At 47.3% G+C, this 144,179-nt stretch overlaps 4 protein-coding genes across 14 annotated transcripts; 2 read left to right on the top strand and 2 right to left on the bottom strand.

Annotated features, from left to right (window-relative positions):
* The first annotated feature begins 763 nt into the window (after positions 1–763).
* LOC133350612 (pleckstrin homology domain-containing family J member 1-like) lies at positions 764–15,720 on the top strand. The gene is made up of 7 exons (XM_061565145.1): positions 764–1,283; positions 10,479–10,546; positions 10,952–11,027; positions 12,045–12,135; positions 12,596–12,659; positions 13,468–13,556; positions 14,328–15,720. Exons 1-6 carry the CDS (start codon positions 1,184–1,186, stop codon positions 13,531–13,533), a joined length of 465 nt encoding a protein of 154 aa, XP_061421129.1. The 5' UTR covers positions 764–1,183; the 3' UTR covers positions 13,534–13,556; positions 14,328–15,720.
* A 10,339-nt stretch (positions 15,721–26,059) lies between these two features.
* LOC133350602 (cAMP-dependent protein kinase catalytic subunit alpha) lies at positions 26,060–96,934 on the bottom strand. Of its 3 annotated transcripts, none has more exons than XM_061565115.1 (10): positions 96,427–96,934; positions 47,866–47,927; positions 43,260–43,388; positions 39,939–40,037; positions 37,777–37,859; positions 33,022–33,148; positions 32,576–32,671; positions 31,452–31,574; positions 30,050–30,214; positions 26,060–29,460 (listed from the first exon to the last, which is right to left on the bottom strand). In XM_061565115.1, the coding sequence occupies exons 1-10, from the start codon at positions 96,470–96,472 to the stop codon at positions 29,335–29,337; spliced, it is 1,056 nt and encodes a 351-aa protein (XP_061421099.1). In that variant the 5' UTR covers positions 96,473–96,934; the 3' UTR covers positions 26,060–29,334. The 3 variants fall into 3 exon arrangements, with proteins under 3 accessions (XP_061421099.1, XP_061421118.1, XP_061421108.1); XM_061565134.1 differs by lacking the exon at positions 96,427–96,934 and adding an exon at positions 51,826–52,132; XM_061565124.1 differs by lacking the exon at positions 96,427–96,934 and adding an exon at positions 50,354–50,462.
* Positions 96,935–101,693: 4,759 nt separating this feature from the next.
* On the top strand, positions 101,694–116,514 carry LOC133350559 (uncharacterized). 7 transcript variants are annotated; one of them, XM_061565062.1, is made up of 8 exons: positions 101,709–101,759; positions 102,557–102,614; positions 103,572–103,661; positions 109,824–110,031; positions 111,322–111,503; positions 111,725–112,619; positions 112,853–113,392; positions 113,650–116,514. In XM_061565062.1, exons 3-8 carry the CDS (start codon positions 103,656–103,658, stop codon positions 114,108–114,110), a joined length of 2,292 nt encoding a protein of 763 aa, XP_061421046.1. In that variant the 5' UTR covers positions 101,709–101,759; positions 102,557–102,614; positions 103,572–103,655; the 3' UTR covers positions 114,111–116,514. The 7 variants fall into 7 exon arrangements, with proteins under 7 accessions (XP_061421011.1, XP_061421029.1, XP_061421046.1 ...); XM_061565027.1 differs by lacking the exon at positions 102,557–102,614 and having other exon boundaries at positions 101,694–101,759; XM_061565017.1 differs by lacking the exon at positions 101,709–101,759 and having other exon boundaries at positions 102,562–102,590.
* On the bottom strand, positions 115,045–141,626 carry LOC133350586 (riboflavin-binding protein-like). 3 transcript variants are annotated; one of them, XM_061565084.1, is made up of 6 exons: positions 141,490–141,626; positions 123,161–123,338; positions 121,944–122,043; positions 121,048–121,176; positions 119,884–119,992; positions 115,045–118,680 (listed from the first exon to the last, which is right to left on the bottom strand). In XM_061565084.1, the coding sequence occupies exons 1-6, from the start codon at positions 141,490–141,492 to the stop codon at positions 118,423–118,425; spliced, it is 777 nt and encodes a 258-aa protein (XP_061421068.1). In that variant the 5' UTR covers positions 141,493–141,626; the 3' UTR covers positions 115,045–118,422. The 3 variants fall into 3 exon arrangements, with proteins under 3 accessions (XP_061421068.1, XP_061421077.1, XP_061421085.1); XM_061565093.1 differs by having other exon boundaries at positions 141,505–141,614; XM_061565101.1 differs by lacking the exon at positions 141,490–141,626 and adding an exon at positions 132,705–133,324.
* Positions 141,627–144,179: the final 2,553 nt, after the last annotated feature.

The raw sequence follows: 144,179 nt of genomic DNA, 5'->3' as shown, positions 1-144,179 counted from the left end.
AGTCTGTCCCATCAGCTTTTCCCCTCTTGTGTTGTGATCGAAACGTCGTCGTTTTTCGTTTATTTGATTTTATTAATGTGAACCTATCTACGTGACTTTACCGAAAGACCCAAAGAATATGAATTCCTGCAGTCACGAAAGCTTTAAGCCAACATTTTGCTGGTAATAGTGAAGTTTTCTCGCGAAGGTCCCCAATGTTTTACTCGTTTATTGACTTTAAACACTTTCGCGCCTTTTTATGCGATTTGATGCGATGACGTCACTCGCGTCATTTCGTCAGCGCCAATCACGGAGTGGCCACAACCACGTGACGTCACTCACGGCACCAAACAGGCCGTCATCACTTGATAATGACGTCACGGCAACGCCTCGGCAGCGTTCAACGCGGGGACCTCCACAACGAACTTGTCTGACGTCATGACGCAATGGCATGGGTCGCCTAACGCGATGACGTTTGGATATGACCTGACGACATGACGTCACCACAAAGGCGGATTTAGACGCGAAGAAGTCAGCGCGGAGTGCTTTGGCTGCCGTTGCCAACTTGATGACGTTGTTATTCTTAGGTTTTTTCGGTAAAGTCACGTAGGTAAAAACATTAAAATTAATAAAAGTAAAATAAAAATCACGACGTTTCGGAGGCAACACAAGCTTCCGTCTTCAGGTGGAACCGTCGCAGCCACGACAGCTGCATCAAGTAGATGAGAGATTGCAGGAGCTACCACTCCGTTTATATAATGGTTGGAGAAGGGGGGGGGTAAGGGCCAAGTACAGCACACTTTTTATTCATATGGTAGGGTGAGGCTTAAGAGGGTGAGCCTTTGTTATGGTTTGTGACAACTAAACATGGTGAACATGGTAAACCTGTAATAGTTGTCTGTCAAATAATAAATAAGATTGGTCAAATAAGTGTAGTTAAATCTTGTTTGCATGGTGACGTTGCCCGGAGCAAACCTGGCGCGATGACATCATTCAAGCGAGGCGGAGGTGGTCTACGTGATGACGTCATGTCTACGTGGTGAGGGCGCCCTATATAAGGCGAGAGGAGCGAGCGAGGACCTCGCGCAGTGCGGACGGAAGCTGGACCTGGGGCGCGGTGGGCAGCGAATTTGATCCCCAGAGACCCAGAGAGACCGAGCGGCTGCTGGGGGTGGTGGGGGGAGACGGGAGGTGGTGGGGGTCGATGCGTTACAACGAGCGGGAGTTGGTGAGCCTGGCGGGGCAGCCCTGCCAGAGGCAGGCGCGGGTGAAGATGCGCGCATGGGCCGCGGGGAAGCGAGAAGGCGAGTGCCACACAATCATCACCACAAACACCACCACCACCCCCACAACTACCACCACCACTCAACCACAACCACCACCACTCAACAACCACCACCACAACAACCACCACCACAACAACCACCACCACAACAACCATCACCACTCAACAACCACCACAACAACCATCACCACTCAACAACCACCACAACAACCATCACCACTCAACAACCACCACAACAACCATCACCACTCAACAACCACCACAACAACCATCACCACTCAACAACCACCACAACAACCATCACCACTCAACAACCACCACAACAACCATCACCACTCAACAACCACCACCGCAACAACAACCATCACCACTCAACAACCACCACCGCAACAACAACCATCACCACTCAACAACCACCACCGCAACAACAACCATCACCACTCAACAACAACAACCACCACCGCAACAACAACCATCACCACTCAACAACAACAACCACCACCACTCAACAACCACCACCACAACCACCACCATAACACCCACCACACATCCCTCCGTGTAGACTTGGCAAGACTGTCTGGGCAGGTGCTGCTCGCCAGCAACACCGACGAAGGCCGGCACTGTGGCACACGAAGGGGGGTGGGTGGCACTGTGGCACACGAAGGGGGGTGGGTGGCACTGTGGCACACGAAGGGGGGTGGGTGGCACTGTGGCACACGAAGGGGGGTGGGTGGCACTGTGGCACACGAAGGGGGGTGGGTGGCACTGTGGCACACGAAGGGGGGTGGGTGGCACTGTGGCACACGAAAGGGGCTGGGTGGCACTGTGGCACACGAAGGGGGGTGGGTGGCACTGGCACACGAAGGGGGGTGGGTGGCACTGTGGCACACGAAGGGGGGTGGGTGGCACTGTGGCACACGAAGGGGGGTGGGTGGCACTGTGGCACACGAAGGGGGGTGGGTGGGACTGTGGCACACGAAGGGGGGTGGGTGGCACTGTGGCACACGAAGGGGGGTGGGTGGCCGGCACAATGCCCGGCCGCCTTTGTCTCCCTCAGTGGCGCTGTGTAGACGCCGCACCAGGGGCTCATTTGAGGCTGAGTCCACCTGAGGGGAGGCCCAGGACTGGTTCAGGTCATCGTCACTGGGGTTGGTGACCGTGAGCGGGAATCGAACTTGGAAACCGCGCTGGCCGCTACCACCACCATCACTCAACAACAACAACAACCATCACTACAACAACAAACCACCATCACTCAACAACAACCACCATTACTCAACAACAACCACCATCACTCAACAACAACCATCACTCAACAACAACCACCATCACTCAACAACCACAACCACCATCACTACAACAACAACCACCATCACCACTCAACAACAACAACCACCACCCAACAACAACCACCATCACCACTCAACAACAACCACCACTCAACAACAACCACCACCACTCAACAACAACCACCACCACTCAACAACAACCACCATCACTCAACAACAACAACCACCATCACTCAACAACAACCACCACCATCACTCAACAACTACCACCACAACTCAACAACAACTACCACCACAACTCAACAACAACCACCACCATCACTCAACAACAACTACCACCATCACTCAACAACAACAACCACCATCACTCAACAACAACAACCACCATCACTCAACAACAACAACAACCACCATCACTCAACAACAACAACCACCACCATCACTCAACAACAACCACCACCATCACTCAACAACAACAACCACCACCACCATCACTCAACAACAACAACCACCACCATCACTCAACAACAACAACCACCACCATCACACAACACACTACACCATCACTCAACAACAACAACCACCATCACTCAACAACAACAAACCACCATCACTCAACAACAACAACCACCACCATCACTCAACAACAACAACCACCACCATCACTCAACAACAACAACCACCACCATCACTCAACAACAACAACCACCACCATCACTCAACAACAACAACCACCACCATCACTCAACAACAACAACAACCACCACCATCACTCAACAACAACAACCACCACCATCACTCAACAACAACAACCACCACCATCACTCAACAACAACAACCACCACCATCACTCAACAACAACAACCACCACCATCACTCAACAACAACAACCACCACCATCACTCAACAACAACAACCACCACCATCACTCAACAACAACAACCACCACCATCACTCAACAACAACAACCACCACCATCACTCAACAACAACAACCACCACCATCACTCAACAACAACAACCACCACCATCACTCAACAACAACAACCACCACCATCACTCAACAACAACAACCACCACCATCACTCAACAACAACAACCACCACCATCACTCAACAACAACAACCACCACCATCACTCAACAACAACAACCACCACCATCACTCAACAACAACAACCACCACCATCACTCAACAACAACCACCACCACCATCACTCAACAACAACAACCACCACCATCACTCAGCAACAACAACCACCACCATCACCCAGCAACAACAACCACCACCATCACTCGGCAACAACAACCACCACCATCACTCGGCAACAACAACCACCACCATCACTCGGCAACAACAACCACCACCATCACTCGGCAACAACAACCACCACCATCACTCGGCAACAACAACCACCACCATCACTCGGCAACAACAACCACCACCATCACTCGGCAACAACAACCACCACCATCACTCAGCAACAACAACCACCACCATCACTCAGCAACAACAACCACCACCATCACTCAGCAACAACAACCACCACCATCACTCAGCAACAACAACCACCACCATCACTCGGCAACAACAACCACCACCATCACTCGGCAACAACAACCACCACCATCACTCGGCAACAACAACCACCACCATCACTCGGCAACAACAACCACCACCATCACTCGGCAACAACAACCACCACCATCACTCGGCAACAACAACCACCACCATCACTCGGCAACAACAACCACCACCATCACTCGGCAACAACAACCACCACCATCACTCGGCAACAACAACCACCACCATCACTCGGCAACAACAACCACCACCATCACTCGGCAACAACAACCACCACCATCACTCGGCAACAACAACCACCACCATCACTCGGCAACAACAACCACCACCATCACTCGGCAACAACAACCACCACCATCACTCGGCAACAACAACCACCACCATCACTCGGCAACAACAACCACCACCATCACTCGGCAACAACAACCACCACCATCACTCGGCAACAACAACCACCACCATCACTCGGCAACAACAACCACCACCATCACTCGGCAACAACAACCACCACCATCACTCGGCAACAACAACCACCACCATCACTCGGCAACAACAACCACCACCATCACTCGGCAACAACAACCACCACCATCACTCGGCAACAACAACCACCACCATCACTCGGCAACAACAACCACCACCATCACTCAGCAACACAACCACCACCATCACTCAGCAACAACAACCACCACCATCACTCAGCAACAACAACCACCACCATCACTCAGCAACAACAACCACCACCATCACTCAGCAACAACAACCACCACCATCACTCAGCAACAACAACCACCACCATCACTCAGCAACAACAACCACCACCATCACTCAGCAACAACAACCACCACCATCACTCAGCAACAACAACCACCACCATCACTCAGCAACAACAACCACCACCATCACTCAGCAACAACAACCACCACCATCACTCAGCAACAACAACCACCACCATCACTCAGCAACAACAACCACCACCATCACTCAGCAACAACAACCACCACCATCACTCAGCAACAACAACCACCACCATCACTCAGCAACAACAACCACCACCATCACTCAGCAACAACAACCACCACCATCACTCAGCAACAACAACCACCACCATCACTCAGCAACAACAACCACCACCATCACTCAACAACAACAACCACCACCATCACTCAACAACAACAACCACCACCATCACTCAACAACAACAACCACCACCATCACTCAACAACAACAACCACCACCATCACTCAACAACAACAACCACCACCATCACTCAACAACAACAACCACCACCATCACTCAACAACAACAACCACCACCATCACTCAACAACAACAACCACCACCATCACTCAGCAACAACAACCACCACCATCACTCAGCAACAACAACCACCACCATCACTCAGCAACAACAACCACCACCATCACTCAGCAACAACAACCACCACCATCACTCAGCAACAACAACCACCACCATCACTCAGCAACAACAACCACCACCATCACTCAGCAACAACAACCACCACCATCACTCAGCAACAACAACCACCACCATCACCCAGCAACAACAACCACCACCATCACTCGGCAACAACAACCACCACCATCACTCGGCAACAACAACCACCACCATCACTCGCAACAACAACCACCACCATCACTCGGCAACAACAACCACCACCATCACTCGGCAACAACAACCACCACCATCACTCGGCAACAACAACCACCACCATCACTCGGCAACAACAACCACCACCATCACTCGGCAACAACAACCACCACCATCACTCGGCAACAACAACCACCACCATCACTCGGCAACAACAACCACCACCATCACTCAGGCAACAACAACCACCACCATCACTCGGCAACAACAACCACCACCATCACTCGGCAACAACAACCACCACATCACTCGGCAACAACAACCACCACCATCACTCGGCAACAACAACCACCACCATCACTCGGCAACAACAACCACCACCATCACTCGGCAACAACAACCACCACCATCACTCGGCAACAACAACCCCCACCATCACTCGGCAACAACAACCACCACCATCACTCGGCAACAACAACCACCACCATCACTCGGCAACAACAACCACCACCATCACTCGGCAACAACAACCACCACACCATCACTCGGCAACAACAACCACCACCATCACTCGGCAACAACAACCACCACCATCACTCGGCAACAACAACCACCACCATCACTCGGCAACAACAACCACCACCATCACTCGGCAACAACAACCACCACCATCACTCGGCAACAACAACCACCACCATCACTCGGCAACAACAACCACCACCATCACTCGGCAACAACAACCACCACCATCACTCGGCAACAACAACCACCACCATCACTCGGCAACAACAACCACCACCATCACTCGGCAACAACAACCACCACCATCACTCGGCAACAACAACCACCACCATCACTCGGCAACAACAACCACCACCATCACTCGGCAACAACAACCACCACCATCACTCGGCAACAACAACCACCACCATCACTCGGCAACAACAACCACCACCATCACTCGGCAACAACAACCACCACCATCACTCGGCAACAACAACCACCACCATCACTCGGCAACAACAACCACCACCATCACTCGGCAACAACAACCACCACCATCACTCGGCAACAACAACCACCACCATCACTCGGCAACAACAACCACCACCATCACTCGGCAACAACAACCACCACCATCACTCGGCAACAACAACCACCACCATCACTCAGCAACAACAACCACCACCATCACTCAGCAACAACAACCACCACCATCACTCAGCAACAACAACCACCACCATCACTCAGCAACAACAACCACCACCATCACTCAGCAACAACAACCACCACCATCACTCAGCAACAACAACCACCACCATCACTCAGCAACAACAACCACCACCATCACTCAGCAACAACAACCACCACCATCACTCAGCAACAACAACCACCACCATCACTCAGCAACAACAACCACCACCATCACTCAGCAACAACAACCACCACCATCACTCAGCAACAACAACCACCACCATCACTCAGCAACAACAACCACCACCATCACTCAGCAACAACAACCACCACCATCACTCAGCAACAACAACCACCACCATCACTCAGCAACAACAACCACCACCATCACTCAGCAACAACAACCACCACCATCACTCAACAACAACAACCACCACCATCACTCAACAACAACAACCACCACCATCACTCAACAACAACAACCACCACCATCACTCAACAACAACAACCACCACCATCACTCAACAACAACAACCACCACCATCACTCAACAACAACAACCACCACCATCACTCAACAACAACAACCACCACTCAACAACAACAACCATCACTCAACAACAACAACCACCACCGTTTGTTGAGTGTTGTGTGTAGTGTTGTGTGTGTGTGTATAGTGTAGTGTATAGTGTAGTGTATAGTGTTGTGTGTGTGTGTATAGTGTAGTGTATAGTAGTGTTGTGTGTGTATAGTGTAGGTGGTAGTGTATAGTGTAGTGTAGTGCTGCTGCCTCGCTCGCTCACGCCACGAGGGGGCTCTAGAGGAGGGCACAGAGGACTTGGCCCGCACTTCACCACCACCACGCGCGACATTTGAGTAAACTTGCATCGATTCCCTGCCGCGCCGGGAGATCGCATCGAGCCGGCGACCTCTGGAGTCCAGAGCGCTGCCATTGTTTGTGTAATGGTGGCAGCTCCCTGAGTTTCGCAGTCTAACATCTAAGACGCGTTCGTGTCTTTGCGCGAGACAATTATATTTGTGTCTGCGAACTGTTTTTGTTTGGCGTTTTAGGGGTTATAGTAACGATTATAAAAATCTATTTTAGTAACCCGAGTTGTGACCAAGTCTCTGTTCCATCTCGCGTGTTCCCTTGTTCAGAACGAGCATCCATCCCGTCGGCCTTTAAACACGAGCCGCACTAACATTGGAATGGTCTCCGTGTCCACTTGTAACAAGTTTGGGTTTTCCATCAAGTTTCTTCTGGACAAACCAAAGGTGCCTCCTTGGGAGTTTAGTTTTGTTCAGAACAAAGTCTGGGCTCGTGAACTCTGAGGACAAGAAATGAGCTCCTCGATCTACCCGGGCACAATGATCCGTGCGTTCTCGGCGAACTTCGTCTCGTCAAATCGTCGTCTAGCGAACTCCTCCCCGTTCTCCCGGCACTTTACTCCATTAACCAGCACTGCGAACTCCACGTTACTCTTAACCAGCACCGCGAACTCCACGTTACTCCATTAACCAGCACTGCGAACTCCACGTTACTCCATTAACCAGCACAGCGAACTCCACGTTACTCCATTAACCAGCACAGCGAACTCCACGTTACTCCATTAACCAGCACTACGAACTCCACGTTACTCCATTAACCAGCACCGCGAACTCCACGTTACTCCATTAACCAGCACTGCGAACTCCACGTTACTCCATTAACCAGCACAGCGAACTCCACGTTACTCCATTAACCAGCACCGCGAACTCCACGTTACTCCATTAACCAGCACCGCGAACTCCACGTTACTCCATTAACCAGCACAGCGAACTCCACGTTACTCCATTAACCAGCACAGCCAACTCCACGTTACTCCATTAACCAGCACAGCGAACTCCACGTTACTCCATTAACCAGCACAGCCAACTCCACGTTACTCCATTAACCAGCACAGCCAACTCCACGTTACTCCATTAACCAGCACAGCCAACTCCACGTTACTCCATTAACCAGCACAGCCAACTCCACGTTACTCCATTAACCAGCACAGCCAACTCCACGTTACTCCATTAACCAGCACAGCCAACTCCACGTTACTCCATTAACCAGCACAGCCAACTCCACGTTACTCCATTAACCAGCAAAGCGAACTCCACGTTACTCCATTTGTATTACGCAAATATAATAACTCTCAGGTTCCAGCATATTTGATTAACCGGCACCCTCCATTCCCCATCAATGAGAGCGCTTTTGTGTCTACCTCTCACTATGGCTGTGGCTACCAATGTGCCACTACTTGTCAAGTCTATCAGCGACATGGAAAATATTGAAAATCCCTGCATCGAACTTCTTACTTTTCAACCTTGTTCTGATCAACACACTATAAACTAAACCATTTTTATTTCACCAGGTCAGGCCCACTGAGGTAGATAGCTATTTCTCAGCAGCAACCTGGCCACAATTGATAGCACAATGAAGTGGCTTATCACGTGGAGATGTATAACTAAACGTACGTTGATTCTAAATGTAGAGGGAAGAACCGGAAGACCCGGAGAGAAATCCATGCACCATGGGGAGAGAACATGCCAACTCCAAATGTACAGGCGTCAGGATCGAGTATGAACTCACGGGCTCCTGCACATTGGGCGAGGTAGATGACATCTCGCCACCAGGCGCCCACTCCCGTGACATCAACTTCTTGACGTGAAATTCTGGTCTCATGAAATCCGTAATGATCCCATCTCATGATGATCCTAGGTCTTATCAGCCTCGGTGTTTTTCTCATCCTTGGTTTTGTTTGGGTTGCCTTGGGCAAATTGAGGGGGTCCACTGGAAATCAAAACTCTAACATACAAATTATGGTTTCCAGGAAGTAGGATTTTTTTGGGATGGAAAATGTAACAAATTGAATTACTGCGTAGGTTTTTCTGTCGTTGGGCTGTACATCTCTAGGACGTTAAGGTTATATTGTTAAACTCGGTGAGATCATAAGACACCTGGTTGAGTTCCATTTGCCAGTGTAACCTGAGCCACCAAATTGACAAAAGCAAAGAAAATAAAGTCCGGGAAGAAAGAAGAAAAAAATCGGAGCAATGTGGTGCCGGGTTGTACCACGTGTTGTTCGGCATGATGTCCGACGTCTTGCTCCATTTGCTGAGAGCTTCAGTAACTGAATCCAGTTCAGTACAATCGTAAACCACATTGGAGATAATTATTTAGTTCATTATGTAGCCATGTGTGCCGAGATTATTGTCCGACAACTGTGACTGCAATTCTCATGAAAATTATTCAATATGACCAAATGTTGTGTTGCTGCTTGACTCGCATAGATACCCACAGTCATTTAAAGAGATGAATCGACTGACATAGTGATGACTCACAGATTCCTTGCCCTTATTCATGCCTTGTTCAAGTTCCTTATTTGCCCTCTGCCTAGGACTGACTGCCTGTCCAGTGTCTTGAGCTGTGATCACCTTTAGGTGCGATATATATACCTGTTTTATTGTGCTATGTGTTTTCTGTGTGTGCTTTGCGCTGTGGTTAAACTGCAGGATACAAAGAGCGAAATATCAAGTTGGTGATGAATTTCCTATTCTACTTCAGAGTCGATGAGACAGAGGTGACCCATCTCATACCACCACAACCACCTCAACTACAATCCATCAAAATACACAACCACCACCATTACACATTCACTGCTATGTACCTCAGTAGTGTAGCGGTTAGCACGCTGGTCTACAAACCCAGTGACCAGAGTTCCATTCCCGCCGACGACCAATATCGGCGGTGAATATTTTAACTAGTCCTGGGCCTCCCCTAGGTCGACTGCCTCAAACGAGTACCTGGTGCAGTATGTAAATACCGCCACTGTGGAGACAAAGACGGCTGGGTGTGGTGTTGGCCACCTACCCACTCGTTTGCTCTTCTGGCCTTCATAGGTGCTGCTCGCTAACAGCATTTGCCACAACAGTCTGTTGAGGCGACACGGGGGATGTTTGTGTGTTCGTGTGTCTGTACGTGTCAGCCGGTGGGAGCGCTGGTCCTGGAGGAGTGCGAGGTGGAGCGAAACTCGCTACCCAATTCCCACTGCTTCTCACTCGGTGAGCACTCCTCCTCCTCCTCGCCTCTTCACACCTCTTCCTCGAGATTATTCCTCACCACCTCCACTCGCGTCCGTCTCGCACCGCCTCCTTGGCTCCGTACACGACCTCCCAGCTTCCCTCGCCTCCACACGTCGTCACCTCCAAGACTCTATCCTCAATACCACTTCGTCAACAACAGTCATCTCAATTCGCCGCCAAAAACAAAGGCAAAGATCCACCGTATAGCCTTAACAGACTGTAGGGGCAAGTGCTGTTCGCGAGCACCTATATTCACATCCTCACACCACCTCTAGTACATCTCCATCTACCTCTTTCACACTTTCTCATATATCCATATATCCATCTCCTTACCTGCCATACAGTGAGGGATAGCACACTGGACTTGCATTCAAGTTGCTGGTTCGATCCACTGGCATGGAAGTTGAAACACCGATGCAGGTTTTGTAAATTCAAAGTAAATGGGTACCACCACGGTCAAGGTCAATTGACAGGTGGCGTGCGGTGGGGTAAAGTGTGGGTACGCCCACCGCTTCCAAGACATCTGGCCAACGTGGAAGAGTAGGCATAAATAAATACACACAATTTTTCCATTTATTTTATTTACTTTTTCTACCTACGTGACTTTACTGAAAGAACCGAAGAGTCGAGGCTAAATACCCTTGAGATGGTCTCTCCAGAGCGACCTCGAGTGGAGGTCCTTCCCACAGCTGTTACGCGAGAGAGCACTTGGAGAGCTGCAAGGCGGCGCCCCGAGTTGGATTCCCGCTCACAACCAACATTGACGAGTATTGGAACCAAATCCTGAGCCTCCCCTAAGTGTACTCGGCCTTAAACGAGTGCAGCCACCCGGTGCTGTGTGTAAACGGCGGCATGGGGGAGACAAATTCGGCTGGGGGTGGTTCTGGCCAACCACCTATCTCGTGTGCGCCGTTGGGATTTTAATAGTTCCTCACGGACAGCACTTCCGCCAACAGTGAATCTTGAAGGATCTCTGGGTGATCTTTGTCTTCGTAGTGTACCGGGGTGGGACGGAGCAGCGCTACTGCTTTGAGTGCTCCTCCATATCCGAGTGTGACGAGTGGATGAAGCTGCTGGCAAGAGCGAGGTGTGGGCTCCACACAAACAACACGCACACACACAATACATACACTCGCAATACAGGGCACACCCCACACGAACAACACGCACGCGCACAAACAACACGCACGCGCACAAACAACACGCACAAACAACACGCACACGCAATACAGGGCACACGAACAACACGCACGCACACAAACAACACGCACACGCACAAACAATACGCACGCACACACACAAACAACACGCACACGCACACGAAATACATACACTCGCAATACAAGGCACAACCCACACAAACAACACGCACACACAATACAAACACTCGCAATACAGGGCACACCCCACACACACGCCACCCACACACACTATTCCACGTGTCGCACGCACTCCCTTCATGTGTAACGCTCGTGACGCCAGTGTGGTTTGGGGGGGGGGGTTTGGTGTGAGGCGTTAAATCCTCGCGGATGGGTTTCTGTGCGCAGCTACGAGAGGATCAGGAGGAGGGCGATTGGCCTCCGGGAGGAGATCCGGCAGCGCACGGGGAAGGTACACGGTGGCACTCCGCACTCCTACTCGGCACTCGCTGCTGTTGTAGTACACGTGCATGTGATACCACACCATCGTGTGGGACGGTGTTGTAGTACACGTGCATGTGGTACCACACTGCTGCTCGGTGTTGTAGTACACGTGCATGTGGTACCACACCGCTGTTCGGTGTTGTAGTACACGTGCATGTGGTACCACACTGCTGTTCGGTGTTGTAGTACACGTGCATGTGGTACCACACCGCTGTTCGGTGTTGTAGTACACGTGCATGTGGTACCACACCATCGTGTGGGACGGTGTTATTTGGTGCACTCGTTTTTTGTGGTAACCCCTCTTATACGGCACAATGTTTCACAGTACACGTGTCACCTTTTTTATTGGCACAGGGTACACACAATAGTACACGCAGCATTTACAGCTCGCATACGACTGGCGGGGTCACGTCTGCGTCAGGAAGCAGTGGTGCATGTCCTTGTCTGCAGTGGTTCATGTCCTTGTCTGCAGTGGTGCATGTCCTTGTCTGCAGTGGTGCATGTCCTTGCCTATAAACTTGGTGACCTCGGTTCGATTCTGATTCTCAGGTCCGTCTAACATCAGAAATGTCCCCTTGGTTTGCTCAGCCTGAAGTGAGTACCTGGTGTGGTGTGTAAATCTCAGCACTGGGGAGACAAAGGTGGCCTGGCATGGTGTTGGACATTTCACCCCTTTGTGCTGTGCCAGCCATCATAGGTGCTCCCTAGCAGCACTGGCCCCCAGTGTGTTGAGGCGGTATGGGGGGGTGGGGGGGTCTTTGTGCTCCGTGGTCTAGGATCCCCTGGAGCAGTACGGGATCTCGGACGAGTCGCGGTTCCAGCTGGCACAGAGGAGGCTCTGACAGCGCCGCCACCATCTCCCCAGGTAACACGGAGCGAGTCTCGAGTCAAAGTGAGGAACTAAAACTAAACAATTATTTATTTTACCAGGTAAGGTCCACTGTTTCAGACACGACCTCGCCACAAATGAATGCTCAATGAATGTGATGGCAGACAAATACGCTAACCGCGTGATTATAAATGTAGAGGGAAAAACTGGAGGACTCGGAGAAAAAATCTACGCGACCATGAGGAGAACATGCAAAAACATACCAGGCATCAGGGTCAGGATCAAACCCACGACCTCCTGTATACCAGGCGAGGTAGTTAACATCTCGCCACCATGGCACCCATTTCCTGTTCAATAGAATTGAGAGGAGGTGGTGCCCCCCATATCCTTTCCATTTTGTAATCTTCCCCGGCCTTTGCTTGACATGGCGAGATCTTCCTCTGCTGAGCGAAATAAGACTTGTCCAAAAGATGGGCCTTTCCAAGACTTGCAGCTCCAAGAAAAGTGGTTGCCATGTGTCGGTCATATGAGATCTATACAGACGGAGAACCCGGAGAGGAGCAGCAACATTAAACTGGGTTCTCAAAAGTAGCGAGTGGATGGTCCATGGCCCAGTCACCAGTGGCTGAACAAAACAAAAATCTCTGGTATTGATCAACTCTGTTGCGCGCGTTGGGTTGACACAACTAATTAAACGATGTGGGGGTTTTGAACAGCTACAGAGTTGCTGTAAAAGTTGTGGGTTTGCGTAAGGATGTCGGCAGAGGCTTGCGATGTCACTCCAGCATCGTCGTTTTCGGTGTGCAGGAACTTGGAGCCCTGGGCATGCCCCTGTGCGTTGGGACGTGGGAGGGGTGGACCGTAGGGGACGGAGTGGACTGTGAATCGCTTCCCATCGCCTTCCTCGCCGGTGGACACGTGGTGTGCGTGCACGTACATACACGCGCTTGATCGTTGGTACACGTGCGTCCTGTGAAGAGCCAAAGAAAACATAGAGGGTGGAGTCCGCGGCCGTGGGTGGAGAGTGGCTCCATTGCAGCTGTGTCACCATCATCGTCGTCGTCACCGTCCAAGCGTTTTTATTTAATACCAAACACCCCCAAGTTGTTGCGTGACTGCTGCCACGAGCATCCCACTGTGGGGCGACGTGCGGCTTGGACACGGAGAAGTTCTTGCGCTCGTGTGCTCCTAACCACCGCGCGGTGAAGTGGTGTCTAGGATGCAGTGCAGAGAGCAAGTTGCCGCCCCCTTACCTGTGCTGAGCTCCGCCTCGTGGGTGTGTGCGTGTGTGGGTTCTCCTTGTGCACTCCGCTGTCCGACAGCATTGCAATGAATGCTGTCAAATGGAATTGGTCAAACATCCCAATGCAGGTCCCTCTTGAAAGAGAGTCTTATGATTCTCAGCCTTGTGCGAGTAGAGATATGTTTCAAACTGTTCATTGCCACGTCATCTCTAATCAACTGCAAATAAGAGTCTGTTGAAAAACCAGGAACGGGGCCAAACGGTGTGGTACTAGTTTGTGTGTATGTAGACATTATTTCGCACCATACCTAGCCAATCGTGGTAATCGGAGGTGCGGGAGAAGGACAACAAACTGAACGCAAAGCAGTTTGTGTGCAAGCGTTGAACCTGGCCCACGGCGTTCCATTCCTGGTCACGACTAACATCGGTGAAGAACTAGACAAGTGAACTGGCCCTGGGCCTCCCCCAACCCGCACTGATGAGTGGAGTGAGGTATGGTCTAAGCATTCTCCACGACGAACACGGTGTGAGAAGACCTTTATCCACCAGTGGATTGACAAAGGGCTGTTGGTGATAAACATCTGGAGAGCAGTCGGTGTCACTTTAGAATTGGTGGCATATTTGCCTTCAAATCGGTACAAACTGAATTCAGCAACCACGCCTCGTTGAGATACTGTTGGCAGTGGTGCACAAATAACAAGACGTCACGTTTGTCAATAGCATTGCCCTAAAGAGGAAATAATATTTGAACTATAAATGTTTTAATGTAATTTTATAAGAGGTGACACTTTGGGCAGTGGCCCTTCTCTTTATAGCAGAGATCATCAAAAGCTGTTTTCCAAAATGTTTCCGGTTTTATATTTTTCCCTCTTTCCAGTGGCATCACAGATGAACGTGGGTTTTGGGAAAATGAAAATGGCTGAATTTTATTTTTTTATAAATCCTGAGCGACCCTTTTCTGAAGCATGTCAGTGATGTTTAACACGGTTATGAAGTTTACGTGGTTGTGTTAACGCTTCAGCGCTTACAACTCAAGATCATTTGCAGCCAACTTGGGGGTTGATCCACTCGGCAGCAAGTGAAAACCAAAATGAAACGTAGACATTTTGGTGAGGTATCGCGTTTACGTGATTGTCGTGATTTCTTCTCGGTGCCATGGTGGACACTTCATCAGCTTTGTAAACGCGGGGCGGCAGCGTGTTTATGAACCGCACCTTCCGACTCGGTGCCAGGAAATCGGTCTCCATTTATCACTTTCAACCAAGCTGAGTGTCTTCGGTGGGAGTCAACAGAGCACTGCCAGCAGAGATAGAAGTCTTATTTTCACTGCCACATCTGGGTATTCTGCATTGAGGAGCCCTTGAGACGGCATGTCTCGCGTTAAGGGAACTTGAGATGTCGTACACAACATTAGGTATGTGACGATCCGTCCCCTCGGTGATTCGATGACTTGTCATGATCTGAGGTCTATTCAATGATGTTTTTTTGTCTCATTTACAGCGCGGTTTTGTCCTTGGTCTGGTAAGTTGCCTTGACCGCTTATTATTTGAAAAGGCACGAGTGCATAATACAGGGTGTTTAAAAAAAATATGGACCCAATTTCAAAACAGTATATTTCACGATGGCAACATGTTACAATTACACAAAGTTGCAAACGGTTTACTGCGTTATCAAGTTTTACTAACCATTTTATAAATGCTCTGTGCCCTCCACCTGCTGTACGGACAACATCGAGACGACAGTTGAATTCGTCCCAAACGCCTCTCAAAGTGTCTTCTTCCACTGAAGTCACCACTGCCGTGATTCTGTTTTTGAGGCATGGGAGAGGCATCTCACGGTAATCATTTTAAACTCTATGTCCCGCCCTCTCTATGCCCCGCCCTTTCAAGTGGTAAGAGTTTCACTCATGGGCGGTTCGTGGTTGCAGAGATATAGCGATTTAAAATCGGGTCCATCTTTTTGAAACACCTTATACATCTTAACGGCCCGATTTCTCACACACACACATGGTCCGATGCTTGTATTGTGAGCTTATGCATTGCAGGGATGATTTGATATGTGCCTAAATCATTTAATGCAGAAATGGCCTATCTCGGTAAGCCGGCGAAAAATTATTGCCTAGTTTCTCTATTAAGAGATTTTTTTTAAAGGTGATGTGCAAATTTTTCACTCGCCAAGGCCTCGATTGCATAAGTTTCATCAATGCCACTCGTCGCTTTCCACGTTGTGCCTGCAGGCTTTGACGACTGTGATCATTGCCTGTGCAGGTCCAACTCTAGATGACAATTGCCAAAGCGCAAAGGGTCGTTTTAGGAGGATAGTCTATGCAATGAAAGTGAATACTTAAGCAGTTTAAACTGTCCGGTAATAACAACATACACTAAGTGTTGTTTGGTTACCAATGTATGTAAAACTAGTTAATAATAAAGACAGGAATCTGGAGTGACATGCCGACGTCTTGTGTACATGGCTTTGGAAGAAATCTCGTTGAGCCCATGAGCCAAATGGGGGTTGTGGTTTGTGCCACCTGCTGTCGCAAACACTTCTCAAAGGCACCATTTGCAGAAACATCGGCGTACAATACCCGATGTTTTATATGCACACTGAATTTTTATTTTTGTATTGTTTGGATGTTTCATTTCTCTGCCCCCCCCCAAACATTTTCTTGCAAGTATACTATAGTACTGTTTTTATCAACTGGTTTCCCGTACAAAGCTACCAGTGACCTTCCTATCATACTTGTGATCTAGAGGTACAATTCTCCGATAAAATCATTGTTAGCATTTGCCACCCAAGGTTGTACTGATAAGAGCATGGCTCAAGGTTTGTTTTAGACGCTCACCTGGTTACATAGCAGACGACACCACGCGTGCATTTCCAATTACTGCACAGGCCTCCAAAGTTGTTTCCCTGCTCGAATGTGCAGTGCAGCATCGGCTCGGTCCTTTGTGGTGGATCTCCAGGCGAGTGGTTGAAATTCCAGACTCTCACGAGGGTGACCAATCTAAACAACCACATCTAAAGCAGAGGTTGCCGGTTCAATCGAGCATGGTAGTTGAAACAATGGTGTAAGATTAAAATAGAAAAAGCCCCACCCACCTTCAATGAATGGTGTGCCCATTTTATGTCCACCCAGCAGCATAAACTGCCCTCTAGTTTGTTGAACGACTGGTTGCACGTGGTGGGCGAAAGTGTGAGAAATGTCGGCTCTTCCAAGACATCTGGCCTGCAAGAAGGAGTCGGCCAAAATACTGTCTAGAGCCCATCAAAGGGGACTGGAGGCCCTTCAGGCAGCATTTGTGAACATGCAAATGCAGAGCTGCACACCTCGGGGTTTTTCCCCAACACTATAAAATGACATCTCAAAGCATTCAAGGATCCTAGTGGTGGGTGTGTGCCAAATGTAATGCAAAAACAACTTTACTCATAAGAGGTTTGTACAAATGAGCAGTTTATTCATATTTTAACCTTACAATTTTGTACATAGAGTTACATAAAATCTACTACAAAGTCTGTTCTGCACAAACATGATCATACATGGGGCAGGGTAGCGCGAGTGTTGCGGCTGCACAGGACGGGGGGAGGGTGGTGGGAGTGGGCCAAGGGGAGGGGTGCTGTGGGGGTTTCGGTGTCAGGGGATTGGGGGGGTGAGTGAGTGGGTGATTTGGTAGTCTGGGGGGCAGGGATGTGGGAGGGTTGGGGGTGTAGGAGGTTCCTCGGCTTCAGCCCTTGGGTAAGCGATGCATGCGACATGCTGGGTTGGGTATTACAAGCCAACGTGGGCTCCGTGACATGTGCCACAGGATGGGGTAGGGCATTACATAAACCAACGGTGGATGGGGCACCATCTTCCTCAGATCATAAGATCCATTTCCCCCCTCCTGTATTTTAAAGCAAGATTGGGGGGGGGGGGGGGTGTGGGAGACCAGATTTGTGTAACTATTGACACCGCACACAAGTTTGGGGTGCTTCTGACTTCGTGGCGTGAGTCATACAATCCTAAGAACATGGTAGGAGGATGAGGTTGGGAGGGTTATCTTGTGAAACACGTCGGTGATACAAGTATGCTCTCACCAGCCCCAATCTGTTCCCCCAGTAAGCGAGCGCACGACGCCAATGGACGACTGCGCTGTGCGGCGCGGCTCTCCGAGGTGTCGGGTGGCTACCGCGTGGTGTTCCGCACAATTTGCTCCACGTGCTGGGAGCTGAACTCACGTCAGACATGCGGTACAACAAGAAAACACATTCGAAGAGCTTGACGTTGAGATGCCTGCTGCCTGCTACAACGAGGACAGTCGGTGTGAGATTTGGGGAAAGGCGATACCAACCATAAGGGGGCCCAATGACACTCACACGCACAAGCGAAACAAAGATCCCCCTGTTTAGCTTTACAGGCACACGGCTGAATTCATATACCAGGGCTAAAAAAAGAAAACGAACTCGTCAAAAACCCCATCCATGTTAACTCCCTCCAGCCAGCGAGCGATCACAGACACCCTCAAACGACCATTGGCGTTCCCTGCAACTGCGCCCCCATGGCCTAATCTGTGCCACTTACAGATTGTGGGGGGCAGGGCTGTGTGTTATGAAGACGTGACCAAGAGGCACTGTGAACTTCAAGAATGATTTGAGCAGATTGGGTTAAGCACCAAGGCTGAGGTTGGGGTTTGCAATTAAGGGGGGACGGGCTGACATGAGGTACTCATCGTGCACCTCTTTCGAGAAGGGGTCGGGAGAAGACGGCTGCGGTCATTTGTTTAGATTCAGGCTTTGACCTTGGTTGCCTTGCGGGAGTATTATGATCATATTAGTTAGTGGGGCAAAGGTTAGAACTAGGGGTTGTTTTGGCTAGTTTGTTCGGGTATGAGTAGTGCTAGGGTCTTGTTGGCTGGTGTGATTACAGTTAGGCTAAGGTCTGCTAGGATAGTGTATTTTACGTGTGGTCTTCGAGGTCAGATCACGAGTTGAGCTTTTCTCTCAAGCCTTCACCACGCGCTACTGCGGGCATCTTCGGAAGACCACATTTGCATTATAATTGGCTGTGAAAACCTGCAGGTAAAATACAATGTATGGTTCAGAGAAGGGTTGATGTCTGGCTAGATGGTGTGCATAACCCAACACGGGCAATGTGTGAGCTTGCCCAATGGGTGGCGCGAGATTGACTCGTGGCGGCACGAAACCAGTACCACAATGAGCAGGAATCTAAATATTCGCCGTGCAACGTTTGAAACGTCTGAGAAATGATATTGCACCTGCGATGGAGTGAGATGCCCAACAAAGTTCTGTATGCCGTGTACGGCAGAGAAATCCCCCTTTATTATCGCAAATGGTGAATGGAAAATGTCGGTGCAGATTGTATGCAATCAGTGGGCAGGTAGCCAGCTGTGTATTTCAGTGCAATGACCTCGTCTTGTACTTGAGTCTCTTCCCAGCCATGTTAACAGCCCAATGTATATCAAGTGTCCCTCTGGAGTCACAGGTTGTGAACTTTGATGCATTTACCCCCCCCCCCCCCCGCTCATGCAGTATGGACACAGGCCGTCGACTGCAAACTTGAGATGGCTTGCATCCTGATAAAGTTGAGGACCTTGTAAATGCGGAGCAAAAAAACCCTCTATCAGTTGTTCGCTTGGACCCACAGTTTTGTGTTTAGCTTGTTGTCCTTCCGCCCCGCACCTCTGATTAGCACGGTTGGGTATGTACGGTGCGGGAGAAGTTCAACATACATACACTGAAGAGCGTGACATCAGTGGAGGCCCCATGCAGCGTAGTTTTACGTTAAAGCGGGAGAGATGAGGCTGTGGCGAGTTAGGTGTTGGGAGAGAGTTTGTGGAACTTGCTTGACCACTCCACAATTAGCCGAGACTCGGACTCGCCAGAGAAATGTCATTCCCACCAGCATGACTAGGACCAGCATCAGTCCCATCACTGTCGCAACATCACCACCATTACCACCACCACCGACCACCTGTCGACCTTTAGCAGCTCTGCCATACTCCACGACTACCCAAAACAGCCAAAACCTCGACAGCCAAACTCACCCCACACCACCCAGCCTCAGAGGCACTCGACTCATTCTCACCCGACACCTGCCACCCCCCAAAGATACCCCGAACCCCATACCTCCTCCACCCTGACACACATCCCTATGCCACAATAATCATCGCACTCAACCTCACTCCTAACTCGTCGTCCCAATGCAGTCTCTCGCTTCGGTCGATGCAACACATTGAACGGCACGGATACAAATGACACGGTGGGGATTGACATGTCCCTTCAAAGAAGCAACACGCGCAGAGAATGAGACGCGAAGTTAACAGGAGTTGTCGGCGTGAGGGGTGACATCTACACAGGCAGTGGTGCACGCGTGAGTGAGCAGCACGGGACGAACACATCCACACTGAGGTGGTGGAGGAGTAAGACGTCTGTGATTGGATTACAACAATCGGGTCCTGGTAAACCCAGACGAGTACTCAGTCTTCGAAGTGTAATCAGATTGTCATAACTCAGCGTGTACTGGTTGATTACTTTTCAAAATCACTTTTGCTATTAATAATCAGAAAACGATGAAAGACAAAGGGTGTGGGGGGGGGTCGCTAGGGCTAAAGCGAGGACTGCAGCAGCCAGTGAATACAGATCAGGCGACAGGGCCTTGTCGTAGGAGAGCTGTCAAATCTGTGATAGGTGAACAGTAGGATTAAGCAATCGTGAACGTAATCAAGACGAGGTTGCGAAAAAAATACCAAATGTGGGATGGCCGTGCTTTGCATTGCTTCTGAAACCTCGAACAATCAGAGAGCGATTACTTTGGAAGTCGCTCTCCCAACACGACCGCGCGTCACCGTCCGCGTCATTAACATTCACGGCGCGGAGCGCAGCTGCGAGGCAGCGCCTGCTGATGGCGATGATCAAGTGTCTTGTGCGCGTGTCCAGCGCAGACGAAATACGCGCTCTGACACGGAGTGCAGCCTCCTCGGCGCGTTACACAATCGGTTGCCACGTCGTTGGCCCGTGTGTGGTATTGCGCATGGCTGATATTGCTGGAGTGGACGTGCCTTCCGCTCAGGAGAGCCGTGGTCGTATCTAAAATGGAATCAGCTGCGACGGCCCGCAACCAAATTAGCCGCAAGGCGCCCGAGCTCGTCAGATCTCGGAGGCGAAGCAGGTGGGTTGAGCAGCCTCCATCGTGCCTGGATGGGCGACTTCCATGCAAGTGTTACAGATTGTGAGTCTCCGCAGTAGCCAGGAGGGGGCAGTGCACCGATGTCTTTGTTTTCCCAACTCTGTAAAGTATGGACAACGACCCGCGTGGTGTAGAAAGGACAACCAGGCTGTCACGTGCCACATTGGCAGAAGTGTGTCAATTGTGCCCAGGATCTACGTGGAGACACGGCAACGCCTGATGGCACGGAGTTCCCCTCCCTCCCCTTGTACATACAAGCATGATGCTCTCACACACCTCAGTCACGAGCTCAACAATTACGGTCTCTTAGAATTCACTCCGGCCTGCAGTCACGCACACCACTGATTCAAGCACCACTTCATGAGCCGTTAACTCTGCTAAGATCTCTCTGCCTCGTAAGACAGTGAGTGAGTGAATGGCAGTGGCTAGAATTGATCGAGCTCGATTATAGGTAGCGTTGGTGACTTCACATTCTGCAATTTTGCCAATTTAAGTATCGTGGCTACAAGTGCAACATTAACTCTAAAAGTTTGGAATCTTAGAAGAAGAAAAAAAATGTGGTTTCAATGCAACAAAAATGCAACATGTAAGTCAAGGTAAAGGTGCAGCCCTGCAATTGCTTGCCCACACCACTGCTGGTGGAAGGGACCTCCCACAAGAGGCAGCTCTTGAGAGCCCTCTAGACCCCAGATGGTATTTGGCCTACTCTTTAATTCTGTAAGTCAAACTAACAGGATAAACACTATCTTTACTGCAAATGCATGTTTTTGTTAACTCAAAAGTATGTCTAGGTCCCCTGAAGACATCGCAACAATGGGCTGCAACTGCATCCCACCAAAGCGTTTCCCCTGTTGCACGCCGAAACAAAAACCCGCCAGTGTCACGCAAGAATGCAGCCACAACAGATAAAACAGTCAGCTGATTAACAATCTCTTGGATCTTTCATGTCAATTCAAGATATCGTCGTGGTCAACGCCATCGATGCCACCACATCTCATCGCCAATGCTTTGTACCCTGTCAGGTTCCTCAACTGCTGCACAGTCGGCACGTGACCTGCAAGCTTTGCCCGAACAGGAGGTCACCATCCGCTCTTAGGTCCCCCTTGGTCGCTGGACTCGTGGAGACTTCAGTCATGTCACGAGTATAACCGAGCTGTGAATTGGCCACCTGTCTGCAAACGCAGCATATCCCTGATTCCTCGAGAATCTTGCTTCCAGTATACAGTGCTTTGGTAGTAACAACAAACATACAGAACTCAACACCAAAGTGAGTGCAAGCGGGCCAGTATTCTCATGCATGGAAGGGTGACCACTATGCATAATACAGGTGTTGTAGGTTGCGACGGGCATACGTTGTCAGCACTGACCAGCATGGTGAAGCTTCGTCTCCACTGGCGCTATGCATTTTAAAATCTAGATTTAAAACTAATTTCTTTGGAACTGATTTTTGTGTTTAGTTTGTTGTCCTTCCCCCGCACCTCCGATTAACACTGCTGGCTACGTACGGTGCAAAAGAAGTTCAACACAAACATGGTCTAATAACCCCCACAAGCTGCACGGCTTGGGGAGGGGGCTCATTCGGCAGTGGACTGACGACAGGGCTGTACTTCTTCCATACATTCTGGGGATAAAAGGAGGACGAGAGGCTACTGGTGAGACGTGGCTCACAGCTTAAGAAATCCCGACACTGGCTGAACTGACAGTGATGCAACAATACCGGTCCCACCCACCGAGCTGACTGCAACTCAAACACAGGAAGGATACTAACTGAACGCCAAGCGCTGACTGTGTAATAGGACAACCTCAATACTTCCACTTACATTCATACAAACATGCCTCTTTCGCCTTACAGATTGCAGGGTCAAGTACTGTTAGCGATCACCTGTTAGGACCAGCATGGCACACGAGGGGGTGGTGTGACCAGCATCACGAGCCTTTGCCTCTGCATTGCTGATGTTTACACAAGTGACCAGCCACTCGTTTAAGTTCAACCAAGGGCAGGACCCGGAATAGGTGCAGATATCACGAATCATTGACGAGAATGAAGTTTAATTCATCCGACAGATGTCTATGGATTGCATGACCCCACTCCCATGAACCTCTTGGGTGGAAATGATTTGAACGGCTCGGAAAGCAGCGCCACTTTCGTGTCTCATAGCACCTGGGGGCAAGGAGAACCCCAACAACCTGGGAACTCGGTGCAGTCAGGAGAACGGGTCAGTGCACTCTGGGGAAACCACGACTAAGATTGGCAAGGCCAGCGAAGTGTTTATGTGGAGCAGTCTAAACCTACTGCCGGTATGAGAATCCTCATTGAACTCTGTCGTGTTTACAAGTCGGCAGAAAAGTGCATGGCAACTGGATAGGTTGTGCCCTTATTAGGGATCTACGGTAGATATCGGTGCTGCTGCTGTATCACTACCGCCTGTGACCAAATCATCCAGAATGCAGCCGATTTCATTGGATCTTGAAAGCGAAGCTGGGGTTGTTCCTGGATGGTGCTCGGCTGAGTGACACCACGAGGTATGAAACATGTCGCAGGTTACTGACTTTATCAGCAGGTGGCAGTGCAGCACATTCCATTGTTGTACAGTACTATGCTCCATTGTCCATGCTTCTCACCACGATTACCAACACTAACCAGCGTAAAGTATCGTCAAATAATCAAAGTCTCTGACAAGGGACAAGTGAGCAATGATGGCTGGGTAGCACAAGCTATCCAATGGTGAATATTTTGCATTCTAAAACCTAGAACTACTGCGGACTCCCCACGAAGTGGTTACTCATTTTATTAACCCTCAGGGAGTTTAGGTCGAGTTGGTTGCAAAGAATGGAAATTGTAAGCAACCATATGCGAGTTGAGTGCCGTAACCATACCAACCACCCAGTTGTATTTTTTATGATTAAGTTGTCGATAATTTTCAACATTTAAGATTTATGGACAAGCCTGGACATCAAGAAAGCGGCATGTTCCTGTGAGTGGTCAGTCTTTAACGTCCACGACTGCAGGGCAGCGTGCGTTGGTAAATCCCGTATGACAGTGGGAAATGAAGCCTCAAAACTGGGTGAGTGGTGGCCATGCAGACCACCCCACCACAACATTTTCTGACAGGTCGGTTTTTTTATTCCTTCAAGTAACCACCCCGTTTATCGTCCAACCTGATGATTTCTGGTAAACGCTGCTACCCAGAGGGTGGACATTGGTCAAAGTATGCAGGCCGTCCCACGAGTCATCAGCTGCGTAGAACTGTTACAACTAAAACAGAAGCTTACAATGATGCGAAAAATACCACACATTTTACAATCCACCCATCTGGAAAAACACGTTGTCCCAATGAACTAATATCACACGAGTGTGCCCAGGGCCTAATCACCAGGAATGCACCCATCAGACCCCAGACGCTAAGCGGATTCGAGCCTGTATGATGCCTGTGTGGGCAACCACCATCAAAAACAAGTGCAGTAGGCAGAGAGCAGCAAAGGGCAGTGCACTAAAATCCATTGTTTTGTAATACCCACCCACAACCACCAACGCATTAGCAGTGTGGTGAAGTATGGTCAAATAACCCTCAACTGCCGGCACGGTGTGGGCATGCCCTCATCCAGCAGTGGATTGACAAAACATGCATTGAGAGTATTTGGCTCCAGTACATTTTCACATGATAAGCCACTTTGGTTGAGCTCTCATTTGAAGCTTCTGAAAAAGAAGCTAATAGCTCGGTGGTCTTCACCTGGTATGATAACATAGTTGTATTTGTATATTTTAAAAAGTGATTTGTTTACCTTTCCTATACGTTTCACTATCGTGTTTTTGTGTTGTTTGCTTTTGTAACGTACCGACCTGCCGACTAGACATCTGTAAAACAAGAGCTTTTTAGCTCATCTGATTCCTCCAGGATAATAAACATTCTGATTCTGATGATTACAAATGCACCTCCCTTGTCATAGGTGCTGGACCTCAACGGGCCGTGACCTGGTTAAGTGAAGGAAGGTGATATCTGTTGTGACTGGTGGCCAGCAAAAACGCGATGAAAGTTTCAGGTATTGGAAAAAACTCTTGCAATTGAGAAGTGTCAAATCGTCTAGTGTGGAGCAGAAACATCGTCCGAAGACTTTGACCAATTTTGTTTTTATTACACCATGTACAGTCGCTTGAACAGCAACACATTATACACCGTATATATACAGGACTGTATATATGTGCGAGGGGACTGTCAATATGTTCTGAGGACGCATTACCAACGTAGAAAAGTTGCGACCAAGAATTATGTTTAGCTTAAAGCTACATAATTAATAAACTTTCGAACGATTACAGGGCAACACAATAAAAGGCCTACAACCAAATCACCCAGAATGCGCCTCATGGTGCCAGATCACTGAAGCTAAAGCGGGGTTGAAACTGGATAGTGTTTGGATGGGCAGCCACCATGCAGGACAGGCGTTAGAGGCTAAAGAGTGCGTGGTGGGCAGTAGACGGCAGTTCAACAAAATCCATTATTGTACTGTCCTGCCAAGGTTATTCTCCACGACTTCCAACCTACACGACTAACCAGCGTGGTGAGGTTTAGCCAAATAACCCCCCATGACCCACAAGGCGTGGGGAGGTACTCACCCAGCAGTGGATTGACAACGGGTCTGAACATGGATATGTAGAGACCAATTACAGGGTAAATACATGAACAGGGGCAGCTACATGGACAAATGTAACAGTGTGGTTCTGTGCATGCTCCTCATATATATATATATCTGGTTCTCAACACCTTCCACAGCCCCTCGTAAACAAAACAGACAAATGGGGTTCAACGGTCGAGTTGTAGAGGGCTCACTTCCCACAGCATACGACTTCTCTCACTCAGCTATGTAAAATCAGCAGCAGCAAGTCTGTGGACCCTGGCATGCTTTAGAATGATAGGTTGAGGTTAGGGTTTAGGTGTGAGAGCTACGGATGGATCTAAAGGTCTACAGGATGTTACCTGCAATGGTCCGAGTTCATTATAACTTAAAAGGTGAGCCATAGCGTAGGATCTGGCTGGGTGGCACACCATCTGCAAAGTGATCAACAATTAGAAAATCACCAGTTCATATCGAGGTGGTGGATCAACTCAACCCATCACCATCCTCCTCTGGCTTCGATAAAATGAGTATCAACATTCATTCATCACGCATAGTCAACGAAGAACTGTTGCACCAAACGTGTGACCTCTTGCGACAGCGCTCGCATCATCTGCTCTAGCTGCCGTACACCGGCGTCGAGTGATGTTGATCCACGGATCACGGTGGGGGCGCCCACGGGGCAGCGCCATTTCTTTGAGGGTCGCAGCCCACTTCGAATGTCGACCGCCAACTGAAGACAACCAAACCTCAAAGAGTGACTGACCCCCAAAATAGGAATGTGAAATTTAAGGGCCATCTAGAGACACGAGTGTCACCACATTGTTCATTTGGGCATGGAGAGGTGTTTCCTATGGACATGGCTTTGGAGGAGGCTTCGTGTTTAAGTCTAATAGGTGATGTGTTGAGTTAGATCGCTCACCTAAGCCTTGGTCACGTGCCGGAACACACAACCCCTTGTGTCGTCAGACTCGGTGAGATACTGGGAACCTTCTTGCTTATTGTTAGACCCAAACCATAAAGTTTACATTTCCCCAGTTAACAAACCTGCAGGGATCAATTTAGCAGTGATAGCTAAATCTTTCATCTTCACACATTTCTGCTTGATGGCCAAATAATATTTTAAAACATACTCTGTGGCCACCCAACCACCTCCCAACCCTTTATAGTGATAAACATATGGCTGCATTGTCTTTACCATGGCGTGGGCAACATTCTCATTTCATCAGCCCAACAGACTGACACATGGTTCCCCAATGGCTAGTACACGTTAGTTCCCTTGCAATGTTGCTGCACTGGTGCCAAACAAGTTTTAATATTCAGTCACCTGAAGCCTGGCCTTGTCATTTTCTTTAATACGAATCAAATTTCACTGACAAAACGACCAAGTGCTGGCAACGCTTTGCAGAGGCAGGGTTTGAGCTCAGAGTTAAAAGGGTGGCACAAAGGGCCCCCCACCTCCGCTCTTGGGGTATGGCTGCTATTTCTAAATGCACTTTTACCGGAGCACTCGCACGAGGCAGTCGCTATGATAGAGTAAATTGATGCGCAACCTTTCGAGTAGCCACATGTCAATGGCGCTGTGTACCACTGCTATCGCTGCTCTTGCTTGGGCTGGCAAACACACTCCGGCTCCCCTAACTGACCATTCAATCACAGTAATCAGACACTCCAGGGACAACAAAAAACTTCACTCTCATTATCAATCCTTTGCCTTTAGTCATAATTAACTGTCCATACCGCGCTTCCACCCTAACCAAGAGAAGGTGCGGGATGAGTCCCGATTAAAATATTGGCACTCGTTAAGTAAAAGTAAAAATAACATTACCGGCTTTTTTTATTGTAACAGACAACGCCCACGACCGAATCACTGACAGATGGAGGTAAACGAAGGTGGCAGGGGCTGGTGGGAGGGGGGGGCAGGGAGGGAAAGGGCCGAGGGCAGGCAGTGGGAGGGGACCCCCGTTTCTACGCAGCATGTGAAGAAGGGGGCGGGAGAGAGCAGCAGAGCCGTGAGAAGCGCTCGGGACCAGGTATATACAGTGTGACAGCAGTTAGGAAGCGGGGCACTGTTGATGCGGCGAGCAGGCAGCAGCATATCCATGGGGAGAGGAGGAGGAGGTCCATGGGTTAGGGTCAACCCTCGGGTGACGTGGAGGTGCACGCAACACCCAAAATATGCCACCCAGGAAGGGCGGTGGAGCAAGGCTGAGGGAAGATTCAAGGGGTCGTGTGTACACGTGTGTTGGTAAGGAGGGGACCGTATGTGTAAGTGCTGTTCGTGGGAGGTTGTGCGTGCACATGCCAAGAATGGGGAATGGTAGGGGGGCAGGGATAGACGGATCATGTGTGTTGATGGCAGGGCACGTGCTGTATGTACGTGTGTTGATGGCTGGGGTTGTGAGCATGCACGTAGTTGTTGTGGGTGGGATCGTGTGTACACATGCTTCTTAGTTGGAAGGTTGTGTGTACACGTGTCGCTTGTCGCTGCAGCAAGAGGGATCTCGTGTGTACATGTGTCGAGGTGGGCTCGGCCAAGTGTACACGTGTCTCAAGAGTGGTGGGAGTGAGGGTGGAAACGTCGTGTGTACGTGAGTGGCAGTTGTGGTGGTTATGGGTTGACATGTACATGTGTCTTGGTGTGAGGGTGGGAGGAGGGGGCGACCCCGTCTGCCTTTTCAACACGCGGACGGTCGGACGGACGGACAGGGTGGACACGCAGTGGGCGACGCTGGACCGGGAGAGCGAGGAGGGAGGAGGCGAGGCGCAGGCGGTGTTCAGAAGTCGGCAAACTCCTTGGCGCACTTCTCAGTGGACGAGATGCGGATTTCCTCCTCCTCGTAGTCGTCGAAATTGCTGGCGTCGCCTGGGCCCTTGCACTTGGGAATGAAGGGAGCCTCGACCTGGAGGTGTGAGCCGAGTGGGCACAGGAATGATAACAAAGGTCACGAGGTCACCACTCCAACGATGCTATCATACATCTTCTTAGCTTTTTTCGGTAAAGTCGCATAGGTAAAAAATTACAATTAATAAAAGTAAAAAAAAACAAAAATAAAAATCACGACGTTTCGGAGGCAACACAAGCTTCCGTCTTCAGGTGCCTCCGAAACGTCGTGATTTTTATTTAATTTTTATTTTACTTTTATTAATTTTAATTTTTTACCTACATGACTTTACCGAAAAAACCTAAGAATATGAATCCTTGCAGTCACGAAAGCTTCAAATCTAGAACTATCATACATCGTTTTGCTTTCTTGTATTAAATTTTATTTGCAGTGGACACCCAACCAATCCTAGGTCTGCTGTCTTATCAGAATCAGAGAATGTATTTATACTGGAGTAATCTGATGTTACAGAGCTCACACACCCCTCAAAGACCACTCTTACGGGCTCGTCATCACTGCCGCCTGGTTTGAGGTTGTCCCCTTCGTTTCACAGTTGAGTTCAGGTTTACGTCAGTGGTGGTGTTGCCTTAGAGATGGGGGGAGGCACCTTGCGCTGGTAAATTGCGATCCAGTCGGTGGTGGAGAACCACTTGTGGTTCTTGATGTCGTTGACGCCGTTCTTGAGGTTTCCGAATCGCTTGGTGAGGTCCACTTGGAGCAGGTTCCTCAGCAGGTCCTTGAGGTCCGAGCTGAAGTGAGAAGGGAACCGCACCTGCAGCGACAATGGCAGTGAGGGCACATGCAAGTGGGATGCAACAGGCAGCCTATTAGCTTCATTGACTTGCTTGTATTGTCCATAAAAGCTCTGTGCCAATCCACTGATGGAAGGTGTCAAGTGGGATGTTTGACCACACTTCATCACACTGGTCACTGTGGATTGGTGAAGACTGATGCAGATGTCACTTCATATACCGCATGTTAACCTTGACTTGGAATTTAACTCAGGTGGTTGGTTTCATGTGGCGCAAAAGCCATTATGCCACTATTCTGTCAAGTACGCAAACGTCAAGCGCATTTCAGAAATGTATATAACAGGTACATTGACTCGTACTTACACCTTGTTTAGTTACGATGATTATCCCCGTAAACACATTCAACTGAAACAACCTATGTCTTCTAAACTTGTGTGTCAATCACTACATTTTCCTGTTATTACAAGGTGATTACCATTTTCAATACAAGGTGCACATGGTTAAACATATTTATTCACATATTTCAACAAGTGTTCCAACTGCAATTGTCTTGATTGCATAAACAACACAAAGTCATGTACATGAAGTCAATATTATTGCAAACATTGTGTATTCATTAAATGGGTACACAAATGTGGTACTCACCACACACATTACATTAAATAACTAGCAGGAAGTACCCGGCGTTGCCCGGGAGAAAAATATATTTCAAAACTTCTCTTAAAAACATAACAAACATAAACAAACACCAAGCTGTTGTGAAAGCCCGGCGTTCTGTTTGTCTGCCCATTTGTCCATCAACAAAATGATAAGAGGCTTGCAGAAGTCCAAAAAGTTATACAATGTGGGGGGTAAATAGTTGGTCTAATGTTTCGAAAATTGTCGACCCCCCCCTCAAAATATATTTTTACCCCCGCATAGGCATAAATACCTACACACCCTACACACAATAGAGTGAGGAGTGTCTAGTGAATCTATAGTAGTATCTAACTTTACAATAGTATCTGGCTCTACAATAGTATCGACTGACTCAATAGTAGTATCTATCGACTCTATCGTAGTGAATACTGACTCTACAGTAGTATCTAATGACTATAGTAGTATCTACTGAATCAAAAGTCATATCTATTGACTCCAAAGTAGTATCAACTGACTATAGTAGTAACTAACTCTATAGTAGTAACTTCTGACAATAGCAGAGAGAGGACAATTTACGAGTGGGCAATGAGGTAAGTTGCAGTGCTGGGACACGCGTACCTTCCCAGAGACGATCTTCTCGTAGATCTGGATGGGTTGGTCGGCGAAGAATGGCGGGTACCCAGCTGCCATCTCGTAGATGAGCACGCCCAGCGCCCACCAGTCAACCGCTTTGTTGTAGCCCTAAGTGGCACGCATGTCCACACAATTAAAACAGCACCGCGCAACGGTGGTTCATCAACTATACACAGCCTGCTCTCGATTATCTAGGCTACGGATTAACTGTGCTCACTGGCACCTTTTTAACCACAAGCTGGTTTAACGTTTGGCTGCTCCTCACTTGGCGAGGATCAGCGACTCAATGTCAGCCGTTACCCCATCACTTGAAGAAGGAAATATTGAACAAGGGTCAAGTAGGCGGCGGCGCCGATTCTCAAAAAACAGGACACATTCTTGCCCCAATCTACACCGGTAAACAATACATACTTTTTTTATATCCTAATTTTAGTACATTTTGTGTTACGTGTTTTGGTTTTACCAAGCGTTGACTGTACACATGCAAGCACACACACAGCCACAAAGATCCCTTTAGCCTTAACGACTGTTCACCTATTAAGGGTGACACAAGCACACAATGGGGTGGTATGGCCAGTATCATGCTGGGATGCCTTAATCTCCCCAGCGCTGATGTTTACACACCACGCCAGGTATTAATTTAAGACCAACTCGAGTTAGATGAGGCCCAGAACAGTTCAGATACCACTTGACACCGATGTTATTATGCATGTGCTGCTGCTCTCTACGTAAGCACACAAAAAGACAAGATCTCCCGTACAGCCTTCAATAGACTATTGGAGTAAGTGCTGTTAGTGAACACCCTATTAAGGTGAGCCAGGGCATGAGGGGATGGTGTGGCAAATTCCACGCCCGGCCGCCTTCGTCTCCCCAGTGCTGATTTGTTATCACGACACCGGAGACTCATATAACACTGAGTTGGACTTGGGACAGTCCAGGACCGGTTAAAAAAATAACTTGATGTTAGCCATGGCCAAGAATCAAGCTTAGGTTGTCAAGTTCACAGTACAGCGATCAAACCATTGTACCACCAGTCCTCTCACACAGCAGCAGGTACATTTGTGGTCAAGGCGGGAGTGTGTGCAGCAGTTGAGGGTGAGCCAGTGTACCTTGCTGAGGATGATCTCGGGAGCCAGATACTCTGGTGTTCCACACAGAGTCCAGGTTCGCCCCTTCACGCGCTTAGCAAACCCAAAGTCTGTCACCTGTTCACACATGGAAATAAAAGAGTTGAAAATTATGAAACATAAAAAAATGTTAGCAAGACCCCTGCTGCACGCCAATTAAGTTACACGTGGAAGGATAGTGTTTTCCTGTCATTGCACAAGAGTAGGCCCAAGGCAACGGGTTTACCATTCGTATAGGTTTACCATGCAGACCACTGGTGATATACTCCCCAACCTACTCCCATATATACCTGCATGTGCCTTTTTCTATATGTAGCTGTGTGTACCTCTGTGTACCTCTGTGTACCCTGAGTGACTGAGTAAAATATGTGTTAAGTGCCTTGATGCTCCTGTATACTCCTGTATACTTCGTGTGAGCCTGTGCGCACCTGGATGTATCCTTGCTGGTCAATAAGGAGGTTCTCAGGCTTGAGGTCCCGGTAGATGAGGTCCAACGAGTGCAGGTACTCAAACGCCAACACGATTTGTGCCGCGTAGAACCGTGAGTGGGGCTCACTGTAAAGACAACAAGATCGCCCGTATAGCCTTAACAGACTGTTGGGGCAAGTGCTGTTCGTGAGCACCTATGAAGGCCAGAATGGCACATGATGGGGTAATGTGGCCAGAACCACGCCTTGCCACCTTTGTCTCTCTAGTGCTGATATTTACACACCACACCAGGAACTCAGTCAAGGCTGAGTCGAGCTAGGGGAGGCCCAGAACCAGTTCAGATAACCGTCACTGGTATTGACCAGAAGTGAGAATTGAACTCAAGGTCACTGGGTTAGTAGCGCAGAGTGCTAACCCCTGCACCACTGCACACAGTTGGGCACAGCACACACACGTGGGGATATGCACACCAGCACCTAAGCACACACAGGCACACACATAGCCACACACATAGCCACACACGCAGGGATATACCATATTTCCCCACATATAGCCCGCATACGTATATAACCCGCAGACGCATATACCCCACAAAAATAGCGTTTTGTGTAAAACAATTTCAGATAGCCCGCACCTCCATATACCCCGCATGCATATATTTAAAGTCGTTACCGCAGCTTAATTCCATGATATTAATACAAAGTTGACATTTGTAATACATTCCACTATCAATTGTTAACAAAGAAAACAAACTAACCGGAAACGAATGAACTTAAAACAGTAAACAAGTAACAAAAGTAAATATCCGATAAATAAGTAACACATAACCGGTAGATAAGTACTGTAAGTAAGCGTACGGTTAGGCTCACCAGCATTCGACCTCATCATATTACAGCTACTGGACCCGGTAGTTACCCCTGTACAGATTTAGCACTGGTAGATTGTGCACTGCGCAGACAATAGCGGCACTAATGTAACGCCACTGCCTCCTGGCAACAAAGCCATTGGAAGTTTGAAACAAAGCTCATGGTCGCGACTGTATCGTGCTCAGCCAATGGAAGCGGCCGAAGGGACTCGGCAAAATTATGATTCCGCATCTGGTAGACGATTAAGGCCCTTCCCATTGTGCAATCCCCCTACAGCCACTGGAAGTATTCCGGTAAACAAAGTGCGCCCACTTCAAACGGTCGTTTCATTGTACAAACAATTCGAATAATTTAAAACGTGATAACATGTTAAATTTTAGTGTGAGTGGTTTATTCAGCAGTGCTTTAGTCAAAGGTAAGTGTTGCATAGTGGATAGTCCTACCATGAAAACATTAAACGAGTTATGACATGTCACACGTTAAAAATATTTTTGGGATAGCCCGTGCCTCCATATACCCGGCAGGGTCTTGTTTTGTATGTAAAAAGTGGTCTACCCCGCGGGTTATATGCGGGAAAATACGGTACACACACCGGCACACTTTGAACCACACCCTCGTTAACACAGGGCATTAACACACTAGTTTGTAAACAGAGCCACAGCACACTTGCACACACGTGGGGATATATAAGCTGGCAAGTAAATAAACAAAGGCACAGCACATACATATGTGCATGTAAAAACTAGGGTGTGGTTCAAAGTGTCTGAGCCGAACATACATTAAAACTACATACAAACCCGAAAAAGAACCACACAATTATTAACACCTTCACCCTCATATCAATAATGAAGCTTTCCAAATCCCTGCAGAAATAACTTTTCATCCTGTCCATTCAGGTTCCCATACACAGCCTTCTATTAGCAATTTTTTGTCAAATCAGGGCACAACACCCCTCCACTTTGGGATAAAACAAAATAGATTTTTTTAAATCACTAAATAAATCCTAGTGAGATTTGAACCAAGCTTTCCCATTCACCAGCCAAAAAACATAACCACTTGGCGGCTACAGACTTCACAGTCAGTGTCTTATGTGACCTTATTTTATTTCACCTCGTCAAAACCAACAAAACGTGACCAACGTAAATATTTAGTCACTTCGGAAAAAAGTCACCAGGAACCAGGTGTGCGGAATAGGCAGCGTGTGGGAGTTCGTCCAACTGGTATTCCTTGACACTCTTAGTCTTTGCAGCTTTTACATTCAGATTATTTAGATTATTTTGCTGCTCTTAATTTCCACATTATAAGCCACTTTGCCGAGCTTTAATTTGTGTCCAGGTCTTTTCTAAAACGCAAGTTAACACCTCAGTGGGCTATGCCTCGTAGGATGGGGATGGTCTTAGTTTTAATTAGATGTTTTTTGGGTGATTGTTTACCTTTCCTGTACTTTGCACAACTACCATGTTTGGTATTGTTTGTTGTTGTGACGTTCTTACCTGCGCCTACTGGGCATCTGTGAAAAAGAGCTTTATAGCTCTTCGGATTTCTCCAGTATAAATAAATATTCTGATTCCGATTCTGATATGGGGCAATGTCACGCACAGGCAAGGGGTGCGGTTCTCATCTTCCCATGTATTTTCTCTTTTACTTACGCAGGCGATGGAGAAAGTCTGCATGATATTGTATTGAGCTGTCATTGTCTCTGTGTGTGACATGAAGTCAATATGCACCACATCTTTAGCATCTGAAAATATGGCATACATGATCTTGCCTGCAGAGTGGTCCAACTTGAACATTTTGCGTTGGAGAAGTTCGATTTTTCTACTGCATGGATTTCTCTTGGACTGAGGGTCCGAATGACAAATCAAGGTATCATCACCGGTAAGTAATACATTGCCTCAAATGTGTCTCCGTCTGCCTTCAGCCCTTCTAGATTATCATGAGAAGTGGTCACACTCCTTGCCACGTGTCCACATGCTCCGGCACCCAAGGTGCACATGCCTTGTTCATTCCAAAAATATCATGCATAGAGTGTTTTCCAGGAATCCCATATACAGGGAAGTTTTACAAAGCTATGTCCTTGCACGGCCTTGATGTTGGCCTCAATCATTGCAGTCCCAGGCCGCCCTGACCTGGAGTCATCATCAACAGTCTTTCTGCTCGGACAAAGTTGTGAAACCCACATTTTAAGTGTTGCACATTATGGTGCATTTTCCCCAAACACTTTGAACATGGATTTCAAACGTCCTTTCGGTTCAGCAGCAAACATTCTATGACAGCACAATGATTTAACATTTTCAGCCTCCTTCATGGTCTACCTATAATAGATGAAGCATGAATAAGGAACAAAGACGTCTAGAATACTGTGCCATTTGCATACACGCAACATGGACTATAAGTAGCTGCAACATCAATAGCCTCTGATAATCTCCTCTATATTAGCCTCAGAACGTTTTGTACCACTGGCACATGCATGCATACACATGTATTACCAGGACATTCACATGTATGTACGCACACACAGATACAGATGCACACCCACTAATGCAAAGATACATATTTTGTTTCACCTTGTAGACTATGGGGGCATGTTCTTAGCGAGCACCTATTAAGGTTGACATGGCACATTAAATGATGTAACCACAACCACGCCCTACATCCTTTATCGCCCACATGTTACATGCCTCTACATCTCTCCTGCTTATCAAGAGCCTGGCATAAGAGTTCGGGTCACCTAAATCGTAAAGGTGTGCATGCACACACATGCAATGGGAGGTGCTCATACCTACCGATGGCCCTGAAACAGGAGTGAAAGTTCCCCATTCCAATAGTCTGGGCCAGTCTCAACATAGGGTGACCACTGCTGCTTCCATCCCAGAGAGTGGTACCAAATCTATCACAACCCCAGAGTGATAATGGTTTGAGATGATCCTTGACAAGGATTTGAACATGCAACCCTCCAATTGTCAAGAATCAAGTGCTTTATAACCTCAGCACCAGCTGGATCGACAAAAGTAGCTGAGGCAAGATGCCACATTTTACAACTCCCTTGGTACTATATACACCATGCTGGGAATTGCATGGAAGGATAGGGGAAGCAACTTTGACATTCACAACAGAAGACAGAAAGCAATGAGATGCAATCGACAACATTTGTTGCTTTAATCACAGCACCAACCGGCTTACATCTGTCTATATCAGGGGTGGGGAACATACAGTCCATGGCCACATGAGGCCTATTACTTCTAAACTGCCCGCAAACAATAATTATCCATCACTGCAGGCATCTTAGTTGCACTAACTGGGTACTAGAGGAAACACGAGTATGCAATTAGTGCGTGCTCAGTCACTTCTGTCGCTGGAGGTGCATCTTCATACGAGGCACATGTAATTTATCGCACAATTATTCGATAACACTAAGGTGTTTGTTTTAATATTGTTACGCTTGTTCACCCAGGAAAAACATTTTCACGATGGCTCCACCAGGTTTTCGCAATAGGGAACAAAATCGCAAGTAAGTTGCAGGATTTTATTTTAGTAATGGGATGTTTCGGCCAATACCAATTACATGTTTTTTTTTGCTACTGGAGGAAAATGGAGAATGTGGAAGAAACCCATGCAGAACAGGGGGGGGAGAACATACAAACTCCACACATAAAGGTGCCCAAGTCAGGAATCGAACCTAGGAGATTACGTATTCTGAGACACAGGTGTTACCACTGCACCAAACTCCCGCCCATCAAATGTTAATGAGAAGTTATCCTGTTCGGCCCCCAGTAGGGGAAAGGTTCCCTACCCCAGGGCTACATGGCTGCTTGTGTATCCATGTGTCTCCATCGGTACATCCATGTGCCTGTGTGCTCGTTCATCCGTGCGCCTGTCTGTCAAGACCTGAAGCGGCCGATCCTGCGCAGATGTGAGAACATCTCTCCACCGGGCACGTACTCCAGCACCATGTAGAGGTTGGAATTGTCCTGTGGAACACATCGGGCATCACTACGTCCCTCTTCCGTCTCCCACACGAGCCACTATGGTTCACATGTAATGCTTTAAATATTCATTGATTAAAGAAGTCGACGAACATGCTTGCGATGGGATACTATTATGCTTGACCATGTCAAAGCACCGGAGCCTAATTCCAAGCAGTGGCCATGAAGAGCAAGGATCGTGGGAACAGCAGTAGAATGATGAGAGTGACAGAAAGCCATGTCAACAACGATTAATGGGATGCAGCAAGACAGTCAATGTCTCACTGCCTGGTCAGTGGCTGTACTGCAGATGTGGTTGCGTTCGGGTCAGGGGATCCAACCTGGAGCACTCTCGGACAGTATAAAGGGATAGTAATTGCTCGTGACAGCAGAGATTCTTGGAGGGCACAGAAGGCACTGATGGAGGGAGGGAGGGAGGGAGAAATGGCTAATGGGAACAGACACGAGGAGGAGTATGTGGGTAATGGAGGCTTTTACAGCAATTTTACAACCTATTTTTGGTGCCCTACAATTCGTGCCGTTTTCAACGTGATAAAAATGACCCCTAATTAACATAGGCAAAAAGCCTCCCACCATCAGCGTTAGGCATTCATCAATAAAAATGTCATCATTTTCTCATGACACATACAATGAATGGTGCGTGTTAAGATGAGATTATTTCCAAATTATGCAAACATGTTAAGGAAATATTTTATTTATGACTAATGGTCAGAATAAACAAAATGGCTCAAATATTAACAAGACAGAACAAACAAGACAGGACAGAATGGTACAGCCAGTACCATGCTTGTTATTGGTCGTACTTGTCTCTCTCTTATCTGTATGGGCTAGACTACCTCTAATGTGACCATAATACTGCTCCGTAATTGTTCAGCGCTATGTGAATATTTTTCAAAAATACGTTATAAAACAAATCTATTATTAGAGTACAAACCAAACAGGACAATAAAGGCAAAAAGCAACAAGACAAAAAATAAAAAATTCTTGATTTAAATCAGGGCCCTGAATCATGAAAATGTATCAATTCGCAGGGGGAGGCTTCGTTAGTTAAGTCTCGTGGACATTTATGATTTAGAAGGTGCAGAGTAAATGATATACATAACACATAGTATGGTGGTATCAGGAACACACATCTGTGTGCTCGGCTCTATTAATATTAATTTAGAACAAAAAAATCAACGTGTCTCACCCCTCAAAGGGGCCTTTGGGCAGTGCTCATCTCTGTTCATGGCACAGATCCTGTGATCAAAATGTCACATGCACAGGACAACCCCTGTTGTTGACCTGCCAGGAAGTGGTACTCATTCCTTTGGTCTGAGTGATGACAGGTTGAGTTGATCCCAAACTGGGATTTGATGGAACTAATTTGTTCAATATTCGGTGTTTGAAATAAAACACACTTCAATAGCAATTATTAAGCTAACGACCAACCAGTTAATTTGTTGTTTGAGGCTAATATAAGGTGTGTGGATTGCTCACATTTATGGAGCTGAGGATTCCAAAGAATCTGTGGCACACAGCGAAGAGTGCCTGTCCACATTCGGCCGGAACAACTATCAGTTGTGGCAAGTATCGCAGCTGGCTAACATTACATTGAAAGCGCTGCCTGTCCACAAGAATTAGGGCAACGTGCTTACCCAACGCGTACCATATAATCTTAGCAGGTAAGAGATATGTAGACAGGTGAAGCATTACGGGGAAGGAGAGGATGATGCACGAAGATGAATAGCGAGGCGTAAGGAGAGATGTGGGGAGATGTGGGTGCAAAGTCGAGTGGGGAAGGGTGAAGAGTGGTGGAGAGGAAACTAAAGATGAGACGGGAGGAGCAGCGCTTGCCACGGCGATCCCAAAAGAGTAGCTCTGAAGAGCATGTCTCAAAGATGAGACAGTTGGTCAGGAAGCTACGATCAAGGATGAGCACGGTCGGCTACATATGGCAGGAAAGAAGTTAAATTTACATACAAACAGGGTCAGGAGAGACGATTTTGTAGGTAATAGGAAGCACACGGAGTAACGGGGAGAAGCAAGGAGGGATGGCGGAGAGCAAGGTGAAGCCGGGATCACCTTGAAGCTGTATTCGAGGCGCACGAGGAAAGGGAAGCTGATGGCCTGCAGGATGCGTTTCTCATTGAGCGTGTGTTCCACTTGTTTTAACTTGACCACCTGCAGTCATCCGCACACGGCACACACGCCATGCATACACGTGTTTGTGGAATGCGTGTAACAACACTAAAACCATTCGAATAACAATATAAACACAAAAATAGCGGTTATTATGAACAAAAATATGGGTATTAGCTGCATCAATAACAGCAATAGCAACAGCTATAACAACAGCAATAGAAGTAAGTTAATAATGCTGTTGCACCTGAAAGTCCAACACATTCCTGTGGAGGGAGCTGGTAGGAACGTTGGGTTGCTCAGTCAATGGCCAGGGTCAAAGGCGGTGTGGTGTATTCCGCAAATATGGCCGACTGTGAGGGTGGGCACAAGCCGGCGTGAGTAGATTAAACGTTGAGTTTTATAATGGCACCACGGGGTGACCAGCCCCTCCCCACCCAGCCCCACCTCTCCCACCCCCCACCCAGCCCCACCCAGCCCCACCCTCCCCACCCAGCCCCACCCTCCCCACCCAGCCCCACCCTCCCCTCTTCACCCAGCCCCACCCCTCCCATTTTTGGATGCACGACGGACGGACGGACACAATAATCCCCTGTGGGCTGGTGTAACCAGGAGGTTCCTACCAGTATTAATTGGATGTCTGACCAAGTGTTGTACATCGGGGAAAATCATAAGGGAACAGACAGCACTCCGAAAATGATGTTGGCAAGTACAGCAAACAGATCACTATTTCATATGTGCAGTGGCCTACTTGCTCTACTGTTTACAGTACAATAAATTAAATTATAACTGTGTTGCGGTAAGAAACTAGATCTTTGCGAGTTACATAAACATGTGTGCAAGTGTGGATGGTCACTCCCTATCAAATAGCACTAAAGCAGTGGCTAGGGCCACCTTGCTGTCGCACTGGATCGCACGGTGCTTGTGTGTGTGATGGTGTGAGCCCGCAAAAATAACCTACATCATCCATTTGGCCAGCTCCAGGCTGTACTAAGGTATTGAGAAGATTTATTCCTAGGGCCAAATAAGAATTTGTGTGTCACCTTTTTTTTGCCACATCCATAACTCAGAACAGTTCATCAGCTGTGCGTGGGGCCTAGAATGGACACCAAAAACTGTGGAAATCACAGGCATCTACCAATTCTAATCACCACACACTTTTGTTCTCTTTATGGCCTTGAGGCTAACATGCTGTCCCACCCGTTCACCTGACAATATTGGGTCAGCTGTAGCTTTGGCAAAAGGTCGACCACTTTCACCAACATTCTTATTGGATGATGACATTTGGCCAAAAAAAAAATTCAATAGGGGGCAATATTCGGGAGAAAAACAACATCTTATGGATACTGCCTTCTGTCAAGTGAAAATTATGCCCGATAGGTAGAGTATCTTTCTATGTGTAGTGACTTAACTCGAGGACAGTAAGACTTGGATGCACTTCTTTTATTGAACGAGCACCATCGGGATAATACACACCCTACGTGGGCACACACTATTACTGTTGCTAGTCTATACAAAACACTAACTGTCTAACACTGACGGCGCTGAATGCAAATAGCCAACAACAATCATCAGCGCAACATAGAGTGAAGACGGCAGCGACGATGGCGACGAGGTGGTGACGACGACTACCTTGAACAGCACGACGGGGATCCCACTTCCAGAAACAGCCACGAGGTCCCCCACAGGGGCCCTTCTGATACTCTCAGCGTGGCCTTTCTCCACCCTGGCCATGCCCCCTCTCTGGAACATACTGGCGGGTTCCCCGGCCTTTCCAAGAGATGACCCCCTCTCGTGTCGATCGTGGCCTGTTGACGTGGGTACTGCCATACACCGCAGTTGCCCTTTCTCACCAGCAGCCAGCGCTATGCCACTACATATGTATGATGTTTCTATGTATTTAGGTGTGTGGGCTGTGTGGTAAATAAGTGGTGTGTGGTGTATAGTGCACATTTTTGGTGTGTATGTGTGTGGTGTCATATGGTGGGGAGCGAGAGTGTAGCGGTTAGGGTGCTGCGTTATAAACCTGGCAACCCGGGGGCTCGATTCTCGCTAACGGCCAACACCAGTGGCAATTATCTGAACCGGTCCTGGGCCTCCCCTATGTCGACTCAGCCTCAAATGAGTACCTGGTGCGATGTGTAAACATCTCCACTGGGGAGACAAAGGTGGTCGGGCGTGGTACTGGCCACCCACCCCCTCGTGTACCGTTCCGGCCTTCATAGGTGCTCGCTAACAGCACTTGCCCCCTACAGTCTCATTTCAGACTGTCTTCTCGACAGACCTGTTCTCCACCTGAGGACGGCTGCTTGCGTTGTGGCCGAAACGTCGTGAGAATTGTATTTTATAATGTTTATTTTTATTATTTTATTATTTCCATTCTACGTGACTTTACCGAAAGAACCAAGAAGATGAATCCCTGCAGTCACGAAAGCTTTAAATCGAAAAGTATACAGAGTTCTGTTGTGGGAACTTTGTTCCTGGCCCTGCGATCTTATACTTCCACCGCCCATTACCCATAAATCTCACTTCTCTATTTAAAGCCAATTTTTAAGGTAGAGGGCAACACAAGGATTGTCAACAATGGCAGCAAGGGCTAGAGAAACGATGAACTTAAGTGGTCCAGGTGCATGTGGAGCTGAGTTTACTTGCTGAACACTGGCATAAAGGTTGTCAAGATCGGCCTCTATGGAAGAGGCTCTTGAAGAATGCTACTGGGCAGATTGAGGAAGTCACCCTCCAACAATAAGAGGGCAGACTGACACGTGCAAGAATGAGCAGAGCACCGGGGAGCTAAAAAACAGCAAGTTGGCACAGTGGAGCCCAAAGGCAGTGCATTTGCCAGTCATCTCAGCCAGTCAACCGACATCACCTGGGTTTGTCTCTTAACCTTCTGTCAGTGAACCTTTGACACTTCACCTAGCCTGGCACAAGTGATGTCACCACACTTAGTGTCAAATGGAAGCTGTTGTTGTATGGTGTGTAGGTTGTGTGCGATGTGTGTGGTGTAAAAGTGTGTATGATAATTGTATGGGGAGTGTGAGGTGTGGTGTATGGTGTGTGTGGTGAATAGTGGCCTTCATTGGTGCTCGCTAACAGCACTTCCCCCAAGTCTGTTCAGTATATTATGGAGGATCTTTATCCTTGTATTGAATATGGTGTGTGTTTGTATGGCGTGTGCAATGTGCGGTGTGTGTGGTACATCGTGTGTGCAATGTGTGAGGTGTATGGTGCACAGTGCTGGCTACAGCCTGGCCTCCTAACCTTCTGTTTGTCGAGGATCTTCATGGCGAAAAACTGGTCGCTGGACTTGTGCTTGACGAGCATGACGCGGCCGAACGAGCCTGTGCCAAGCGTCTTTATTCGCTCAAAGTCCTCCAGGCACGACGTGTTCTGTATGGGACACAGACAACACACAGTGCTCACATAGCTTGATGCCTTATCTCTGGCCAACCCTAACACGCTACTCTTACCCCATCACCTAACCTGAACAATAACACTCACCCTTAAAACTAAAAATTAACTATTAACCTAACACCTACTGACACTGAAGACTAATATCTAAGGCTAGCACCTATCTCTGACCCAAATATTAAACCCAGACACAAACATTGAACGGAAACACTAACTCTAACACAATTTCAACCGAGAGGATGGGTACAAACTTAGCAATCATTGGAAGGACGTAATCAACCAGTTTAAGTCATAACTGATTGTGATGTTCCCACCCTGCCACCTTCCGATGTTAGTTGTTATTTCCGGCACTCCGATTTTACATTAACAGGTTAAATTTCTCACACCAACACAGCCACCTCCGTGCGCCGACGTGGCGATGGCTCCGAGATCTCACATTAACATGCTAATGTCTCACATTAACATGCTAATGTCTCACATTAACATGCTAATCTCTCACATTAACATGCTAATCTCTCACATTAACATGCTAATCTCTCACATTAACATAGCCACCTCAGCGCGCTCGCCGTGGAGGCCGCTCTCCGATCTTACATCAACATGCTAATTTTTACCTGGCAGCCCTTTAATTGGTGGAAACCCACCGCCAGCTCCCGTTGTTGACCATCACTTACATTAGCATTAGCTGCTCCGCCAATACTGCTGCCACTTGGGCTATGCCCATTTTAAACCTTTATGAACAGTTTTCCTTTAGAGACTAACCCCCCTTTTCCTGATGACGACCGCTTGTGTTGTGATCAAAACGTCATGGTTTTCATTTTTATTATTATTTTTTCTATCTACGTGACTTTACTGAAAGAACCAAAGAATACTAACTCTAAGCTTTATTGCCAACCTAAATATTTACCACAAACATTAACACCTACTACTAACCCCAAAACTAATGCCTAAAACTTTAAACTAATCCCTTACCTTAACATCCAACTATTAATATCAACTATAACAATAACACATTACATGACGTTTATATGAACTCCAAATCCTACCACTAACCCCTTAAGCAAACATTAACCCTAACATCAACCCAACCGTTAACTCGGACTCGAACAATTAAAGCATAACTATAGCATTAACCCCTAACCTTAACATCTAACACGATTAATATAACTATAGCATTAACCCCTAACCTTAACATCTAACGCGAATAATATAACTATAGCATTAACCCCTAACCTTAACATCTAACGCGAATAATATAACTATAGCATTAACCCCTAACCTTAACATCTAACGCGAATAATATAACTATAGCATTAACCCCTAACCTTAACATCTAACGCGAATAACATAACTATAGCATTAACCCCTAACCTTAACATCTAACGCTAATAATATAACTATAGCATTAACCCCTAACCTTAACATCTAACGCTAATAATAACCCCCAACTTTAACAGTAACCACCAACCTCGCAGGTATCCCTTACAAACGATATCTAAGATTAACCTTAAACTTTAACACCAACACCTTTAATTAACAATAATTACATTTCTTCTTGAAACAGCTGCATCCTCAGCTTGAGCATTCAAGAAGAAAAGCCTCTACCATCACCATTACAATCACAAGATCACAGCATGTACGTTGTATTTGCATGCATAGATGCAAAGGAATAAAATGCACTCATTTTCCCAGCACATTTATATGCAATATGCGCCAATAAGATGCAAAGCCTCGTTTAAAAAGCCCTTCTGATGGAATAGAGGCTAAAGCTTGGCTCAACTCGACACAATATGCATGGTTGGATAAATTGCCTAATACAGATGCAGACTGATGCTTTGGTCAGAGGGCTTAACAGAGCACAATATCTATCAGATATGTGCTCAGACGGTTGGAGAACTGCGTCACGCTATTTTAAATCCTCGAAAGTTTATCTCGGCCAGTGTGGTTTTCCTATGTGTAGTGAGTCCAACTGAGTCGCAGACGTTATCTTAGGAGCAACACTATTTACACAACGGTACGTAACACGACACAATCTACACTCGGGTCTCGAATGGCCATCTCACCATGCTACGGCAGAACTACACACGGTTCGCTATCCTGGTGGTCCGGACCACGAGCTAGGTCCCGGACCGCGTGGCTAGAGGCTTCTTCTCCCCGACGTGGATCTTCTTCACACCAGCACACGAAGAACCCCGAGCTCCTCACGGAGCCCTCGTTAGATGCCCCTGGGCTGGGGCTGGCCCCGCCCCTCGCCCCGTCCACCTTCCAGGTCTCTCGAGCTCCTTCTCGAAGGCTCCCGAGAGCTCTTTTGGACCACGTGACCACCATGCGGTCCCCGTCCACCGGTGGCGCTCGCGGTGCCTCCGCGCCAACCAGCACTCACCCAAGCCCCGCTAGGGCCAGTACTACATCCCGTAACTCGGGCTGCCCATAATGACAACACATTACCCGCCGTGGCTTGGTAAGCCCCAGCACTATTGACAAGCACAGTCACTACATATGCAAACATAAAGGAAACTCATGGGCTACACAATAACTGTCAAACAATCACAACATGTATGAGACTCCAATGCAAAAAATTACAAAACAGTTTTTTTTATTAGCCTTGCTTACCCAGGGGAAGCCTTACTGAGCATTAAGCCTATTTTTCCCGAAAGGTCCCGCCAAGCTTTTGCGGTGATGTTGCTATGTGCAATACCAATTGATACATTTGCAGGCAATTCATTTGCATTGGGATGTTTGGTCGATAACAGTAGCATTGCATGTTTTTTTTAGATATGGGTGGAAACTGGAAAACCCAGAGGAAGCCCATCCAGAACAGGGGGAGAATGTAAATCTCCACACAGAAAGGACATGAACCCACAGACTAATCATTGGAGGCAAACCAACTTGCTGCCCAAATTTGGATTCATTAAAGGGCTTAAATGTGACCAAATTTGTGGTGACATAAGGCACTATGTGCCCAAATTTGGGCCATCCATTTAGTACGTGCACAAAAATCTGTCAAAACTTGACCCCTTCCCCCCTCCTTGTATGCACATGTACTTTTTACACCCCCTCCCACCACCTGCGTACGAAAGCTTGACGCACCCCCCCCCCCCCCAATCCAATAGAACGGCCGATATTTAATCCACGCAGAGACGATCAAGGATGAATAATATTAACGTGTTTAAGCAAACAGATAGTCCACCGTCGGACTATCTAACTCATTTGAAGGTCAATGTAGACACATTATTATCGAGACTTCACTCCCCCCCATGCGTACGTTGTCAGTAGACCCCTCATACACAAGCGTACGCATTTGGGTTATCCCCCCTCTCCCCCCTCCAAGCGTACGTACTAAATGGATGGCCCCAATCTCAGTTAAATTAAATGAGTCCTGGGTTTCCTACCCCCTTCACAAACCCGCACATACCAGCCTCGTAAAGTATGTATTCTTTGGGTCTTTCGATAAAGCCACGTAGATAGAAAAATAATAAAAAATCACGACGTTTCGATCGCAACACAAGCAACGTCATCAGGTGAAAAAATATAGCGGGAGAGCTACTGAGGCAGGATTTAGTAAAGTATGGCCAAACAATCACTATGACTGACAGTGTAGAGAGACTTTCATTCAGCAGTGGATTGACAAGGGGCTGTATATATAGCATTTAAATATGATCACATCTCAACTCATTATTTTATAGCGAGGCACTTCAGATCTGAGCTCCTGTTAACTTGATGATGCCGGATATAATATCCCCCGAAATGCGTAACCATTTGCATGTTGTGAGATTATTCTCTAAACTAGTGTACCTGAAGAAGTCATAAATTTGGCACGTTTGATTCACGTGACACTTTTATTAACTGGCTGTGTAAGATGGAGGAGGGTTTACGACAAACCTATTTACACGACCTAACAAAAATGAACAAATTATGAATCAGAGGCAGTCAGTTATAGGCCGAGCAAAAAAGAAAGGTCTTGAGCATGGACTTGAATAGCGGCAGGTAGAGAACAGCATTTATAGTTGCTGGAAAGGAGTTCTAGGATATGGAGCAACATATGAGAATGAGTGACCTCACACAGAGCAAAGCTATAAAAACTCACAACTGTTAAGGTGTAATAACAATTCAACGTATTCTTAATTATATTTGGAAGTATAGCAATTTACATCTTAGATGCACAAACATTCGTTGGAGGCTGACATCCCTAAATAGACTGTGGTGGAGTGCTGTTAGTGAGTGCCCATTAAGCCCAGCATAGATAATGTGGTGGGGGGCCAGTACCATCTATGCCCACTGCCCTGAGTGTCCCCAGTGCCGATGTTGTCTGTATGAGTGTTGAACTTATTTCGCACCATACATAGCCAAACGTGCTAATGTTGGCAAACAGCATCAGGAACCCATCTTGCATTGCGGCTCACAAACATTGATTGCTGTTGTGTGTGTAAAGCTGTGTGGATTGCCTTGCTCTCACCTGCTGTGGGTTTTCCCATTTTCGCATAAAATCTTCCTTCGCCTTCGCCAGGAACTCTTTCACTGCAACAAGAAATGTGAAAAAAAGATGAGCATGCTGAATCATCCAATGTACATCCTTATATTGCACAGACATAAGAACTCTCTTTTCCATTGTACAACCGAGCCATGCCGGGCCTTTACCAAACCAGCCTGGCGTGGCTCAGAAGGATCCAGGTTGTTTTTCCATTGCAGCATCCAAGGCATTCTACTGACATAACATGCATTGAGCGTGTGACATCAATGTCCCACTTCCAAGGGTGATGAATGACAAAGCTCGCTCCTGGCCCTGCTTGGTCCAAAGCCAGATTCAAAGGACATCAGTCTAATGAGATCAGAGTTTCAGTTTGCTTCTGGCTCAGCTTTGCAAATAGCCAGTGGAAAACCACCAATATGGCGAGTCTCCACTGGCACGGCTCAGATGTGCCAGTAGAAAAAGGGTACGAGTGACCAATGGGACAGCCAAGGAGAACTGTCTAGATTATATTTTTCAGATAAGCCAGCAGCATGGATGCTTCATCGCATCATAAGTATACAGGCAATCCTCCGTTTATGCGCTTTGTGATATGCCATTTTGGAACAACGCCCGCTTTGTATTTAGACATTTTATTGACATACGTGAGGACATTTTCGGAATGCCATCCGCAACGCGACATGTGGCACCCTAGCCTGGCACCGCGACCCAATGGCAGAGCCAGCAGCCAGTGCCGGTACGGTAACTAGTGTACTATAGTGTGCGTACAGCATCTTGCTGCGTGTACACCAGCACTCTTCCCCCCTTCGTCTCACAGTCTCTCGTTGTGATCGTACGCTGTAACGTCTACTCGTCTACATCCATCCGCTCAACAACACAACTCCGGCGAAGTTACAAGTAAGAATGTATTTCTTTATTTACATTTTTATTTTTGTAGGAACTATATTAGAGTTTACATTATTTTCCTTTTAATTTAAAGTATTATATTGTGTGTATATGTATTGCATTGATATAGGATAGGATAATAAAGGCGATTATATGTCTGTGAGTGAAATCCCCTAACCCATTCCTTTACCATTATTTATGGGAAAATAGCTTTTGACACATGCCATTTTGAGATACGTGCGCTTTTCCAGGAATGCATCTATCGCGTATGTCAAGGAGTGCCTGTATTATCCTCTCAACTTAACATACCTATTCCATGAGACTCTCCCTATATAAAAAAGAGCTTTCTTGTTTAGGAAACAAGTTTAAAAAATTATATCATCAGATATATTCCACTTGCACTGTCAGTAAAATCATGAAGCAAATAAACATTTCTTGGAACTCTCTTATTCAGCAGAGTATCACATGGTTAGGGAATACTCCCGACGACACCAACATGGAACAATTTCTGTTGTTACTTATAACAGGCATCTCTCTTACTCTACGCAAGATGGTGCTCTCTCACACTTTATAAATCAACAGATATTGAAAACTGCTTCAGAGCTGGACTAAAACCCAATGTTATGATCGTTTGTTTTTTGCACTATGTTGCGAACGTTCCTTGTGAACATTCATTATAAACAACGCCTCGTACAACCTAAAGTGCATTTCCTCTTATCCGTAAATTCCCTTTTTCACGACACCCCCTCACCCAGAGTGCACAAGTTCTATCGCACGCACACATCGATATTTTGGCCAGAATGACTTTGAAATCAATTTTTCCCCGAAGGCAATTGTTCCAAAGTCTGTTGCCAATAGAAAATATTGACATTGAAGCCCTTTCTCGGACAAATGGGTACACTTTCCTTTCCCGACACTTTCAATCTTTTTGCATTGAATTGCACTACCGTCACTTAATGTAAATACGGCACATGTATCAATAGAGAGAGGAAAAACACTTCCTTCTTCACACTAAGCCTGCCCCCCTCTTTGTGAGGCGTATTAAGAGATTTACACTCAGAAAACATTTAAAAGCTATTTATGCAGAATTAATTCGAGTAGTCTACTGGCTTTGTTGAATATTTATTCTCATGCATATTTTTTCTCCACCGTTTAACGGAACAAATAATATAGCCACTATAATACAGATACTACTAACATTATTTGTTGAAATTACAAGCAAGCCTTATATATTTGCACCACTGCAGTATTTACATGTTTGACTATGCGTAGGTTAATGTTTTTTTAATGTAAAACTACTGAATAACCAACACCAAGCGAGTTGTGTTTCATTGTTAATGCAACTTACATGTAAAACAATGGTGTGACAAATTTTAAAAGTTAACATTGCGTTGTGTTAACCTTATATACCAGCTACAGGTAATGTGCCTGCATACATACATACATACATGCAAATGTGTGTTGCAATGTCACATATAACCTAAACCTATTCACAAAAAGGATCATCACCTTGCAGCTATTCACATACAGGCTATAACTGGCATTCGTAAAATAAGCTTGGATTTCCGTGCGTAAGGTGTTGTCCACTCACTGTTCTCGCTCTCTAACAAGTGATCCATAGTTCCATCGCGCATGTGTGCGGATCGGTGGCATCAAACAGCTTGCGGTGACATCATGACTAACGCCATGCATCCTGACGTCACGATGACATCACCGTGCACGACTCTACAACTCGAATAGCAAATTAGTAGCAAAATAAATTAAACACTGGCAAGTGATCGAGCAACGGAAACGGCACAGCGCGAGAATCCTCTACATGTACGAATGATCTCGTGTGCTAGGTGTAATCAATAGGCTAGTGTCAACAATATTAGGACCCTTAAACCTTTATTTAACATTTGGTAATACCATGCAATTGTGTGTGCAGGCAGTCCGATGTTTGGTCAGTGGGGGAGTAAGCTTGTGCAACGCCATGCATGTGTGTTCACTGTTTCAACCCCTAGGTGTTTCATGTAAAGGAGACACCAGGCACAAACTGGCTGTCGCTTTATGTCAGACAAGGTGGTGTGCACCCCTTTGATACATCGCTTTGGAGGCAACGGTTGGTGGTTCACGTGCAATTGTTACACTCCCAAACACTGTGAGGCTAGGAGGTGAGCACACAATGATAGTGTAGCAATCGGGTCCTAAACCTGTCTCAAGACATTTGAGAATAATGACCACGTACATCTGGGTTTTTATCAAAGTAATCCAGTTTTCCCTCGCATGTAAAAATTCCTTTAAAAATAACAATTTATCAGACGACTCTCCCGAAACCTGGTAAAATTAGCAGCAGCATCCATCAGTGAACTGACAGAATACTGTACATGTATATTGAACAGAGATAATGAATCAACAACATACACATCAAATGGCTTTGACTGTTAAAAATAATTTTCTCAACCAGCTCTGTTTGGTGATAGACAGGAATTTATTAAGCTAGTCACTTGACACCTGAATTATTGACTCACCAGACGAGCCAAACGGAGGTCTCACAGGAGCCACCCACAGGTGTATCTCGCAACAGGTAACCAAAAGTGTGATTTTCCATGCCCCTCGTGATAGCCTGTTTTTCTAGTTGAGCCATACATACTGCAAGCCTGCCTTGGGCGTGAGGGTGCTGTCACAGGTGACTGCTCATGACATTTCATTTCTCAGGGCGGACGTGGCAGAAGCCAGGCGCAGCTCATTTTGCTCACGGGAGCAACGATAGAAATGGGCAATTGCTTCTGCAAATTTTCAGCCAAGGAAGCCCAAATAGCAAAACCGCCGGTGCAACAGAGAGGCAGCTCCATGCGAACGTGCCATTTGTGGCACCCAACCGCGCGGTGCAAAAACACGAAAACGCAACGTCTCTTACGGCGAGGAGCGAGCCCTCGTCACGTACACCCCTACCGCGCGCTATAAATAGGCCGCTTTTAATGAATGAGCCGCGAATGAAAGGGACTAATAATAGGCCGTGAAGAGAGGGTTGGGGGGGGAAGAAGGAGCAGGGTCAGCCAACGTAGGTGACGCGAGCCTTACCGTCCATCCCGCACGCCGGGTTCCCAAATAACGTCGACGGTGGTGCCCGGACCAGTCTGGCAGGGTACGGCCGCCGCGGTGAACCCTGCCAGCGGGGCCCGACGGCTCAGCCGAGCGGGCCCGCGGCACAAACCACACAGGCGAACGGACGACGAAAGGCAGAGACGAGGCTAAAGATGACGATAACTGTGGCGGTGGAAGAAAGAGGAGCCGGACGGTTGATTACGAGCTTGCTTGCCGGCTTAGCCGGTTGCGCGTTGGCAGCGCTCACGGGAACGAATGCGCACAGGAAGGAACGCACGACTGCCTCGCGCCACCACTCCCTCCTCGCTCAGCTCGCTCATTCCCACCCACGCCCACCCCACCACTCCCCTCCCCGCGAGCAGAACACCACACACGCACGCGCAGCGCGCACGCGCTTACTCCCTCGCCGACTGAAGACATTGGAATACCTGGGGACACATGGGCTGCATTTGCAGCAGGGAACGTATTCTGCCTGCTGCAAGACACTGTTTATTTTTACCTCCAAGCTGCCGCGATGGCAATGTAATGAGGAAAGTGATCTCCTGAAAGCATCGCTTTTCCGGCGCACAGGCTGGAGTTATGTCGCCGTACATCTGAATGTGCTCCTCCTTCCTTGCTGCACTTGCAGCCTGTCTATTTTTAAAAGCAACACTGTACAGCCGAGCCTGGCCTGTCACTCTTGCCCAAAGACATCTAGTAATAAAATAAATAAATAGCAACGATGTTGCTTGTTAACATTGCTCGGGGGGCGAATATCGCGTGAGAACACAGAGTTAGAGCTACTGATAGCCGAGGTTTGAAACCAGGTTTCACCTTTGAGTAAACTGGGTTCTCAAGTGGAGAAAGGTATTGGTTTCAACCCAGTCACCAAATAACCGTGCAACAAAAAGTATGGACATGAGACCAATGCAATGTGGGAGGGAAAAAATAATTATTATATTTTCACTTCATATAAATTATAGCTTTGACGATTCTATTTTCTTGCCATGCTACACTCATTGCAGGGCATATAAAAAGCATACTTATTTTGTGTGGACAAAAGGTCTAAATTCAAATGAATTCAGAAGCATTTGTTCCATCATCAACTGGGGCTAGTTTAAAGTCACAAGGTGTTGCACTGTTCCCTGGGTATTTCAAACAGAAACATCGTCATCTAAATTACACGATACAAACAGAAAAAGTGGAACAAAACTGGGAGAAAAAAATAAAACATAGGGAGAGTTTGAAAATTGCTTCAGATATTCAGTTGCTGGAAACGCATATACAGGAACAAAAGCCACGTGTTGATATGGTTAGAGCACTCATCCCATGACTGGAAAAAGGCAAGTTTAAATCTGGGTCGAGGGTTGGCTCAACCCACCATTCTGCTTGGGTCAATAAAATCAGTACCACCTTGATTTTAGCCAAGAAGTGCTTCTCCACACAACTACTAATATCCTCAACTTAAATGATTATCATGCTTTCATGCTTAAAAGAGAATTGTAGTCACCCTCATCTGCTGGTAGCCCTGAGCTAGTTGTGGGAATGCCATGTTACCATAACAGGGCCAGTATATTAACAAAACAACCCTTTGCTATGAATTGCATTATGGAAATAAATAATAACTTAGGTCGCAGATATGAAACAAGTCTCCGATTCGGCAATTTAAATATACTCTTAAGCCCTCAATGGACAAATGATATAGTGCGTGAAAGAATACATCACAGCAAAGTTCAGTGAAACGCTGCACGTACGTAGGAATTTTAAAGCTATGTACTGCGAGAACAAAAATTACTATTGAGTTGAATTATGATCCTAAATCATGGCAATTAATCAAGTAGTGGATGGGATGAATTACTACACGCCTCATAACATGTTTCCTTTGCAAAAGAGATCATGAATTGCATTGAGCTCTCATCAGGTTTGAAACATGCTGAGGTAGACTGCTTCTCTCGTCGAATCACCAGGAGGGGACAGCGCAACGTTTAAACTGGTTTCATTCTCACGACCCCCGCTTCACCAATCCACACTGACTAGTGTGGTATAAAGTACAATCTGTTTTTCTATAACGCGGTAGTTGCGTTCCTGAATAACACCACGTTGTGGAACAATCGCGTTATAATAAATATAGGGTAAATCACAGTTCGCGATAACACATGAGATGCGTATGTAGGCTGAAATAAGACTGAGGTGGAGAATCTAGAAGCATCCAGCAGCATCCCAACGCCTTGTGTGATGCGATGCTGAGGCAGCCGTACAACCGCTTATTCCTACTCACGCGACGCAATTCTGGTCACTCAATTCTGTTATATCCAATTCCCATCCGCGTTATAAAAAGTGTTCCCTAATACATTTATCAATTCGCGTTATGAAAACACGCGTTACAGCAGAATTGACTGGAGAGTAAAACAAACGATGACTGACAGTGTCTGTCATGGCCAAGCAGTAGCACGCTTGCGGCTTGTTGTAGAGGTTCACGGTTGAGCCCAGTAGACTTCCTAGTTAATGTGGATCTATGTAATCAAAACAGATGTCGTGTGCTTCACATCCCAGTTTGTTATTCGAAAAAGAGATGGTCACAGTAAGTATTTGTTATATTTGGAAATTGTTCATAAATTAACTTAGTTTGTTGTCCTTCCCCCGCACCGCCGATTATCACTGTTAGCTACGTACGGTGCCAAAGAAGTTCAACATACAAACACACATAGCTGGGTAAAACCAAACAGCAAAATCACCCACAATGTAAAACTGCAGACTTTAACGGTCTATCTTCTTATGGCTGATGTGGATGGAGAGTAAAACTATAATTTTACATTGAAGTAATCGAGCCAGATAACTGCGTCAGAAGTAGCATAGTGTATTGTTGAGCTGTCTCCTTCACGTTTATGAAACGGGCATTGAGTTGTTATGTGTTCCATGGTCTGTTTTGGGTGACCACCGTCGCACACCGGAGATTTTATCATTTTCCATTTATGCATCCAGTATCTGCATTTTCTGCCATGGTTTGTGCAGGCGCAGTTGAGGGTTATAGCTCAAAAGCTTCGCAGATCGGAGCCAAATCTTTCGTCATCGGCTCTTTCACAAGGGGTTTCTCTGTGACTTCTTGTGAACTCCATTTGGCTTTCAAATCTAGATTTGCTGTCTGAGGCAAAGGTCAAAGCAGGTGTCTTCGCGGACCACAGATAAAGAAGATCCCCGAGTGCAATGAATTCCCCAAAAAGCTCACGAGTAAGGAAAAAGTGGCTTGGGACAGCTTTGTCGCAGTGGTTCGTGGCTTCCTGGGCAATCACAAGGTCGAAAACTACGTGGAGCTGGTTGAGACTCTGGTGAAGAACTACGGCACACAATGGGCTGTAGGATGTCCCTCAAAGTCCATATCCTTGATACTCATCTTGATAAATTCCAGCAGACCATTGGAGCATACTCGGAGGAGCAAGGCGAGCGCTTCCACCAGGATATACTGGACTTTGAACGCCGCTACCAAGGACAGTAAAACGAGAACATGATGGGAGACTACATTTGGGGGCTGATTCGTGAAAATTGTAAATCTCGAAAAACTACTCACTTCTAAATCTTGTCGTCATTTTTGCATGTTAAATTTGATTCGTATGTTGTTTGTTTCTGACTTTATGTGAACGAAAAGACACAAATTCGCCCGATTTCTCATTGAAAAGAGGTACATTTCAAAGCATCACTGTCCCGGTCACAAAAGCAAAGTTTGTGGGGAATAATCGCCATTTTATATACTTTTTAGGCATAAGCAATTACGGAATAACACTTACTACGCAGGAACAAAAATTGTGTTACATAGTGTTATTTGAGTGTGGCTTGGTCTGATCCATACTGGTGCCCAGGACTCAACTACGGAGTACATCAGCAGAACTGATGCATCAGCATCAGTTCTGATGCATCAGCATCAGTTCTGATGCATCAGCATCAGTTCTACTGATGTCGATGCTCCCCAACTCGTGCTTGTCAGTTGACCATTGTCTTCGTCTTCGCGGCTACCTTCTTCAAATGGTTATGGAAAAGTTACCATGTTGTCCAGCTTACCTCCTAGTTCGTTTAGAGAGGGGTAATGTTGCAGTGTTGCTGCAAAAGAACAATTTCAGGATGCGCTAAGCATTTCTGTTATCATGATGAAAAGCAGTGAGTTGTAATGTGGGGGTTTGGCTTGAGCCTCCATTTCCTGAAAAAATCCCTCAATGGTGTTTAGGTCCCAGTTCAAGGTGGATTCGATGTCATTGGAGGTGGCTGCTTGTTTTGCCAGGACAATGGCATCCGCATATGTACGTTCGGGTTAATTTGCTCATGGCATGTTGCTTGTGTCGACGTTGATGAGTGTCGGCGCAAGTAATGAGCGTTTTGGTAGCTCCGTGGTTGAGGAACCGGAGTGAGCTGACTGTCACCCAAATGGGGACACGTAGTCGCATCGTCCATACCAAGCATGGTGTTTTGCAGCAGAGCATGATTCTTGTAAGCTTAATCTCCTTTAACCCACACCATGGTGTAGGCTGGTGAGTGGAAGTTGGCAGCCTTCACGCAGCCCCGAAATCACTACCAATCATGTCTCCAGAGCAACAACTCATAAAGGCCTGTGAAAAAGTGGCTACGTCGTGATATCCTTATACGAAAAAATGGCGAGAATACCAAGCATACGAATGATTTTAATTAATTTATCAGTGGCTGGACAAGGGGCAAAGAGAAGACATCATTTTGTGAAATGCACGACATGCTATCCACCTGTATTATCCTTGCCATCCCACGCTCATGCACATTTGTTACCTCAACATGTTCCTGTAATGTTTATACCCAAGTCTCCCCTAGAAGCAAGCAGCTGAGGCTCATGGCACTCCCACCTGCTCCTAAATAAAGGACTTTTCTCCACAATCCTGCAGGCAGGCGTGAGCATGCGTGTGTGCAATGCACAAGAGACCTCGGCTCAAACCGACTTTAGAGTCTGCACACGACGATTGCTGTCGGCAAACCCACGTGTGAGAAAGTCAACATTACCACTGACAACACGGGATGGTTGAACACCAGGAAAAGGTTGTGCTTCGCAGGAAACATTTTGTCACACAGAAGCATGGTTTTCCCATGTGTGATGAAGGATGTTTTTCAACTTTTTCCTCTAAATTTTATTCAGGCTGTGTGAATGGTGTGAAGTTATAACATAAATCTACATTTGTATCATTGACTAAACGACTTTTAAAGTAATGCTAATAAATAAATGTATACCAACTATTCACAATCCACCAATTAAGAATCCCCATGCCATGTCAATGTGTTTTTTTTTACCATACTTCACTACGCTGTCCAGTATGGGCTTGTGAGGAAAGGGGAAAGCAGGACCAGTTTTTATACCAAGTGCTACTGATGTTCGCCATGGCCAACTATTGGACTCAGGTCAGTAGATTTATACTGCAGCTCGCAAAACAACTGTACCACTTTCCACTTCTCAAGTCAACACATTACTGTAACGTTAACACCCAAACTTCCGGTCGTAACTATAAAAGGCTTCTAATCCTTACTTCTACTCCTTATTAAGTAACACACCTTGTTTTATTATGCCCTATGAAAATTGTCCATTTAATGACAGTTTGTTGTGCTGTTATTGGGGACTGGTTGAGACTATGAACTTGCTACAAGTGATAATTCGGTTTAATCACAGGTGGATGCCTAGGACCTCACGGGTGTCCACTCCATGCTTTGGATTAGTATTATATTTCACAGGTAAAAGATAAAGTAAAAAAATGTTACCTTTAGTTTGGCCTAAAAATGTCCTAGAACTCTTTATGTGAACGTTGCACCCCTGCAGTAACTTTGTCGCTTGTGTTTTTGTTCCACCACTGAGCTCTCTTGGCCATATTGCATTAATGTGTTGCCACCATCTTCAAAGCCAATAATTGACTACGGTCATTTTGGAAAGAAAAAAATTGGCCGATGTCACAGACTTAAGCGAGACTCAGTCTTTAACTCAGCCCTGTGCTATATTCTTATAATAATTAGTCACTGGTCTGTCAATGTGGACTCTAAAATGTAGTCGAAAGTCTTCTACAGTCAGAAAGAACAAAATTACATTGGCTAAATTTGGCTTAAACAGGTTCTCTAATGAATTACCTTCACAATCTGTTAATATCCTAATTTTACAAGAAAACCCCAAAAAACCAATAACATGCCTCCAATTTATTTCACAGCCCCTTTCATCAGTCCACTGCTGCATGAGTCTCCCCATGCCATGTGGGTTGTGGGAGTTTGCGACCATACTTCACCACACTGTTTCATGTGTGAAGGCAGAGGAGAATACAAGTTGGATTTGGGTACACTTCCCTCTGCTGACAATGGAGCCTTGCAGTGACCTATGACACCTGCTTTGTGCATGGTGGTTGCCCATCCAAACAATATCCAGATTCATAGTCTGCTTCTCTACCGAGATTCTATGAAATTGGGCACATTGCATGTGATTTAGTCAAAGGCATGTTCAAAACATCAAAACAAAAACTGTAAAATATGTATGAAGCTCTTCATACACGGAAATACAGTCTCTATTACACTTAGAAACAATGAAGACCGTGTTAGCTTTCAACAAGTTATTATATTCTTTATTTAGAAATTATGAATGGGGGTGTGTTAGAACTGCACCTGTTCATTGTTTATATCGATATTCATCTTTAAGTCATCTTTATTAGAATTAGTACGACTCTGGTTGGACTAGGCACTGTTATGGGAATGTAGAAACAATGTGGAATTTATTTCATTGATCTGGCTCAGTGCCACCCATAGAAATAAGTGCTGCCCCACTCATCTTCTTGGTTTTTTCGCAAAGTCACGTAGAAGGGAAATAAAACAATAATAATAAAACAGAATAAAATACAATTCTCACGACGTTTCGGCCACAACGCAAGCAGCCGTCCCTCAGGTGAAGAACAGGTCTGTCGGAAAGACAGCGTCTGAATGAACACCACCAAGGCTTGGCAGCGTATATTTAGGCTGAGTTAGGGGAGGAAGAGCGCCTTGACAAAGGAATTTGCATATCAACAGAGGAATTTAGCATATTTATGGGAAATGCAGATATGGGATTAGTCACTACTTGTGGAATGCGTCGGAAAGACAGCGTTAGTATGAGAGGAGACACTTTTTTTACCTGAAATAAAAATGAGATGGAGGAATACAAAGCAAATTATGGATAGTTTTATATCATGATACAGCTCTATTTTCGCTGTTCCTGGCATGTTGATAGTACAACTGAAACACTCTGTAGAATACAAAACAAACCCTATGCTCGATTTCCATTTTAAATTGAAATCAAAGTCTTTTTATTTTTTCCGAACAAACATGTTTGTTAGAATGCTGGGGCTACCTGCCAGGTCTAACCTGTCGGAATGCATGTTTCCATAAATGATGTACCGTGAAAATCCACACACACTCTCACACATGTTAAATGCCAAACAACTCCACCCGTGGGCCACATAGCGCTCTTCTAGTGGGGCCAGATGGTCTACTTGAGTTATTTGCTGCGAGTAGATTTGAAAAAGGTTCCATAACTTTCTGGCCTCACTGCATATATGTGTAGCTTGTATCTTAAATTGTGCACTTTGAAGGTGTCTACTTCCAAAAAGTTACAAATGTTTTTATTGCTTGATAATACGTTTTTCCCCTTTTATCTGGCAACAAAACAGGTGTTAAGATGTTAAAACACCAAACTAAAACCTTTTACAATGAATCATGTCTGTATTAACCACAACACGTGTGGTCAAAATACAAAAAAAAACATGGTACTGGCAAAGGAGATCCCATGATGAAGATGCTCACCCCGAGCTCTCATTACTCTGATAGTGGCATTCTCTTTGTGCTGTACGCCTTTTGGTGTCCTCTGGGCTAACACCGTTTGAGACGAGGCTCAAAAAAAAGCTGTCTCTGGTGTGGATCAATCAGTTTCTAGGACAATGCATATATTATCAGAGTATGTTTTTTGTTTGCATTCTGACCACAAGTATTGTGGTGAATGCAGACATGATTCCTTGTAAAAGGTGTTTTAACATCTTAACACCTGTTTTTTTGCCAGAAAAAAGGGGAAAACCTATTCTCATATTTTGGTACTGGCAAAGGAGCTCCCATGAGGTTTCTATTGCTTGTTTGCGTTTTATTATCTCTCTATATATAAAAGGGAAAATTGTGAATGTGTGTCTGTTTAAAATGTTTAGCGTACTTCCCGACATGTAACAAACTTGAAATTTGCCATGTGGGTATTTTCCAGCGTAACGGAGTGTGCCTGCTGATCGCGGGTAAAGTGAAATACAAATGTGTTGCAGGTCTAAGGCGTTCTTCGCGCAGCATTGTTTTATTATTTTAGTCATTTACTGCCGTACGCACCCTGAAGGTTGTGTGTGTCTGCAGCAAGCGCGTGTTTGTGTACCCATGGACGCGCGCGGGTTTGTGTGTGGGGGAAGCGGTAGCGTAGTGGTTAGCGCGCCGCACTACAAACCCGGCGACCCGAGTTCGATTACCGCTCACGGCCACCCCAGTGATGATTATTTGAACCGGTCCTGGGAATCCCTTAGGTCGACTCAGCCTCAAACGAGTAACTGGTGTGGTGTGTGAACATCGTCACTGGGGAGACAAAGGCGGCCGGGCATGGTGAATCCAAGTCCCAGCGAGTTATTAATAATTTACTCAAATGCATGTGTCGAAGCACAGTACTTTTGTCAATATACTGCTGGATGAGAGCTGCTCTAGGGGTCGTGGGGATTACGAGACCATTGCTTCATTATGCTCGTCGTTGAGGGTTGGTCATGGCGGGGAGAAGAGACATGAGAGCGTAGATGTACTGTATAACAGTATATTTTGGTGCACTGCCTGCTGCTAACACCCAAATAGCCCCACAGTCAACAATATCTGTCCTGTTCATTCTGGCCACCTATTCAAGCATTATCCAGGCTCAACTCTGCTTAGTTTTCGAGATCAATATTCCGCAGTGTCTGGGTAACTTAGAAAAAGGCAGTTATTGAGTCAGGAGAATCAAATCAAGACTTTTGCTCATCCACGTAACTAACACACATGCTGTTAATACACTGTATATTCCACAAACTAAAGAAAATATTGACACACAGGGCAAGCGCCCCCATGGTAGTTCCCTGTTGACACTGCTCAAAATCAAGACACAAGCAGTAACGTGTTGTCGGAAGCTAATTCTGCACAATCGGCCACAGGAAAAACACAAACTTCATGCCCTCTATTGGGAGCCTTGAAAGGCACTGTGCTTACACACGGGCCACCGGTGTAGGGACGTATGGGCACGGACTGATGCTGGATCATTCTGAACCACGAGCCTTTTGCCCGTCCAAGGAGGGTGTATTGCAGTAAATCTGAAACTTGCAAGCAAAAAGCAGACCGCGACGTGATATTCATTGCATTAGGTTTAACACGTAGGCTTTCGCGACCAATACCATCCATAAGAGGTTTTTGACGAATTAGAGAATCTATCGAAATTGAAAGAAATCAAAATAACTTTAACCATTCGGATAGCTACCGCCTTAGTGCTTCGTGGAAGCGAATCATCAAATAATACATTATTTAAATGCTTGCCTACAAAGGGCAGCGTACTTCAATTAGGTATTCCTGCAGTCACGAAAGCTTCGAATCGAATGAAAATATTGTTGATTTATGTCACAGTCACATTGGTGCCCTATCTGAGTCTGTAAAGGTAATTGGAGTAACGCTTGACAAACATCTCAATTTCAACTGCAGCATTACAAACATCTGCTGTGATTGGAACAATCACATCCGGGCTCTCTGCAATATTAAGACTGGTGGTACTGGACAAATTGACTGTGAGCACACTTGCTTGCAGTATTGTGAACACACGACTAGATTCCTGCAATTCGCTGCTGATCATCATCTGGTAACTTCAGCAGGCAACAGCAAATTCAGCCTCACACGTTTACATCCACGAGGCATCACATCGTGACACTTCTACCACACTTTTCATGGGTCTTCATTGGCTGCCGATTCAGAAATGTATCGAGTACAAGGCTGCTCCCCTCACTCACCAGGCTCTGACAGATTCGTCGCCCATCTGTGTTTGAACAACTCACAATCTGATCAGACTTCTGTGATCAGCCAGCAAATCCTTGCTGTGATTCCACTGACCAGAACCGTAATGGCCGACAGAGCATTTCCAGTCGCCTCTCCACCGGTGTGGAATACTCTGCCAGATTACCTCAGAGCCATCCGATCTCACGAAACGTTGAACAAAAACATTTCATCACATCCTTGTTTCGTGCAGCCTTTGGAACTTAAGATTGAAAGTCACCAGCGCCTCTGCATTCAGGCATCGCCAAAGGCCTCCGCCTCGTGACAATGTCTCTAAAATATGGCGCTGGGCAAATAAATATTGAACTTCAGAGAAAACATTCCCACCACTAGTGACCATTCTCGTTGCATTGTTTCCCTCGACCTGCATTTTGGCTGCAAGGGGAGAATAATGCGAACAAGGCAAAAAAAAAGGGCTTGGCAGTCAACATGTGAATTATGTAGTAGAGCCGTGGGCACTACACAAACTACCTATGCAATAATCACCGAGCCCTCTAAAAACACTGATGCACGTGAGATTAGAAGCATGGTGTCCTGCTGCAAGCTGCATATTTTCCCAAAGCCACTCAAATTTAGTTTTAAGTTTAAGACTACTTTAATGATACCTAGCTTAAAGTTGATTCTTATATTAATAATACATGAATTAAACTCTTTTTCACCTGAAGATGGTTGCTTGTGTTGCGATCGAAACGTCGTGATCTATTATTTTTTCTACCTACGTCACTTTACCGAAAGAACCAATGAGTATGAATTCAGTTGTTAATATCTCAACCCACTATTTATCATTCTTATTATTTTTCATATGATTTGTACAACAAAACTCCACTCTAGGTTCTAGATGCACCCTAACAAATTATTGTTACGCTTGTTTGCCTAAAACGGCCTCAATGAGCCCCAACACTTTCTGTATGAGGAGCATGCAAACTTTTCAAGTAAGGGGCGATGCTGCAATGCGTAATCCCATTATGTGTGTACATTATACTGTTTTTGGGCCCCAAAAATCACAATAACTATGAGTGGCTGCTCGCAATTAATCACCATTGACGTATGGTGACATGTGCAAGCGATTAGACAGTGATTGCATGTCTATGGTCGCAAAACCCTATGTGTTGTTAAACAGGCAAACACGGAATAATTTATGTTGACTAACTGTGAATAACCCAACTAATCATAGATGTCAACTGGAATTTACATTTTAACACATAGGCTTCACCATTCTGGCGAATTGATGATGCTGGATGCAATTACCAGCGAAACGTCGTACTCAAAAATTGTAAATGTTGTGGTTTCACGCTTCAACACACCGGTGGGCTAAAGCAGTGAACTATTTGTCTTTTGTCAACGTGACATTTTTTTTTACTGATTGGCCGTGTCGGGTGGTGGAGGGTTACGAAACATTTATAAATAACGCGATCTAAACCCAAAAACGTTGATTATGGAATTTACATGACGAGGTTAACCCCCCTCTGGTCTTCGCATCTGTTTGGCTCACAAGTGACGACATGATATTCACCCCTCTATTGAAGACTGAAACAGGAGGATTCCTCCACACACAATTCTGACTGTCGCCTGATGAGGCTGGTTGTCATTTCTGGCGAAACATCACAATACTCGAATTGTAAATGTTGTGGGATTACTCTCCAACACGCTGATGTGCTGAACTAGTAACTAATTGGCATGTTTTGTTCGTGACAAACCATACTGACTGTTGGGTGGTGGCAAGTTTCACGACACATTTCTATTCATGCAATCCAACTCACAAAAACCTCTATTTTGGGAAAAAAATACCTCGATCATATCAGCAACTGTGGATGGGTGACCCTGTTTATGGCAAAACATCGATACATTTATGTAAACAGGACAGAGCAGGGTTATGCCCTTAACGTAAAAAAAAATATTTCCACTACATTTCACTCATGTTAAAAACACAGAAAGAACACGCTCATCACGTGGTAAGGTACATAACTACTGTTGTTTAAATATTTAAAAATACTAGCGCTGAATAAACATAAAAACGTATTCATTCATGAAGAACAGCAATTATTGGGGTTAATGATATGGGCCAAGCTTTCTTCCATCTGTGCGTAATTAATAAGAGCTTTTACACTGGCTACAAGACCAAGTGGCCATTGTCTTAGCCCAAGCGTTGTATAGATTCCTTGGTTCAAATACCACAGCCAAAAAGTTGACGAAGTAATTGCTTAGATTAAAGTTACTTTAAATAAAATACCCTGAAAAGCACAAATCTGGAAGGATATGCTGTGGTTTGCAAGAGCACTTTGACTCAAAAAGGAAATGTGCTAATTAAATCTTTCTCTGAGGGTTTACTCAGCCTGTTATACCTCAGGGAAATTAGTGTCATTCTACAGTTGTCCTAAGGCTTGTTACACTTATTCTGATGGGTTATCAGATGTTATTGGCAAGTGCAATACATCTGCATAAATCAGGATTCTTTTTGCCAGTTCTACATGTATATTGAGCCCGTTAGTCAATCCATTGAGCAGGTGATTGACAGAAGGGCTGTACACCACGTTGGTCACATCACCACGTTGGTCAGCGCAGGTTGGTGAAGGCGGGCAGCATAGACGTGGAAGCATACAAGTACAGTACAACAATACACTTTGCTGCAACGACCTCTGTTGCCCACAACGCAGATACGCAGCGTTATGACAATGTGCATTATAGTCGCCCATCGAAGCACACATCTGACGAGGTTGAGAGCATTCTCGGTAATTTGGTCAAAAACGGCCTCCTACAAAGTGGTATTAATTTAAAAAACGACAGACACACCAACATCGGACACGTAGAACAGACAAAATAACAAATAATGATCCATGTTGTATCCACTTCTGGCTGAAGGCCTCCCAATGCCATTGGCATCCGTCGCGCTGTTACGACGCCGCAATCCATCTCACTCTTGTGCACGAGCCTTCTCTCATCACTTCATCTCCGTGGTGGTCATACTGGTGGGTGTATTTTCTCATGTTGGTCAGTGTGGGTTCGTAAAGAAGGGGAGGGGGCAGCCCCGTTGTGATTTCACTTGCCACTGATGTTAGCCGTGTTTTGCAATCGAACTCGGGTCATTGGGTTAATAGCACAGGCGCAGCGCTCGAGCCCATGAAACAAACATCCCACTTCATCAGAGTCTGCCACCTGCTGGGCTGAATAAAACACCGTGCAAATCGAGGCTATTTTTAAACGACAGCACATTATTTTTTTCTGAAGCAGTGCATGTTTTTTGGTGTAATGCCTCGAGTACACATTTTTTAATTGTCAACAACAATATCTTTGGAATGCATGCAAAATGCTGACTAAAACAATACCAAAAGTGAACACCATGATTACATTGTCTTTTGATGACATACTAATCATGTCTTCAGTAGGTTACGAAAATAAATTCCATTCGAAGACCTCAGAGAGAACATGTAACATCACCACGAGTCAGTTCATGGCCTCAAATTACAGCATCACTCCAACTACTTCCCAAGTCCCTTCATTGTCCAATGATCTACTCTGTGATACAGACTTTCACATGCCCTGCAAAAAGTGTTCATCACATGGCAATCAAAATAAAAAATGTAGGTTTCTTCTGTAAAATTAAATGACAAATAAAATGTAATATAATTGTGTTATTGCCGATTGAAATGAGACTTGCTACACTTGACCACCTGGTCTAATTGCAAGTGGCTAAACCCCAGATTTTGCAACAAGGCTCATAGTGGTGCCGATTCAGTGTGTGGTTATGAGCAATTTTTCTAACGTTTGGTTTTTCACTCCACACATTTAATAACTTTGTTATTAATTAATAACAATTAATAACGAGTTGATCATTAGCAGACACTATAATCATTGGGTGATATATGCATTGGATAATGCATACTCTATAAGATAATAGGTTTCCCCCTTTTTTCTGGCAACAAAACCGGTGTTAAGATTTCGATTTAAAGCTTTCGTGACTGTAGGGATTCATCTTCTTGGTTCTTTCAGTAAAGTCACGTAGAAGGGAAGTAATCAAATAATAAAAATAAAACATAATAAAATAATTCTCACGACGTTTTGGCCACAACCTGAGGACAGCTGCTTGCGTTGTGGCCGAAACGTCGTGAGAATTATTTTATTATGTTTTATTTTTATTATTTTATTACTTCCCTTCTACGTGACTTTACTGAAAGAACTAAGAAGACGGTGTTAAGATGTTAAAACACCAAACTGAAACCTTTAACAAGGAATCATATCTGCATTAACCACAATGCTTGTGATCAGAATGCAAACAAAAAACACTGATAATATATGCATTGTTCTTGAAACGGATTGGTCCACAACAGAGACAGCCTAGTCTCAAACGGTGTTAGACCAGGACTTTTGGCGTCCTCTGGTACGGCCGCGGTGTATACATAGCTTTTTATTTAGTATTAGTAATTCGCCATGAGCCGAATTGGCATACCGAATGGTACAATTTCGGCGTACACGTGGAGCGACGCCACGCGCCGACCAAAACAAAGACTCGGTCTCGTGGCGGCGCGCATTGTGAGGGTTTGTGCAGACACGTTGTTTTGGACTTGACCTTGTTTATGCACTCTGTGCCATCCAATCCTCAGAAATGTCGTCTACATCTACATTAAGAAGTAGAAGAAAGGGCGTGAAGTATAAATCGCTTAGTCTGCGAGACAAATCCAAAGTGTTGGATAGAATTGATGCATGCGTGTGTCAATGCGTATGGTGGATCCTAGCAGCTCCAAAAAGGTACAGAAGAGGATCAAGGCCACAAAGTTTGTTGACTTGGAGAGTGCAGTGTACAAGTGGCCGAACAAGGAGCGTGCAGCTGGCGTTAACGTTCGCGTTGTGGGGCAGGAGGCACTGGGGAGTACCACTGTTCATCATTCGGAATATTGGATAATTCGGCAAGGCGAGAGCCCCATGTGTCGAATTAACAAGGGTTTCCTGTAGATTAAAAATGTTTTCATGTGTCTTGACTCGTTTCTTATGTTGTGTCAATTGAGGCCCTGGACACCCTTGCAAACGAGGTGTTCGATAAATAGATTTATTCAGGTGACATTTTCCAATTAAATAAATAAAGTTTGCGCCGTTAAAACTTGGCAAGTTAGACTTGCCGACATCTGGCGCAATAGCTAATTTAAGTAACTATTACTCCTGGCCTTGTACAACACATTACAGTATATAGCTACAAACCACATGACACACATTCCCAAACGCACGCACAATTTGATAATAAAGACATACAAATTTCACACAAATTAGTTACAAACATGCACATAGACTCCATGGAAACCACTATCATATATGTAAACCCATACGGTTTACTCGTATTAATGTAACGGGAAATTTAGTTCTCAGGTCCATACAGCAGACAGCCGTTTCAATATGGGCAAAAAATGTGTTTGTCTATTTGTTTGTGTTTCTCCCTTGTGATGGTACTTTGAAGGATGAACGTTGAGATTTATAAGGACACGGGGTGATCAATAAGGTCTGAATTGGTCTGTAATAAGATATAGGCACTGATAATGGGTTGGCAGGTATACACTATGCCCCGGACCGGTTCATTCAGTATCGTCTTACCCTTCCTACTCCCCCTACCCATAACCTGAGGGCACAATGCTGGCTCTGCAGCATAGACGTGGCGCCACCGTGTGGCAAATGCCAGTGAAGCTGGCTGCATCGGCACAAGACAAGGGGATAAGAAGGCTCTTAAGCAGCCAAGTCAGAATCACTGATTCTACACAGGACCAAGGTCAATAAATCATAATAATTTCATTTTAGGCAGCGTCATTCATGCAATTGGATCCCTCAACGCTGCACAGCAATTATCCAGTTCCATACACATAATACAAAAACAAAACCCCACTACTTAGCAAAAGAAATGAATACATAAATAATGAGGAAAAAAATATACATAACAAGAAAAAATAAATAGAAATAAATAAATCCGTTCGGTCTCCATACCCCAGACCACAATCCCAACATTTCGCCGGATTTTGGAGAACCTTTCCTGGAGAGATGGTGGAGTGGCCAAAAAGTTAAGAGCCAGTTTGACAATAATATAAATGCCTACTTTCCAGCCGATGTCAGGACAAATACATTGGCCTTTAGTTCAGAGTTGAATAAGTTAATTGATTTCATTTGTCAGATGTGTAGTGGGAGAGTGTTCCAGACTGTGGGGGCTGTATATGTGAATGCTCGTCCACCAATTAATTTGTGTTTAGCAGAGCGGAGAACCTGAGGTGGGGAATAAACTGAAATGAGAGGAGAAAGATAGGCAGGGGCTAGCTCATGAAGAATTGTAAAAACAGTCAGAGCAGTCTTGAAAGTTATTCTGGACTGAATAGGTAGCAAGTGGAGGGATCGTAAGATGGGTGTAATAGGATGACAGCATTCTGCACATATTGTACACGTTGGATAAGATACAAGTGAAGACCATATAACAGAGAATTGCAATAGTCTCGCCTGTAGGTAACAAAGGCATAAATAATTGTTTCTGCAGCCATATCGGAGAGACAGTTACGGATACGAGAAATTAAGATGGAAATAATCAGTTTGCACATAAAGGAAATGTGAGAAGAAAAAGATAAGTTCGTCAAGAATCCGTGCCTGTTGACTGACATGAAGATCAGAGTCAAGCAGACTAACAGTACAGTGATGACGCTTTGAAGTGATTTTCTTCCAACTAAGCGAACTTGAGCTTTAGCATTATTCATTTGAAGAAAATTTGCCGCGAGCCAGTCGGCAACTGCGATGAAACAGGAAGACAGAGTGGAAGTTGGATTGATATCAGATTGACTGAAACTGATATAAATCTGTGTATCATCTGCATATAGATGGTGTTTATACTAAAACAGCAAAGACGTTTCTGAACCACCCTCTGCTGCCCATCACTTAGTCCCACAGCCCCATGACAAGTGCATGGTGGTCAACCATCCAAGCACTATCTCGGCTCAATCATGCTCATTTTTCAAGACCTGATGAGAACGGATGTATTCTGGGTGATTTGGTCATAGACAGCAAATTAAAAGGGATTGTTTCAGTTACTTCTACGGAGCTCAAATGTGCTGTTATTGGAGTACTTAACTCTAATAATTGGAAGGTTTCCAGCTCACATACTGGTCGGATTTTGACTCAACCCATCATCCCTTTATGGTCAATGAGTAGCCACTTTGTTGGATGTCACAAGTGGCCCTATTGTGGAGAGAATGACCCTCATATGTGAAAAAGGTATTTCCATCACTGGAGATAAGGACCAACCCAATGTTCATTCATCTACATACAGAGTTTGACTTCTAAGCTTTGTAAGTCTGTGATTTTTGTCATGTAATTACATTAAAAATTATCAAACATTTCGAAATCGGAGAATTATATATCATAGTTTTGGAAATGAAAGTGCCTGAATAAGTGCTAAAGCCAGATTTTGCTATGTTGGCTGTGAACAGGTTGTTAATTAACTACCAAAGGGGGCAGCACTGCCATGACAGTTACATTTTAAACTTAACACTTTGTAAACTGTGAAAATAATAAATTCATTTGAAATCACAAAAAATTATAATAGCTATTGCAAACCACATAGGTACTTTCTGTATCAGTGGGCTCTCACGGGATTGTATTTATAATATTGAATATGAAAATAATTCCTGACTATCCAACAGTACAATTTCATCCTAAACTTAAAAGTAACTCTAGTTCTAACTGCAACCCAAACATTACTTATAACCCGAAGTCACACCCGAATTCTAACTCTATCCCCTATTATATACTGGGAATCATAACTCTTGACTCCAATCCTCACATAAAGCCCTATTTAATACCGAACGCTCACCTTAACCAATCATCTGTGAGGTTCTTTGAATGTTATCCTCTCATATGCATGGGTTCTCCTCAGATACTCTGGTTTCCTGCTACATGAAAACTCATTCAGTATACTTCGGGATTAATTATTAAATACAGCTGACTCCCCCCTCTCCCACCAGGATGGACCAGTGACAGTCATGAGCACACTGCACTATGAACCCATCAACATGGGTTCAATTGATTCCTAAACACAGCAAACACCAGTGGTGAATGAAATTCGATACGGTCTTGGGCACTCACTTCACCAATCCACACTAACCAGCATGGTGAAGTATGGGTAAACAGGCCCCCTCGAACAACATGGCATGGACAGGGTTTCATCCAGCAGTGGACTAGCAAAATTTTGTAAATTGATTTCATATTGAACCCAAACTAGAGTATATACTCAATAAGCGTTGACTAGTTTTTACTTTAATCAGGGCCGGAACAGGGTAGAGCTGTAAGTAGGCACTTTATTAATCTCAATTCAAGATCAAAATCAGCCTCGATTTTACAATGTCCAATCTGGCAATGCTTGGTATAGCAACTTTATTTGCTGACTCTCCGTGTTTTTATGAGACAGTGATATGATGCATTATTTTGATTAGGTAAGGTGGCACCCTGCAATTCAGATTATTTACTCGACACGCCACACACTCTGCACACACCCCCATTTCCCCCAAGGCCTTACAGATCCAGAGCGGAAATTGGTAGCACAACCTGAAGTGGCAAACGTTAGTTGTACGGACGTAATTTTACGTGGCCAATACAATTTAATTAGTGCCACTGGTTCTTTGCCCATTGAGGTGGCTATCCAGAAGTGAAATATTTAGTCTGGGTCCATGGATTATTATGTACGTCATAGCCCTCTCTTCCATGCTCTTTATCAATCCTCGGATTGCACATGCATCCCCCTCCATCCCCACTCTCCCACTTGCCTGCCCGCCCCACACCCCAGCCAGCTGTGCGATGGGATTAACCTTCGCAAAGCAGATGCTATATTTAGGAAAACGCCAAGCACTGCGCTCACACAACGTGGCCGGAAGTATACTGGATTAGGCCCCTGACTGGTGCCCTCCACTCCCCTCATCAATTATTGCTCATCCGTGGAGGTGGCTGGGTGGCTCTGGGAGATAATGCCATGCCAGTGTCAGAGCAGTGAGCTGGCACCAGAGATCACGGGTATAGATTGTGGGCACCGATCTGATATTACTTTAGGTTCTCGGGTGTTAATTATAATACACTTGGAGTACCAAAGAAAACCTCACCTGGGGCTGAAGGGTCCTACATCGGGATGTTTAGCCAATTCCACTAATACGTGTTTTGCATGTGGGAGGAAACCAGAGTACCAAATAAAACCCACACACATGAGGGGGTAACACATGAGGGGATAAAACCCACACATATCTACAAGCCACCTCACAGAATAAGCGTACAATCTTGGCAGTCTTCCATTGCCGTACTAACCTGGCTCAAATTTGCTTAGCTTCCAAGATCTGACAATATTGGACCATTCAATGTGATTTCGTAAGTTTCAGTACATACGATGTTCTGTGTGTAGGGCACGATCTAAAAATCGAATAATTATTATCTTCCTACAAATTTTCATTGAAGGCTATGATTATCAGGGTGTGCATATGTGCCGAAAAAATTGTGGATGTGCAGAGGCAACTAAAACCACAGAAAATAGTATTATCGGCTTAGTGTGCAGCTAATTAACGCAGTATTTATAGCAAAGCACAGACTAAAATTTTATAAATAATTCAGACCAGAGCATGGAACACATACAAAAAAACCTGAGAAGCAGAACATGGCTTTGTATTGATTTTCCAATCAAAGTGAAGGAAAGGAACAATGTTTATTCACCTCCTAATGTAAAGACACAACCAGGTACAAATGCTGTTGCTCACAACCAAACTGCCCATGATGTATGTGCCAGGCTAGATGCAGTCTGAGACCACGTAAATTGATATGTTTCATTAAGAGATGGAATAAGCAACTTAGAATTTGAAAAAGAACACTTAAAAAAGTATTTAACTTAAGAGAGCGTTGCAATGGGTGAGACACGTGCAGGATGGATGAGAACAGTTTATTAATATAGGCATTGAAGTGGCACCCATAACTCTTTGGTTCTTTCGGTAAAGTCACGTCGGTGAAAAAGTAATAATAATAATAAAAAAGAACCAAAGCGAATGGATCGTTGCAGTCACGAAAACTTCAAATCCAGAATGGCACCCAGAAGTCAGTAACTTGGGGAAAGATGTAAAGCCATATGGTGGTGATGATGCCACTGCAAGAACCTTGCAGGGTAACGGAAAGAAGTGGAAGTGCAGTGGAACTGCATCATTGGAATTGGTCATGATGCCCTTGAGTCCTTGGCCTTAAAATTGAAGCTCTTTGGTGGGGATGAATTAGAATGGCCTGGTGACTCGAGTGGAATAGTGAAGGTTTGCTCATAGGAAATGGATGCACATGTTTACTGGTTTTGAAGACTGGAGAGACTGGTGTCCACACTGACCCTGTTTGCTGCATTAGATCTGCCCAGCAATCCATTTAATAGTGAACCTTGTTCCTCCAAACTCTTTTCATTATGAGTGATGATGAAACAGATGGGCAAGAGAGACAGACAGGGCTGGATCACGAACCTTTCATTAAATGTGATCAATAATTTTATTTTGCAACATTTCCTTCACAATTATTATACTCGCTTACCTAGGAAAGCCTCACCTACTTTAAAGACGATTTCAGGATGGTCATGCAAAGTTCGAGCAGCAGGGGGCGACAATTGTTATGCTTCCCAATTAAACTAATTGAGAAATTCTTTCTAAATCAGCATTCATATGCGCATGATGACACCGATTTTAGGCTCAGTAGCAAACCTTACATGTGTAGTATGGTAAAATACGCAGTACGCACTGGTGCTCGAGGGCGGGCAGGCAGGTGCGCGTGTGCAACGTAAGGTTGCACGTGGAAACCGCCACCTCTTTAATGGGAGATTCAGTTGCAGACGGGGTCGGTCCGAGGTCGTACGCTGGCACCGGAGGTGTCGCCAGGGAGACGTGCGATGAGGAGTGACTGATGGCCTGACAGGCGCCAGCCTGCCGGGCCCTAAAGAGCCACAAGGGAGGAGCTGGATAATTGGGAGGAGGATATAAGGGGGTGTGTGAGAGCGGAACGGGAGTTCTGGTTCTGGGACCAAGGTGAAGACATCTCGCCGCTGCCGCTCAAGGCAGGGACGAGTCGACGGGCGGGTGATGGTTGATCCCCCTGCCCGGATCGGACGAGTGAGTTGGTCTGAGGGAACGTAGGCGAGGACAGCGGCGCAGAAGGAAAGCAGCTGTGTAAGCTCTGTGTGCAAGCTCTGTGTGAGCGATGCTGTGTGCAAGCTCTGTGTGAGCGATGCTGTGTGCAAGCTCTGTGTGAGGGATGCTGTGTGCAAGCTCTGTGTGAGCGCTGCTGTGTGCAAGCTCTGTGCGAGCTGCTGTCTGTGTGCGGAGCTGCTGTGAGGAAGAGCTGCCGCAGGCAGGTCAGCGAGGTGTAAAGTAGATAGGGGAAGTTAACAAAATGACTGTATAGATAGAGATAGGAGTGCCTACAACTGGTGCAAGAGTAGAGTAATAAAGTGTAAGCAGGTGACTTGGAACGTGTCCGACAGTGATTCTACACAACACTACATTTGGTGTTAGAAGTGCCAACGAACCTGCGTCATGTCCAAGTCGGCGTCGAAACGAAGAAACCCACCTGCTGTGTCATCGGACGATGAAGTGGAGCAGGACGTCGTCCCACCAACGGCTCCGGTTGCCGGGGCTTCAAGCGGCCGCTCCGACGACATGTTGCAGTCAGCGCAGGAGACCGTGGCGAGCCCAACCCTGCCACCTCATCCGCAGAGCTGGCTGGACGTCGCTGGTCATCTGGGAAGGCTGCTGTCGGCCGCCGCTCACCTGTTCAAGCGGATGACGGCCGTGTCGACCACCGGTCTCCAGGGCGCGCTTCACGCCGCTGTCGGGTCCGAGGCGTCGGGAGCGCCGGACCCGGCCGCCATTTCGGAGGCTGCAGCTGGGCTCCGCGCGTCCACCATTTTACGCGATCGGCCCACGCCGCAGCAGCAGCTGCCATCTCCCAAGCTGGAGGACGCCTCCAGACTTCGACGACTGCCGCCGGTGCGCCAGTTCGTAGCTGCAGAGGGCGATTTTGACGGCCTTCCGTCGTCGGTTTGAGACTGCCTACATCTCGGTGGGATGGATGCCCGGCGAAGCGCTCTGAGCTCTTCCCACGGCCCTCGAGGACGACTCGCTTGCCGCCTTTTTCGCCATCCCTGAGGCGGATAATACGACCCTCACGCGCGCCTACACCGAGATGGCCGCTCTCTACGACCCCCCGTCGAATGTGCGTCGAAGATTCCGCCTGCGACGATGGGGCGAGAACGAGACGCCGTTGGCGTTTCGCAGTGCTCTCCTCGCTCTGGAGCACGCGGCTTTTCCGAAAATGGACTGCCAAGCACTGGACTATCTCGCCTTGGAGCGACTTCTCTCCGTGGCTCGGGAGTTGGGGGTCACCCTCGCGGTGACGGAGGACGACAACATCACCTCCCTGCAAGTGGCCCGCGGCATCCAGACACCTCGACCTCAACCACCGGTGGCGGCCAGCGCATCGGGCCGGACGCGGACGCGCTCGGGGGTGCCTCCTTCGACCGTGGGTTGGAGGAGAGGGATACTGCACAGCGCCCACAAGTGCGGGAATGGCGCCCCAGGCTGTGCCAAGCGACCGGACGCCTCTACCGTACCTGCTACAAATGCGGCTGTGCAGGACACATCGCCATCGACTGCCGCCACAGGACCAGAGGGTTCCCGCCGCATCCATCCTACGGCTTCGACGACTCTTCCCGCAACGTACAGGGCCGGAGGACCGAAGGACCACGGACGGAGCGCTGCGGACTCCCTCATCGGACCACTCATCCCACTCAAGCGGACCCATCTCTACCCGCGGGGACGGGCCTGCTGCACATACCCATTCGCGACGCGTCGTTTTTCGTTAATTCACCATTCCCTTGTTCTTGTTCATGGTCACTGCTTATAATTGTCTTTTAGGGGTTGGTCACTGGTCACTATAGAGTTGTGTTAGGGGTTGTCACGTTGCGTGCGCACGAGGGATGTATATTGCAGCCGGGACGGCGCCAGCCTGCCGGGCCCTAAAGAGACACAAGGGAGATGGATAATTGGGAGGAGAATATAAGGGGGTGTGTGAGAGCGGAGCGGGAGTTCTGGTTTTGGGACCAAGGTGAAGACATCTCGCCACTGCCTTTCAAGCCAGGGATGGACCTCAAGCCTCACGAGTCGACGGGCGGGTGATGGTTGATCCCCCCGCCCGGATCGGACGAGTAAGTGGGTCTGAGGGAACGTAGGTGAGGGCAGCGGCGCAGAAGGAGAGCAGCTGTGTGCAAGCTCTGTGTGAGCGATGCTGTGTGCAAGCTCTGTGTGAGCGATGCTGTGTGCAAGCTCTGTGTGAGCGATGCTGTGTGCAAGCTCTGTGTCAGCTGCTGTCTGTGTGCGGAGCTGTGAGTGCGGAACTGCTGTGAGGAACAGCTAGCCGCATGCAGGTCAACGAGGTGTAAAGTAGATAGGGGAAGTTAACAAAGTGACTGTATAGAAAGAGATAGGAGTGCCTACAACTGGTGCAAGAGTAGAGTAATAAAGTGTAAGCAGGTGACTTGGAACAACGTGTCCAACTGAGTGATTCCACACAACACTCTCATACCTGCACCACAGTAATCAGCCAGCACTAATGATATCCAGCAAAACTCAAAAAACTGCATTGATACAGGGATAATATATCACAGATCCTGTAATCAGTGGTGCACTGCGTAAGTTAGTTCAATTCATTAAAAAATATTTGCGTCGACGCTGTGTAGATTACAAGTGAAGCACGGGCACATGACTAACGGATAAATTAATCCGTGATAAACTTGCGGATTATCAGGTTTTGAGTTTTTACGAGACCCAAATTGTGCTAATTTGCCATATGGGTCTATATTCAAGAAATTTTTTCAGATTTAGATATATTTAAGTCTCAATATTGCTAATATATTCGACTAAACAAATCACATCAGCAGTGTCTAGTGCTGATGCATAAAAAAAGTATTTCTGCATTCCATGCAGATCTGCTCCTGTAGCTCCTCATTAGCCCTGCCCACAACTATGGATCAAGGTTTGTGGTCTGAATATTTTTTTTCAATCTGCTGCGATGTGCTGTCAATTACAGAAGCAGAGGTGAACTACCAAAAATCCACAAATGACAGGGATTTACAGAATATATTATCACAAATGATTGGATTTCTGCCAAATTAAAATACATGATTGAAATAAGACCGAATTTCATGTGCAGCACGGTTCAGAAGGAAACATTAGTTTGGCAAACTTAAGGGAGGCGGGTAGGTCGAGAGCAAGTGGAAAGAGACGAAGTAGTCTGCAGTACGTGAGGGTGCAGGCCAGCTATTATATGCTCACACAACTGATGGCAGAAGGGGCTTCATTCAAGGAAGTTCAGATGAACTCCTCCTTGTGGGTATTTAACCTACCCTAGCCATTGAACAAAGATGGTCACTGCATCGCGCGCATTCAGATACACTTCTGTGGCCGTTGGGAATGCTCTTCCTTCCGATATTAGAAGCCACTGGAGCTATATACTTTTAAATCTAGATTGAAAACTAATTTCTTTATAAGTTTTTTTGTGTTTTGTTTGTTTTCCTTCTCCGTACCTCTGATTAGCACGGTTGGCTACATACGGTGAAAATTAATTTTAACATACATATTCTCCATAATAGAGGTTTTTTGGGTTAGTTCACGTAAATATATAAATGGGTCGTTAAAACCCGCCACCACCCGACACAGCCAACTAGTAAGGGTTGTCACGTAAACAAAACATGCCAATTCGTCACTAGTACAGCCTCTCTATAAAGAACGAAACAGCAAGTTTTGTCCACAAATATGGCTGTCGCCTGATGAAGCTAGTTGTAATTATTGGCGAAACGTCTTACTCAGATTGTAAATGTTGTGGCTTGGCTCTCCAACCGATCTAACCCAAAAAACCTATGAATGATATTGGTCGCAAAAGCCTACGTGTTATACATATTCTCCCACGCTGGGCAGATGTCATGGACAAGAATGGAGAACCCACATCTTACTCTGCCACACGTGACACGCTGATGAACTGTGGCCTACTCATTTATACTGTTAGGTGGGCAGAGCTGGACGAAATAAAAAAAACTGCAAGTTGTTTCAACTGCCGTGCCAGGAGATGAAATTGAACTGGCGACCTCTGGATTATAAGTCCAGTGTGCTCACCATTCCACCAGGATAGCATCCTCATGTACAATACAAGGCAAATAATTTGATTCAATCCATGTATGTGGACAGCACGACTTCGATACAAAACAATAAATAACACTGAAGCAAAAAAAGCAATCCCATTGGGACAAAAGTAGCCTGGGCAGCGAGGCTGCTACTGAGTTGGTTACGTGCGTTTTTCCACTATAGCTGAAGTGCTGTGGTCAGGAGTAGACTACAGTGCTCAGAAACCCCCACTGCGCCATCACCAAAGCAACAGTACGTTTCCCATGGGCATGGCAGAAGAGCTAATCATGCCAAGTCCATGGTGGGAACCATGCTATGTCATGTGACAGGTGCTTCTCAAGATTTGGGGATTGGCACCCGTGTTCTTACGGGTCATTTTTATCGAGCCCAAAGTAATTTTGGGAAAAGTGGAGCCCCCACCCAGTGTATGAAATGGTGACATTCAGATTGCAGGTTGAGTACTATGATCACAGTGCTGCCAAGCCAAAATAAAAACCTGTTCCAAAACTTGACTTGTCAGCTGTCACTGGTTGAGGAGAGTCGAGACGAAAGAAGCAGCCGCTTCGGCAGACAAGTGTCAGTAATACTGACGGTGCCAAGGAGAGCTGCCGGAACCCGTCTCCTGCATGCATATAGCCGGGTTTACAGAGGCGTGGGCGCCCACGCCAATGGGCGTATGGGTTAAAGTGGTGGTGGAGCAGGGCTACAAGCTCAACTTCTAGGAGCTTCTGCGCTTCAGTGGATCCAACCTTCGCCTCCACCGGAGAATTCAGAGCTCGCTCAGGGGTTCGCCAGAAACTTTCATGGCTTATGAACATCCAATCCATTCCATACGTGGCTACCCACCAACAAGGCTTTGAGTTTTACTCCAGACTTATCATGGTCAGAAAAAGCTCAGAGGGATTCAGAGCAATCTTTGATTTAAGAAGGCTATCTTCCTTAAGGAGCACTTCCAGGAGTATTTGCACTCCATAACGATCTCCCTGCAACAGGGAAAATGACATCAGTGGACCTGCAAGATGCCTAGCTGCACATGTCAATGCACCCTGAGGTTCTACGCCCTTGGTCAATACTACGAGTATTGAGCACTGCCATTTTGGTCTGGCCTCGGCTCCAAGAGTGTTCACCAAGAACCTTGTGGCCTTTGGTAGCAGCGATAAAGTAGAGAGGAATTCATATTTACCCCTATCTAGACAATGTTCTGATCAGAGCATCATTTCGTCCCAAGCTTCAGCGGGAAACCGAGATTGTTTTCCACTGCTCAAGGACCACAGTTGGGTGGTAAAGCCGGCCAAATGTGTCCTCTAACCAACTCAACGGCTTTACCACCTCGGGCCGACATATGGACACACCTGGGTCTGATATACCTCCTGAGCTGTAAGCCAGTCCAGTGATCATGGCGAAAGACATCCTAGTCCAGGGGTCGCCAACCTGTGGCTCCGGAGCCGCATGTGGCTCTTTAAGGACTGCTTCGTGACATTATTTATTAAGGACCATCTCGTGTTCACATGCGTTGCGGCTCTTGCAATATTGAGGGGTTTTTTTACGAATAAAAAAAAATGTCTCTTATTATTTTGGTTGCCAATCCCTGTCCTAGTCCTTCTGGGACACATGGCCTCTACCACATAAATGGCAGCCAGGGCAATACTGCACAGGAAGCCACTTCATTGGGTCCTCCCACATAAATGGAATCCGACTCGGCATTATAAGATGCACCCCCAACTTTTGCTTTCAAGTAGAGAGGAAAAACGTGCATGGCATTTCAGAGAATATGGCAACTGCTAGACTGCACACTAAACAGTACGGATATATGTGGTTAACTCTCAGGGTATCAGCCGATTGCACACCACTTTGGCACTCCATGGTTGGGTGAAGATTATTTCAAAAATACAACCCCAAAAACTATAACCTGTTACTTTTTAGTGTATGAATACTGAGGCTGTGTTATCATGGGCTTTGTTAATGGGAAAGAGAACTTTATTTCACAGCTGTGTGATTTCCAGGAACATGGGTCAGTGCTCTATAGCCATGCCACAGCCTCGCTGAACAGCACCCACACCTGTTCATAAGGTGGACACCAATGCAAAGCAACTATTGCACAATGCACCGTGGGAATGTTCCCGTTAATCTGAGGAGCACAGCGTATGCAGGGATATTTTGTTTATCCATGATGGAGGGATTCCATGCTGCACTTGGAATTTGAAAAGTGATTTGGTAAAATTTTACTTCAAGAAGCATATTTATTACCATCGCCCTGTTATAGGTTTGGGGGTATGATGATTCACCACCCCCCACCCCATCTCTCACCAGGCCCCAGTCACAATGTTGGAATTCAGGATTGCGCATTCAGTTCAATAACTGTATTTAATAATGCTGAATTTAGTAGCTTGAGGTGAACGTACAACATTAAATAAAAAATATTTTTTTTTACACATGCAATTCGATTAATGTACAGAAAACATAAAAATCAATAAAAAAAATTGATAACCCAATGTATCACTATACCCCTAGTGAACTGATATTATTTTGAATATTATTGGTTCTTTCGGTAAAGTCACCAAGAATATGATTTCCTGCAGTCACGAAAGTTAAGTCAAAAATTATTTTAAATTTTTATTAAAATTTCACCCATTTTTTTTTTGGGTTCTATGTTTGAAGAAGTGACAAAATAATTTTTTTGCAATTACATTTTAGTTTGATAATTATTGACCATCAACTCCTCCTGGCATAATGATAGATAGCCTGGTTTATCCCAGTTCGCTGACTGGAATTCAAACTCAGAATCTTAGTGGTGCTGGCTCAGTTCTTCAAAGTGTTTATTGTTTTGGCCCCACCATGCCAGCCAGGTCTACAGGTTTAAGTGATTTCATTGACAACATACCAGATAACACTCTTACCACTGACTACAGCCAAACCAATATTACCCAGGATGAGTGAACATGGAAAGCACACAATTAGTGCTATAATCAAGGACTGCTCTTACACACACAACTTACGCTTGTCAAAGAGTGTAGCAGTTGATGCATTTGTACTGCTACTCACTGTTGTTTGTCCAGAGCATTGGGTGTTACACTCAGTTTTAAGCCGAGTTCAGGCAGGATTTTATACGTAAGTTTAGTCTATGTTACGTGCCTTGGCTTACGTAAAACGCGTTCACACTACTAAACCAACACAGTGAAGGATATGTTAGTCATGTGGTGTGTTTATTCCTAAAGTGGACCTAAACAATGTCTACAACAATAGCTTTCAAATAGGTAGAAATATAAAACATGTCTTTTCTAATCATTAAGGTGAAATAATGAGAAGAAATTCTTTCATCAATAGTACTAATTTATATTTCAGCAATTTTATTCATTAAAAATAATACACTTTCCTCCTAAATCGACTCGGCCCAGGCTTCTACATCTCGTACTCCATCCTAATAACCTCCAATCTCAGATTATTTTAACAAATTGCCTTTTTCCTTGAAGTCGTGGAAATCTCCTCGCTTCTTATATTAATCACTCATTACTTTCCAATAGCGACATTTCATCGATGATGAGCCCCATCTATAGCCATCCCAACCTGAAATTACTGCCATTTTGTGTACTGACTGTAAATGTAAACTCTTGTGAACTTTTCAGTAGATTAAAAAGTTACATCTATATAAAATCAATTATTTGAGGCTGAAGGTGACACGACAATTTTATTACATTTTATATCAGTTGATTACCGAAGTCACTGACAACTGAATCTGTAATAGCTGCTGTTCATTGGCCATCAGACAGAATATTACATACTTTAAGCAATCCTGTGTTAACCCAGCACGACCGGTAAACAAACGTTGATACTTTTAGAGCATGCTTCACTCACAGAGGGGGGGTCACCGAAATTTGTCAAATTTCATGCATTAGCACTAACGTGAATGCAGCCAGCAAATCCACAATTTATGGACGGATGAAAAGTATTATTTCAAGCCATGGGAGAGAATAGGGCCAAACAGGGTCTTTGGTTAGACAGACATAATTGAAAGGTACAAACAAAAAAATGCAAACGTTCTTAATGATTTGTTAGTCTGCATTTTTTTTAAATATGCAACTGTAAAGTTGAATTTTGACATGTGGTTACATTGAAATGCTTTTTTAACATGGATTCCATTGTTGAGACATTTTAAAAAAGCAAACAGGAATACTTCAAGGGACTACCCAAAAGCAGCAGACGGTAGTTCCCAAACCTGATGTTCGTGGCTCACTGGTGGTCCGCAAGGCTGTGGGAAGTGGTCCACGAAAATTGTTACAGATGCAATCATTTTTCTCACAAAACACAATATTTGTAATGCCCATTACCAAAATATTTAGACGAGTAGATAAGAAGGTCATTGTTATGCATTGAAAAAACCAGAACACTGTCGAGTATTTTTTATTGAGAAAATGTTATTGGTGCTTGATGGTCCACAAAGAAACGTCTCAAGGGATGGACAGCAGTTCATGGTGACCAGAAAGGTTGGGAACTGTTGAAGATAATTCCTAAGCTTGGGAATTCCAAAAAAAGTTAAAATCATCGGTGCGGACAAAAAGCACACGTCATAAAGTTTGTGGGGAAAAACATCTTTAACTTGCTGCAATGTTAATCTGGTGCAACTGCTTCATGTGAATGGATGAAACATGAAAATAGAAGAAATACAAATTGCTTGAGAAATGTACTAAATTGTGGGCGTGTAACAGTTAAGCCCCACCTAATGAATTGTCATTATTCAGAGTTGCGATTCGATTCTAAAATCAATCGTTCGTCAAATTTTTGCCAGTATTTTTGTTCTTACATGCATGATTCAAATGCATGTATTGGAATTGTGTGTATCGATGTATCATGACATACCCACCAAATTGATCTTACTATTACACTATTATTGCTCCCTACACAGAAAAGAACCATACACTATTATAACCCACTACTAGAGAACATACATTAGCCATGATGTATCAATGGCTGGATGAAATTTATCTAAGTTATTACTATGAGTGCTCTACTTTTTCCATCCGTTAATCTTCTTTTTACAATTAAATTACTAACAAAATCTGACACCTCCATAACCAACATCTACTCTCGATATCTCAAACTCAAATCCACTTGAAACGTTTTCACCCTTTCATTTAAACTTCAATGTATCCATACCACACATGACCACCTCCCTCTCTCCCTACGCAAGATCAAACAACTCCTGTCCTCTACCCCTTGTAGATTTGTCCGATTCTTGCAGCAAGCATTGTCACTGGGCCGAAATGTGGGTGAAAATAAATCTACCTAAAATAGTATAATCATGCAGTTTTATTACACATTCTAATACCACCACGGCCGGGTGGTTGCGTGAGGCGAGTGACGTCACGGAGAAAGTGTACGGTTGCTGTGGTGACTACGTGATATCATGACCAGTTCCAGGGTCGGCCTGGATAGAAGGGCATATCACTGCACTGCAGGCATGCCCTCGAGTACGCACTGAGCATGGATATAGCAGGGCTATGCCAAATTAGGCCCACAGTGGGGACACACAAAACTCTGGGGCAGCCTGGTTCCATCGCACCTCTGAAGAATCCTGCGAAAATGAGACCGTGCTAAATGCCCAAGTTACAGAAGGGGCTTACCATGAAACTATTAACTGGACATTTTTATGCTGGGTCTATTTTAAGCGGCACAAGAATGTGCATCAAGCCAGATGAGAAAAGAAGGCTATGATAAACAGACCCGACCGTCCAAGTAGTACAGTAGTGTACAGTTAAACTTCCCACAAGCAAATAAATGGGAGTGTAAACATACACGGGTGCTGCATGTAATTCAATCACGAGGCAATTCATGGCTTTGAAAAAAAGTGCAGCAATAACTTTGAAAATGGAGTTTTTTTTTAAAGAGTCTCTGCTATCAATTAGAAAGCTAAAAATAGACGTGCAATTCTAACTTATCTGCTCTGCAATTGACAATAAATTAATAAAAACATGCCAACAAAGCTAATAGTTTCGCACATGTCTGGGATGTGGTCGTAAAGCACATACCAGAGCTATTTAAATGTTTACATTCTTTGACATTGCAATGTTAGGGCCAATTACGGTGGCTCCACAGCAGTGCAGCACATGCCCACATAAAGAAGGTTAATGCAGGCACAAATGCATCCTTAAGAAGCACATTTATAGTAACATTACCAGTACAGTTAATGCTCTGTAAACTCTCTCAGTAGTGACTTAATGCTGGCGAATGCCGCAGGTCTGGGTAGGCATGCCAGCTGCATTGCCTGCCGAAAAAGTTCAGGCGCAGCCGGTCGGAATTATCTCAAATGAAAGGGTTACTAAAACTTGATCTAAAACACTCGCACATCTGACATAACAAAACCAAAAAATACAGTAGGGTACTGATTTAAGCAATGGCCCTTTTTGAACCAGCAGTCATTTCACAATCTGACAGATTGGCTGACTTATGGTTCAGACCTCGATTTACAGTGTGGTGCATTAAAAACCCAGGTAAAGTTGCCGAAGGTTGACATACCAGCAGTTTTTACTTAGCGTAAAGTAAATTTCACTTTGTAGGCAGAGTAAAAACATCATAAGAATTAACATATATACATTTAAACATATTTTAATTGTGTTCTGCATTTATATACATCGGTAAGCTCATGCTCTAAAACTTTAGCCACATAATCTCTAAGTTGTTCATTAAAAACAATCTCAATACCTCTCTACTCAATGAGCAAAGGTGTGGTACTCATCTCTGTCAGTGAAAGGAACCGGCTACTTCAAAGGACATCCACAAAATGTTACTTATTTTATTGACTGCAGAAGGATTAGCTGAGTGAACACCAGATAGGGATTTAAGGATACACCAGCAAGAGTACGCATGGTCAAACAATCCATATGCCCAACAACCTTCATCCAGCAGTGAATTAAGGGCTGTAAGCTATTATGTATTAAAGTATGATGGATACAAAAATAAAGTGAAAACGTTAAATTCACTAAAAAGGTGTTTTAAGTTACTTACATACAAAGAGTAAACTAATAAAATGTAAGTTTCAATTTGTTTCTAAAAGTTACAAATATGTATAAGCTTAGCACTATATTTTGACTAGTTTGGTACTCTGACAGATTAAAAAATGCCTGACACACCGAGTGCTCTGGTGCAGACTGCTCAGCTGTTGAACACAGTAGTTTGAGCAACGGAATATACTCTTGGGTCGTGCTGGCAGATCCACTCAGTAAGCTAAGGCATTAACTTTACTGAAGTGAAAAACAAACTAATTCGTAGGATCCAACTATGCATGCTATAAAAGGTAAAGGTGCAGCCAGGCTGGCAGAAGGGCATCTATTAGAGGGAGTTCTAGAGCCCCCCTGGACGGTATTTGGCCCATTAAGGCGAGAATACCACACTTTACCCCTCTATATGCAATATGCCGCAGTCTAGCCATTTATACAGCTGAGTGGGAAGAGGCCTGGGGATTTAAGAAACATGCCCATTTTGTCAACTGCCACATCAGGAGATTAAACTGGTGACCTGCAATATGCAAGTCCAGTGTGCTAACCATTACACCATGGCAGCACCCACAAATAAACCTGTACTGCAATGTAAGCTGATATAGAACTGTAACCATTCAATTAAAACGATTCTCATCTTCATGACATATGTATCGAATCCTGTGTTTTAGAATCATTTATTTCGAGTAAATATGTTGTAATAATTGGCAGGTTGTAACTGATCAACTCCGTAGTTGTTTGATCTTCGTCAAGTAACCTAAAGAAACTCTCATGAATTTCGATTTAAAGCTTTCGTGACTGCAGGGATTCATCTTCTTGGTTCTTTTAGTAAAGTCACGTAGAAGGGAAATAATAAAATAATAAAAATAAAACATTATAAAATACAATTCTCACGACATTTCGGCCACAACGCAAGCAGCCGTCCTCAGGTGAAGAACAGGTCTGTCGGAAAGACAGCGTCTGAATGAGCACCACCAAGCTTGGCAGCGTATATTTAAGCTGGGTTGGAGGGGGAAGGACGCCTTGACAAAGGAATTTGCATATCAAGAGGAATTTAGCATATTTATGGGAAATGCAGATATGGGATTAGTCACTACTTGTGGAATGCGTAGGAGGTGGGGGGGGGGGTTCAAAGTCATATTATGCCCGTGCATTATGTAGGATTAGCAGCATCAAAGGGAGGGAGTAGGGTTAGCAGTAATAAAGGGAAGGCATTTTAATAGTAAGGAGCTGCAGCAGCTAAACCACCACGTAAAAAACTACATCAGTATCATCAATATACGGCTGCTTGCGTTGTAGCCGAAACGTCGTGAGAATTGTATTTTATTATGTTTAATTTTTATTATTTTATTATTTCCCTTCTACGTGACTTTACCGAAAGAACCAAGAAGATGAAACTCTTATGGTTGCAAAACCATCTCGCCCACATCAACCTCGTTGCTTGTTATCCTTGGCAAAAATTTCTTTCACCTCCCTCCACTAGTTTCCCATCGCCGGCAGTCCTCTACACGATTGCCTGCCTGTGCCACAACGCCTCAACTTTCAGTCATATTTCTTCACTCCTGTCATCCTGGACAATAGCTCACGGTAGAACTCGCACTGCAGTGCAACTCACAACCATCTCTCTACAGCAATGTCCAGGACCGTCACGACCAGGCATTGTTACTCCATGGTAGCTCCCGCTGTCTGGAACACCATCTTGCTGCACATTCGCACCATTCATTCTACAACTACTTCTAAGAGACAAAGGAACACCTCTTCACCTGACTTTTTAAGTGAAACTGTGAAACTGGTTCCTCAATTCAGTCATGGTCTTTTAAGTCAATTAAATATTGTGCGTGTTAGAAATTCTATTATTGTCAGAGGCAGCCCCCAGAATTTTCAATGAGTATGATACAAAACAATAACATCGAAATACAAAGGGCTCAAAAGGCCAGTGGCCTTCAATCAAACTCTTAGCTCACACCAGAGATAAAATCAAGTTAAACGATAAACTCATGGTGAATAGTCTCTGATCAGTGAACACAACTTGTTCAACAAATACAGGGGTCCCCAACAAGCGTTGTGGTTAGGGACCCGAAAGTTGACTTAAAATGAAACTATGTATAAAGTGGACTTTCCCCCCATAGGAAAACATGTTAATCACGGGGGATAGGAACCTTAGGAGCGTAAATATTGCCTATGCGACGTAAAGCAGGGCAATTTCTCCCGTAAGAAACAATGGAATAAGGTAGAGATAGAGACCCTAACTTGGGAAATGTTGTTTCATACCTAGCAATAAAAATACGTACTTTACATGTACAGAAAAACAGGTATTTTACATGTACAGTACGTGTACTATACAACACAATGTACACATTTATAACCAATTCTAAGTTCAAGAACTTAAAACAGAATTCACTCAAAACACTTAATTGAAAACCATTTTTATAAGCGTTTGGAAGCAGTCCTGTACACTTGAAAAGTTCATTTTTTTATAGAAAATGTATTTGTGACATTTTTATACAATGACATTTTAGTGTAATAAGTAATATTTAAAAATACTTTTTTTTTAAACACGCTTTAATGAAATGTATCGTACGAGTAATGGCAGAACTCCACGACTCAAGGAAGTCGCCCTGAGGCTTGCCATAACGCAAGAGACCGTGTTGATTTACAGGCAACGTGAGTTGAGCGTGGACAATTAGACCCAAGGCGAAACATAACATATAAAAAAGATGGTTTAAAATATTTTATTTATTTTAAATGATAGAATATAGTATTGTCATCATTATGACATAAGTATACCAAGATTGCAGTCGATACCATATTAGGAAGTAGGTTAAAATTAAGTTACAAGATTTGAGGATATGACAACGACGACAACAACAACAGTGAGTTAAATAAAAGCGTGTAAAAAAAGCACGGAATTTGAAACAGCATTTTAAATATATTTTACCTTAACCTAAAATTTGTATGATCTTACCTTGAGTTGATGAGTTGTGTTGAAGGGTTGCGACGATATATTTGGCGAAAAAGCCCGTGCCGATTACAATGAGAACTTCGTACGCGCACGAGAGAACACGATGTGACTAAGAAGTTGGCGGCGCATGCACAAGTTGTACAGTACATCTATATCCCACCCACCCCAGAGCAGAGTTCAACTGAGCCGAGTCGAAAATGATCATCGAAAACGACAATAGTCAAGGGTGTTTGCCGTCAGCGGGAATCGAAGTCAGTTTGCCGGGCTCGTAGTGCATCGCGCTAACCGCATGTTTTTGACACGTCTCAGCTGAAATGAGTAAAAAAACGACGTATATGCAGGGAAATTTTACGTTGTGTTCTTCAAAAAGTCGGCGATGTGAAACAACATATAGAGACGACAAATGCCGTGCAAACTTTATTCTCATCTGCCAAACAGAAGTGAAGTGCAGTGGCTGTTAGAAAGACCCTTGAAGGCGACTGAATACCTGTTACATTCCTCCTGCATTATTACACAATGAGGCAGTTCACTTTGCTACAGTATATGGACGAGAAGTTAAGCATGCACCCGTCTTTTTCACGGATGCCATTATTGGTGAGAAAATTGGAAAATCATTAAATTAACTGTTAAATATATATAAGAAATAAAAGTATTGAGACTGCTCTAGAAACAACATATTCACAGCTTATCAATCACTAAGACAAGGTCGATATCAAGTGGAGATACATTTTAAACGGAATCTACCGTACTGTCATAAATTTGTTGTCGATTAGGTTTAATTCACTTGCTGATTTTTTAATCTAATGATTACAGTTACTGGTTGGACAAAAATTAACAGGGAATTGCGTCAATCACACTCCTAACACCACACCAACACTTGCGACGTGACAGGTTCGACTCGCAAACTTGCTCCTCTGTGTTCAAAGCAGAACCATGTGGAATGGCATCGTAAGATTAAGAACAACTTTTTTAGAGCACTGTAAAGCAAATGTGTCTGTAGGATCTCCAGAAACCAATGCGATAACTTCATGGCTATCCAAAGACGATTATCTGAAAGCAAAATGAAGTTTGTCTACATGCGAGAATACCAACTATGGGATTTTTGAACATCATGTGTTTTATTTTTGTCGTTGATCCTGTATATAAGACTACCTCTGCTCAGACACCTGGTGTGTGGAAGATACCAAGGAGACAACTAATCACCTTGTGGCTTATTCAAAAGACAGCTAGGAGTGGGACCGGGATATGTCCTGTTACATTCTGGATGCTGCCACGTGCTGTCTAGGCGTGTGCGCCCCCACACCTGAATTAGAATAAAACAATGAATCAGCTCAAGTGCCTTTCATTAGTGATAAAACTAAGGGCGAAAACATACGGTAGTTATATAACAATATCAAAGGAATGAGCATCAGGAATCAGATGAAAAAGAGTTAGATTTATTAAGCAATGTCACTTGCAGACTGAAGATAAACCAGTTATGTCTCTGGGTTTAACCCTGTGTTCAATATGGATTACTTTATACAGCTCAAAGTACACCCAATTTGAAATTTAGAGAGGGTAAAACTCTAAGACATGGTTTGGTAGATCCAGGTTTCAAAATTAAGCGACAAATTACAAATTGTACCTGTCGTGGACCCAAAACTTTAGGCAGATATTTGCACAGAAACAAATAAGTTATATACAGACAAGTCTATTGGGATGTCAACCCAACCGACAACGCTTTAGGATGTGTACACCCCTGAGGCTGCATTCACCACACCCAACAGCACTCTACGCACATATGACGGAGTCCCTCCATACCCAGGATTAAACGATGCAACCCCGCCTTCTTGAGCTGGCTGAAATTGGGGCTCCGTGGCCCAGCATAAACACAGCTGCTGTATCGGATGAGCCTGCCCTGCAAGGGCAGCATTTGGGGCAAATAAAATAGCGATATATTGTTAATAGGCAGCTGTTTTGAATATGCAACTTTTTTTAACTCTTCCACCTGCTTTCATTTAGCACCTTCAAATGACCTGATTTCAATGCTCCATCTCCATGGCAGACACTATCAGGACTGATCCCTCCATCATTAGCCGGATTCACCAGCCATTATTCTTCCTCACATTGTGTCCAAACCACGCTCACATTTTCTTAACACTTAATTATCTCAAGCACAATATATACAATACACTGAAATTTGAACAAACCACTCATCAACATGGGCTTACAAGGCCTAGACATGAATACCACCGCCTTACAGTATGAAAAATAATTGAATGATCTGCATAATAGTATTACCTGTTTGGCTAATGAGGTGATTAAAACAAAACAGTATAACTCTTTGGTTCTTTCGGTAAAGTCACGTAGAAAGAAAATAAATTAAATAATATAGTACGACGTTTCGATTGCAAGACAAGCAACCGTCATCAGGTAGAACTAAATTTGACAGAGAGACAAAACACAGACACGGAGACAGACACTGTGTCTATGTTGTGTGTCTGTGTTGTTTCTCTCTGCTTGTGTGTCTGTCTGTATGTCTCTGTGGCTGTGTTTTGTCTCTCTCTCAAATTTAGTTCTACCTGATGACGGTTGCTTGCGTTGCAATCGAAACGTCGTACTCGATTATTTAATTTATTTTCTTTCTATGTGACTTTACCGAAAGAACCAAAGAGTACCGGTAATTCCTGCAGTCATGAAAGCTTCAAATCAAGTTAGAGCAGTATAACTTTATGACTCTAGAGCATGAACACATTGTATCCAAAGCAATACACAGCCCACTCTGCCAGTGAATGCACATGCAAAATTTTCTCAATTTCTTGGAAGTACAATGCAATGTAAATCTTATGAGTCACTTAGAAAGATGACATTCATATATGACCAGGCAAGAATATGGGTTTGCTTTCCGAACAAAGGAGTATAGCTTGGGGTGCAGTTCGAGATCCTTGCTAGATTTGTGTAAAATGCATTGACGGTGCTTGTCTCATACACACTTCTTTTCCAAAAGCAAACCCTACCTGCTAACCACAAAGAACACCGTGCCAAAACCCAACTTCCTCAACCAAAGCTGGACATGGCAAGGTTGGCCAGTGGTGGCCAAACAATTAACCTTCCCTCTTCTTAAACCCCTTGACTGCTCACTACCAAAGTTTCCTATTCCCATCACTTCCTGAGCCACACCCGGCCAGTGTAACCTATCCCTGTCCTTCGCCTTTTTCCTCCGTCAACTGAGCCCAACCATGCTTCCTACTCAGTCTCTCATTCCTTTTACTTCCTAATTACTTCCTCAGGCAAGCCAAGATTGGGCAATGATGAGCAAAGCGAGAAGGTCAGGACGTGGCTGGGCCGCCATCTTTTCTCTGATGCCCTGCCAAGACCAAACCAAGGCAGCAGGAACCATTGCTCCCTTACTGTCCCCTCCTCTCCAATGCCAGGTCATCCCAAAAACAATGCCTCCACTGCCAGGCCAAGCTGCAAGACTAGACAGGTCAAAGAATGGCTGGGCAGCAGAGGGCATGTGAGCTAAGGTTTTGGTTAGTTGATGGATAGGTACAATACAAGGCATGGCATAACAGAACAAGAATAAAGCAGTGCTGGAAAGAGCTTTTGAGAAGAGGGTAGAACGAAGTACAGTAATTCAGGAAGGCCCATCACCAGCCAGGACATCACAGGGAAGGACACTGCATAGCATAAAATGGCATGAACCCATTAGACAGAGAGGGAGGGCTTGAAAGGCCCTCAAACAGAGGTGGAACAAGGCAGAGCATTCAGCAAATATGGCAGGCCATCAATTAAAATGCAGGGCATTATAGGGCAGGGTTGAAAGCATGAGGAAGAGGATCTCACGACAGCATATGACACCATAATTTTAAGACAGTGTAAGCCAGTGTGGGAAAGGGCCTAGCAGAGGTAACAACTGAGCATTTCAGCACAGTACAGCACTGAACATTACTATGAAAGAGCATTATAGGTAAGGAAAAGGCAGCACAAGACATGTAATGGGAGGACAGGGAAGAGTAGGATTGGTGAGGACTGTTCAGCAGAGGACAGAACAGGGTAGGAGAGCACAGGGCAACACATATTTAAATCAAGTACTAAGCATAAGGAGCATGATAGGGCATCACATTCTATCTACGTGACTTTACCGAAAGACCAAAAGAGTATAAAGGGAAAAGGGCAGGGCAGAAAATGTCAAAATATTCCGTGGCATATGCAGGGCATTCTGATGCAGGGCATTAAATAGCACTACAGCGTATTTTAGTACAGGAAATGACAGGGCATTACATGACATCACATGGAATTATGGAGCATGATACAACAAAATGTTACAAAACATAACATAAAAGGACATTATATTATACTGTACGGAACAGGGCATCATTGTACAGAGCAGAGAATTGAGGATGAGGAAACATAGGCTATTACAACACAGGCCATCGCATAACAGGGCATGGCAGCATCTGGAATTATACGATAGGGCATTACAGCACAGGGCATTATAGAATGTATGCAGCACAGGGAGAAAGACTAGACAGAACACAGGGCATTACTGCAAAGGGAAGTACACCACAGGACAATCAGTACAGTGCATTACAAGACATTACAACAGTGCATCACACCAATAATAATGAATGTACTGTACAGCGTTATGGGATGCAATTAGCATGAATAACGCTATATATAGATAATAAAGTATAAACACATAGCATTACACCAAAGACTTTCGGAAAGCAGTCGATATTATTACTTGAAAGGGCATTGCAGCACAATTAATTACACTACTGAGAATGGTATCACCGAAGCATTGAAGGACATGAGATTACAACCCAGGGCATCACAGCACAGGGAATGACAGCACAGGACATCAACTGACAGGGCATTAGAGCACAAGGCATTACAACACGTGGAATTACTAAGCCTTCACAGACTATAAAATCAAAGGGCATTACATTACAAGGAGTGTCAGAGCATTAAACGAGATCAAAACAGAGGGCATTATAACACGAGACAGGGAATTACAGTATAGCACAACACATCCCAACAGGGCATTACAAATAATTACCAAACACCACATTAAAGGGCATTACAGAGCATCACACGACGGGAGAATTACAGTACAGAGCATGACTGTACAGGGCATTACAGGACACATCATTAGAGTGCACGGCATGAGCCTCACCCGACAAAGAAAGAGGGCATGTACAGGGGGGCAAGGCGTCAACATTACATCGCATTAAGAAGAGCCATTACTGGGCACTACCGCTGACGACAGCACAGTGCACTACAGATCACGACAATGGCAGAAGAGCATTACAGTGCAGGACGTGAGCTTCATTGAACACGGCGGCAAAGGACATGAGAGCCAGGGGTAACACAGGCCATGAGAGCACGGGGTAACACAGGACATTAGAGCACGGGGTAACACAGGCCATGAGAGCACGGGGTAACACAGGACATTAGAGCACGGGGTAACACAGGCCATGAGAGCACGGGGTAACACAGGACATTAGAGCACGGGGTAACACAGGACATGAGAGCACGGGGTAACACAGGCCATTAGAGCACGGGGTAACACAGGCCATGAGAGCACGGGGTAACACAGGACATTAGAGCACGGGGTAACACAGGACATTAGAGCCAGGGGTAACACAGGACATGAGAGCACGGGGTAACACAGGCCATGAGAGCACGGGGTAACACAGGCCATTAGAGCACGGGGTAACACAGGACATGAGAGCACGGGGTAACACAGGACATTAGAGCACGGGGTAACACAGGACATTAGAGCACGGGGTAACACAGGACATGAGAGCACGGGGTAACACAGGACATTAGAGCCAGGGGTAACACAGGACATGAGAGCACGGGGTAACACAGGACATGAGAGCACGGGGTAACACAGGACATGAGAGCACGGGTAACACAGGACATGAGAGCACGGGGTAACACAGGACATTAGAGCACGGGGTAACACAGGACATGAGAGCACGGGGTAACACAGGACATTAGAGCACGGGGTAACAAGGACATTAGAGCACGGGGTAACACAGGACATGAGAGCACGGGGTAACCACAGGCCATGTAGAGCACGGGGTAACACAGGACATGAGAGCACGGGGTAACACAGGCCATTAGAGCACGGGGTAACACAGGACATGAGAGCACGGGTAACACAGGACATTGAGAGCACGGGGTAACACAGGACATTAGAGCACGGGTAACACAGGACATGAGAGCACGGGGTAACACAGGACATGAGAGCACGGGGTAACACAGGCCATTAGAGCACGGGGTAACACAGGCCATGAGAGCACGGGGGTAACACAGGCCATTAGAGCACGGGTAACACAGACATGAGAGCACGGGGTAACACAGGCCATTAGAGCACGGGGTAACACAGGACATGAGAGCACGGGGTAACACAGGACATGAGAGCACGGGGTAACACAGGACGATGAGAGCACGGGGTAACACAGGACATGAGAGCACGGGGTAACACAGGCCATTAGAGCACGGGGTAACACAGGACATGAGAGCACGGGGTAACACAGGCCATTAGAGCACGGGGTAACACAGGACATGAGAGCACGGGGTAACACAGGACATGAGAGCACGGGGTAACACAGGACATGAGAGCACGGGGTAACACAGGACATTAGAGCCAGGGGTAACACAGGACATGAGAGCACGGGGTAACACAGGACATGAGAGCACGGGGTAACACAGGACATGAGAGCACGGGGTAACACAGGACATGAGAGCACGGGGTAACACAGGACATGAGAGCACGGGGTAACACAGGCCATTAGAGCACGGGGTAACACAGGACATGAGAGCACGGGGTAACACAGGACATGAGAGCACGGGGTAACACAGGACATGAGAGCACGGGTAACACAGGACATGAGAGCACGGGGTAACACAGGACATGAGAGCACGGGGTAACACAGGACATGAGAGCACGGGGTAACACAGGACATGAGAGCACGGGGTAACACAGGACATGAGAGCACGGGGTAACACAGGACATGAGAGCACGGGGTAACACAGGACATGAGAGCACGGGGTAACACAGGACATGAGAGCACGGGGTAACACAGGACATTAGAGCACGGGGTAACACAGGACATGAGAGCACGGGGTAACACAGGACATGAGAGCACGGGGTAACACAGGACATGAGAGCACGGGGTAACACGCCATTAGAGCACGGGGTAACACAGGACATTAGAGCCAGGGGTAACACAGGCCATTAGAGCACGGAGTAACACAGGACATGAGAGCACGGGGTAACACAGGACATGAGAGCACGGGGTAACACAGGACATGAGAGCACGGGGTAACACAGGACATTAGAGCACGGGGTAACACAGGACATGAGAGCACGGGGTAACACAGGGCATGAGAGCACGGGGTAACACAGGACATGAGAGCACGGGGTAACACAGGACATGAGAGCACGGGGTAACACAGGCCATTAGAGCACGGGGTAACACAGGACATGAGAGCACGGGGTAACACAGGGCATGAGAGCACGGGGTAACACAGGACATGAGAGCACGGGGTAACACAGGCCATTAGAGCACGGGGTAACACAGGACATGAGAGCACGGGGTAACACAGGCCATGAGAGCACGGGGTAACACAGGGCATTAGAGCACGCGGTAACACAGGGCATGAGAGCACGGGGTAACACAGGACATGAGAGCACGGGGTAACAGGGCATGAGAGCACGGGGTAACACAGGACATAAGAGCACGGGGTAACACAGGACATGAGAGCACGGGGTAACACAGGACATGAGAGCACGGGGTAACACAGGGCATGAGAGCACGGGGTAACACAGGGCATGAGAGCACGGGGTAACACAGGACATGATAGCACGGGGTAACACAGGACATGAGAGCACGGGGTAACACAGGGCATGAGAGCACGGGGTAACACAGGGCATGAGAGCACGGGGTAACACAGGACATGAGAGCACGGGGTAACACAGGGCATGAGAGCACGGGGTAACACAGGACATGAGAGCACGGGGTAACACAGGGCATGAGAGCACGGGGTAACAGGACATGAGAGCACGGGGTAACACAGGGCATTAGAGCACGGGGTAACACAGGATATGAGAGCACGGGGTAACACAAGGCATGAGAGCACGGGGTAACACAGGACATGAGAGCACGGGGTAACACAGGGCATGAGAGCACGGGGTAACACAGGGCATGAGAGCACGGGGTAACACAGGGCATGAGAGCACGGGGTAACACAGGACATGAGAGCACGGGGTAACACAGGGCATGAGAGCACGGGGTAACAGGACATGAGAGCACGGGGTAACACAGGGCATTAGAGCACGGGGTAACACAGGATATGAGAGCACGGGGTAACACAGGGCATGAGAGCACGGGGTAACACAGGACATGAGAGCACGGGGTAACACAGGGCATGAGAGCACGGGGTAACACAGGGCATGAGAGCACGGGGTAACACAGGACATGAGAGCACGGGGTAACACAGGACATGAGAGCACGGGGTAACACAGGGCATGAGAGCACGGGGTAACACAGGGCATTAGAGCACGGGGTAACACAGGATATGAGAGCACGGGGTAACACAGGGCATGAGAGCACGGGGTAACACAGGACATGAGAGCACGGGGTAACACAGGGCATGAGAGCACGGGGTAACACAGGGCATGAGAGCACGGGGTAACACAGGGCATGAGAGCACGGGGTAACACAGGACATGAGAGCACGGGGTAACACAGGGCATGAGAGCACGGGGTAACACAGGGCATGAGAGCACGGGGTAACACAGGGCATGAGAGCACGGGGTAACACAGGACATGAGAGCACGGGGTAACACAGGACATGAGAGCACGGGGTAACACAGGACATGAGAGCACGGGGTAACACAGGCCATTAGAGCACGGGGTAACACAGGACATGAGAGCACGGGGTAACACAGGACATGAGAGCACGGGGTAACACAGGACATGAGAGCACGGGGTAACACAGGGCATTAGAACACGGGGTAACACAGGGCATGAGAGCACGGGGTAACACAGGATATGAGAGCACGGGGTAACACAGGGCATGAGAGCACGGGGTAACACAGGGAATCATTATCGGCCAAGACACCAGCACATAACAGCTAAGGGCATGACTGGATATAAATGCATAGGGCATGACGGCACATGACAGAACATGACGGCACATGACACGCCAGGGCAGACCATGACACATCGCTCGGCAACGCCACGGCATGTTACAGCAAGACGACATCAGAGGGCATGACGGCACAGGGCACACCGAGGGCCACGGGGCCGTCCCCGCCCGTGGCCGAGCGAGGCCCGGGCCCTCCCGTCGCCTGCCGTCCCCGCAGCTCTCACCGCTCTCCGCCTCGCCCCCTTTCTTGGTCGCCGCCGCGTTCCCCATTCGCCCTCCTGCAGCCTCCGTCCAGAGGCGACGAAGACGACGAAGGAGGAGACGACGACGATGATGATGAGGACGAGGACGCGGGGCGGGGAGGAGGCGCCTCCCCTCTGCACTCCCGCTAATTTATTAACAGGGCACAATATTTATATGTTTACCGCAGTAAAATTATATTCTTTTGCCGGGTTTTTTTTTACAATTTCAAGAAAAAATGTTTAGCCCTCAGGCAATAATCCTATTGCAATATGTTGTGTTAATTTAGTGTGGCTTTTCTGAGGTAAAAAAAAAATTGTGAATATAAACTACAATTGTAACAGTCGAAGTATCGTATTGATTGTTATTGTTTAATCTTAATCTGTTGTTGTTAATTGTTTATTTATTGTTTGTTGTTTATTGTTGTTTTTAAGCGCGCGCGCTTCACGGCCCCTCGCGCCGACAAGATGGCGGGACGACCGCGCGCGAGACCCTCGGCGCATGCGCCCTCGTGGTCTCGGGGGCCCGATGTGGGCGGCCATCTTTGTACGGGAGACTTCCGGTGCTGGGAGTGAGTCGAAAGTGCTCGGGAGAGGGCGTGTAAACCCCTTACCAACATGGCCATCTCCCTGGTTACCGTCGCTAAGGAAAATGACGTCACCGGTTATCTCGTCCCTCTGATCCTCAGCCCATAATCTTCCGCCCCTCATCCCAGGGCCTCCTCATGCCAACTCAGAGGGTTGTTTTAACCTCTAGATATAATGGGTTTTTGTGTACTATATAGTTACTGGGTGGTCCAGGCGTCTTGTGACTCCACCCCTATAATTAATGGACACCTAACATAGTTTCCCTTTGCATATAAATGTATGTTTTAAATATATTGTACTTGAAAAAAATTATTTTTAGAGAATGAATTTGGAGTCACAAGACATCTGGACCACGCTGTACGTATAATTTCAGTGACGATACAGGGCTGTAGTGATTAGTGCTGATCGGGACAAAGCCGACCCACAGTTGTGTCCGTAAAAAACAACACATTCGCCAAAATACGTCTGCTAAGTAACTTGTCGATCATTTAATCTCCCATGTAAATTCCCGTATCTTTAGAAACTCCTCCACCCTGTTAGTGATGAACGTCCCCTACTGTGAGTGGAGAACCAGACTCGGTTTAAATTCCCTCCGTGAGGTGGCGGCTCCTCATCTCTGCCAATAACCTCGCGACAATATTTGGCATCAAAATCTCAACATCCTCGTGCCACTTTCAATGTTGTGGTCTTATCGTCCTCGATCGCCTGGTGGCAGCAGCAGCAGCAGGTCAGGCGGGTCGATCCCATCCTGACACCTGCATATTGTCAGTCTGCATGTCCTCCCCGGGGTCGCGTGGATCTTTTCTCAGGGTCCTCTGACAAGCCACTTCTGTGAGCTGTCATTAGTGATGGCCAGGTCGCTTCTGAAAAATAAGCTAATAGCTCAGTGGGCATTACCTGGGAAGATAAAGCATTGTTTAGTTTCATTTGTATATATGTTTTTTTAATGATGTTTACTTTACCTATACTTTGCACTGTTTTGTATGTTTGTTGTTGTATTCTGACCTGCCCCGACTGGACATCTGTAATAAAGAGCTGTAGAGATCATCGGATTCCTCCTGCAGTTATACATACATATTCTGATTCTAAATCACTTTCAGAGTTTAGATGTCCTTTCAAGTGTTCGTACAATTAATCGATGGCACTACTTTGCTGACTTTTAATACGTGTGTGTTTTTACAATCCTACCAACCTCGGTGCTGTTTTTCACAATATTTTGTTTGTTCGAGATGCGTTCTACCAGCCTTGCTTCGTTCTTTGTGCTGGTAGTGCCATGATGTTGATGCACGACTTTGCCATTCGCAACTTGACTACGCACACAGCTGTTCGTTTTGGTTCACGTATTTGTTTTGCTGTAGCAAGCAAGTTGATACGGTGTTTCCAGGTCCACATCGAAAATGACCATTCACTGCCCGATGGGTTTTACATGTGCCAAAATAAACGAAACTCGTAACATTGTGTCCTGAAAAGGAAAATAATTTAACGGACGACATTTCGGGCAATGGCCCTTCATACCACGTAAATAGAAATGCCAGAGACTGAATATGTGTTGGAGACTGCAGTTTATACCATGGCGCATGTTCTTGACGAATGTGTTGAGTTTTTATGTATTAAGTGTGCTTGTGCACCACTGCCAACGCAATATCACCTGCTAAGTTATTTCCATCATTACTGCTACTGCCTGTCGATCACGTTGACTCGAATTTACTTTGATGGTGACCTCAGACAAGACGACCACCGTGCAGTTCTTCAGGAACTGATGTTTTTTACATCATACAAAAAGGCTGAGTGCTTATATTACACATTTCTGTGTTCTTTGAAACATGTAACTTTGTCTCCATAAAATAGTAATTGTGTCAATCCACTGCTGGATTGAGAGGCATTTGACCATACTTCATGGTAGCTGGCTGGTGAAGGCGTGCAGCATAGTGCAGTACAACAATGAATGATGCTATCTGCCCTCTGCTGCCCATAGCAAAGCTCCACAGCCACAACAGCAGCCTATGAACCCTGTAATGCATGGCGCTCAACCATTCATGCACAATGCAAGCGCATACCTGCTTAGCTTCAAAGATCTCATGAGATGGGGGCACATTACAGGCGATTAGATCCTTGGCAATTCTCAATCAAATAAGCACCGATGCCTCCAATATTAATTTCAGAAGGGAATTGCTTTGACTTGAATCACTAGCATGGGCCCAATGAATCAGCAATTGAAACATTCTCAAAAGAAAACCACTGTGAGAGTCAATGGCGAGATAAGTGACACCACAGTAAACTTGCATAGTATGGTAACTGCACATTCATGCAAGGGCATGGAGTCTGCAATGTCTCCAGCAGATGGCGATGTGCAATATTTTGAAGGGAACCCAGGACACTTCACACGGAGGATAATCTTAAAGTAACATACGATAAACTATTTTATATTTTACCATGTAAGGCCCACTGAGTTATATAAAGCTCTTTTTCAGAAGCAACCTGGCCACAAATGATAGGCCAACGAAGTGGCTCATCACGTGACATTTTATAGCAGCCAAATACTCTAAAACGCACGTTTCTAAATGTGGAGGGAAAAACTGGAGGACCCAGACAAAAAAAATCCACGCGACCACGGGGAGAACACGCAAACTCCAAATATACAGGTGTCAGGGTAGGGATCGAACCCACGACCTCCTATATACCAGGCAAGGTAGTTAACATCTCGCCACCACGGCACCCCATGCAGATACTGGCCGCGTCATTCTGACTGCCATGTGGAGACGTCTCTCAAGGGCCTTTTCACAGCCATCACGAATTGGTGGATTTGGCTTTACACATTCAAACGGATACTTTTAATTAATCGAGCTGGAATGAATACAAATCGAATATAGAATTAAATCTAATATGATAGGGGTTTGTGCAGTCAATGATGACCAGGCTGAGACCTTCAACTCACGACACTTAAGGACCCAGGTTAATCACAGCTCAGTCTACGTGCGTCTATGAGTCTCTGGGTATGTGGGTCTCTATGTGAGTCGATGTGGATCTCTATGTGGGTAGGTGCATGGGCCTCTATGTAAGTCATTGGTGACGGGCAGCTGACCATATTAAAACTTAGGATCTTGAAATGTCCACCTCAGAGCCAGAATATATACACGACCATATATATAGTACGATATAAGATTCATAATCGTATAGTGCGTTTTACAAAATAATCGTTATATCGCGATTATCAGTGCTCATTTCATACATTCATTGACTTCCTTGCAAAATGTGTGTGGAATGGCAACTTACACTTAACATTGTAAATAAATAGCTATATTTTAAATTCATGCTTTGTAAAAATGCTCTTCCGAATAATTCCTGGGATGTGCGGTCATTTTACATCGTAGTTTTCAGATGGCATTTTTCTAATTGAAGTAATTTGCGTGTTACTGACAACATGTGTGTTATCGATAATCATGATGATGGCAAGCCTTGTGGCAGGATGGCCTTGAGTGAACTGCAGTTGGAGAACTTTTAAGTAAATATTTATTCGTTCCTTAAAGTACAGCAAAGCACAAAAACAATCCAAAACATTTACAAATACGATTACCAAGTTACGTCAAAGTGATATCGCGACAATCGACACATCGTGACATTTCATATCGTATCGTGGAAAATTATATTGCTGCAACGATAACTTGAAACACGTGCACTTGGGTTTTCACAATCTCGACACTAGATGTCGCACGTACATTAGGAACACCAAGTTGACTCCTGTATCGTTTTACATCTGACATTCGTCAACAATACTGCGTGAATTTGAAAGTAAAACATATATAATAAGCGTCGTTTCAGGCAATAGCCCTTCTTCATAACACGCTGTATGTATTCCCAGCCAGCTCGCTGTGTTTACAATTCCTCTTTCTGGAAGACACGCTGTCTCTTCAAGTAATAATAGTTTTTAAGAATGTGTTAGGTGGATAAAGATATTTCGCATCTATACCTTGAAAATATATCTCACTTGTCACTTTTGACTTTCCCTCAAAGTGGGTATTAATTTTACCGACCACAGGGCGATGATTGGATGAATCAACTTCGCAATATTTGAACTCTCAACGTTCCGATTGCTCTACTGGTGAGCCACCTTGCCCAAGTGAAAATTGAGCGTTGGGCCAACATTCGTTGCATGCTTATTGGGTGTACGTACAGTATATTATTGCATAGATGGATGAATAGGTTTGAAACCACACTGCTTCACTTACACAACATAATGAAGCAGACGCTATTTAGAGTACATCCTTGATATATCTGTCCCTTCACATTAAATAATATAAAGGTACATTTGTTTACACATCCCATCAACCACAAGGCCTTCTGGGAGTGCATCATATCAGCAGCATTGGCTCACCTGAAGCAAAACTCGCAAATTACGCCCTCCCAGAAACCCGTGTGGTTGACTGGAAGTAACGATACAAAAACTACTTTTATATCATATTCTTGGTTCTTTCGGTAAAGTCACGTAGAAGGGAAATAATAAAATAATAAAAAATAAAACAATAAAATTCTCACGACCTTTCGATTGCAACACAAGCAATCGTCATTAGGTGTGAAAACCACAGCAAGAAAAATTGAAAAAAGTGGCGGTTTTTTCTTAACGTCAGCACCACGGACAGCGATTTGGCAGTTGGCCAGATGGACGAGTCCATCTATGCTCGGAACGGAGGAGGGGGGAGAGATGGAGAATGGAATGCGGTCTGAAAGTCACCGTAAGCGTGAACACAATCAAATAAGACCCTAAATGGTTTATCACATCCTTCCAATGATTGCTAAGCCAGAATTCATCTTCTCGGTTGAAATTGTCTCTGTGTTTGTATATGTGGATAGCCTTATGAACGAATCTCTCATGGTAGCCAGATGGCTTGCAGAGAACCTCTGTCTTGGAGAAGTCAATGTCATGTGATCCCACTGAATTATAACAGTGGTCTGCCACGGCTGAGGTGTTGGTCCTACCGTGTTTCAGGTCTGCTTTGTGTTCACGGATGCGGCCCGAGACATGTCGTTTGTTTTCTCCAATGTAACTGCTACCACAGAGGCAACTTAGTTTGTAGACGCCAGAGTACTTACTGTATGTCTGGAATCACATCTTTTACAGACGGGACCAGATCACGGATTTTATGTACTGTGTTGAATCGGACCTGGATCTTGTGTTTATTCAAGATTTTGGAAATCGTTTTTGTGACCCCCGCAATGTAGGGTAGGTGATGGTTTTGAATGGCTCAAGAGGGTCCTTCTTCATGGTTGGAGTGATTGCTTTGCGGATTGTGTAGTCGGAGTAAGCATTCGCCTTAATTATTTTATTATTTATCTTCTACGTGACTTTACCGAAAGAACCAAGAATATGAATCCCTGCAGTCACGAAAGCTTTAAATCGGAATGTACTTTTATATCATTTCATGTCTGGGGGACAGACAAACGAAGGAGATGTATTCGTCGGCTTATTTATTGTGTTGCTCAAACTCTCCACAACGACGCGAACGATTATATGTTTGTTTTATTTACAAAGGAGCACCATGGCAACCAACACAGTGAGGACAACCGTGAGAGAGCCCCCAAGATGAAGTGTAACAACACCGAGCCTCCCCAACCCCTCCCCCGCCTGCCTGCCCAGCAACCCCCGTACTTGGCCCTCGCCAAGTTCGCGTGCCACCAGTGTCAACAGAGTGCGCGTGTGTTCTTGTGGAGAGGCGGGCACTGGGGAGACAAAGGCGGCTGGGGTGGTGCTGGCCACCCACCCCCTCGTGATTCGTGCCGGCCTAAATAGATGCTACTCGCTAACAGCACTTGGCCCAAGAGCATGTTAAGGCTATACGGGGGATCTTTGTCTTGTTTATGACCCGCCACCACAAAGTGGGATGTGTAAGGAAATACTTTTTAATATGTGGAACGACAGAAAATGGGAAAGAGACCGTGTTGTCTGCGTATTGTGTTACTGATATTTCCCACAACGACACTAAGACTTCTTTTGTGTTATTTACAATGTAGCGTTGCGTCGAACCGGGACCCATTTGTAATAGAGAGAGGGTCATTGTCGATCAACATATGGGCAGTTCACCAGCATTGGTGTCAAGCGAGACCCAAGTCTGCTGATGAGACGTTGAAATGTCAAAACCGATCCAGTGTTGACGACTGCCCACCAAAGACGAGAGCGCGACTGACTTGCGACGGGATTGAATTCACGAGTCTGAGTGAATGCTGTGATAGTTGAGTAGTGTGGCTAGGGGCCGCAGTGCACTGAGGAAAGCCAAACATGACAATTGGCTATATGCATACATATATACTCAAAGGTACAAAGATTTACTGAGGAGTTGACTTGGCTGAGACCATATTTACGGCGGGAGACTGGGAGGAAATTACGCACCCCAATGAAAGCGGACTAAATGTGTGACTGCTGGTTCAAAGATAATTATTCAGTTACATTCTTCAGACTGAGACTGTACGAAACGTCCGCAGATTTCAGATTTTCACACCCTTGCAAACATGCTTTTTTATCTTACTTATTGCGTGTGTGACTTCACCAGCTATTTGTTGCTGGTGATGATGGAATCACACGAAAGACAAAGCTCCCCCGTGTCGCCTTAACGGACTGTTGGCGAGGAGCATCGATGAAGGTTGGCACTGTGGCACACGTGGGGGGTAGGGGGCCAGCACCACTCCCGGCCGCCTTTGTCTCCCTTGTGGCGATGTTTAGACACCGCACCAGGTACTCATTTTAGGCTGAGTCGATCTAGGGGAGGCCCAGAACCTGTTCAGATAGTCGTCACTGGTGTTGGCCTTGAGCAGAAATCGAACTGGGGTCGCCGGGTTCGTAGGGCAGCCACACAGCCGGATAAACGAATTGTTATTTCAATTCGATGGGGGATTTCGTCGCGACGAGACAGGGAGTTCGGCAAAAAAACACATTTACCATTTGAGTGAAATGTTTCGCTGGTGATTACAATCAGCTTCATCAGGCGACTTGCCATAATTGTAAATGTTGTGGGTTGACTCTCCAACACACCGGTGTGCTGAAGTCGTAACCGATTGGCACGGTTTTTACGTGACTAGCCTTCCTAATCGGCCGTGTCGGATGGTCGCGGGGTTAACGACACATTTATATTTATGCGATCTAACCCGAATAAAAACCTTTATTATGAATAATATTGGTCGCGAAAGCTTACTTCGTGTTAAACTGGAATTTAGCCAATTTGCAGTCAAACCTGTGAACTTGAGAACCCGGTGTATGATCACAGGATCCCAAAAGTGTCAGCTCGGCGCTCTGAACTCTGAGCCACCTCCAAATTACAATCAACATTTCTTACTTCCCCACCACCTCTGTTCACCCACCAGTGCACACAGGGTTACACCACGCAGTCAATCGGCAGGTCACGTGTGTTGGGGTAACGTGTGGGTATTCCCGCCTTCTTCCAAGACGTCTGGCCAGCGTGGAAGGTTTAACACGTAGACTTTCGCGACCAATATTATTCATAATATAGGTTTTTGGGTCAGATCGCGTTATTTATAAATATTTATAAATGCGAGACGTATGTATGGAAGAGTAGGCCAATTACTCTCTAGTGGTGAGCTCGGCGGAGCTCTCTCTAGTGGAGGCCCTTTTGCCAGCAGTGGCGTGAAGAGCCAGCAGTGCCACGAACAAAAACTAATTTAGGGCTGTATATTTACCACTGCGAGACGTATGTGTGTATGTTGAACTTCTTTTGCACCGTACGTAGCCAAACGTGCTAATTGGAGGTGCGGGGGAAGGACAACCAAACACAAAAAGCAGATCCAAGGAAATTCGTTTTCAATCTAGATTTCAAAGTGCATAGCTCCAGTGATTTCCTAATCTCGGAGGGAAGAGTGACAGACGGTCACAGAAGCGCATCTGAAAGTGCGCGATGCAGTAACCGTCTTTGTTTCATGGCCAGCTGCGAGGATGACCGGAGCTCCCGTGACAGGTCATGCTCCTTGACGAGACCAGCAAGAGACAATGCGCTTACATGCATCTCTCCTCTCTTCTGGTGCTGCAAGATATTCCTCCCGGTCTTGTCTTACAAACGTCAGAGGTGGCAATTGCATAGCTGCACCTTTGCCTACATGATATGAGAACACTTCCCCCCCTCTTCCAGACACCGAGAACACCAATTGAGCTCTCCCACAGTTAACGTAAAGGTCAACAGTCTCGCCAACGCAAAGCTCATTACCGTGTACGCTTCGCCAAGGTCGCTTACATGAATTAATATGGTAGGCCGAGGTGAACATGATAAACTATAAAACATAAACTATTTTATTTTATTTTACCAGGTAAAGCCCACTGATTTATATAGCTATTTTGAGAAGCAACTTGGTTATCATAAATGATAGCTCAACAAAGTGACATTTATAGAAGGCAAATATTTGAAACGCATGTTGTTGATTCTAAATGTGGAGAGAAAAACCGGGTGACCCGGAGAAAAATCCACGCGTCACTTGGAGAGACTCCAAATATACAGGCTTCGGGATCGAACCCACGACCTCCTGTATACCAGGCGAAGTAGTTGACATCTTGCCACCGATGCTTGTGCGTTTGCCTGTTCCTTTCTAGAGCCTGTCTTAAAACCATTATATTCCATGGACAGTGTGTGTATTGTATGTTATAATTTCAGTGTCGTATGGATAAAAAAAAGTATTCGTGATTTCTGGCTGCTCGACTGCGCATCGACGCATTGGTGCTGAGCTCCTGTTTACAGTCCTGCAGAGCGAGTGGTGGGAATTCCAATTTTTTTTATGGCGGGGTCCATCCATAGGACAACCATTGGCGACTCCCCACGAAGTGGTCACTCATTTAATTGACTCCAGAGGGAGAGCTGATGGGTTGAGTCTACCCCTAACCAGGAGTTTAACTCGCAACTTTTCAAACGTGAATCTCAAAACTCTACTGGGGGTTTCAAATTGACTTTTCTTTATTCAGGCTTTGTAAGTAAACATTTTGGGGAAAACATTTTCAAATTACCGCAACAATTAACTGCGGCCATTTTTCTATCCACTGCCGGATGAAGGCTTCCCCACGCCGTGTGATTCGTGGATGAGGGGGGTATTTGACCATACTTCACCATGCTTGGCCAATGCTGTGGGTTGGTGGAGGCGGTCATACCCATAGCCGGCTTAGATCTCACCCACCACACATTTTGGCGTTGGCCAGGAGATGTGACGTCACCGCTCCACCCAGTGGAGGAGCCGTGTTCTCTACTCAGTCTCAGAGTGGGCCACAGCCGTGTTCTCTACTCAGTCTCAGAGTGGGCCACAGCCGTGTTCTCTACTCAGTCTCAGAGTGGGCCACAGCCGTGTTCTCTACTCAGTCTCAGAGTGGGCCACAGCCGTGTTCTCTACTCAGTTTCAGAGTGGGCCACAGCCGTGTTCTCTACTCAGTCTCAGAGAGGGCCACAGCCGTGTTCTCTACTCAGTCTCAGAGTGGGCCACAGCCGTGTTCTCTACTCAGTCTCAGAGTGGGCCACAGCCGTGTTCTCTACTCAGTCTCAGAGAGGGCCACAGCCGTGTTCTCTACTCAGTCTCAGAGTGGGCCACAGCCGTGTTCTCTACTCAGTCTCAGAGTGGGCCACAGCCGTGTTCTCTACTCAGCTTCAGAGAGGGCCACAGCCGTGTTCTCTACTCAGTCTCAGAGTGGGCCACAGCCGTGTTCTCTACTCAGTCTCAGAGAGGGCCACAGCCGTGTTCTCTACTCAGTCTCAGAGTGGGCCACAGCCGTGTTCTCTACTCAGTCTCAGAGAGGGCCACAGCCGTGTTCTCTACTCAGTCTCAGAGTGGGCCACAGCCGTGTTCTCTACTCAGTCTCAGAGAGGGCCACAGCCGTGTTCTCTACTCAGTCTCAGAGAGGGCCACAGCCGTGTTCTCTACTCAGTCTCAGAGAGGACCACAGCCGTGTTCTCTACTCAGTCTCAGAGTGGGCCACAGCCGTGTTCTCTACTCAGTCTCAGAGAGGGCCACAGCCGTGTTCTCTACTCAGTCTCAGAGAGGGCCACAGCCGTGTTCTCTACTCAGTCTCAGAGAGGACCACAGCCGTGTTCTCTACTCAGTCTCAGAGAGGACCACAGCCGTGTTCTCTACTCAGCTTCAGAGAGGGCCACAGTCGTGTTCTCTACTCAGTTTCAGAGTGGGCCACTGCCGTGTTCTCTACTCAGTTTCAGATTGGGCCACTTTCGCCATAAGACATCCGTGTGAGGGCCGCCATACATTCGAGACCATTGGGGGTTGACAACACGATGGGTGAGGTCACGTGGTGTGTCTTGTCGGGGGCCGCATTCAAGGCCACCAGGGGCCGCCAGCGGCCCGCGGGCCTTGCCATGAAGAAGCACTGCCGTCAAGTCTCGCAGAGTCTCAAGACTCCACTTCAGGAGGGTCCTGCCAAGCTTTCGCGGTAGGGAGGCGATGTCGTTGCTGTGTGTGATCCCAATTGAGTACATTTCCAGGTATTTTTTTCAGCATTGGTTTGTTTGGCACATGCCAGTCACATTGCACGCTTCTCTAGCTTTGGGGTGGGGGGGCGAATCCATAGGAAACCCAAGCAGGACAGAGGAATGCGACCCATTCGGCAATGTAACTTGAGCCCTTCTTGCTGTGGGGCACAAGTGCGACCAATGCGCCACCCTGCCCTGCGTGTATTGGAAGAGTTGTGGTTATGCAATTACGTTTCCCGGGGTCTCGCTGGGAGCCCAACTGATTAAACATCAGTGAGGCACTGTACTGTGCTCTGTGATGTGAGAGCTGTGGGCTGTACCATTGCAGCGGGGTTTGCTTTGGGTGCTCAAGGGTGCCAACGATTACCCCTTCTCCATCACACCTGTACCTGTGCTGCAAGTGGTACAGCCCAACATGTTCAGACATCTCAGGTGTGTGGGTGGGATCTGGTGTGTGAGAGTGCACGAGTGTGTGAGAGGGATTGCGAGTGTGCATGAGGGGGAGAAGGATCTGAGTGTGCATTGGGCGGATTGTGCGTGTGTGCGACTGTGAGAGTGTGCGACTGTGAGAGTGTGAGAAACGTGAGTATGCGAGTACAAGATTGTATATTTGTGCGTGTGTAAGCGATCGGTTGTGTGTGAGATTGTGAGACTGTGTGTGCGGGAGAAAGATTGTGAGTGAGAGTTAGAGAGATTGAGTGTGCGGGAGATTTTGTGTGAGATTATGCGTGTGTGAGTGTGAGAGATTGAGACTGAGTATGAGAAGGAGTGTGTGGTGTGTAGAGAGATTGTGAAGATTGTAAATGAGTACGAGACTGAGAGAGTGTGTAAGCGAAATATTGTGAGCAAGACCGATTGTGTGTTTGTGTAAGATAGCTTCTGAGTGTTGAGGAGTGTGAGATACATATTGTGAGTGAGTGTAAGTGAGAGAGTGTGTCTGAGTGTGATTGTGCAGTCCACCTGTACTCTACGTTAAGGTGTGTATATATGTGTATTTGATTGTATCTTCTGCGTGTGGCTGGAAGGTTTTTAATGTATATCAGACGTGCGTATGTGTGCTGAGTGTCATGTTTAGTATGTGTTGTGTGTTCCTACTGCATTATGTATGTATGCGCTCAATGTGGTATGTAGTGTGCAGTTTGCTACCGTATTGTGTGTATGTACACATTATATTGTGTATTTATGTATCCGTGTGTGGTAATGAAGTGTCATGTGTCTGTTGTAAGTGTGCATGTGTTGTATATGTACAGGATATGGTAAGCTTATGAGTCGAGTATGTATTTTATGTACGTTATATGAACTGTTATGTGTTTTATGTACGTGTTGTTAATGTGTTGAGTGTATTCTCTGAGTGTACCGTGGATATTTTTGCGTACACTGCTGCGCGTGTGTCATTTACCCCAAATCGTTACCTTTTTGCGGGGAGTAGATATTATCACTGGGGAGAGACAAAGGCGGCCGGGCGTGGTTTGACCAAACCACCGCGTGGGGCGTCGTGTGCCCGGGGGGCATTCATTCATAGGTGCTGCTCGCTAAAAACACTCGGCCCAACAATCTGTCAAAGGTTACATGGGGGATCTGTATCTGTACAGCTATGTGAAGAGCAATTTGAAGTGACGTGAGTCTTCTGTATTGTGTGTTATTATTTAGTTAAGCGTCTCACGGCTAACATCAGTGGCAGGTTCCGCTCCTTTTGTTTGGGCCTCCAACGCCGTCGACGCGTATTGACAAACGTGACGAAGTGTGGCCGACAAACAGCCTCCACGCACAGTCACGGCCTTACGGGAGGGGAAGGGCTGCATTCATCTAGCAGTGGATAAATAGACAAAAGGGGCTTTAGAATTAACTCGGTGTGTTTGTTATGAGTCCGTGGGTTTCCCTCCACATTTAGAAACGTGCGTTTAGAGTATTTGACTGCTATACATTGCCACGTGATAAGCCACTTCGTGGAGCTATCAATCGCGACCAGGTTGCTTCTAAAAACAGCTATTTAGCTCAGTGGGCCTCACCTGGTAAGATAAAAATACACCTCGTTTCGTGTGCCACTGTCGGTGGGTGAGTGGGGAGCGGTGGTGCTGTGGTTAGCACGCTGCGCTACGAACCTGGCGACCCGTGTTCGATTCTCGCTCACGGCCAACTTCGGTGACGAATATCATCGCTGGGGAGACAAAGGCGGTCCGGCGTGTTGGCGTTGGCCACCTACTCGTGTGCCGTTGAGGCCTTCATAATTGTGCTTACTCGCTCACAGCACCTGCCCCAACAGTATGTGAGAGGCTATATGGGGGATCTGTTTCTTTGTATGGGTGAGTGAACTTGTTTGTGCATCAAATGTTTGTCTAGACCCTCCAGGGCTTCTTTCAACTTACACGACCACCAACGACGCGACCTCCTCCTCCACCACCACCACCACCTCCTCCTCCTCCACCACCTCCTCCTCCACCACCACCCACCCACCTCATGGCAGTGGCCCCGAGCAGGAAGGTCTCGGTGAGACTCACGGCGCCGTCAGAGGAGACGCCGCGGGGCACACAGCGGCCACGTGGACCAGGTAAGGGATTGGATGAGAGCGAGCCACCTCCAGTACCCAGCTGAGCACGGAGCCGGACTCGTTGTGATTGGTCCAGCCCAAGGGCCCTCGGGTTTTCGAGTTGACCACCCCCACCCAAGGGCCTCCAGTCGAGGGCGCTCTCGAGAGCAGCTACGTCTTGGAGGAGGTGGGGTACCCACACTCTACCCCACCAGACGCGACCAAGCTGATCGACTGGTGGTGGTGGTGGTGTTGGTGGTGGTGGTGTTGGTGGTGGTGATGGTGTTGGTGGTGGTGTTGGTGGTGGTGTTGGTGGTGGTGTTGGTGTTGGTGGTGGTGTTGGTGGTGGTGTTGGTGGTGGTGGTGTTGGTGGTGGTGTTGGTGGTGGTGGTGGTGTTACCGAACTCGTTCTGCTGCTGGGTGGATGGATGGAGGTCGGCCCGGGTGGTGGTGGGGAGGTAATTTAGGGATTTCAGAAAGTTGGCCCACTGTTTAAACTGCCGCACCTGGAGATGGAATTGAACTGCAGCGTCTCGAGATTGTCCAGCGTCGGTGACCATTTACGTTACGGTGGCAGCTGCTCTCATACAAACAAGTACTGTACCGCTGTGTAACGATTTACAACGCTAGATTGTGAACGATATGGGTTATGTGGACATTAAAACCACATCATCACCATGTGTGTAGTCTTCTTGGTTCTTTCGGTAAAGTCACGTAGAAGGGAAGTAATAAAATAATAAAATTAAAACACAATAAAATAATTCTCACGACGTTTCGGCCACAACGCAAGCAGCCGTCCTCAGGTGATTATTTTATTGTTTTATTTGTATTATTTTATTACTTCCCTTCTACGTGACTTTACCGAAAGAACCAAGAAGATGAATCCCTGCAGTCACGAAAGCTTTAAATCGAAACATGTGTGTAGTGTTAGTTACTGCCAGTAGCGTGCCGAATTTATCGTAGTTTTGTTCGCTTTAACTTTGGTTTAGCTCTACAATTCGTATGTGTGTCTATACAGGGTGGCCCAAAAATAAAGATACGTTGGGTTATTACTGTATAACTCTTTTAACAAATCAAATCGGGTTATTATTATAATTTTTTACGAAGATCAAATTGACTGCAATTAACATTCGTGCATCGTGCATCATGTTGAAATGCCGAGCAGCCGGTCGTGACGAACTGGACTCGTCAGAGCGCTCAGACCGACTCGGGATGCAGCGCGCTCCCTCCGGGACCCGTTGGGGGGTAACTCGACGATCGCTCCACCTGCGATGAGGAGGGGGGTCCCCACTCTTGTCCGCCCCTCTGCAGGGCCGAGCATGGAGCTGCACGCGGCCGTGCGCAGCGGGGACCTGGCGCAGGCGCGCACGCTGCTGGAGGACGGGGGGGCCGATCCGGGGGGGCGGGGGCCGGGGGGGGTCACGCCGCTCATGCTGTGCGCGCTGCACGACGGGGAGGCCCGCGCGCTGGCTTGCGCGCGCATGCTGCTGCAGGTGACGGGAGGGGGAGGGGACCTGTGTCCCGCGGGCCCTGGTGCAGTTGCGACCATCTGCGCGAATCGACGGCCACGTCACCGTCAGTGTCCACCGCACCGCCGCCCTCTTCGTTGACCCCCGCGTCGACCCCCGCGCCCACCACCGCACCGCGGCCCTCCCCGTGCCCACCCGTGAACCGTGTGCCGCCCCTGCTCCACCCTCTGCCCCCCCCCCCCCAGGCGGGCGCGCGAGTGGGAGACAGCGAGCCGGCGGGCGGCTGGGACGCCATCATGCTGGCGGCGACGCTGGGCCGCGGGCGGCTGCTGCGGCTGCTGCTGGCGGCGGGCGAGGGGGGCGAGGTGGCGCGGCGCGAGCGCTCGGCGCGCATGACGGCGCTGCACCTCGCCGTGTGGGCCGACCGGCCCCGCGAGGCCGCCGCCCTCGCCGCGGCCATGCGGCGCCAGCGCCTGGAGCCCGGGGAGGCGCGGGACGCCCGCGGGAGGAGCGCGGCGGCCCTCGCCAGGGAGCTGGGCCGGGGCGCGTGCGAGAGCGCCGTCGGGCGGCCGGGCGAAGGGGCGGAGACGACGCGGGGAGACCCGGGAGGTGCGGAGGAGCGCGGGGATCGGACGAAAGGTCGGGACGACGGGGGGACGCCGGGGGACCCGAGGGGAGACCGGGACGATCTTATGGCAGGGCCCGGTGGCCGGGAAGAGGGGGTCCGCCGGAAGGCGCTCGGGGACGATGCGATCGGTTTGGAGAATCGATACGACGCAAAAGTCGAGTTGGGTAAGTCAACCGTCCAACCGCGGCAACTGGAGGCGATTCACTCGGAGGCGCGTCTGGGAGGCGGCAGCGTTGAAGCGGAGGCGCTCGCGAGGCCGACGGAGATGCCCGCCGAGCCGTGCGGAGTCGCGACCGGCTCCCAGCGACCTGCGCGCTTGCTGAGCGGGAGGTGGACCATCCCGCGAACGGACGGGCGGGGCCAAGGACCTGCAGAGGCGGCCTGGAGGTCGCCGGGACAACAGTTGGGTGTCGTCCTTGTGCAGGAGATGGCGCTGGGTGCGAGGAGACGCGGGGCGACGGGGCCGGCGTGTCCGCAGAGTTTCCCGACGTTCGCTATGCGACGCATCCCAGGTAGGGTTGCCTGGTTTTCAGAGGATTGTCCGCTCTTTGATGTACCGTGTTCTCATTGCAAGCGTAATTTATTTTCACTCGTACTGCATTAAAAAAAGTTTTGCTGGCTGGCTGACGCACGGGCGGCCAAGTGTGCGGTGGTGATGTCACTCGCAGCTCACAGAGCTCAGACAAGTTTGTCCTCTCGCCCACCCACCCACCACCCCGACCGTTTGTCCCGCACCTCCGATTAGCGTGGTTGTCTACGTGCGGTGCGAAAGAAGTTCAACATACACATATTCAGCGCAAATACACCGACGGTTGTTTTTACTCGCGCGAATTGGCCAGAGGTGGCGACGCTCACGCCGCGCCTCCCGGCGTCTCTACGGCCGCTCTCGGCGCACCTGTGGGAGAGGTCGGAGCGCCGGCGCGCGGCCCACGCACGCACCTGCGCCTTCGCCCAGAGGATGCACTCGTTCCGCTCGGGGCCTGGCGAACGCCGGGTAGCCGGGGCGGCGACCGACGCGGGGACCGCCGCCGCCGCCGTGACCACGGCAGGCGGCGCGAGGCCAACGGCGGCGGCGGCGGAGGGGGAGGAGGAGGGATGGAGCGCCGGCACGCGGAGGGGAGCGGCGCCGGTGACGACCTCCTCCTCGTCGTACCCCACGTCCAGCGCGGGAGACTCGGCGGAGCCGCGTCCATCGGGACCGAGGGGGTCGGCCCAGCGCGGCACTCGGCCGCACACGGCGCCGGCGCTGAACGCGACGGCGTTGAACGCGACGGCGTTCGGAGCGGTGAGTGCCGAGCGGAATTTCAGTGTCCCGCGGCCGCTCCTGTCCGGTCGTGACCTCTGAACTCTGTGACGTCGTCTCTGCTGCTGCTGTCTCTCTCTCTCTCTGCTTCTCTTCCCCTCCTCTATCGCTTTCCACCCCACAAAGTGAATTTCGTCCGCGTCGCTCGGCGGTTGTCCTCACGACGAACAATGTTGCCACCGCGTCATTGTTGCTGCCGCTTTTACCTTGGTCGTCATTGTTGTTGTTCCTCACGACAGAGGGCACGGCCCTGCTCCTGGAGGGACAGCCTGGCCGACCTCTCCGTGTTCTGGGAGCTGCAGTACTCGCCCTCGTACCGCAGCGCGGCCGCGGGGCCCGCGCCGACGCCGCAGCTGCCACCGGCGCTCCCGACGAGGGCCGCCTCGGACGTGTCCGACGCCGCGGGCAGCAGCGGAGGCGAGGGCAAAGGTCGCCTGAAGGGGGCGGCAGGCCAGGAACAGGGGGCGGCCGCAGCGGGCGGCTTCGCGAGCCCAGTCCCGCGCGACGGTGCCGAGGAAGGAGCAGTGAGCGCCGTGCCGCTCGTGCTGCGGGGTTTGACACTCCGAAGGGAGATGCAATCAAAGAATATCGCTGGGTGCTGTTCTGCAAATATGATGCATTTGAATGCACAGACGCGATATGGACACACGGCCTCAACACTGACCCCAGCCTCGACACTGACCCACAGCCTCAACACTGACCCACAGCCTCAACACTGACCCACAGCCTCAACACTGACCCCCAGCCTCGACACTGACCCACAACCTCAACACTGACCCCCAGCCTCGACACTGACCCCCAGCCTCAACACTGACCCCCAGCCTCGACACTGACCCCCAGCCTCAACACTGACCCACAGCCTCAACACTGACCCACAGCCTCAACACTGACCCATAGCCTCAACACTGACTCACAGCCTCAACACTGACCCACAGCCTCAACACTGACCCATAGCCTCAACACTGACCCACAGCCTCAACACTGACCCACAGCCTCAACACTGACCCACAGCCTCAACACTGACCCACAGCCTCAACACTGACCCATAGCCTCAACACTGACCCACAGCCTCAACACTGACCCACAGCCTCAACACTGACCCATAGCCTCAACACTGACCCACAGCCTCAACACTGACCCACAGCCTCAACACTGACCCATAGCCTCAACACTGACCCACAGCCTCAACACTGACCCACAGCCTCAACACTGACCCACAGCCTCAACACTGACCCATAGCCTCAACACTGACTCACAGCCTCAACACTGACCCCCAGCCTCAACACTGACCCCCAGCCTCAACACTGACCCACAGCCTCAACGCTGACCCCAAGCCTCAACACTGACCTCCAACCTCAACACTGACCCCCAGCCTCAACACTGAGAGTCTTTGGCGTCTGTGGATCCGAGCGCACGCAGGGACGTGTGAACCCCGTGAGGGCAGCGACCTTTGCTGCAGGCAGGAGGAGCCTTGAGAGATGGATCGAGTTTTCAACTTAAAAAAAAAAGTCAAAATTCCGCCGCGCGACCGCGTCGCCGTGGATCGGGAGAGCACCACGCCACAAACGTGAACACAGAGATAGCTCGGCAGAGCCACGAGTCGAGAAATAAATCTTACACAGCACACCCGGCAGTCAGAGATTGGCATGTCTTTAATTGCAATGTAAAGCAGCCTTAATAGAAAGGATGGTTCGAGTGATATATTAATCTGCATCTGTAAAAGCATTCAATTTAATATAAAGACATCGTCAAGACCATTTATGCATAGTCAATTGTGTACGAGTAGTTTTGAAATACATTTTTCACGAAAACTGATGGAACAATTATTATATCCCAATTGCGTCATCATCGGTGTCGTATCACGAGATGAAACATTGCGCCCCGTTTGAAGAAAATTCCATCACGTCGGAGAACGGCGGCCTAGCAGATGGTACCGCACAACTCCACCTGGGATCATTTCATCCAGACCCTGCTCCTTTATGCCATCATCATCATGACCACCATCATCATCATTGTCGTCATGGTCAGCTACGATGGTTCCACTGTTGGATGAAGGCCTGCCTAGACCGCCACCACCGCCTCTCACCATCCCACCTGATGCAGCAATCCCATGGCACGTGAACAGATTTCGTCGCTCTATCTCCCCAGTGGCGTCCTCCTGGACACTTTCCATTGCTCGGCTGCTGCTCCGTTATTATTCCTGACCGTTGTCCGTCGTCCCTCCTCGCGTCCTGTCCAAGAGCCGCTTGCATTTCTCAATGACGCTTCAGACGTAATTGTTTTTAAAATAATAATTATCATCAGAGACGCAGCACTAGCACAATTCTCTGAAGACGCGGTGGTCTTTAGCAAAGCCTTGCGGACCAGACACAATTGTGCCAGTCTTGTACCTAAATTGTGATATAATTGATGTTCTAAATAAACGTGGGAGGTGTATGTTAGAGTTATGCACGGCAAAGAAACGTCGTTGTGAGTGAACACACACGTGGATGAGCTCGCTTGGCTTTCTGCTGTATCCATAGGAGCGCACAGGTATCCCTCGATTCATCAACGTTCGGTTTACCTAATTTCGCGTGAATGCAATTGACAAATTATGGACACTTTTGGATTATTGAAATCGAATTTCCTCGTTAATGAAATTTCACTTCGGCACGCACCGCGAGATCATTGGGCAAGAAGCAGCGGGGAGGCGACCTCATCCATCCTCGACAGCGTCACGGTGTCCATGCAGTGCAGCGCCAACGCCGCCACCGTGTCAGTCATGCCAACATGCAGGAGAGTTGCCTCAAAAGGTTCATTATTTTTATTAAAATTATTCAATCGTTTCATAATTTCTGTTCTTTATCATTATTTTCTCTTGTGAAAAATGTTATAGGTGTATATATTTAGGTGAGGCATAGAGTTGGAATAAAATGTTCGTATTCAATTCGTGGAAAATCAATTTCCGATTTACGAAATTTCGTTTTCCGCTTGTTTTTTGAAAAACGCATCCCTGTCGTAAATTGAGCGATACCTGTTTTATTGTAATGCTGGTATATTGCAAGCTCATGTGCATAAGGACTATTAAGCTGATACAAAGCTTTCCATTAAACATCATCAGATTATGGCAACTGGAGGTCACTGTTTCTGAATCAGTGGGTTTCATACTCGACTCCAAGAGGCCGGACTTCAGCATCCAGGTTGAAAGATCTGGCTTGAGACTTGATTCGATGAGCTCTGGGTCTCAGGATTGGGGTGTTGAGACACAGGAGGGCGCAACTCCAGGAGATAACGAGACTGTGTTTTAGACTTTTCGTGAGAAGCAGTCTACAAGAGACTGCGTCTCAGGACTGGGGTCTTGATATGACGGTGACTCAGTGGTGGATTGCGGTGCTTGAATTCAGGGTGAGCATCTTGACAATCTGTCTGCTTCACAGCAGACGCTCAATATCCCGTGAAGTCGGCGTAATGGGCCAAATTTGCCAAATGTGAAAAATCACCGTTACAGTTTCTCAATTGAGATTGTACTGACCGTGTACCCCCCCCCTCCCCCTTACTGACAAACCACAGAGATTTGGCAATTGTAACGAATAACACTGCCTTAAAAAAAACGTATATAATAGGTGACGTTTCGGGTAATGGCCCTTATTCAGAGCAGATCGAGACTCTGAAAAAGAGGTACTTGAGATTGTGTTTTAGAATCCGTTTCTGGAAACTGCCTCCTGGGAGACCCAGTTTGATGATCTGCGGCTTTGAGTGCAGGGAGAGAAACATAGCCCATTGGCTAGACACGGCCCATAACCGCATTTCATATGGCCCACAACGCCATTTCATTCAGCCCAGGATCACGTGAGGCCTCACCCCCTTCGAAAAAACCTACAAAACAAAATCCATCACTTCAAGCATCTCAGCCACAAAGATCCCCCGTGTAGCCTTAACAGACTGTTGGGACAAGTGCTGTTAGCAAGTAGCACCTATGAAGGCCGGCACGATACGCGAGGGGGTGGGTGGCCAGCACAACGCCTGGACGCTTATCTTCCTAGTAGCGATCTTTAGACACCGTACCAAGTCCTCAGGCTGAGTCGACCTAGGGGAGACCAAGAACCGATTCAGATAATCGTCATTGGCCGTGAGCGTAAATCAAACTTGGGTCGCTGGGCTTGTAGCGCAGCGCGCTAAACGCTCCGCTCACATTAATCGGGTCACCATCATCACATGGTGAATCCACTGTTGCATGAAGGCCTGTCCAATCCGCCACCAATTATCATCTCTCACGATCATGCGACGCGTTACTAATCGGCTACGAGAGGGAGATGTGAAGGTCAACGTGTTGGCGAGAGGGCAGCAGGCATGGCATTGCATCAGTGCGAGTTAAAGGTGAGCTGAGCCTCATTCACTTCTTTGCAGTGCTATCAGAAAACGCGAAGGTGCTAATGTGATTGCCCACCAAGGGTTAATTTAAAAGCCCTATTCGTAAAAAGTTCCCCAGTTCTGCACACGTGTTTCCAGTGGTCATTTTAATTAAATATCTTAAGTAATATTGAACTATTAGTTGGCAATTCAAATCAGTGAGAACCTAGGGAAAACTTTACTTAAGGATTTGTGTGCATCTGCCCACAGATTTTCCACAACCGTCTAGGTTTTCACGGTGGTGCTGTTCAGCTCTCCGATGTGTTTTTCGAGTTGTGCCGCGTGTGCGGCACGACTGACGTTTAGTACCGTGTGCTGAGACCTTTTTCAAGAACTACACTGAGCAGCTCATTTTCCCTCTCTCGATTGTTTAGCATTGCCGGCTGCTGCAGGCTTTGCCATTTCTAGCCCAATCATCATCCAGTACTGGCAATACCAGCGACAGCCAGCAACGTTATATAATCTCAAGCAAAAGTGAGCCACTCAGTTCAATTCCTCAAAAAGCTCCCAGCACGCAGGGCGAACCGTCGGACATCATGCTGAACAATTCACGGTGTCACCCGGAAACAAAAAAAAACTCATCGGAGAGTTTCTGGATTTCCCCCCTGGGGAGTTCGGCTCTCTCAGAAGCCGCTGCCGCTGCCTTCCACCTCTTCCTGGAAGAGTGCGCGCTTGGCGCGGCGTGCGACATCGCGGTTCGCAGCGTTGCCCCTCGTCGGAGGGGCTGCGGGTTCCACGACCGTCGACGTCCCCATAGTGGCGGTGGCGGTGATGTCGCCCTCTCGGTCGCCCGGAGAGATGCACGGCTCCACTCCGTGGGCTACGGGGAGGAGGGCGAGGCCCCAGAAACCCTCACACAAATCGCGTCCGTCCCGGAACATCTACGCGCATGCACAAACGAACAGAACGCGCAAACACGGCTGTCATTGCCATCGTCATCGGTATCATCAGCCGTGATCTATCAACGACTGGACGATGATGGCTTCCCCCAAGCTGTCACAGTTCTGCGAGGCAGCAATCCGCACTCAGCGGATTTTGTTGCTCCATCTCGAACCGAATAGAGGACGCCAGGTGGATGGCTCAGAGGTCTGAACGCTAAGCCAGCACCGCTGAGATCCTGGGTTTGATTTCAGGTTTCAGCTGCCTACGATTAAACCGGCTTCTCAAGCGTAGTGAGTTGATGGCCCATCGCGTTGAATTTGGTTCTGCACTTAAATTTGGCAAAATTCCAGCTCTGAAAATGTAAACATTGATTTGACCGTCACGCGACAAACATTAATGACTCTCACCGAGTGGAAACCAGAGATCACTGGTGCTGAGTCATCTTAACAGTATTTGTTCGATATCCACTTCCGCGGGCCGTTTATTTAACTTTGTTATTGAGGCAATGCGCGAGCCCGATACATAGAACGATGATGCACGTACGCACCGTTCATATAAACTAAACCGGTTATGAAAAGCAGGGGATAGAAAAATAGGAGATGAACCCATGGCCCCAACACAGACCGTTCTTTAACACAGGGTGACGTCTCATGACACGGATAGCGCAGTCGGGAAAGTATTGGAGAAGAGATGAAAAAACTGCAATTTATTTGTCTCAACATAGTTTCCAACTCCTGTCAGATTGCCCGTGTGGGCCACGCAGCCTTAAGCGTCAAGGTTTTTTTTCTAAAGTATTATTGAATGGTAAATGCATGACAATATTTGTAAAGATCACATTTTAAAAATATTGTTGTTTACTCAGGAAAGCCTGAGTCTCAAGATAATTTTGCAGGAGGGACCTGCCAAGTTTTCACAGTCGAGGCAATATTGCTGCTGCTGTGTGTAATCCCAATTGAGTAATTTTCAGGTAATTTTTCAGCATTCGGATGTTTGGCCAGTACCGATTTCATTGTTTGGGGTTTTTATTCGCTATAGGAGGGAGCCAGAGAACCGAGAGGAAACCCATGTAGAGCAGGAGGAGAACATACAAACTCCACACACACAGAAAGGGGCCTGAGTTTCTAATCAAACTCAGGTGTCTTGTTGCTGCGAGGCACCACATTGGCGCCCTAAAGGTGGGATACCACGGAGATGAAATCTACCTGAGAAAAAGGCACGCAGGCTCCGGGACAGAAGTTCCCTTCGACGCTCCAGTCCCAGTCATAGATCCAGTTGCGCACGCACGTGAAGTCCTCGCGGCAAGCATCGAACCTGCAGACACGCACACAAACTGTTTTATAGCTATTTTTATTTTACCAGTTAAGGCCCACTTAACTGTGTATCTATTATTCATAAGCCACCTGGTCACAAATGATCGCTCAACAAAGTGGCGTATCACGTGGAAATGAATTAGCAGCCAAATACTCTCAACACACGTTTCTAAATGTGGTGGGAAAATTTGAAGGGCCTGGAGAAAAATCCAGGCGACCACAGGGAGAACATGCAAACTCCAAATATACAGCAGCAGCAGGCATTAGGGTCGGGTTCGAACCCACGACCTGCTGTCTACCAGGCGAGGTATTTAACATCTCACCACCGTGGCGCTGAACATCACGCGAAACAACTGGTAAACACGTCAAAAAAGCATTTCTAACAATCCACCAGCCAAACGGCCTTCAGGGAGTGCATTATTTCAGCAGCATTGATACAATAACAAGCAAAAACTCTGGGCTTGTTGTTTTTATCTCTTTTATAGCCTCACCTCTTCTCTATTGCCCATCCTCTTCCCTCCCCTCACCCCTCCACTCCTTCCCGTCACTCCCCTACCCTTTCGTTACCCCTAAGTACCCCTCTATCTCGGCCACTCATTCCTCAGCCCTTACAAGACGCCCCTGCCATCCAGATAATTATAATCTGTTACCGTATTTTAAATTATGTTAAACGCATTGAGCGAAGGCACTCTATATATAAAATAAGAACGGCCGCTGTGTTTCTTACGAACCCAAACTAATTTTTTTTCACCAGGTAAGGGCCACTGAGCTATCTAGCTCTTTTTCAGAAGCGACCTGGCACACACAAATGAGAGCTCAATGAAGTGGCTTATCACGTGGAAATGTAAAGCAGCCAAATACTCTAAAATACACGTTGATTTTAAATGTGGAGGGAAAAACCGGAGGACCCGCAGAGAAATCCACACGACCACGGGGATAACATGCAAACTCCAAATAAACAGCCGTCAGATTCGGGATCGAACCCACGACCTCCTGCATACCAGGCGAGGGAGATAACATCTCCTAGCCACTGCAGCACCCCCCTCCCCCGCTTACCAGGAGTCGCAGAAGTGTGAGCACACGGGCACGTGGTGGAGGAGGCTGGGGTGAGCGCGGTGAGCCCAGCGCGACGCGAGTGGTGAGCAGCGGGAGTAGCACTCGAGCCGCTTGAGGAACGACTCGCAGCTGCGCAGGGCCGAGATGCCACCACGGTTACACGGAGCAAGGGCATCAGCGGCAGCAGCGGCAGCAGCGGCAGCAGCGGCAGCAGCGGCAGCAGCGGCAGCAGCGGCAGCAGCGGCAGCAGCGGCAACAGTCGCAGCGGCAGCGGCAGCAGCAGCAGCAACCACCTCAACAACGATCATCACTGTCACATTCATCGTATTCATCGTACCGCGGACAACGTGTCATAATAAAGGTTGCGGAGGTCGTGTGATGGTGGTCACGGAATTCGTGAAATCTCAACAAAGTCTAAAGTGGCAGTAACAGCAGATTGGATTTCGCGCTTCCTTTAATTCCTCACAAAATAAGAATGCGGTGAAACTGGTGCCGATTGGGTTGATGACGTTTGTGTTCCGTTTCAAAGCTGTGGCCTCACGTGCCTGAGGTCCACATTAAATCGACTTGTGGACCGTATCCGGCCTGCAGAGTGCATGAAACGAAGTTGCGGGCCCTACAAAACAACGTCCTGCAAAATGAAGTCGTGGATCGTGCGACTTGAGTTTTGCGAAATGCACTTTGTACGACATTTTTCGCAGGTCGCGTGAATTTCTGTCGTGGGTCTTTTGAGACGAAGTCGCGGGCCCCGTGAAGCGAAGTCGGCCACCCTCTCAGGCCCCGTGGAGCCACGGCGGTGCGGTCCCTACGGCGCGGGTTGAACCTCCTTCGCACCGCACGCAGCCAAACGCGCTAATCGTAGGTGCACGCCGGTCCCGCGAGCGGCGGCGAGGCACCTGGGGGTGAGGTTCCCGCAGCGGTCCCACAGCAGCTCGTCCACACGCACCACGGGGGACCGGGAGAGCTGCCGCACCGACTCCGGCGTGCAGCACGCGTCTGCGGTGAGCGCAGGTGGCGAGAGGTCAAGTACGGAGCGTGGGGGGGGCAGGGGCGGTATGTGTAATGGGGGGTGGAAGAGAGGAGATGTGAAGAGAGCAGGTGGGGAGGGGATAGTAGGTGATGGAAGATGATGAGTGGTGAAGGGATGGCAGAGATAATGGTGATGGGAAGGGTGGCATCAGAGGTGAAGAAAGATTAAGGAAGGAGATGGGCGGGGTAGGGGGAGAGATGAAGGGTGGAGATGGGCAGTGGTGAAGAGAAGGTATGTAAGTGGAGGCAGGTAAGTGAAGGGAGATGATTGAAGTTGGGTGAAAGGAAGGAAAGTGATGGGACAATAATGGGAGGGAGATGAGGGGAGATAAATAAGAGGGGTGATAGAAAGAGAAGGAGGTTGATGGGATGATGGGAAACGTTGTAAAGTGAGAACCGATGACGGGAGATGGGAGAATGCGATGTTGATGCAAGGTGATGGGAGGACAAGCATTGTGAGTGGAGGTGAGGTGGTGTGATGAACGATGAATAGGAAATTAGTTTGTGTCCCGAAGCTTTTGTGAAATTCGGAATTTCGTCCAGGTTTACTTTTTAAAAAATCAGTCTTCATACTCGGATCGGACTCATCATTGGGGACAGTCCTGAGTAGAGTGGGCGGGGCAACCTGGGCACAGGGCGGGGCCAAAGTAGAGTGGGCGGGGCCATATTGGAGTGGGCGGGGCCAGAGTGGAGTGGGCGGGGCCAGTGTGGAGTGGGCGGGGCCAGAGTGGAGTGGGCGGGTTGTGGGCGTGGCTACATCGCCACCCCGTGGCCTCGTTGAGCCCTGCTGGCAATGTGGTTGCTTCAGCAACAAAAAAGTCGCACGAATCACCGACGATGCTGTCGTGAAAGCGAAGGGAAATCAAGTGGACATGGGTGGGCAGGTCGCGTCCCGAGAACTGGCCAGAGACAGAATTAACAGCCGCGTGGGAGACCGAGAGAAGAGGAAAGGACGGACATCGCGCCCGGAGAGGTGCAACTAAATCCCTTGTAAGGAAATTAAGGAATTTGAGGGTCATTTTCCCAGCAATGGGAAGAGTTGTACAGGCCGACGACAACGATGGGCGTGGAAGGCGACACTCACTCTGGTTGTACTGGCTACAGGCGTGCAGGCCCGGCTCAGGCCCGGGCCTCGGCTTGCTCTTGGAGCCCGCCATGCAGCCGCCTGCTCCTGCGGGCGATCCAGTAGAGGCAGGCTCGATGCCGGGGGCTAGGCCGCACAACAGCAGCAGCAGCGGCAGCCACGGTGGTGACATGGCGGCCTAACGCAGCCACGGCCACGGCCAGAGCCAACACACAACCGCGATGTTCACTTTCCTGCAGGAGGAATCCGATGAGCTGTGAGGCTCTTTTTCACAGATGTCCAGCACGGGATCAGAACGTTACAACAACAATAATATAAAAACACGATATGAGTGCAAAGTATAGGAAAGGTAAACATCACTTTCAAAAACTATACATTGTAAACTAAACTTTTTTATACTCTTTGGTTCTTTCGGTAAGTCACGTAGGTATAAAATAAAATAACACTGGTCAACAACAACAAAAATTCTGGCCTGGAATTTTGCAGCTGTTTTAGACTCATTTCAGGGTGCTGATTCCAAATCTGATCCCAGATTTGCTCTATCACATATCATTAGTATGCTATCGGCATACCCCATTTTAATTGATTTTACCCGAAATTAACTCTGTCACTTATGATTGCAAGTTGTTGCGAGTCAGTGACTGCTTTAGTGTTAAAATATGGTGCTGTATTTTTAGGATAGTGTGTTTATAATATCATTTTATGTAGATATCCACATTTAATATTTTTCTTCTGCAGTTTTTATTGAAAATGCAATATTTGATATCTCAAAAACCTGATGACAAAAACTGATGCCGGATTTGGAATCAGCACCCCAAAATACCTTAAAACCGTTGGAATGCCTTATACACTACTATATACACTACACTATACACTACACTATACACTACTATACACTACACTACACACTACTATATAACCTCGTGCCACGGCAGCTCTCTCGCCTACTTCAGCAGTGTCTACTTGCTGTGGTTGTCCCACCTGATGATGGACGCTTGTGTTGCGATCGAAACGTGATTTATTTTATTTTCTACCCACGTGACTTTACCGAAACAACCAAAGACCGTGGATTCCTGCAGTCACGAACGCTTCAAATCAAGATTAAACTGTTTTATTTAACAAGGTAAAGCCCACTGAGGAATTCCGTTATTTTTCAGAAACGACCTGGCCACAAATAGCTCAACAAAGTGGCCTACGTGGACATTTACAGCGGCAGATAATCTATATGCAGTGATATTATAAACAACATTAGAAGCAAGTGTTGCTGTCTGGTTGGCGAGCAAGACGTGGCGTCCAGAAGGAGGGACAGACGGACGGTCACGGTCAATTGACGCGCCGCCTACCAGATAAATACATTGGGTAGATTGCAAAATCACATTTCATTTTAAAGCCTCTACTCAGTAAACATGGAACGTTGTTGGCCGACGTTGGCATGTTTACTGAGACGCGTCACGTGTCTCAGTAAACATGCTCAGTGTGGGGAGGTCAACAGTGGTTATTCTCTTGGTAAACTCGTCCCCGTCATAGAAATGTAGAATTTCAACCAATGGCTCAAGAGCTAGAAACATGGGGTGTATTATACGTTGTGATCCGTTTATAAATACTCCATTCACAGAGGAATGCATCACAGATACAACATTTCATTTCAAAGCCTGTGCCTCGTAAACATGGTACGTTGGGCCAGCGTTGGCATGATTTCTGGAAGCGTGTCTAAATAGACGTTTTACACATTTTAACAATCTCCCCTTGTAAGATTGGCAGCCGTCGCTTTCACAAAATGCAATCACCCGTTGAGAAGGGTGTGAAGAGGGGCGTCTACAGACAGGTCCGTTGTCAATCCACCGCTGAATGAAGTCAGTCCCGTGGCGTGCGGGTCACGGGACTTATTTAACCACCACTTCACGCTGGGTCGGTGAAGGTAAAAGGAAGCAAATACGTGGCGACAGAGAAATACGACAGAGTACAGAGGCGTTCCTCGCGTAACGCGCCCCCATAGCGCGATTTCGCGGTTACGCGGATCACCTTTTAGGGACGAGCTTCACACGCCATGCGCTTCACAGTTGCGCGCTCGAGAGAAAAAAAGGTAAATTAAAAGTTTCAAAATAAAAATGTTTGTCCGGTGATCAAAATTTTAAGTAGAACAAATATCTGTGGCAGGTAAGGCGACTGAGTTCTGATGGCGTCACGGGCTGAGCCACCGCAGACCTGAGTCGACGCATTTAAGAAGCGCTGAAGTCGTTCCTTGTTCAGCAGTCATCACTTTCATCTTCATTATTGTTATTTGTTTTTAAATTCCTTGTTAAGTAAGTTGTTATGTTAGTAACAGTATTATGAAGTTATATATTCGTATTTTGTAAATTCAGGCCTAAAATAGATGACGTTTTCCTTCATTTGTTTCGGTAACGCAATTGCACCCCCCTTACTACAGCGTGTGCGTCTACGGGCGAGCACGCTTCACACAGCGCGCTTCACACAGCGCGCTTCCACAGCGCGCTTCACACAGCGCGCTTCACACAGCGCGCTTCACACAGCGCGCTTCACACAGCGCGCTTCCACAGCGCGCTTCACACAGCGCGCTTCACACAGCGCGCTTCACACAGCGCGCTTCCACAGCACGCTTCACACAGCGCGCTTCACACAGCGCGCTTCACACAGCGCGCTTCACACAGCGCGCTTCCACAGCGCGCTTCACACAGCGCGCTTCCACAGCACGCTTCACACAGCGCGCTTCCACAGCGTGCTTCACACAGCGCGCTTCACACAGCGCGCTTCACACAGCGCGCTTCACACAGCACGCTTCCACAGCACGCTTCACACAGCGCGCTTCACACAGCGCGCTTCACACAGCGCGCTTCACACAGCGCGCTTCACACAGCGCGCTTCACACAGCGCGCTTCACACAGCGCGCTTCACACAGCGCGCTTCACACAGCGCGCTTCACACAGCGCGCTTCCACAGCGCGCTTCACACAGCGCGCTTCCACAGCACGCTTCACACAGCGCGCTTCCACAGCGCGCTTCACACAGCGCGCTTCACACAGCACGCTTCCACAGCACGCTTCACACAGCGCGCTTCACACAGCGCGCTTCACACAACGCGCTTCACACAGCGCGCTTCACACAGCGCGCTTCACACAGCACGCTTCACACAGCGCGCTTCACACAGCGCGCTTCACACAGCGCGCTTCACACAGCGCGCTTCACACAGCGCGCTTCACACAGCGCGCTTCACACAGCGCGCTTCCACAGCACGCTTCACACAGCGCGCTTCCACAGCGCGCTTCACACAGCGCGCTTCACACAGCGCGCTTCACACAGCGCGCTTCACACAGCACGCTTCCACAGCACGCTTCACACAGCGCGCTTCACACAGCGCGCTTCCACAGCACGCTTCACACAGCGCGCTTCACACAGCGCGCTTCCACAGCACGCTTCACACAGCGCGCTTCACACAGCGCGCTTCACACAGCACGCTTCCACAGCACGCTTCACACAGCGCGCTTCACACAGCGCGCTTCCACAGCACGCTTCACACAGCGCGCTTCACACAGCGCGCTTCACACAGCACGCTTCCACAGCACGCTTCACACAGCGCGCTTCACACAGCGCGCTTCCACAGCACGCTTCACACAGCGCGCTTCCACAGCGCGCTTCACACAGCGCGCTTCACACAGCGCGCTTCACACAGCACGCTTCCACAGCACGCTTCACACAGCGCGCTTCACACAGCGCGCTTCCACAGCACGCTTCACACAGCGCGCTTCACACAGCGCGCTTCACACAGCGCGCTTCACACAGCGCGCTTCCACAGCACGCTTCACACAGCACGCTTCACACAGCGCGCTTCCACAGCACGCTTCACACAGCGCGCTTCACACAGCGCGCTTCACACAGCGCGCTTCACACAGCGCGCTTCCACAGCACGCTTCACACAGCGCGCTTCACACAGCGCGCTTCACACAGCACGCTTCACACAGCACGCTTCACACAGCGCGCTTCCACAGCACGCTTCACACAGCGCGCTTCACACAGCGCGCTTCACACAGCACGCTTCACACAGCGCGCTTCACACAGCGCGCTTCCACAGCACGCTTCACACAGCACGCTTCACACAGCGCGCTTCCACAGCACGCTTCACACAGCGCGCTTCACACAGCGCGCTTCCACAGCACGCTTACACAGCACGCTTCACACAGCGCGCTTCACACAGCGCGCTTCCACAGCACGCTTCACACAGCGCGCTTCACACAGCGCGCTTCACACAGCACGCTTCCACAGCACGCTTCACACAGCGCGCTTCACACAGCGCGCTTCCACAGCACGCTTCACACAGCGCGCTTCACACAGCGCGCTTCCACAGCACGCTTCACACAGCACGCTTCACACAGCGCGCTTCACACAGCACGCTTCCACAGCACGCTTCACACAGCACGCTTCACACAGCGCGCTTCACACAGCGCGCTTCCACTGACGAGCAGCTGCACGTCGCCAGCACATTGCGCTGAATGTCACTGCACTGACCTCTACTGCCGACACCGTCGACCCTGCGGCATCCAACAAATCGCACCATCCAGGCTCAAATCTGCTGAGCTTGTGAGCTCCAATGAGGCTGAGTGAATTCCGCATGGCTTGCCCATGAGCTATTACACATTAGTTGTACAGGGTGGTCCAGATGCCTTGTGACCCCCCATTTTATCCTCTAATACGTAATATTTTCAAATCAAGAATGTGATACTGTATATATATTCTATGGGTCTTTGGGTAAAGCCACGTAGATATAACAATTATAATACATGTAATATATGTCTTAAGTAAAGGTGATTTAAAACAGAGATGAATATGCAAAGAAAAAAATGTTCGGGGTAAATTTAATGTGGGTCACAAGACTTCATGGATAACCCTGTACATTAAAGGTAATTTTCAGCTGAGTCCATATGGACTATTTATGTAATACTGTACACATATGGGTTGATAGAAACTGAGCGCACCATTTCCATCCCAGTGAGTTTGATTTGTGACACGGATGATCTCGTTGAGCCATTTTGCCCGGCTATGTCACAAGGGAGACCCGTGGTGCGTGAGCACAGCAGCATCAGCAACACAAACCATCAATACTGCAGAGAACGCGTGCACGATCCTTAAGAGATATCGCACAACGAAGGAGGTATTTAACGGGTCGTAAAGGAAACGCACAAGCGTTCGTCAGAGTACGTTCGACCCAGTGGTGCTTATTCTGCAGTAGAAGGTCTCCCATGCTGGGGGCGCTTTTTGCTGCATGTCGTCGTCGTCGTCGTCAGCTCTTGTGCAGGCTGCTGCTGCTGGGTGGATTGTTGCACCGCGGGATTGTAAGGGATGGCGACGCGGTGGGGCGCTTCATCCATCAGTGGATTGATCACGGCAGATGATGGCGTTTGGAGGCATTTTGACTTTGATTCTTGTTGAAATATTATTCGACAAAACGACTTTTTAATGTTGTAGGGGAAATCCGTTTACTGCATTTCAAACGATAAAACAGAGACATTAAAAACCACGGAGATGACTGTGAGCGTACAGCCATGCACACTCAGGGGTCTGTATCAATTCATCTTGTGCACCATCATCAATCTCTCTCCTTGCCCCACTTTCTCCCCTCCCTCCCTCGCTCTCTCTCCCCGAGGTACTCACACAGATTGCGAATTCGCTCTGAATATCGCTGTTTCAACCCGTATTCGTTTATCACTCTAACAGCAATGATTGCGATGATGGTGATTAACGTATGTAAAAAAAACTGTTAATGAGTAAACGTTTTAAATGTTTCAGGTGTGATGCTTGGGGTGACATTTGGCACAGGCTCGGCAATTTGATCATAGGCTAAACATAAAAGCTGAGCACCTTTGTAGCCAACCGTGCTTATCGGAGATTTGAGTCAGGATAGCATTTCGTTGGTTCACCAATGCGCATGCCGGGCTGTCATCATGTGTGTGTTCGTGCACCTCCCGCCAAAGATATCTGAAATTCGCCTGTGGCCCTGAATTTCCCAGATATCTGAAATCCCCCTGAGGTCCCTCACCCCCTCAAGTCTTCACACACAGTCACTCGTTCTTGTGGAACGCGCTCTCTGGTCTGCCACACCAGGCAAACCCCAGCACCGATCGTTTAATGGGCCACACTGTGCTGATGATTGCACCTCCGATTAGCACGGTTGGCTACGTACGGTGCGAAAGAAGTTCAACATACATAAACTTAAAACGATGTATTTTTTTAATTTCACAGGTAAGGCCCACTGAGCTATATAGCTGTATTTTTTTCAGAAACGACCTGGCCACAAATGATAGCTCAATGAAGTGGCTTATCACGTGCAAATTTATTTTAGCCAAATACTCTAAAATACATGTTGCTTTTAAAGGTGGAGGGAAAAACCGGAGGACCCGCAGAAAAATCCACACGACCACGGGGAGAGAGAGAGACACGCAAACTCCAAATATACAGCAGCAGGCGTCAGGGTCGGGATCGAACCCACGACCTCCTGTATACCAGGCGAGGTAGTTAACATCTAGCCACCGAGGCACGATTTTGTCCTCTGCATTGCTCTGTCTTCCGGTGCCCCTTCACCCGTCCTGACGTCCATCCTGTTGAACATGGCCGTGCGTCGCCGTTCTTAAATCCTTTATATTAAGTTCGCTTGCGTGCTTGCGTGCTTGCTTGCTTACGACCGTGCAAACCTTTCAGTCGTTTTTTAACCCACTTCCCGTGATCCAATCGAGCTGACATTTTGCACACAGACTCGTTGTGCGAGACAATTAATGTTCATGAAAAAAAATTCCTAAATTTTACACTGTTTAGGGAAAACAAATTTAATATTTAATTACCAATTGTTTAATACTGCAGACAATCATCTGACCCATAGGTGGCAGCCATCTCAAGCCAGAGGACGAGAGGACTCTAGCCGCCACGCATATAAAGGATTTAGAGTGAAAAACTTTGTTTTTACGGGTTTACTTGTTTCACTCCCTTCCTCTCTGGGTCTTCACCTAAAGAGTCCCCCTCGATCCACTCCCTTCAGCGCGTTCCCTCTAACACATGCCCACGGCCATACATTCTCTTTCTCTTCCCAATTGATTTATGAGACTCGTAGAAGTCAAAAGCAGTTCGTGTAAACAAATTCAATCGGACGTTGGTCTGCTTGGCTCACCGGCTAACCTACGTGCTTGCAGAATGCATTTCGGTAGTGAAATACACTTTGGTCTAATTTCACTGTATGACCGAACTGAATTGAATGTTCACTTGGTTGGGCCGCCGGGGCGCTTGTGCCACGCCCACTTTTGAAACCTTCAAAAGCGGCGGCCTTCGGTGACCGTCCCCCTCCTTCCTCCTGAAGACGATCGCTGGTGTTGTGATCGAAACGTCGTGGGTTTTTTTTATAGACTGCCAGTATGCTCACTCCGATTAAGAACCAGGCTGCAGTCTACATTAGTGAGTTTTTTGTTTTTTATATTTTTTTTCTACGTGACTTTACCGAAAGAACCAAGGAACATGTGCTGTACTATATTACCCACAATCCATCAAGAGAGCGGTTCACACATGTCGCACACTTATGCGTTGTATTGGATGCACTCCATAAATATTCCAAGTTAGAGACTTCGCGTTGATTGTTATTAAAAGTAAAGTTGGCTTGGGCAGGACACGTCGCGAAATGAAAGTTGCCCTCTCTTGAGATGTGATTGCAATGACAGTGCATGCCTCTATCATCTGTGGACAGGTCACCTCTGAAAATGAGCTACTGTATATCGCTTAGTGGCATTTACCTGGTCAAATAACATTTAGCTCATTTAACTTTTAATTGTTGAAATCAGCTCCTGGCCAGCAGCTCGCTGCATTGCTGCGTCGTGGGACCATGAGACATGGCGACGGCTTGGGGAGGCATTCATCCAGCAGTTGATAGAGCACGATAATGGTGGTGATATGCGCTGCTGTGGTTGATCTGGAGTCGCCTGTGTTCAGACGTGCTCTGCTGTGATGCAGTACATCAATTGCACTGTACATGTAAATGACAGTAAGCGCCAATCTCCATCCGCTCCACCCTCTCTCATTGCCTTCCCATCTCTCTCCGCATCCCATCCCCCCCTCTCTCTGCCCCCCTCCCTCTGCCCCCCCCCCCTCTCTGCGTCCCCATCTCTCTCCGCATTCCATCCCCCCCTCTCTCTGCCCCCCCCTCTCTCTGCCTCTCCATCTCTCGCCCACTCTCCCCCCACCGTCTCTCGCTTTATCCCCCTGCTGCCTGTCTCTCTCCCCTGTCTCTCTCCCACTCTCCTCTCCCGATGCTCTCCTCGTCTCTCTCTTTGTCCCCCCGCCCGTCTATCTCACGCTCCCCCTGCCCCCCCCCCTATCGATCTCTCTCTTCCCCCCCTCCCCGTACGCCCGTGTAGTGACCATGAGATTGCCTCTCTCTCTCTCCCTCCTCGCCACGCGCTCCGTCACCGCAGGCATTAAGATTCAGCTCAGCGCCGTCGTCTCCGCCACCGATAAAGCCCCCCCGCCCCCCACCTCACCAGCGGCAGTGTTCTCGTGCTGAGCCCCCCTCCACCACCACCACCTCCACACAGAAAACAATCGCCTAGGCGACGGCACGACAGGACACAAGCTCGCAACACGGCGAGAAGACACCACGTGGGAACACACAACACGACACGGTGTGACACAACACGACAACACCACGTGACACCACAACCCTATTTAGGAGCCGCTGGAGCGATGCGCTTTTACATCGTCATCGAGATTGAGAACTCATCCCGTTAGAACAGGACAATGACACCATGAGATGTGACACGACCAAAGATGACAATGTGGGACAACAGCCATGACGACACGAGAAGACTGAATGCGACGTGGCCCAACACGACGTCACGAGCACGTGACGCATCACGACACAATAGAAGGTGGCACGACAGAACAACGGTAGCCATGGATACAACACGCTGACAACACAAACACTTCGACACAAGAGTCATCATCAAAGACTGCCCCGTCAATTAACTGCGCCTGTTTAGACTTTGAATCATCTCATTAAAGGAGTCAAATACGTCAACGAGATTTTGCTTTTGCTGCTAAACCTGCAGACCGGGCAGAGCGCTGGCTGCGTGTTGATGAAGTTCACGGTGCGGACGCGCGTGGTCTGTCATGCCGCCTGCTGCTCCACACTTGGAGTGTGCACCCCCCTCTCTCTCTCTCTCTCCACGTGGTCGCGTGGATCTTCCTCCGGGTCCTCCGGGTTTTATCTTCACATTTAGAATCAACGTCACGCGTTTCGAGTATTTGGCTGCTGTACATTTCCACATGATAAGCCACTTCGTTGGGCCATCGTTTGTGGCCAGGTCGTTTCTGACAAAGGGCGAATTAGCTCAGTGGGCCTTACCTCGCTAAACAACACGTCCCATGGTGGCACGAGTGTGTAATAACATCACGCAAAGTCTGCCTCGAACAAAAAGCACCATTATTCATGCGCACAAATTACACCGCAAATTACACCAGTTTGGGTGATACACACAGCAGCAATCACCGCCCCTTACCTTGCAGACGACTGCCCACAACACAGAGCATGCTTGCACCTGCGCCTCGCCATTTCTTCCTGGCACCACTTGCCCCCACGTGTCTGCACCGCCTTGTCGATGTGTTCATGTCACTGTTAGACTAAAGTGCAGCACTTGCTTGCACCTGCGCCTCGCCATTTCTTCCTGGCACCACTTGCCCCCACGTGTCTGCACCGCCTTGTCGATGTGTTCATGTCACTGTTAGACTAAAGTGCAGCACTTGCTTGCACCTGCGCCTCGCCATTTCTTCCTGGCACCACTTGCCCCCACGTGTCTGCACCGCCTTGTCGATGTGTTCATGTCACTGTTAGACTAAAGTGCAGCACTTGCTTGCACCTGCGCCTCGCCATTTCTGGCGCCTCTTACATTTGCACTTTTTCATTCGCACGTGTTTCATTTACGACCATTAAATAGCCCGTTTGCTAGTTGTGCAATATTCCTTAATGATCCTTTACTGGTTCTCTACAATGTTGATGTGTTTGTCTTTTGTTGTTGCTTTGCTCACGCACCACGGATCTTCCTTGTAACATAGCCAGGAAATAAAATAAACTTAAACTTGAGGTGCAGATGCCGAGTCACATTGTCCCCGCAAGGACAGCTGCCACTGGGGGTGCACTTTGAAAGGAGCTGAGATGAGATGTACAGCGCTGAGACGCCCTGGAAGAGCGTGGGCGCTTTATCAAAAACGAATCATGATCTTGAGCATTTCATAATGCATAGTGGCACGTTCAACGAGTATACACACACACGCTCTCTCTGTCATGCAAAGACAACATCCCAATGTCGCCTTTAAAAGACTGTTGTGATAAATGCGATTAGCGAGCTCTTATAAACTATTCGAGGGAGCTCAAGAGAGGGTATTTTTGGCCTACTCTTCCACGTATTGAAAGAGGTGGGAGTTACCTATACACACTTTACCCCATCACACGCAACCTGCCGCTGAGACCCACTGTGGCTCACCCAGGGTTCACCCATGTACGAGTACGTACTATGTTGAATTTTTTCGCACTTCCAATTAGCAGAGTTGGCTACGTACGGTGCGAAAGAAGTTCAACATACATACGACAACGTGCAATGAAATACACATCGCACGTTGGTGTTAAACTCAAACATTTCAAGCCTAAAGCCAACGGCAAGAAGCTTCATTGGTCAGAATGCGATCGATTAATTTTCACGCAATAAAACTATAGATTTGTAAACATGACAATCTTGTCGGGTAGTGGGAGGATTCATAACACGAATTCTGACAAAACGACCACCTCATGGCCGAACCCAGATACAAATACGGATTGCTGGACAGTATTGGCTCAGCTTTAAGTTGATATAGTTATCGATGATGGTGCTTGGCATGGCACCAATTTGGAGGTAATCAGCCCGAGCCGATTTGCTCTACGGACGAAATTATGTTTGCAATAATTCCCCTTTTCCTCTTGCAATACGGTTATTTGTTTGACCACATTTTTATTGTGTTTGTTTTTGCCACTTTGATGACCCCATGCCACCGTTGCTCGCCAGACTCCATCCCGGTCTCTATAATTCTCACCTGCTTAAACACAATTCAACCTGAAGCTTGGCATCAATTGCGCGATGAAAGTGGCTCACACACGTGATCACGACACGTGACAGCCTTAGAAGCAAACGGGAGCTTCGAACTGCAGCTCGCGGGCGCGGGTTTGATGATGATCCGGGCTCGGATCTTTGATCTCAATCACTTGAAGCTCTGCAGGACTCACTTCCAGTTTCAGCAGCCTCAATTTCCACACCTCCCTGGCCAATCGTATTGCTTATTTAACAAAGTAGATCAGCAGATAATATGCCACATTCACATATATATAGGCACGCCTGTCCAAAACAACGCTAATGGATTATTTAGTGTATATTTTTTGCGTCGAACAAGGACCCATTATGTCATCTCTGGCAGTTGACGAGCATTCATTCACGCGAAGCCGTCACTGACTGCTTAATGAGAGAGACTGTGAGGTTGTTGGATGACAGTCCAACTGATATTTTAAATTCCCAAAGCTGGGATGTTTTGCGAGAACCAAATGTCTTGTGATGATCTTTATACGCGGTCATTAGGACCAGTCTGAGCCCATAAACTCACGACCCGAAAGAACCCAGTTTAATCCCAGAGATAATTAAATGGGGGTCACAATACATCTGGACCAGCCTGTACATTGGAGTATCTAAATTCCGTTAAAAATACGCGTTGTCTACAGGAATCAAATAAGTCATTAGAAAATGTAAAAATAATGCTTCCAGTAACTAGAAATGTTTTTATATTTAGTTTGTGTTCGCAAAAACAAGAGTGTGTATATCCCTCAGTATATTTCTTAAAGTGTCAGTACTCACTCCAAAATGTCTGGCCAGCGTGGAAGAGTAGGCCAAAGGACCTCCCACTGGTGGAGGCCCTTCCACCAGCAGTGTCGTGAGCCAAGACCTGTCAGGGCTGCGCCTAAACAGGTGCTCGCTAACTGCACTCGAGTTCAGTCGGCACAACCCGATGGGAAGCTTCGTCTCGACACCGACATCAGAACAAGGCCGAGATGCATGCGTTTATAACGGGTTATTCAAACACTTACTTGCCATTCATATTACCCCTGGCGTCGCCGGCATTAATTGAATTTAATTGCTCGTTAGCGGCATTCTGCCGGGCTTCGTTAACTGGGCTTAATGCGGGAACAGTGACTGGCTGTGCAGGCAATTGGCCCGCCTGCCTCTTTACAGGCTGACAGACCGTGGGAGCGCTGAGCCTCCACCAATCAGTTCCCTGGGTTCGACTCCAGGTTTCAGTCTCCGCTTGTGATCGTACGGGATCTGTCGTTGTGCAACGCAGGGATGGTCTCAGTCCAAGTCACGGATGGCTGCTCACATTCTATTGACTCTACACTTAATTAGGCAAAATTCCAGTTTTAAGAATTAAAACTTTCAGGTCAACCGTCTTGCATAGAATATTCCCCTCTCATGCTTCGCGGGCTTGAACGAGCGGCCCCATCCTTTGCTTTGGAACAGAAGTGACTTGGACATTTGAATGGAACTCCGCGGTAGTTCCGTGACATCCACTTCCGTTGACAATGCCGATTGATTGTGGTGGTACACATTTACACTGCTCGATGGTCTTAGGCGGTTGGGGGGTAGGGGTAGTTTAAGAAACTTGAACCGTTGTTTCTAAACTATAAACTAAACAATGTTTTATTTTATCAGGTAAGGCCCACTGAGCTATACAGATGTTTTTCAGAAGCGACGTGGCGAAAAATGATATCTCAACGAAGTGGCTCATCACGTGACATTTATCGCAGCCAAATACTCTAAACGCACGTTTCTAAATGTGGAGGGAAGAACTGGAGGGCACTCGAAACATACAGCAGCAGGCGTCAGGGCTGGGATCGAATCGACGACCTCCGTGTACCAGGCGAGGTAGTCAACATCTCCTAGCCACCGTGATGATGATGATGATGAGAGAGAGACACAGACCTCCTGTGTACCAGGCGAGGTAGTCAACATCTCTGAGCCACCGTGATGATGATGAGAGAGAGAGAGACACAGACCTCCTGTGCACCAGGCGAGGTAGTCAACATCTCTGAGCCACCGTGATGATGATGAGAGAGACACAGATCTACTGTGTACCATGCGAGGTAGTCAACATCTCCTAGCCACCGTGATGATGATGAGAGAGAGAAAGACACAGACCTCCTGTGTACCATGCGAGGTAGTCAACATCTCCTAGCCACCGTGATGATGATGAGAGAGAGACACACAGACCTCCTGTGTACCATGCGAGGTAGTCAACATCTCCTAGCCACCGTGATGATGATGAGAGAGATAGAGAGACACAGACCTCCTGTGCACCAGGCGAGGTAGTCAACATCTATGAGCCACCGTGATGATGATGAGAGAGAGAGACACAGACCTCCTGTGCACCAGGCGAGGTAGTCAACATCTCTGAGCCACCGTGATGATGATGAGAGAGAGACACACAGACCTTCTGTGTACCATGCGAGGTAGTCAACATCTCTGAGCCACCGTGATGATGATGAGAGAGAGACACAGACCTTCTGTGTACCATGCGAGGTAGTCAACATCTCCTAGCCACCGTGGCGCTTCAGCTGCCGCGCCAGGAGATCGAATCGAAGCGGCGACCTCTGGAGCGTGAGGTCCGGTGGTGCTGACTGATACGCCGCGTAGCCTCACGATCTGTACAGCAACACGGACGATATTGCTGTCGTGTTCCTCGTGTAGATGGGACCCTACAATGACCGTGACCACCTCATTCTCAAGAGAGGCTACCCTCCCTCATGAACGGTGGCGCAGCGGTTAACGCACTCCACCGTAACGCTCGCCACTTCCCATTCCCAAGTCACGGCCGACACCAGTTGGGTGAGCGATATCGGAACCGGGCCTGGGCATTCCCTTTTCTAACCTGCACTGACCAGCGTGGTGAAGTATGGTAAAACACCCCCCCCCCCCTCCCACACAACCAGGACTGACATGGCATGGAGAGGCTTTTATTCAGCAATGGATTGTCAAAGGGCCGTTAAATAGTAACCGGACTGTATACACTTTCCATAATCTCATTCATAAAAGTGCTTTCAGCTGTGCTTATAGAATTAAATATAGATGCACATCCATATATTAATGCAGAGATACATTACACACACATTCTCTCAAGACAAAGGTTCCCAATATTGCCTCGAAAAGACTGCTGGGGCAAGTGCTGTTAGCGAGCCGGCATGGCTCACGAGGGGGTGATGTAGCCAGCACCACGCCCGGCCGCCTTTGTCTCTCCGCAGCTGGTCACTACGCACACCGTACCTGGTACTTACTTAAAGCTGAGTCGACCTAAGGCAAGGACACACGCTATCACACACGACGAGGCCCACGTGGAGAGATACGCCACACAGACACGTGTCGTGAATGACAGCGTTCCAGATTAGCGTTGATGGTAATTTATCCCCTCGCCTTGACACCGCCGTTTGTAAGATGTCTTCTCAGGGCGGTGAAATGCCACGTTGCCCTCAAGTCGTGACTAATGTTACCAATCTGCAGCGTGTACTACAGTGTTTGGCACGTGTCGTGACGGGCACTGCAAGATCCGACCGTGTCAGTCCGGTGCTCGTCTGAGCTGCATTGCCTTTTGGTTACCGAACGAATACAATCTCAGGTCGCACTCATTACACACAAAGTGCTTGCTACTAATACGCCACAATACCTCGCTGATCTCGTCAAGGAGCACAAACCATCGTCACGCGAGCTCCAGTCAAACTCGCAGAGGCCGCTTGGGCGAACCATCGAACAAAGGCGGTGGTCACCGCATCGCGAGGCGCTTTCAGATGCGCTTTTGCTGCCGTCTGGAACGCTCTTCCGTCCAATGTTAGGAAGCTACTGGAGCTCTGCACTTTTACATCATAGAGATTGAAACCTCATTTCTTTAGAGCTGCTGTTTGTCTTTAGGTTGTTGTCCTTCCCCGCACATCCGATTAGCGCGGTTGGCTACGTACGGTTCGAAATAAGTCTAACATACGTACATACATTTCTATGTTTAGGTGGCATGATCACAGGAGATGGAAGAAGGTGCGTCACAGAGAAAAACAGAAGAATAACACCGGTGAAAGATGTATAATTTAATGGGATCTATATTGAAAAATAAGAAATGATTAATGACAAACTAGAATTATAATACTGCAGCGCTATGTATGCAGGTCTGCTCTGCTGTATGCAAACGAGAAGCCACAGAAATGTGTTTTTTTTCGAAGGATGTTAAACATTTCACGGGCAGACACAAGATGATGACATGAATGCATTACTGATAGCAGTAGGGAACACAACAAGTGTATTCACGTGAATAATTACAGAAAGGCAAAGTTAGATTTCTCATACATGTAATCATACGGAAAAAACAATGTATTCAATCATTTATCCAGGAAAGTAAAACTAGGTTTAAGGACTATTTTGTATGAGGGTCCTGCTGCTTCATTAGGTTTATATTTTGAACTGTTTTCAGCCAATTAATGACGAGTGTGTTTATTATATACGTGTGGGAGAAAACCGGAGCGCCCAGACACAACCCACGTGGCGTGCAAGGGGGAAACGCTCTATCCCACCACCCGTACAGATGGAAACAGATGGCGATGACTCCACTTGCTGTCCTGCTGCCTTCTCTCCTAGAGCCAGGGCATGGCACCTCACAACATCTGTGAGCTGGTCCACCAACTCTCGCTGCTGTCTCCACAGCGCTGCTGGGCTTAGAGGTCATCACCACGAGGAGCCGGGGAAGACCGCCGATTGAGGTATCGAAGGAAACGTGAACAATGGATTTGCAACTGGGAGGAGTATCTGATGCAGTGTTCTTCAGTAGATATCACGGACAGAGCTGAATGGAAGGAAGTCCACGATCGCTGGTGTCTTTGGCTGGAGCGACTGTGGCAACTTTATTCCTACAGGCATAACTCTTTTTCAGCAGTGACCTAGCCACACATAATAGTCCAACGAAGTGGCTTATCATGTCGAAATGTATAGCAGTCAATAAAAAAAAATCATCAGAGTCTCCCCGGTGAAAGTTTTTCCTTTTATGTTCATTAAAAAAAATCTTATTTATTTTTAAAAGAAAATGCAAACTACCAAACTGCGTCTGGCACGCAAACTCAAGCTGTGCAGGAATATCGCTCTGCGTAATGTCATGCAATGACATTTGCACGTTTACATTTTAATGCTTTGATTTGAATGTTTAATTGATCTTAGCGATGTATCTTCCACTGTAGTTTTCCACCTTTGCCGAGCCCAGCTGGGGCTGGACGCCAGTGGAGAATGAGATGCGTAGCACATCGGATCCTTCCAGAATACATCGCCAGGTTTAGGAATAAATCATTGTGTTCCAGAATAAAACATTGCGTTCCAGAATAAAACATTGGCTTCCAGCATGAATCATCGAGTTCTTATAAATCACTGGGTTCAAGTGCAAGTCGTTGGGTTCAAGTGCAAGTCATTGGGTTCAAGTCACTGGGTTCAAGTGCAAGTCGTTGGTTTATTTCACGATAAATCAAATGTCTATGTATGCCATGCAGATTTCATATTTTTAAATTCGCGACATTTTGCGTATTGGCCATCTGACGACGATACGCGTACATATATGAGATATGCGTTTAGAATTTTTGGTTTGAAAATCTGAAAACTGGTTTTAATTTGACATTTCCTTCCATACCGATCCGAAAATGTGATGTTACAGGCAGTGACGTCACTTCTCTGGCATCACTGCCATGCTTTTACTGCTGTACGTGCAATGGCATGACGTTATTGTTGCATCTTATTAAATATGAGAATGTTTACGTTACAAATATTATTTGACTAATGGAACTGTACGATAAAATGTGCCATTGTTGTGTATTACACTAATAATTAAACTTAAAACTCGCATCGCACACATCCTTTGGACATGACCGTCTGTCCATCCCTCCCTCACAGGCAGCCAGACAGCCAGCAAAACCTTTACTCTTCTACAAAGCCCTGCCTCTCTCCACCTTTCTTCTGCCGTATCCGTGTCGGGTATCCCAATTCATCTCGACATCTCGCTTTGTCTCTGCTTCCATTTCTCTCTCTCTATTCCTCTGTCCCCCCTCTTCTGCCTATCCCTCCCTCTATTCTCCCTCCACTCTGTCTCAGGGCTCTTAGCGAGTGGCACCTATGAAGGCCGACACGGCACACGAGGGCGAGGGTGGCCAGCAACCACACCCGAGTTTACACACCGCGCCAGGTGCCCATTTAAGGCTGAGTCGACCTAGGGGAGGCCCAGGATCGGTTCAGATATTCGGCACTGTTATTGGTCGTCAGTTGGAATCGAACTCGCACACAGAAGCATCTGTGACGCGTCCTCGTGTTACGCGCTGAGATGCCTTCGGGTGTAGAACAGCATGTCAAGGTAAACAATGGTGAAAGTCATCCGTGTGTGGTGTTTGTGTACTGGTGTGTGTTGGTGTGTGTGGGTGGCCTTCATAGGTGTTGGCTAACAACACTTACCCTAACAGCCTGTTAAGGCAATACGGGGATCTTTGTTGGGGTGTGTGCTGTTTGGATGTGCATTCATGTGTGTGTAATGGTGTTGATGTGTGTGTACCTGGTGTGTCATTGTGTGTGTTGTATTGTGTACAGTACTGGTGTATTTGTATTATGTGTGTGTATTGCATTTTTGTGTGCATACGACATATTGATGTTTGTGGACTAATTGAGGTGGACTAGGTGTGGAAATTATAGTGAGTTCTGGTGGTGTGGTAGTGGTGGTGTGATGGTGTGGTGGTGATGGTGTATTCTGGTGGGGTGGTGGTGATGGTGTATTCTGGTGGTGCAGTGGTGATGGTGTATTCTGGTGGTGTGGTAGTGGTGGTGTATTCTTGTGGTGTGGTGGTGGTGGTGGTGGTGTATTCTGGTGGGGTGGTGGTGGTGTATTCTGGTGGGGTGGTGGTGATGGTTCAATTCTGATGGTGTGGTAGTGATGGTGTATTCTGGTGGTGTGGTAGTGGTGGTGTATTCTGTTGGTGTGGTGGTGGTGTGTTCTGGTGGTGTGGTGGTGATGGCGTGTTCGTGTGATTGATGGTGGTGGTGTGATGGTGTGGTAATGTTAGCAGTGGTGGTGTGGCAGTATTGGTGGCGGTGTGATGGTGTGGTAGTGTTAGTATTGATGGTGTGGTGGTGTTAGTAGTGGTGGTGGTGGTGCGTTGTGGTGGTTGTGGTAGTAGTAGCTTAGTACTGTGGGTATGCACACGAATATTCTCACCATCTCTGCACCTACCCGCACTTGGGCTGCACTTTCTCAGAGGTGTTCCACTGAATGTGGATGGAGGATGAGAGAGAGAGAGAGCGAGAGAGCGAGGAGGCGTTGTGAGGAGCGAGAGAGAGGAAAGCGAGAGAGAGAGAGAGAGCTACGTGGGGGGAGAGAGGGAGGAGGAGGAGAGAGGAGGATGGATGGATGGAGGTGATGGTCGCAGACACAAACCCGAGACGAAATCAATTGTGAAAGAAACCACACGGTATTGAAGAGCCCCAGTGCGTTATCGATTAACAACAATATCTACACACGCAAAAACATTATTGGCATGTCCCAAATAATGCTGTAACAGCATCAAAATGTGAATTGACATTCTAAACATTACAAAAGACGACTTACAACAGAGGGCACAGCGTGCAATAATGAAGACGTTCAGCGTCATCGAATGTGGTGGTGTTGATAATATTAGCTCATGTCACGCATGGAGCAGTTCTGAGCCCACGTTCTCACTTGACATTGCGTCTTCGCGTGAGACTTTTCTTTAGAAACTCACGATAACGCCTCGGCGATTCACATCTTGGTGAGACGCCTTGTTGAGGCGAGGCAGCGTGCGGATGAACACCGCAGCGTTCTCACATCTTGGTGAGACGCCTTGTTGAGGCGAGGCAGCGTGCGGATGAACACCGCAGCGTTCTCGACGTGGCCGGACACACACATAGCGGGGCACGGTGATTGTGTCACGGAGAAAGAAGCAGTCCGCCTGAGATCTCGATCACCAGTCTGTGGATCTCCACGGCATTCCCTCGTTGGACTCTACGCCAGTCTGAATTTATCTCGTTAGTATGCAGCTCACTCTGTGACTCTCCATGGGTCCCTGTGCGAGTATATGGATCTCTACACGTCCGTATTACAGTATATTGGTCTCGATGTGAGTCGAAATTCTGTCGGTAATAAAGAGGTCACTGTGCGAATCTCTAAGTACCGTATAAGTGGGTCTGTACAAGTTTATGGTTCTCTACATTACATTCTCTCGGGCTCTATATGCGTCGATGTGTATCTCAGGAATATGTGTGTCAATGTGAGTCTCTGTGAGTTGATGGGCCCCTATGTAAATATATGGGATGTGTATCTGAGTCGATGCATCTGTATGAGTGTCTCTATTTGTGTCTGAGTCTCGGGGTCTGTATATGAGTCCATTGGTCTCTGTGGGAGTCTGTGTACCACTCTTTGTGAGTATCTGCATCTGCGTGAGTCTATACATTATTAACACAACGTGAATTTTTTATAGCATCGACATTTTACTGCATCCCAGGAGGCCGAACAGCAAGAATGGGCATATTTGTGTTGCATACAGAGAGGGTCTGAAGCCTGAACTTGACTATCTGAACCAACAGAAATTACATTTAATGAGCCCTCCATTCTCTCTCCACATTTAGAGTAATATGTTTTAAGCCTTCAGCCTCTTGGCTTTTCAGACCAAAGTAATCCAGTAAACATTATCTTAAGCAAGCAAACTCTGCCTTGGTTTCAACTCTTCGTGGTCTCATCAGTAGAGTCAACTTTGTCAAACAAATGTTGCTGATCGATAATATGGATGAACAAATGTTGCCGAGTTACTGTTTGTTGTTGGCAAGATTACTCCATGTACACTCTGGGACGCCGTTAAAGCGAACGCGTATGTACAATATTCAACACGTGACATGGAAACGCAACACATTCGGCATTAACACGTTGGCCTGACTTATACAAGGTTTACACAATAGTTGCCCTTTCGGGCTTTGGCAGATCTTCAGAGAGCCCAGAGAGGAAGCGACGTTACACGGATTGTTCGTTGAAACACTAAAACATCAGCTCCGCGTCTTCGCAGTGCAAAGTCAAGGGCTCCATGCGCACGAGACGTGAGAACTGGGACGTGGCGAGGTGCGAGGAGGCGGGTTCCAGCACCTCCTGCAAGAGACGCGACACGCGCGTCTCAGGAGTTCACGCCAGGGGGCAGCAGAGCACAGCCGGCGAGAACTCAACACTAACACACACACAGACAGACACACACAGACACAACCACAGACACAACCACACACAGACACACACACAGACACACACAGACACAAACACACACACAGACACACACACAGACAACCACAGACACAACCACACACACACAGACACAACCACACACAGACAAGACAATATAGATACACCGATATATACACCGATATATATACCGATACAGTATATACCTACGAACCCGGCGCACCGAGTTCGATTTCCGCTCACGGCCAACACCAGTGACGATTATCGTGGGCCTCCCCTAGGTCGACTGTGCCTCAAATGCGTACTTGGTGCGGTGTGTGAGCATCGCTACTGTGGAGACAAAGGTGGTCGGGCGTGGTGCTGGCTACTCGCCCCCTCTCGTTAGCCCCTTCTCGCCTCCATCGTTGCTTGCCCCAACAGTCTGGTCAAGGCTGGACGAGGGGTCTTTGTCTTTGTATATTTCTAATGCTTTCAATAATGGCCAGAAACGTCACCGATATTCATTCACCATTGCAGGCCCCACACACTCCGTGCTGGTTGCCGACGAGCGTGCTGAGTGATGGCTCTGTGCGCGTGCACGCCACTGCGGACGCAGCAGGGAGCGGCTTGACGAGATAATTCGTGGAATAACCGGATTACAAGAGGCGGTGCATCCTCCCCCCCCCCCC

Source organism: Lethenteron reissneri, chromosome 4, assembly GCF_015708825.2.
Source record: "Lethenteron reissneri isolate LAM-NWPU_2019-01 chromosome 4, ASM1570882v1, whole genome shotgun sequence".
Taxonomy (NCBI): Eukaryota; Metazoa; Chordata; class Hyperoartia; order Petromyzontiformes; family Petromyzontidae; genus Lethenteron; species Lethenteron reissneri.
Note: the sequence above shows the minus strand (reverse complement) of the source record. Positions and strands in the feature narration are given on the sequence as shown.

What these genes read in the sequence shown, in the direction of transcription:
- LOC133350612 (XM_061565145.1), top strand. Translation starts at nt 1,184, where the DNA reads ATGCGTTACAACGAGCGGGAGTTGGTGAGCCTGGCGGGGCAGCCCTGC. An exon ending in GGCCGCGGGGAAGCGAGAAG is followed by an intron (nt 1,284 to 10,478) that starts GCGAGTGCCACA and finishes GTTAAACTGCAG; the next exon opens with GATACAAAGAGCGAAATATC. An exon ending in TTCCCACTGCTTCTCACTCG is followed by an intron (nt 11,028 to 12,044) that starts GTGAGCACTCCT and finishes TTGTCTTCGTAG; the next exon opens with TGTACCGGGGTGGGACGGAG.
- LOC133350586 (XM_061565084.1), bottom strand. An exon ending in CTGTAGCCAGTACAACCAGA is followed by an intron (nt 122,044 to 123,160) that starts GTGAGTGTCGCC and finishes CGCTCACCGCAG; the next exon opens with ACGCGTGCTGCACGCCGGAG. An exon ending in TGCGGGAACCTCACCCCCAG is followed by an intron (nt 121,177 to 121,943) that starts GTGCCTCGCCGC and finishes GGCCCTGCGCAG; the next exon opens with CTGCGAGTCGTTCCTCAAGC.
- LOC133350559 (XM_061565017.1), top strand. Translation starts at nt 102,564, where the DNA reads ATGGCAACCAACACAGTGAGGACAACC. An exon ending in CCAACACAGTGAGGACAACC is followed by an intron (nt 102,591 to 103,571) that starts GTGAGAGAGCCC and finishes TGACTTCACCAG; the next exon opens with CTATTTGTTGCTGGTGATGA. An exon ending in ACGCGACGGCGTTCGGAGCG is followed by an intron (nt 113,393 to 113,649) that starts GTGAGTGCCGAG and finishes TCCTCACGACAG; the next exon opens with AGGGCACGGCCCTGCTCCTG.
- LOC133350602 (XM_061565115.1), bottom strand. Translation starts at nt 96,472, where the DNA reads ATGGGGAACGCGGCGGCGACCAAGAAAGGGGGCGAGGCGGAGAGCG. An exon ending in GCCTCGAATACAGCTTCAAG is followed by an intron (nt 37,860 to 39,938) that starts GTGATCCCGGCT and finishes TGTGTTCCACAG; the next exon opens with GACAATTCCAACCTCTACAT. An exon ending in TCGCAATTTACCAGCGCAAG is followed by an intron (nt 29,461 to 30,049) that starts GTGCCTCCCCCC and finishes TCACACCTCCAG; the next exon opens with GTCGAGGCTCCCTTCATTCC.